The 144,179-nt window shown below is 38.9% G+C and overlaps 3 protein-coding genes across 18 annotated transcripts in view; 2 read left to right on the top strand and 1 right to left on the bottom strand.

Moving 5' to 3' along the window:
- The first annotated feature begins 48,901 nt into the window (after positions 1–48,901).
- LOC128619928 (uncharacterized) lies at positions 48,902–73,011 on the top strand. 9 transcript variants are annotated; one of them, XM_053644450.1, is made up of 4 exons: positions 48,902–48,983; positions 50,892–51,138; positions 53,492–53,833; positions 54,126–55,768. In XM_053644450.1, the coding sequence occupies exons 2-4, from the start codon at positions 51,136–51,138 to the stop codon at positions 54,555–54,557; spliced, it is 777 nt and encodes a 258-aa protein (XP_053500425.1). In that variant the 5' UTR covers positions 48,902–48,983; positions 50,892–51,135; the 3' UTR covers positions 54,558–55,768. The 9 variants fall into 9 exon arrangements, 7 of the variants coding, with proteins under 7 accessions (XP_053500425.1, XP_053500428.1, XP_053500429.1 ...); XM_053644453.1 differs by lacking the exons at positions 50,892–51,138; positions 54,126–55,768 and adding exons at positions 59,776–59,895; positions 72,172–73,011 and having other exon boundaries at positions 48,923–49,220; XM_053644454.1 differs by lacking the exons at positions 50,892–51,138; positions 54,126–55,768 and adding exons at positions 59,776–59,895; positions 63,638–63,754 and having other exon boundaries at positions 48,923–49,220.
- A 3,055-nt stretch (positions 73,012–76,066) lies between these two features.
- rgs19 (regulator of G protein signaling 19) lies at positions 76,067–121,896 on the top strand. 8 transcript variants are annotated; one of them, XM_053644458.1, is made up of 6 exons: positions 76,082–76,138; positions 88,201–88,311; positions 111,051–111,213; positions 112,308–112,394; positions 113,558–113,792; positions 121,340–121,896. In XM_053644458.1, exons 2-6 carry the CDS (start codon positions 88,230–88,232, stop codon positions 121,526–121,528), a joined length of 756 nt encoding a protein of 251 aa, XP_053500433.1. In that variant the 5' UTR covers positions 76,082–76,138; positions 88,201–88,229; the 3' UTR covers positions 121,529–121,896. The 8 variants fall into 8 exon arrangements, with proteins under 8 accessions (XP_053500436.1, XP_053500433.1, XP_053500434.1 ...); XM_053644459.1 differs by lacking the exon at positions 76,082–76,138 and adding an exon at positions 83,495–85,016; XM_053644461.1 differs by lacking the exon at positions 88,201–88,311 and having other exon boundaries at positions 76,067–76,138; positions 111,074–111,213.
- A 10,646-nt stretch (positions 121,897–132,542) lies between these two features.
- Positions 132,543–144,179, bottom strand: part of tcea2 (transcription elongation factor A (SII), 2) — a 22,199-nt gene continuing 10,562 nt past the window's right edge. Inside the window, exons 7-10 of the mRNA XM_053644467.1 lie at positions 136,220–136,374; positions 135,897–136,043; positions 134,309–134,380; positions 132,543–133,995 (exon numbers count right to left, since the gene is read on the bottom strand). Of these exons, the coding sequence (XP_053500442.1) occupies positions 133,987–133,995; positions 134,309–134,380; positions 135,897–136,043; positions 136,220–136,374 (383 nt within the window). The 3' untranslated portion in view covers positions 132,543–133,986. The remainder of the gene's footprint in view (positions 133,996–134,308; positions 134,381–135,896; positions 136,044–136,219; positions 136,375–144,179) is intronic.

Below are 144,179 nucleotides of genomic sequence, written 5' to 3'. Positions count from 1 at the left end.
CATTACACTGAAATTGTATTTAAAACTAAATATAATACACTGCATATAATGTAAATGTATACATAAAAATAATATAGTTATTACATATTAATAATTATAATATAAATATATAATATAAACAAATAATATATAATGATAAATAATAGATAATAATAGACAATATAGGCCATTGCTCCAATTCACATGATTTACAGTACATTACATTGTAAACAATCATGCCAATAAGGTACTAAAGTAGGGCCCTTTGACACTGTAAATTGAGACAGAGAGAAAGAGAGGCTCCCAAACTGAATTCGGTGAGAAATACAGTTGAATAAGCATGAGCACAATAAGAATGAGCATGGGATAATAACTTTTCCTACCATGCAGCTTCCTTTTTGTTGTAGAACTCCTTAAATTTCATAATGTGGTGGCATGATGGGCAATACATGTATTACCACAGTAACCCTTCTTGCATCAACCAATGAACAAATTTTTTGTTTGTATTCACTGATGGTGGGTGATCTTGACCAGCGCAGTGCACGTACCTCCTGCCCAATCAGACGCAGCAATCTGTCTCATTTGCAAGTTGCAAATTGCAAATGAGACTCAAATCTGCAAGTTGAGCAGAATTTCACCAAGAACTGACAAAGAAGAGCTTCAAGATCTTGAAAAAGAAACTCTCCGCACCACCAATGATCGAAATGGTATGTTTTTCATGGTTAAATTTGGTAAAATCAGCTTTGCTGTTGTTTGTTTTAAAGATATTTTACATCCATATACAGGTGCATCTCAAAAAAAATTTACATTGTGGAAAAGTTAATTTATTTCCATAATTTACTTCAAGCCTTTAATCTCTCAGTCTGGTTCAGTACACTTGTTTAATTAAATAGTTTTTATTCATTTTTTTTTTTCTTTCAGATATTTAGGTATAGAACATTTAATGGTCCTGGCATTTTAATAACCAAGTTCTTATCTATTTGATAACACTCAGCCTGTCATCACAAAATAAGCAGGGTGATTAGAATCAAGCTAATTGTACATTATTAAATACTTGTATTGATTTAAAATTATGCATGAATAATGAGACAGTAGACTGATATAAGAGAGGTAAAATGACAAGAGTATTCCATAGTATGAGTAAGATTTACAAATATTTTATACTGAAGTTGATGGTTTAACTTAGCAGAAAGGACTGTTTGACAATTGCATATGTGTTAGAGTTACTTGCCAACCCACTGGCAATTCAAATGAGATTAAGACAAAACTTTATTGCTTAAGTGGTATATTTACAAATACAGTTAAGTTGGACAGTGAAGACATTGGAATTTTCTTTCTTTTTTTGTACATTTGTCAGTAAATTAAACATCCTATTAAAAATCACATATTTTTGTTTATATTGCATTTTACAAACTATCCCAACTTTTCCGGGGTTATGGGTTAATAGTGTTAATAAAAATAGAGTAAATTCCTGTGACCTTTTATACAGCCAAAGTGCAAGTTCTAGCAACAACACAAGCAGCAGGAGTTCATTCCAGAGAGCTCCAAAGATGCAGCACCTAATGTTCTGGAGGAAAATTAACCTTCTTTACAAAGCTGCAGCAGCCAGGGTTCTGATAGTAGTATGTTGTCATTTTGTCTATGTCACAAATAGCAATTAACTACTTGTATTTGTGTCCAGTATTAATTGTTAGTTTACAAATATTCCTTTTGGATATATTGTTTCTAGGCATTTTTCCATGAAAATGAAGATATAATTTCTGGAAGAGAAAATAAAGAGACAAGAAAAAATTATCGGAGATCTAGAAAATGAATGTGATTTTCTCTGAGAACAGGTTCTTAGGAAAGCCAAAGGACAAGATATTGGTTAGTATAATAATATGATGTTCCATGCAATATTTATTACATACAAGCAATTTAAACATCAGACTTTTTAAACTTCTGGCATTTTTATTGTATGGCTTCTGAGTGCTAGTAGCTTTGGTTAACAGCTTTAGTTATTTTTCAACAATGGCTCATTGTGACAACATTACTCTGCCCATGCTTTTGCAAAATGTGGCAAACCTGACTGTATGTATAATTTGTTTCCAAGTGAAATGAGCACTAGAGGTGCAACTGTGCATTTAATTTGCTTTCAACACAAATCACAATACACAATAGCCGATTCCAACTTTGTAAACACTTATTTTTCACTCTACAGTCCTTATTCAGAGTAATGCATGACATGTATGAAAGAGAGGCTGGAGAGATAGACTTACCATTTTTTCAGTGGCATCCGCTTTAAAAATCTGTCAAGCTCCTATATGACTTAAAATTTTCCATAGCTTTGTTGTCTGGAAATTGTTTTGTCTACTGAAATCTGTTGCAAAGATATTTTTGCAGTGTTTCATTAAAAAACACTTTAACAACAATACAGACCACTGAAGAGACTTGCATCTATCCCCCACAGCCTTGGTGTCATTCTTATTAAAAATGAAAGATGGCTTTGCTCTGAACAATGTCTATAATGTGCTGCTGTTTTATGATATCTAAACTCTTTTACTGTAACACATCATTGGAAAGAGGTCACCTTTTGTCACTTCTATCACTCAGTACACAGGTGTGTACGCTGTTGACATGCTTCAGTCAGCTTACATAACACTGAGCACGTAGGGATTTGAAGGCACAGAAGCGAAACATTCAGAATGAAGCAATGAAAACGACGCTCCATTTCTCACTCAACCCATGACAGGGGTGTGTGCAAATCAGGTAAAGCGGTGGAAAAAAATTCTATGTTATGGAAACGCCCACCAATCAGGGAATGGCCATTATTGTACTGCAGAGAACAGTATTGATTAGATTTCCAACCACATTGTGACATTTTCACCATGAGCCTAGGTTGATCATTTCAAATGGAAACTGTAGTGAATTGTACCTAGATACATGTTTGACACGTTTTGCAAAAGCATACACAGAGTCACATTTATAAAAATGTGTAATCTCTAAAATACAAAAGTTCCGTTGCTTTTCTGATTAGTAAAGTGTCATCCAGCTAATGATTAGCTACTGATTCTAAATAATAGCTACTGTTTATTGTCTAAGGATGCATCTGAATATAGAAAAATGCTGCCTTTAAATGTTGTATATGAAGGCAGGATGAAAATAAGGTGTCTTTAACATGTAAACCTGCCAGTTAACTGTCAATAACTGATAAGTCAGCTTCCTAAAAAGTGATGATTTAAAAATTTTATACTACACTTTTGTGTATTTATTTTTAGCACCTTTGAACGTGAAAAAAGAGGTCCACCAGCATGAACCAAGTTTGAACAAATCAGATGAGCCTGAACTAATAGACAACAAACAAGAAAAGGAAGAAGGTGGCACACCATTCCCTTCAACATCATATTAGAGGTAAATGGCTTTTCTACATTGTTTGTAATGTTTACCTTATATAATATAAAGGTATATTGCTGTTGTTTCCCCATATACCCAAATTGTTTTAAATTCATTCAGTGAAAAATCTAATTAGTCATGATCTGGTCCAGAGCTGTTAAATAGATGACCTGCAGTCATTAGCAATAAATGGTTGACTGACATGCATTTCACTGCTTTCATAATTTCCTTTTTCATGGCTTCGTTTCAAAACCATTTCCATAAAGGGGCAGTATTTTCTCACTTCATTTGATTTTTTACCAACCAAATCCAATCACAGTTCTTCAGAAGAAATGACTTGAACCACTGACTTTAACCTTTATGCTGCCTTTATGTGCATTTATTCGCATGTGTTTTAAGGATATACATCTCCATCAAAATATCTTTGTTCTTTGTTCCACAGAAGTAATAATGTCATGCAAGTTTAAGTTTAAGATGGCAAAAGGGTGAGTAAATGACGAGAGGATTGTCATTTGGCTAAACTACTCATTTAACAAAACAAATTAAATAGAAATATTTAACATTAAAATGATAAAATATTTCCATAATCAGAGAACATACTCACAATGGTATATATATATATATATATATATATATATATATATATATATATATATATATATAAATTAAGTTAGAGTCATAGCCTTGCTCTAAATTATGGTGTTGTTGCATGATGAGTGACTTGATTTTAAGTCTTAGCTTGTGAGGTGTTTTCCTATCCCATTCCCACTCTTTGCCCCTGCCATTATCTCTGCTGTCAGATAAAGCTAAACACAATAAAACAATGTGGGGGAAAAAACCTTAAGAAAAACACTTTCCTTCTTGACATCACCAGTGTTTTTGCAAACACTATAAATTTGACAGTGTTCTTGGCACAATGCATGGATTAAATATCAGGCAGTGTAAGTGAGATTCAAATAATGATCACACCTAGGAGACTGCAATGGTAAGATATGCTGTAACATGGGGGTTATATTTTGGTCTATTTCTTACCTACCCTACACCGTTCAGATACCAAATATGGATTTGTAAAATATGGGGATGGAAACTACTGAAGACGTATAGAACAGACTGCTTTTCTACTGCCTTTACGCTTATTCTTTTTGGTGCTTGAAAGTTTTAGTACCCATTGAAGTATTCTTTTGAATATAAATTCTCACGAAGATGTATATATAGAACTGAAATACAAACATACTGAAAATACATTTAGAAGTGATTTTACATATAAAACAAAAGGGTGAGTTTTTGCACACACATTTTTTATTCCTTTTTAAATAAATAAAACTGGTCATAAAGAATTGGTTTCTCAGTTACCATCACAATAATATTTAATATTTTAATATATAATATTTTTTGTGCACTGTTTTTCTTTATATACTTCATTTAATTATGTAGTGACAATACATCTTTCTTTCTTATTTATGCAAATTTAAAGGTCCAGAGGAGATCATTAGCCGCTACCACCAAGTCCTCAAAACATTCAGTAAAGTTTGCATCATGTCAGAGGTATTCCATCGGCACAATGTTGACAATGTTGCCATTTAATAATGCAGTTTTTAGTAATTAATTACTATCTAATTTCTGATCCTTAAAATAAAAAGTGTTAACAAAAATGTATTGTTAAAAGGGGGGGGGGGAGTATTTTATTAACTTTACTATCCAGAAATACAGTCTTTGATTTCTCTGTGTGTGGCTGTTACAGCAATACAAAAAAGAGCATGAAATTAGATAGCAAGCTGAATCCCCAAAATAGAACTCCATCATCCTGGTAATCCTGCACCCTCTAGATACTCTCTAAAGTGCTAAAACCTCTCCCTTCAGCAAACATCACAATTCCTACTTTCTTGCTGAAAAAAGACATTGTATTCCCTGTGTCCCTACTTGGAAACCCTCAACCACTCTCTCTCTTTCTCTCTCTCTCTCTCTCTCTCTCTCTCTCTCTCTCTCTCTCACACACACACACACACACACACACACAAATTTATTCCACTGTATACTTGCAGCATGATAGAAGTTTCAGATCAACACAACTATATAGGGATATACTGTAAGTAAAACTATTTTTTTGTAACTTTTGTATTTTAGGTGAGTCTAATAGTACTTAAACACAATCTTTTAAATGTGTTAAAGTGTTAATATACATATGACCAGACAGCTTACTGAAAGACCAATAGAGCCTTATTTTTCACTCTATAGCTTTCACCCAGATTGCTGAATCTTCTGCCTTTTACCAATTTAAGCAACACTTATACATTGAATAAAGCAGGCACCTCAGTGGTCAAAAATAGGCAGTTTTGCAGTTCTGGGAGCTCAAAATATTCTGATAACTAACACAGACCCTTAATTGCTGCTACCACAGAACTCAAACCTGTGGAGTCATGTAAAAAAGCTGAAAATACTAAAATTACACCTGATTTCACTTTCTCAGCTACCCAGAACAGCAGCTACAAAAGCGCAACACCTTGAACACAAACATGCTTCTCTGTCTCATGTAAAAAGAAAAAAAAACTGGGGAGTTGCTAGCTATAATAAGAGACACTACTAGCTTAACTACATTTTTATCAGTGTGTTAGTAAACTGTAAAAAAAAAAAAAAAAAACAACAACAACAACAAAAATAAACCTGACATTTACAGTAAAAAAACTGGCAGATGGGGTTGCCAGAACTTTACTGTAAAAATACGGTATCAACGTTTTAAGTTGTACGGGAATGTACTTTGTTTACTGTATTTTTTTACAGTTCATAACTGTCTAATTTAAAGTTTATGTTGTAATAATTACAGCTCATAAGTGTCTAAATTAAAGGTTTATGTGGTAAAATAGACAGTTATGAACTGTACTTATTACAGCTCACAACTGTCTAATTTAAAGGTTTATGTTGTACTAATTACAGACAAAAACTCTAATTATAAAATTGTTTCCCAAAGGGCACAGGAAACCAGTGTTTAACTATAGGAAAAAATTACATTAAATATGTTGGATATTGTGAACCAATCATGTGTTTCACTGTAAAAATTACAAATGACCACTGTAATTTCATTCAGCAATTTCTATGAAAGCATCATACTATCACACTTGCTGGAAGCTCAGGCTTTATGAAATATAAGCTACGTATTGTGCAGCTAACAAATGTTTATTTTACTTTTAAATTGTACTTTTAATAATGCTTTAAACAACGAGAGGCATTTAAGGTTAAGATTATTAAGAGTACTGTTACACAAATTAACAAATATATTAAAGTTGCAAACCTAAATCAAAAACTAATCCATAATCCACTAAGACATCAATGTGGTCCCAAGTATTTTTAATTAAGACCGGCAAGAAATTGAGGAGATACAGTATGCTGTATTACTTAATTTTTCTTTGTTTTTGAACAGAAGTAGGCAGTGGTTTAAACAAAACACAAATTTTCCAGTTAGTTCAGACATGTCAATAACATGTTCCCTGTTAATTCAATATAACCAAAAACTAATTCAGCTTTACAATGTCTCTCACCACTCATGATCAGAAAGGTCTGAGATTAAGGTGAAGACTCCTGGGTTCACTGAAAATTGCTTTTTGTTCTTCTTCTCCTCGACTTTTGTGCCCTTCTCAGGATTGATGAAATCAGATTGATGAAAAAATACCTTGGAAAAGAATGAATGATTGTGAAAATTCTGTAAATGAACCTACCTAGTAAATGAACCCTGCCTCCACCCAAATAAAAATTTATTTGCATAACTTTGCAGTAACTCAAGCACTGAGGCCAATTCTGAAGGGTAGTGAATATTGAAACAGTAATAACTACCAAACATCAGACAGACAGCAGAGATGAATGTGGGAATGTTATCATTCACAATCTTGCAGTCCACACTCAGCATGAATCGATCACCCGCATAGCAGGAGAGTCCTGTGGATATGACAAAATTTCTACGTAATATATACACATACACATGTACTGTAGTTACATACAAATGTATATACACAGATATATACACAGATAGATAGACAGACCGAGACAAATAGATAGATAGATAGATAGATAGATAGATAGATAGATAGATAGATGGATAGATAGATAGACAGATATACAGATGGACAGATACACAGACAGACAGACAGATAGATGGAGTGGTGCTTGAAAGTTTGTGAACTCTTTAGAATTTTCTATATATCTGCATAAATATGACCTTAAACATCATCAGCTTTTCACAGAAGTCCTAAAAGTAGATAAAGAGAACCCAATTAACAAATGAGACAAAAATATTATACGTGGTCATTTCTTTATTGAGGAAAATGATCCAATTTTACATATCTGTGAGTGGCAAAAGTATGTGAAACTCTAGGATTAGCAATTAATTTGAAATTAGAGTCAGGTGTTTTCAATTAATGATGATAATCAGGTGAGCACCTTGTTTTATTTAAAGAACAGGGATCTATCAAAGTCTGATCTTCACAGCACATGTTTGTGGAAATGTATCATGGCATGAACAACGGAGATTCTGAGGACCTCAGAAAAAGAGTTGTTGGAGCTCATCAGGCTGGAAAAGGTTACAAAACCATCTTTAAACAGTTTAGACTCCACCAATCCAGTCAGACAGATTGTGTACACATGGAGGAAATTTATGACCATTATTCTCCTCCCCAGGAGTGGTCCACCAACAAAGATCACTCCAAGAACAAGACATGTAATAGTCCCCAAGGTCACAAAAGAACCCAGGGTAACTTCTAAGCAACTAAAGGCCTCTCTCTCTTTAGCTAAAATTAATGTTCATGAGTCCACCATCAGGAGAACACTGAACAGCAATAATATGCATGGCAGGGTTACAAGGAAAAAGCCACTGCTCTTCAAAAATAAATTTGCTGCCCTTCTGCAGTTTGTCAAACAAGGTGGTGGTAGTATCATGGCTTGGGCCTGTTTTGCTGCATCTGGTCCAGGACGAGTTGCCATCATTGATGGAGCAATTAATTCTGAATTATACCAGCGAATTCTAAAGTAAAATATCAGGACATCTGTCCGTGAACTGAATCTCAAGAATAAGTTGGTCAGGCAGCAAGACAATGTTTTTAACCAAACTATGGTTAAAGAAGAATAAAGTTAATTAGTTTTGGAATGGCCAAGTCAAAGTCCTGACCTTAATCCAAGAGAAATGTTGTGGAAAGACCTGAAGCAAGCAGTTCATGTGAGGAAACCCACCAACATTCCAGAGTTGAAGCTGTTCTGTACTGAGGAATGGGCCAAAATTCCTCCAAGCCAATGTGCAGGACTGATGAACAGTTACCACAAACATTTAGTTGCAGTTATTGATGCACAAGGGGGTCACACCAGATACTGAATGCAAAGGTTCACATACTTTTGCAACTTATTTGCACTAGGTGTGCTTGATTTGGAACACATGAAATACCTGAACTGGGTAGGGGTAGAAAATGCATGAAATACCTGGACGGGGCAGAAAAGGGAAGCTATCAACGGCTGCAAACAGATTTCTGAGAAGGCAGGTTGTGAAAAACCCTCGAGTGACTGCAAAAGACCTACAGCAAGACTTGGTGGGAACAGGCACTGAGGTTTCAGTGAGCACAGTAAGGTGCGTACTAAATGCAGAAGGTTTCCATGTCAGAACTCCAAGGCATACACCACTACTGACCCAAAAGCACAAGAAAAGTCAGCTCAAAATCATAAAAATATGCCACAGAAGTTTTGGGATTTTGTTCTGTGGAGTGATGAAACAAAACTGGAACTTTTCAGCACGACAGATCAGCGGTATGTCTGGAGGAAGAAGAATGAACAAAGAACAGTCTGTCCACAGTCAAGCATGGTGGTGGCTCGGTGATGCTTTGCATCCTCTGGCACTGGAAACCTGCAGCCTGTGCAAGGCGAGATGGATTCACTGAAGTATCAGGAAATCCTAGGAGAAAACATCATGCCGTCTGTGAGGAAGCTGAAGCTTGGACCTACCAACAGGACAATGATCCCAAGCATACCTCAAATGCCACCAAGGCTTTGTTGCAGAAGAAATCCTGGAAGATTCTACAGGGCCATCACAGTCACCTGACTCGAACCCCATAGAAAGTCTCTGGTGGGATTTGAAGAAGGCGGTTGCAGCATGCAAACCCAAGAATATTACTGAACTGGAGGCTATTGCTCATGAGGAACGGGATAAGATTCCTCAGGAACGCTGCTAGAAGCTATGCATCTCATTTGCAGCAGGTCATAACAGCAAAAGGGTGCTCCAAGTACTAAAGATGCTTGCCATGAAGGGGTTGAATAATTTTGAAACTGGAAAAATCATTATAAGTTGCATTTTCAGTTGAATTTGGAGAAACCACTTGAAGCATCCGTTGTGTTGAACCATTTCAGATGCTTTTGTTTGATTCGTTCATTGCAAACAGCTGAAAGTCTGTATGTTTTGACAATAAACCTGATTTGCAATGGGGGTTGCAATTTGATTGCAACTATATATACTATGTAATATATATATATATATATATATATATATATATATATATATATATATATATATATATATGTAATTAGTATACTTAAAGTATATTCATATATATTTATAAAGTATTGTGCTCAAAAGTATATACTTTTGAACACAACTGCGCGCACACACACACACACACACACATATATATATATATATATATATATATATATATATATATATATATATATATATATATATATATATATATATATATATATATACAGTGTATCCGGAAAGTATTCACAGCACTTCACTTCTCCCACATTTTGTTATATTATAGCCTTATTCCAATATGGATTAAATTCATAATTTTCCTCAAAATTCTACAAACAATACCCTTTAATGACAACATGAAAGAGGTTTGTTTGAAATCTTTGCAAATTTATTAAAAATAAAAAACAAAAAAAAAGCACATTTATATAAATATTCACAGCCTTTGCCATGACACTCAAAATTGAGCTCAGGTGCATCCTGTTTACACTGATCATCCTTGAGATGTTTCTACAACTTGATTAGAGTCCACCTGTGGTAAATTCAGTTGATTGGACATGATTTGGAAAGGCACACACCTGTCTATATAAGATACCACAGTTAACAATGCATGTCAGAGCACAAACCAAGCCATGAAGTGCAAGGAATTGTCTGGAGACCTCCGAGACAGGATTGTATCGAGGCACAGATCTGGGGAAGGTTACAGAAACATTTTTGCAGAATTGAAGGTCCCAATGAGCACAGTGGCCTCCATCATCCGTAAATGGAAGAAGTCTGGAACCAGCAGGACTCTTCCTAGAGCTGGCAGCCCGGCCAAACTGAGTGATTGGGGGAGAAGGGCCTTAGTCGGGGAGGTGACCAAAAACCTGATGGTCACTCTGACAGAGCTTCAACGTGTGTCTGTGGAGAGAGGAGAACTTTCCAGAAGAACCACCATCTCTGCAGCACTCTATCAATCACGCCTGAATGGTAGAGTGGTAGATGGAAGCCACTCCTCAGTAAAAGGCACATGACAGCCCGCCTGGAGTTTGCCAAAAGGCACCTGAAGGACTCTCAGACCAAAGATTGAACAAAGATTGAACTCTTTGGCCTGAATGGCAAGCGTCATGTCTGGAGGATACCAGGCACCACTCATCACCTGGACAATACCATCCCTACAGTGAAGCATAGTGGTGGCAGCATCATGCTGTGGGGATGTTTTTCAGCAGCAGGAACTGGGAGACTAGTCAGGATCGAGGGAAAGATGAATGCAGCAATGTACAGAGCCATCCTTGATGAAAACCTGCTCCAGAGCGCTGTGGACCTCAGACTGGGGCAAAGGTTCATCTTCCAACAGGACAACGACCCTAAGCACACAGCCAAGATAACAAAGGAGTGGCTACAGGACAACTCTGTGAATGTCCTTTAGTGGCCCAGCCAGAGCCCAGACTTGAACTCGATTGAACATCTCTGGAGAGATCTGAAAATGGCGGTGCACTGATGCTCCCCATCCAACCTGATGAAGCCTGAGAGGTCCTGCAAAGAAGAATGGGAGAAACTGCCCAAAAATAGGTGTGCCAACCTTGTAGCATGATTCTCAAAAAGACTTGAAGCTGTAATTGGTGCCAAAGGTGCTTCAACAAAGTATTGAGCAAAGGCTGTGAATACTTATGTAAATGTGCTTTTTTTGTTTCTTATTTTTAATAAATTTGCAAAGATTTCAAACAAACTTCTTACATGTTGTCATTATGGGGTATTGTTTGTAGAATTTTGAGGAAAATAATGAATGTAATCCATTTTGGAATAAGGCTGTAATATAACAAAATGTGGGAAAAGTGAGGCGCTGTGAATACTTTCCAGATGCACTGTTATATATATATATATATATATATATATATATATATATATATATATATATATATATATATATATATATATGATAGGGAACCAATGTGACACTAGAATGAAAGTTCGGAATACACCAAGAAATTTCGTTATCAACTTTATGTAAAGGAGTTCCATCATAACAAGTTATTTCACATTGACTGTTATTTAATTTACATTTCTGTCTAGTACCAAAATCATAATAAAATATTGTTTTGTTGAGCACTAGTTTTTGGTGTAAGAACTACTTTTGTACATTATAAAAATCAGACTGAAGGGAAACTTTAATTTGTTGTAAAACAGGTTTACATGTATATATGGCAGTGTCATTAGCATAAAATTGAGCAGAACAGTTAGTAGGAATTGATGGTAAATGATTTACATAGATATTAAATAAACAGAAGTGGACCCAAGATTGAACCCTGTGGTACTCCTTTATGTTGAATCAACATAATCAGTTTAACCCCTTTTACTACTACACATTGTTTCCTATTATGCAAGTATGAACTGGACCATTAAACAGCTTTTACAGAAAGACCTGTAGCATATAGTTTATCTAATAGCAAATAATGATCAACAATATCAAAAGCTTTAGTTAAATCAATAAAAATTGCACCTGTTAGTAAACCATTATTAGCATCAGAGAACACATTATTAGGTAATTTAAGCAACACAGTGGTTATGAAATGATTAGACCTAAAACCAGATTGAAATGGTGACAAGATTTTCTTAATTATAAGGTAATGTAAAAGTTGATTAGAAATCAACAATTTTCAACAATTTACATATAAAACATATAATAGAAATTTGCTTCGCTTGTATTTCCTCATTTGTAAGTCACTTTGGATAAAAGCATCTGCTAAATTAATAAATGTAAATGTAAATAAATAAGCATGAGGATGCATTAAAATATGGGAGCTAATTTAATAAACCTATTTTCCATACCATCAAGGAACATACTGCTATTCACATTTAAATCATTAATGGCTTTCTGAACTTCTGTTGGTAAAATATTCCTAAATGAAAAAAACTAGGACAAGAAAATTAAGAATCAGTTCCTGAAATGCAACAGACAGAGGAGAAATGCTGATTAAAATCCTGGGCAATAGAGAAAGGATCCTGTAATATCAAATTATCAATTTGCTAATTAGCAAAATTAGCAACTTATTTGATTAATAATATATTTAACTGATGTATTAATAATGATTTTAATGATTTTAATTGCATTCCAAAATTGCTTAGGATTCTTAAAGTTAAAAGTCAAGCATTCATTATAATAATTACATTTTGCATTACGGGTCATTGTCTTACACACATTTCTCATCGGCCATTAAACTTCCCAATTGGCATTATGCCTTGTCTGACCATGCCGAAATTTAAGCCATGCTTTGTCCCTTTCCCTAAAAAAAAAGCAAATTAACTCAGAGCTGATTCATAGAAAATGGTTTCCCTTAACCTTAACAGTTTTAAAGGGGCATGTTATACAAAATATTCATATATTCAGTATAGAAAAAATCTGTACATTAGGCATTAACTGATACCTGTCCCAATTAATAGCAATCAAATCATTTAGGAATAAATTTGTATTCAACTTTTTATATTGTCTAAAGTTAATTAATTTTGGTGGCAATTTGGGTAATTTAATTTTTCATACACAATATACAATTGAGTGATCGCTAAAGCAATCTGTTATAATTCCTGCCCTTATAAATCTGTTGGGATGTGAGACAAGTATCCAGTCAAGTAAAGACTTGGTTTTAGAAGTAATTCTAGTGGACTCATTTAAAAGTTGAATAAGATTTAAATTATGAAGAATGTTGTTTTCTTTTTTCTTTTTTCTTTTTCTTTATTCTTTTTCTTTTAGATGACTTGTCCAACCAGTTTTTATTGAAATCACCTAATAGTATCAATTCATCTCTACAAGAAACAGATTGAATGGTAAAAATCAGGAGGTTAAATAACTCTACAGGTTCAGAGAGTGGCCTATAAATACTTCCAATGGTTATACATTTATTTAAATGAAAAGTTAGCTTTACAAAAACACATTCACAATATAAAGGATCAACTGCTGGTATATCTAGCTTGGATACCAAATCTGATGAAACATATATGGCAACACCACCCCCCTTGGAGCACCTATCATATCTGTAAAGAACATAATTATTATGACTTATTTCATTATCTACTATATTACTATTGAGCCATGTTTATGAAAGTGTAATAATGTTTTCATACACAAAAACAAATAAACACACAATAAACAAAAACACAAAAAACATCCACAACACACCCACATCTTTCAAGCTTGACCCAGCAACTCCAGACATTGTGTCCCAGAGCATAACCATGAGTAAACCAAACATGGAGGAAGACAAATAAATGAATCAAAATAAAAAAAATAATAAACCCTATTAAGCTCAAACCTCAGGCTCAATCTGCTTTTATGAAATGAAAGAAAAAAGAAACAACCTAGCTTCAACTATGTTACTACTAATTACCGTCTCCAGCATCTGACCCACCTCCAAAGGGGTGGTCATTCTGATGAATTTGAAGACACAAAAGCAGCTTCTGCACCTTTGTGACAATTAACACATTGTTGTTTACCACCGACCAAAACACACAATATACAGGGATACTCATGATGTCACCAACAGTGAAGCTACTGCACCGCCATCTTTGTTTTCCCTAACATTCTGAACTATATAGGTCAGTGGTCGTAATGGGAAATCATCTGTTTTTGGTGAGTAATTTTTACCCATACAATTTTTTTATTTTTTTTTTAAAGAAAAGAAATCTGCATATACAGCATCACAATACAATATTTCTATGCATGTAATTAGTTATTTGTTTGGACTCTGTTTATTTTTGGACTCTGTGTTATCTCAATGAAAACAAGTTTAAGAAACTGAGGTAAGATATCAGTAGACATTTTCAAACATATGTTTTGCAGGCTTTAAAGTGTTTATTCCGAATATATAATTATGTGGTGTAACCTTTGTTTATGTTGAACATTCATTGTGGTTCTTTTCTTAAATGAATATTAGCTATGTAGCTAACGTTAGCTTAGGAAAATAACCACAATAATTAACAATATAGCTCAAGTTGGATATGTACTTACAGATTAACACTGGTGATACAACTGATTAATATAATGTGGTCTTGAATTAATTCTCTGTTGTGATTTGTACTTTTTGCAGTGCAGGCCTGAACATGGCCCAACTCACGGGCATTATTAAATAATCATCCCGTTGAATGTTAAATAAAACCAGAAGTGGGTTGCAACATGAGGAACATTTTCCTTTACTCCATTGAGTAAAGGAAAATTAATTACTGCATATGAACTTGTGATTGTATATATACACTATACTCCATTTTTATATTTGGCTCTTCTGGATTTATTCTAAAGATTTACTTTCTATTTACCATATCAACACAAAGCTAGTCATTTTATCACTGATCATAACTTTTATAAACTCTGAAGGCAGAGAAACATTGCATCCTGTAACAATCTGCAGATGTGTCTGTTGGGTTCTTTTGCTTTAAAAAGGGGGTATTTTATACACTTTGATGTTAAATTTTTACTGTTGATTATTAAAGATTATGATCGTTATCCCCACTCTAAATGGGGATAACGATGCATTTGTACTTAATAGGTAGATGGTCTGTATAAATTACAACCTGTGGGCACATCCTTTCGCGAACGTTGTTTTGTAGTTAAAAGCAGCACATTGGATCACCTTGACAGTTTTCATCCATTGACAGCCCAGATAGCAAGCACATTTGGGCCGCTTCTGGTAGAAATGCGCCACTGTCGGCTCAATGCCGGTATCGGTGAAAAGGTAATTGCCCAGAGCCCTGTCGACTGTCCATACCACTTCTGGCTGACAGACGGGTTTAGCTATGTGGGCCAATCTCGGCTGAAAGCAGGTGTAGATGTGGCAGATCCATACTCAGTGTAGCAGTGTGTATCTACTTTCGGACCGAGTTTGTTAAGTCACAGTTGGGCCACAGCTAGAATTAAGGAGCTCAGCTGCCTGGAAAAAAAGTTTTGACGGTTAAATCAGTTAGAATCCTCGAGGGTGCAGTCATTCTTCGTTTTCAACAGGAAACATTTCAGATGAAGAAGGTAAGTAATTTAATTGAGTAATTTCAGTCTACAATATTGTTTGATGTTTAAAATGTCAGGAGGAAAATGTTTTTTACTTCTTTATAATGGTATGTGTAATGGCGATGAGAACATAACAGCAGATGGTGTACTAGCAGCTAGCTAGCCGGATAGCTAATTTAGCTAACGTTAATGATGCGTACAAGAGTCAAGAGAACGTCACAAAGTGCCCAAATTGTGTATGTATTCATTCATGCAGTAGATCCTGATGGTTTTTTTATTTCATTTTATGTTTTTAATTATTTGAATAGCTACCTCAGGATAGCTAACGTGCTAATCCTCGAACAGAAATGATGAAGGGGGGGACGGGGGGGGGACCTTGATCTCTCAGTTGTTCTTCGGGATAACAGCAGTCGGGAGACTCAGAACGTTCAGCATTGTCATGACAAATGCTGATTCTCACAGCTCGACACTTTTTTTATAAAGTTTTTATTATTGCTCTCGTTTATTCCTCCTCTTTCCTCTTTAACTACTTTTTATTTTACTTTTTGTTCTGATTGTCTTTTTTTCCTGAATGTTTGATTAGAAGGTTTTGGAACATGGAGCTAATGCTAATTTAATATGTTCTGTCAGAAAACCTACACAGTTTGCAGCATGCTGTGGTCCCGTTATTAGATCATATTGTCCACGTGGCATGATAACAGACCCGTTGTGCAGCTCAAAACTGTATTTCTTATGGTGTTTGTGCAATTCTTAGCCTTAGTCTAGCAACATACATTTTTCTTGTCTCATTGAGTGATCCTGAAGGGATTGAATAATGTTTAAATGCAACTGTATTTTACAGACAGCTATAAAGAGGGCAGGAGGAAAGCCAAAGAGGGCAGGACTTGGTCAGACCTCCAGTTAGACACAGAAGCTTCTCAGAGGCTGACTCTAAGGGCTCAAATGGGGCACCTGACAGACCTTCCAGGACCACAGAAAGGTCCCAGGAAGGTATGTGCGGCCTGCAGATGGGCCTCAGCAGCCTGACACCATGCATAAACCTTGACGTTAGAAGATGTTGCCACACGGATGCTCCATCAACAGGGGCGTAGCTGGCCGAAATGGCAGCCACGTAAACTGATGGCTGATTGTAGAAGGAGCCCACCCCATTGAAAAACTCCAGGACTGTAGCTATTGCGCAGTTCACTGGGTCTAGCTGGTGTTCCTCACACCACAAGACAAAAAGCCGCCACTTGAGTACATACAATTTCCTCGTGGTTGGTGCTCTAGGGTTCAACATGGTCTCTACAACCTCAGTTGTGAGACCAGAATCAGCCAGAGACCAGAAACCAGACCAACAGTTTCCATAGTTCCGGCCGAGGGTGATAAATCAGCCCTCCGGCTTGAGACAGTAGATCCCTGCGGATGGGAATCTCCCAAGGAGTGCCATCTAGCAGGGATATTATCTCTGAGAACCATAACCGGGACGTAGACTGTCTTGGCGAACTCTCGCTAGAACTTGTGGGAGCAGAGCGATCGAGGGAAACACGTACAGATGTGACCTCGGCCACATGTGCACCATGGCATCCAGCCCTAATTGTGCGGGAGGAGTGAGGGTGAACCACAGTGGGCAGTGTGCTGTCTCCTCGGAGGTGAACACATGCAGTCCCTCTAGGCCAAACTTCCTCCATATGGACTCCACCATTTGTGGATGGAGCCACCGATCCCTGGGCCTCAGCCCCTGCCTCAACAGGATGCCTGCCCCCACATTCCAGTTGCCCAGAATGTACATTGCACTCATTGCCCAAAAGTTCCCCCTGCTCCGAGAACAATTAGTTGTGCCTGCCTGAACAGGGGGCTCGGACATAATCCTCCCTGGTGGTCAATATATGAGACCACTGCTGTGTTGTCTGTAAACACATTGTGACCTCTCAATAGAGGAAAAAGGAATTTTAGTGCTAGAAATATGGCCCACATTTCTAGTTAATTTATATGCCACTCCAGATGAGGGCCGTTCCAGAGACCGTGAGCTGGACAGCTGTCTAAGACTGCGCTCCAGCCCGTGAGAGAGGTGTCTGTCATTACCATCTTGCGCTAAGGAGACACCCCTAGAGTGTGACCCAAGGCTAGAAACCGGGGACACTTCAAATTCTCAGAGCACGTAGGCATCGCTGCATGACACTGATTACTCTCAGAGGTTTCATCCTTGGATGAAACCCCAACTTCTCAGCCACCACTGAAACGGTCTCCTGTGCAATAGGACCAATTGGTATGACATGGAGTAACAATGGAGCCAGAATTACATCCATGCACTTTGTGAAGGTGCGAGGGGATAAAGCTAGCCTGAAGGGAAGAACCCGATCTTGCATCGCCTCCAACACAAACCCCAGGAACTTCCTGTGACTAGGCGATATTTCTATGTGGAAATATGCACCTTTTAGATCTATCGTCACAAACCAGTCCTCAAAGTGAATCTGTGGAACGATAAGTTTGGGCCTCAGCATCTTGAATCTGTATGTCCGAAGACTACAGTTCAGATGACACAGATCTAAAATTGGCCGCATACTCCTCTATTTTTGCGGTCCAGGAAATAACCTGTAAAAAATCTTCCTCCCTCTGGGAACGGGGTACATGTTCTATGGCCCCTTTGTCCAAGAGGGATCTTACTTCCTAAGCAAATGTCAGGCTCTGGTCTGTGCTGACTACTGTGGTGAGCACACCTCTGAACCAGGGGGGTCGAGCTATGAACTGGACCCGGTAACCCTTTTCTACGGTAGACAGAACCCATGGAGACACATTTGGCAGTAGTTTCCACACTGCCAGATGGTCTTTTAGTGACATTAACTATTCCACATTCTATTGGAGGGAAAGCATCAGATTTTCGTTGCCCTGTGACAGCTCGCTGATGAGAGAACACTGAAAACTTGGATCAGCCTTGGCTAGGGGAGGCCCTACAGTAGCACTGGGTGCTAACTGCCCTAACAATCTCCTGTCCCCTGATACATCCATCCATGGCCCCTCAGTATCGCTCTTCTTTGCCTGCTTGGCCTTGATGACCATTCTCAGATCAGACCTAGTAACAGGCCGCGACTGTGGCCACCTGGTTACCCTGGCTGTCTATGGGGGTTGGTGGGCTGCCATCCTTACCTTCTGTGTCTCCCTCGCACTAGTGCTGGCCCGGGCTCCACTCCTGGATGCCCGGGTGAACTCAACACAACAGGGAAGGAACTGGCTGAATGCCGCCATATGTCAAGCTCACTCAGCAGGTCTGCTTAGTAGGCTTGCAACTCTGTCATTGTCTGCAGTGACCCACCAGCAAGACTACCACAGCATAGGCCTTGCCCACCAATGCCACGGTGGCCTTACATGGTGGCTTGGATGGCAAAGCCGGCCCCCTTACATTACCTACCGTCGATGGAGAAAGGTAGCTCACAAGCACCTCCTCCACCTTCAGCATAGTTGAAGTCATGCCGTTCATTCCCCACTATGGCCGAATAATCCAACATCGTGGGGTTATAAATACGGTTTATGCATGGTTTTCCCCCAGAAGCCTGATATTTTGTCATGCACTTCTGGAAGAAAGGGGAGTTTTCTGCAGTATAAGGGATTTACTTTCACTGGGGAGAAAAAACGACTCCAGCTCTTCTTCCGGATCCATAAGAGATCCCCCAGACCTGAGACGGCTAGCTGCCTCGGCAGCTGCCGGCCCAGATCCGCGAGATTCTGAAACCCAACTCGCTTCGGCTTCCGAGAAGAGCACGAGTCGCGAGCAGAGCTACCTAAAGTAGGCATTACCATGTGCAGCCTCTTGAGGCTGCCATCGCATGCTCCAGCCCTTAGACACTTAACCCAGGAAGTGTGCACTACTCCCGTGATGAAACGGGAGCAAGAAAGCACTTCCTGAATTCTCTCACTCATATTTTTCTCTCTCTCGCTCATTCCTTTTTTTCTTCTCTTTTTTAGAGGAATAGAAAAGTCCAGAGATTTTGAGAAACGAAAGTAAGGAAATGAAGCGTCTTTTTGTTTCTTTACACAAACAACCAACATGCAGTCTTTCACTGAAGATAATAAGGCTGATGGTGCGGTTCATAGGTGCCATATTTATATCACGCGACGCGCTTAATTGCCACATCACCTGATCATGGCAGGCCTATAAATAGACATGATTTTACACAAGCTTCAGATGCCGGTTGCGCGCGAGAGGCACTCCCATAGTGTTATGCTAAACGCAACATCGAAGTTCGCTTTAGGGAACAGCTATACTTCAGCACCACTAATGTTTTGAACAGCCTGAGAGCATGTGGCTGCAAGGTGGGGCCACAGAAACACACATGGCTGGTGGCTAATGATCAGCATGGCAGCTCTCCACCATCCAGCAGCCAATGGGAGCATATAAAAGGGTCTTCCTCTTCTAACAAGTGGAGGGATCATCTCCAAAACACTGCTGATGTATTTTTCTGTGTTTTCCACAGAAGACACAACCTCAGAAGAAGACCTTGCTCCCTGGCTGCCTCCCCAGAGCTCCCAGACCTCCAGAAAAGGCCTCAACCCACTGGGAGACCACACCAAGCCCTCTACACCAACGAGGAAGACACCAGCCCCCGAGCACCTCACTCCACTGCCCCTTTTCTCACCTACACACACCTTTTTGAATAAAACTCTCCGAGTTCTGGCCTCCTGTGTGTCTGTGCTCAATCCGCCAAAGCCTAGGCTCACTACTATATATATATATATATATATATGGCACATTTAGTAACAGCACACTACAAAGAATAGAAGTGAAATAATAATAAAAATAATAATATCTTAGTTATTATTCTTATTTTTTCTATCACAGGGCACCATGCCCTGTCACACCCAGGGGCAATTTAAAATCACCAGTTCACCTACCAGGATGTTATTGGAGGGAGACAGGAAATGTGTGAGACCTGTGGACAACTTTACCTTGACTGACTTGTAACATGGGGTTTCAGTTCTTGATATAAGAATGCCCCAACAGCTATAACAGAGGAAAAACTATAACAGAGTCATGACCTCAGCTCAGAAACAGGGTAGACTGTGATTGCCTAGAGTCCTGGAGGAGAAAGAATGATGGTGTTGCCAAAAATGCTTATTGTTTTTTCATCCATTAGTTCCTCTTTTCCTGACTAATTAAAAAAAAAAAAATCATAGAGCAGAACAGCAGCACTGAACATCATTAACTGTTGATTACATAACCACATTAGAGGAAAATGCTAACAAGATGGATGGTTCCCATAGATACACTAGCCTTTTTAGCCCCATTTGTCCTGTTGTGCATGTTATTCCAGTATTCACTAAAAGCTCCCTTTCTCATGTATGCACATTATTGAAATCTCAGCACTAAAAGCTTTAGGTTATCTATCAGCATAGTCTGGTTTGCTCACTAAAGCATAGGAAGATATGAAATGGGAATAAGGTCCTTCCATCCTTTTTATTGTCAAAGAGCAATTTTGAAAAGATTGAAAGATAAAGAATGAAAACTATCCTTCAAAAATGTTTGGTTTTTATGTACCATAATGCATAGTTTTGTTTTAAAAACCCATACACTATATATATATATATATATATATATATATATATATATATAATGTATGTGTGTGTGTGTGTGTGTGTGTGTGTGTGTGTGTGTGTATGTCTGTGTGTGTGTGTGCTTTGCAGATCTTTATTGGAAAGGGTTTAAATAATGTTTGAACAATTAATGCACATGCGCCTGTGGAATAGTCCTTAAGACACTAACATTTTGCAGATGGTAGGCAATTAATGTCACAGTTACAATAACTTAGGACACGAAAGAAACCTTTCTACCGACTGAAAAACACCAGAAGAAAGATGTCTAGGGTTCCTGCTCACCAGCGTGAACATGCCATAGGCCTGCTGCAGGGAGGCATGAGGACGTCAGATGTGGCCAGAGCAATAAACAGCAATGTCTGTAACATAAGACGCCTAAGACAACACAACACAGAGATGGGAAGGACAGCTGATCGTCCTTGCAGTGGAAAATTACACGTAACCATGTCCCCCCCACCAGACATGATCGAGAACTTGCGCACGCCTTGGTGGAACAGTGGGTAACATCTCCCAGCAAGAACTAACAAATCTGGTGCAGTCCATGAGAATGAGATGCACTGTAGTACATAAAGCAGCTGGTGGCCACACCAGATACTGACTGTTACTTTTGATATTGATCCCCCTTTTGTTCAGAGACTCATTTCATTTCTGTTCATCAAATGTCTGTGAATCTTGATCAATTTGTCTCAGTTGTTGAATATTTTTATGTTAATACAAGAAACGTGAGTAATTTGCAGGAAACAGAAGCAGTTGAATGTGAGAGGACATTTCTTCTTTTATTTAGTACACACACACACACACACACACACACACACACACACACACACACATACTGTCACGTATCGAGGTTGAGCCAGAAGCAAGTGCAGATAATAACATTTATTTAAACAAACGTACTATGAAACAAAGATACTAAGACAACTTGGTCTAACACTGTGGCATGACACAAAACACTGAGACATGAACAACAAGAGTCTAGGACAACGAAAGACCAGCAAACAGTGCAGACAAGGACTAATATATATATATATATATATATATATATATATATATATATATATATATATATATATATATATATATATATACACACATACATACACACACGCACGCACACACACGTGCTCATTAACAAAACGTGAGTCAGGTGCAGGTGGTCATGTGACAGCTAGTGCAGTGCAGTGGCTGATGGGAAGTGGAGTCCAGAGTTTCTTGATACATGACAGAACCCTCCCCCAAGGGCGCTACTCCCGGAGCACCCAAAATTATACGTCCTCCATCTGGTGGTCCTGGCCCCCTGGGCGAAATGTCCCTAGCAAAACCAGGAGGCCGAGCGGCTTCCACAACGGCACAGGGAGGCAGAGATACTTCCTCGGCAGAACATGAAAGCGGGGCGACGTCCTTGCCAGAACACGAAAGTGGGGCGACGTCCTCGGCAGAGCATGAAAGCGGGGCGACTTCCTCCATGGGACAGGAGAGGGGAGCGAGGTTCTCCATGAGACTCAAGGGGGGAGCGAGGTTCTCCGCGAGGCTCCAGGGGGGAGCGAGGTTCTCCGCGAGGCCAGGGAGAGGAGCGAGGTTCTCCACGAGGCCCAAGGGAGGAACGATGCTCTCCGCGGAGCATGAGGGGGGAACGATGTCCTCCGTGGAGCAGGAAGGGGGAGCGACATACTGAGCGTAGCAAAGAAAAGGAGCAACATCTTTAGCGGAACATGGAGGCAGAGCGACGACCTCAGCCGAGCAGGAAGGCAGAGCGACGACCTCAGCCGAGCAGGAAGGCAGAGCGACGACCTCAGCCGAGCAGGAAGGCAGAGCGACGACCTCAGCCGAGCAGGAAGGCAGAGCGACGACCTCAGCCGAGCAGGAAGGCAGAGCGACGACCTCAGCCGAGCAGGAAGGCAGAGCGACGTCCTCAGCTGAACAGGACGGCAGAGCGACGTCCTCAGCTGAACAGGACGGCAGAGCGACGTCCTCAGCTGAACAGGGGGAATTCTTGAGTCCGGTAGGTGATGGAGCGACGTCTCTCATGGAACATGGAGGCAGAGTGAGGTCCTCCACTGAACATGAAGGTTGAACGAGAGCCATAATAGGGGAGGGAGGGTGGGAGTTGGTCTCAGCCCCGACCACAGTCTCCCCCTCCTGTTGGCGTGGCATGGCGTAGTCCTTTATGAACGCCGGGTGTGGCCTGGTGCATGGTCTGTCCGGCTGCGGCAGGCCTAGCATGCGCTTATTCTGAGCGAGTAGTTCATCTGTCCTTCTTCCCTGCTCCAATAGTCCTCTATACCACTCCTCATATGCTGCAAACCAGGCGTCCATCTTGGTGATCTGCTGCTTCTGATAAATGGTCTTTCGTTCTGTCACGTATCGAGGTTGAGCCAGAAGCAAGTGCAGATAATAACATTTATTTAAACAAACGTACTATGAAACAAAGATACTAAGACAACTTGGTCTAACACTGTGGCATGACACAAAACACTGAGACATGAACAACAAGAGTCTAGGACAACGAAAGACCAGCAAACAGTGCAGACAAGGACTATATATACACACACATGAGTGCTCATTAACAAAACGTGAGTCAGGTGCAGGTGGTCATGTGACAGCTAGTGCAGTGCAGTGGCTGATGGGAAGTGAAGTCCAGAGTTTCTTGATACATGACACATACAAAAAAAAAAATGTCCAGCAAACAAAAACAATACGTAAGGCAAGTTCAAAGCAAACAGGATATTGTAGGAACAACCAGAATACAAATACCATGCAACAATCAGTTTAAAATCAGAGTAACAATCCGTGACCAACACCTTCATAAGGCAGAGTAGGAACAACTGAGCGTTACTTCACAAAGTTTTAGTGAATGAAGTTCCTTTTTAAAGAGTAGTGTGTGTGTGTGTGTGTGTGTGTGTGTGTGTGTGTGTGTGTGTGATTGGCAACAGCTGTGTGTGTAATTAAACTCTGGAGACTGAGAACAGTGTGCAGAGTTGGGAATTGTAGTCTGTGGCCACCATGTTTGTAGGCAGCGGTGTATTCTGGAACTGGAGTTCCAATATGGAGTTGACCTGACATATATACACTTAGATAAAGTACTTGCCCCATCCTGAAATAGTTTTAGATCTTAAAAATGAAATACAACATAAAACAAAGGCAACCTGAGTAAACACACAATATTATTTTATTATTATTATTTATTTTTAATTGAAGCAAAGAAGTTATCCAATACCAACTGGGCCTGTGTGAAAATATACTTGCGCCTGTAGATTCTAATTCCCAAATCTATGATACTGCATTCGTAATGGGGTCCAACTGGATAAGGTGCAACCAGGCCTGATTACTACCAGCCCTGTTCAATCAAATCACGTAAATAGAACTTTAAGTTAAAAGAAATTCCAGACATTATGAGGAAGACTGATACATCAGGCTGGGAAGGGTTAGAAAGTTATTTCAAAGGCTCTGGGATTCCAAAGAACCACAGTCAGAGACATTATCTGTTACATCTGGCATAAACCAAACACAAGATTTCACAAAAAGAATACCTTACTTACGGTCAAGCATGATGGTGGCAGTGTGATGGTGTGGAGATGCTTTGCTCCTTAAGGGCCAGGTCAACTTTCAATAATTGAGGCAAACATGAATCCTGCTTTCTACCAGAAAATCATAAAGGAAAATGTCCGGTTTCCAGTCCGTAAGATGAAACTCAAGCACAACTGGATTATGCAGCAAGACAATGATCCAAAACATCATAGTCCTAGAAGTAAGTGAAAGACTGATCTCCAGTTATCAGAAGCCTTTGATTGCAGTCATTAATGCTAAAGGTGGCACAACCAGATTTTAAGTATAAGGGGGCAATTAGTTTTCACATGGGTGATAGGTGTTTTATAACTTTATCGTGTGTTTATTCAGGTTGCCTTTGTTTTATGTTTTCATTTGAAGATCTAAAACTATTTAGTATAAGATCTACACAAAAACAAAAGAAATCGTACTTTTTCACACACACACACACACACATACATACACACACATACACACATAGTGGGGGTTATAAGTATTGAACGTGTCAACATTTTTTTCAGTAAATATATTTCCAATGAGGTTATTCACATGAAATTTTCACCAGACTTTGGTATTAACCGAAGAAATACAGACATATAAAGAAATCCAAACATTAAAGTCTGAATTGTCTTGAAATCTTGTTCAATTGGATTCAAGTTAGGTAATTGACTGGGCCATTCTAACACCTTGATTTTTTTTTTTTCTCTGAAACCAATTGAGAGTTTCCTTTGCTGTATGCTTTGGATCGTTGTCCTACTGGAAGGTCCACCCACGTCTCATCTTCATCATCCTGGTGGATGGCAGCAGATTCTTTTCAAGAATCTCCCGGTAAAGGTCTCCATTCGTTGTGCCTTCAATTATATGGATTCTGAATGTACCATGCGATGAAAAACAGCCCCACACCATGATGCTTCCACATCCAAACTTCACTGTTGGTATAGTGTTTTAAGGGTGATGTGCAGTGTCATTTATTCTCCAAACATGGTGTGTAGCAGGCCTATGACAGCCAAAAAGTTACATTTTGCTCTCATCTGATCACACTACACTCTCCCAGTATTTCATAGGCTTGTCCAAATGAGTTGTAGCAAACTTTAAACGAGCTTCAACATGCCTTTTCTTTAGTAATGGATTCTTGCAGGGTGAGCGTGAGCAGTGGAGTGCATTGCCTATTGTTTTCTCTCTGAGTATGGCACCAGCTGCCTCCAAGTGTTTCTGGAGCTCTTTCTGCCATAGGTCTTGGCACTTGGGCTATTCATCTGATTCCCTGGTCAGAAGTCTTGCGAGGAGCTTCTGTGTATAGTGTAAGGGCTGAGCACAGACTCACAAGAGGCAGGTTTTAGTGATCCAGTGGTTAGGGTTTTATTTTTCTATGTGGGTGCTGTCTGCAGTGAGGAGGCGTGTGTGTGTGAGTGTGAGGGGGTTTTGTGGGGGTGTGGCTGGCGTTGCGACGCTCCCGAGGGTGTGTCGGGGTTCCCAGGAGGTGTGTGGGGGGTTTTCCCGTGCCGTCATCCACCGCCATATGCGATCTCACCATCCGGCGGCCTCGTCCGCACTCGAACCTTCGGGGAGAGAAGGAGAGAGAGAGAGAGAGAGAGAGAGAGAGAGAGAGAGAGAGATTAGCATAATGGTGACGTCGTGCTAAAGGTCGGAATACCTCTATGTTGCTGAAGAACGCGCACGTAGTCTGTATCTTAGCTGTCCTCTCCACACGGGTGGAAGAGCGTCCTTTTATACTCTTCCGCCGTCGCCTGAGTGGTGGAATTTTCCCGACGGACTCCCCAATCGTCGGCCAGTGTAGCGTCGACGGTCCCGCCCCACCGTGACGGTCCTTTCGGCTGATGGTGTGTTTGGCACGAGGCTGTCCGCTTCGTGCCTGCGCAGCAGTCAGGGAAGGAGCGACTTTCTTATTATGCGCGCCGGCTGTCGGTCCGTCGCGACAGTAGCCGGTCGATGACGGAGTGATGTTGCATCCACTTGCGGATAATGGCCCCAATGGTGCTTGCTGGAAGATTCAGAAGTTTTGAATTATGTCTGTATCCGATTCTACCAATATGTTTCACAACAATAAGGTTGCGAAGGTCTTGGAAAAGCTCTTTTCTTTTACCCATCATAAGATGTTTCTTGTGACATCTTGGTAATGAAAAGCTTCTTTATAGACCATCAATTTACTAACTCAGCCAATATTAATTTGCACAGATAGGAGGTATAATTACTTATGGATTTCAGCTGGTTCCTTGCCTTACCTTACCTTGGAGAACTGCTTTTTCTTAGTGGCTTCAATACTTTTTTCTGTGTCATTCCACTTTATTACACATAATTTTACTAATGGACTTTAATATTGTGAATTCTTTATATTTGCGGATTTCTTCAGTTAATACTGATGTCTAGTGAAAATTTCATGTGAATAACCTCATTGGAAATATATTTACTGAAAGAAATGTTGATGCTTTCAATACTTATATAGATATAGATATATAATAAAATTATATATATATATATATATATATATATATATATATATATATATATATATATATATATATATATATATACTCACTCTTCAGAAGCCGGCCAGGCCAAAATAATAACCAAAAATACCCTTTAACTTTACCAAAAGAAAACGAAACCTACAAACCACTCTTAACCGTGCACTATTTACAGAGGTGACTATTAGTGTGTTAATTAACAAAATAATATCTACATATATACACAAGTGTATCACACAAATTGTAATGGGCCAGAGAATAAACAAAGTCAAATCAGGCATAGGGTCATACACAGGCGAAATAGTCACACACAGGCACTGCTCTCTGTTCACAAAGCAATGGCAATGATCTGCCCCGGGATGGAGACTGACGAGGCTTAAGTACACTTCCGGAAACGTGCAGGCAACCAGTCCTGTCGCACAAGGCCAGAGCAGGCGTGGAGAAGACGTGATCATCCACTAGCAAGCCGGAATGTGACGCATGCAGTAGGTGGGGCTTAGATAAGGGGGAGTAGACAAAATAAACCCATCCCACCACCGACATAGACACACAAATGGCACATAGAGCAAACAGAAATACATTGAATAAAGTAACTTATATATATATATATATGTGTGTGTGTGTGTGTGTGTGTGTGTGTGTGTGTGTACTCATTATTCAGTGTCTGACTAGTGTTAGCAAGTTTAATAGGCAGACCACCAAAGTCTCCTTGTTGTTAAAGGGCAAAATAATTATGAAAAAGGGAAAAAAAGGTCATGTGATATTTTCTTGGCAGGTGATTATTTTGAACCGTGCCTAGTGTGGATGCAGTAAACATTAAAACGTCTTCAGGATGTAGACTCTCAAACGTGTTTCATACAAACCAAATATGTGGATATGTAAATATTGTGTGCGTGTGTGTGCGCGTGTGTGTGCGCGAGTGTGTGTACTTACCTCCTAGCAACATAATACCCGATTTTCTTGACTGGTTTTACTGTGCCTGACAGATCAATTGCTGAGCAAGAGAGAGAGAGAGGGAGAGAGAGAGAGAGAGAGAGAAAAAAAAAACATACTCAGTGTGCAATACACAATGCAGGGTAAACAAACCCTCTTAGCAAAACAGTCAGTTTCAGGGACCACCTGCTGCACCAACCCTGCATTTGTATTCCATTTTATCAGTTCCTGTTTGAGCCTTGCCTTGATAATGCATCTTAGTTGTGTCCATTTTTATACTCCACTTCTGCTTTTGCATTCTTGCAAATTCTAGATGCAGTTAATATCCCTGTTTCCCTAATAGGGGTTGGTTTATGTTTTGACTTTGACAATTATAGATTTGTCAGTGCCATGTCGGTCATTTATTTGTTCCTCAGAATAGCCCAAATAAATAAATAGATAAATAAATAAATAAATCTTTGCAATTGCATTCTATTCCCTCTGGTTCTTATGCATTACAGCTGCAGTCTCTGTAACAAAATCTTGCCAAACCATGTCGCAAAATGTGTTATGGTCTGATGAGACCATTAGAATGAAGCATTTTTGAGCTTAATTATAAAATATATGTTGGGTGCAAAAACAAGACAGTATATCACCCAAAGAACACTATACCTACAGTGAAGCATGGTGATGGCGGGATCATGCTATGGGGCTGCTTCTGTTCATCTGGGACTATGGTCAGCATAGAGGGAATCATATATAGCTCCAAATACCAGTCTATTTTGGCACAGATCTATTTTCCTATTGAAAACCTGTGGAATGATTTGAACAGGGCTTTGCACAGGAGATTGTCATGGAAAACGATCTTTCCAGCCTAACAAAAACTTCCGAGACAGAGGGTTTGTAGATGTCAAAAAGTAATTCAACTTTATTGAAACAACCTTTCTCCACAGCGAATTCATATTAGATGGCGTTTTGCCTTTTCTCATTAAAAACAGACCAATCTTCTTTGCCACAATTAATTATTCATGTATATGTGTTATCTTCAATTTAGGGTGCACGGTGGCTTAGTGGTTAGCACGTTTGCCTCACACCTCCAGGGTTGGGGGTTTGATTCCCACCGTGGCCCTGTGTATGTGGAGTTTGCATGTTCTCCCTGTGCTGCAGGGGTTTCCTCCGGGTACTCCGGTTTCCTCCCCCAGTCCAAAGACATGCATGATAGGTGGATTGGCATGTCCAAAGTGCCTGTAGTGTATGAATGGGTGTGTGAATGTGAGTGCATGGAAGGAGCCTCCCCTGGCGCACCCTGGGCAACGTTCAGTATCATACTGCTGAGCGGCTAATCCTTCCACCACGATGGTTCCACTATGAAGTGGAACCTTGACACGAAAAGAAGAAGATCTTCAATTTGTGGAGCATGCACAGTTAGCTGTTTTTCTTGAAAAGGTTTTATGGTTTTTTTCACTCAGACAGAGTCTTTGTTTTTGTTTCTATCTGACCAACACTTCTTATGACTCAATGAGCTTCTGTCTGTTTCTATTTGCCGTCCTAGCTGATATCTACCTCCCTTCCTGAAGCCCTAGCCTAACTCATTAATTGGTATCCGGCCTCAAGGTTGTTTACCAACAAAAGCAGTTTTCAGTGAATGTCTAATGCCAATTTATTGCTGTGCAGAAAGGTGCAGGCTAATACAGAAAAAAAATTATTGTACAGTAAGACACAGAATTCATCTAACTCAATACAAACTTAGAATATAACTTGATCAAAAAGTGTTCTATGGATTTAATTTATGATACTAAATATTTATTATACATAAAGATTATGCTTGTTAAACAATATTGATTATTATATTATGCTTAAGTAATAATACTAAATGTTGGTTATACATGTTGATTGTACTTTATTAACATATGCAAATGTTAGTTACACATATTGATTACATTTCATGAATATTTTCTATAAGATCCCCTTACAAGTTGATAGTTCTGGAGCTTTTTTTTGCAAGGAAGCATGGAATAAAATTTTATTGGATGTCCACACATATATACAATGTTGATTTTTTTTTTTCTGTTTTTGTGTATATCGTACAAAATAGTTTTAGATCTTCAAATGATATACAACATAAAACAAAGGCAACCTGAATAAACACACTGCGTAGGGTTTTTTTTTTTTTTTAATTGAAGCAAAAAAAGTTATCTAACACCTATCATCCATGTGAAAAACTTATTGCCCCTTTAAACTTAAAATTTGGTTGTGCCACCTTTAGAAGCAATAACTGCAACCAAACGCTTCTGATAATTGGAGATGAGTGTTACATAGTGCTGTGGTGGAATTTTGGCCCACTTTTCTTTGCAGAATTGCTTTGTTTCAGCCACACTGGAGGGTTTACAAGCATGAACTGCCCATTTAAGATCCTGGCACAGCATCTTAGCAAGTCAGAACTTTGACTAGGCCACACACTTTACAGTAATTTTGCTTTTTTTGTGCCATTCAGAGGTGAACTTATTCCTAGGCTTTGGATCATTGTCCTGCTGCATAATCCAGTTGCACTTGAGTTTCAACTTACGGACTGAAGACCGGACATTCTCCTTTTGGAGTTTTTGGTAGAGAGCAGTATTCATGCTTTCCTCAATTATTGCAAGTTGCCCAGGCCCTGAAGCAGCAAAGCATCCCCACACCATCACACAGCCACCACTATGCCTGACCATAGGTATGATGTTCTTTTTGTGGAATTCGGTGTTTGGTTTATGCCAGATGTAATGGGACCCCTGTCTTCCAAATAGTTCCACTTTCGATTTATCAATCCACAGAACCTTCTTCCAAAAGTTTTAAGGATCATCAAGGTGTGTTTTGGCAAAATTCAGATGAGCCTTAATGTTCTTCTGGGTTAGCATGTACAGTGACCTTTATTGATGCAAGAAAGGCCTCTAGGTCCTTTATTGTTGTCCTTGGCTTGTTGTGACTTCGTATATGAGTCATTGCTGTGCTCTTGGAGGAATTTTGGAAGGTTAGCTACTTCTGGGAAGGTAATGGCTCTCACGGTGGTCCTTTGGCATCTCAGAGTCTTGTAATAGCTTTGTAATCCTTCCCATATTGACATATTTCAATCACAGTCTTCCTCATCATTTCTGGAATTTCTTTCAACTTTGGCATAATGTGTTACTGGGTAAGACCTTTTAAACAAGTTCATGCTGTTTAAGTGTTGTCCATTATGTAAGTCTGTTTAAGCACTGTGTATGTGTGTGTGTGTGTGTGTGTGTGTGTGTGTGTGTGTGTATATATATATATATATATATATATATATATATATATATATATATATATATATATATAATATATATGGGCTGGATATTGTTGACTACCTCATATACTGTATGTATTACGATACATCACAGTATAACACAACGCATCATATCCTTTTCACATATCGAGATTGCTAACGCTCAATTCAAATTCTGACGTAGTTTTACTGTTTAAATGTAATACAAGTGCAAATTGAATTAACTGACAATTGACACTGATTAAGGAAAAGCAAAGCCAGTAATTTCAGTACAGTTTTATAATATTTATTTGTAACTTTGCCAACACAGTATCTCAGTGTGAATATTAACTACCGATTAATAATAAAAAACTAATAACTACCGATTGCTTGTTTAATCAGTTGGGGGGAAAACAAAAGCCCATAAAAGAAATGTGGTGAAAAATATTTTAATTTAAAGCACCCCTTTTATGCCTTTTCAGATATTACCTTTCATGTAGTTTGTTATATAGCTATTAGTGAATGTTAAAAGGTTGCAAAGTTTCAAAAATCTAAAATGATTAAAGCACTGCAAGAGAAAGAGTGAATCTACAAGTTCATGTGTCAATCTCTCTTGAGCATGGACAGAAGAGAGTAGAATCATTCCCAGTACTATATACCTGAGCCCTGAGTACACTTCAAGCCCACTTAAAGCACTTCTATAAGTTTTACCTGACTGCTTCAGTGGGACAATGTCTTCAGTTGATGATAGTAGGGATGGCAGTTGACTGTGGTTGTCAGGGGCAGGGAAGGGTGGAATCCAAGTAAAAATGCCCCAATTACAACAAAGAATTGCGAGTTTCACTCACACAAAAGAACTTGTGATACAGTTAAATGTAACCATGAGGTAAAAGTAAGCATATGGCATATACGTGTGTATGGCCCCGTCTACACCAATGGTGTGTAGACTTTTTAGATCTACTTTATAACAGTTTGGATTATGACAAGTGTTCTAAGTACTGTATATTGAGAAACTAAAACAATAAAGTGACTGTGTTGATGGTATTCTGAATGAACAGATGCATCTGGCTAATACAGCTGAAAATAGCCTGTTATGTCTCAGAAAATCAGCATCTCACTTTCACACAAAGCAACAGTAAATAACCTACAAATCATACCAATATCCAAACCAGAATATTTCTCAGTGTCTCTCTTCACTACACAGAGTCCAGCTGGCAGATGGTCCCAGATGGGGAGGACGACTAAATGATGATGTGCATCATTTCCCCAATTGAATTTGAGTCCCAAAATACATCAGTGGCAAGCCACTAAGGAGTTTACTTCAGCCTCAATTACAGCACTGGAGTATTTGCTCTAGCTTGATGATGCTGGACTGTTTCAATGGGTTGGAGCTGACACTGTTCTGATATAATAATGGTTCACATAACATATACCTAGCTGTGTTTCTCTAATAAGTATGGGATGCTATGACAGAAAGACAGAGGGGGAATTATGGACAATTTTTTTCAGATTTCACTACACACAGATAGGTAACAAATCGGAAAAAACATAGTGTCTGCGTAAGGTGTTGGGCCAGCAAGAACTGCCAGAATAGCTTGAAAGGTTCAAAGCAACTTGGCATGGATTCTATTAGTCTCTGGAACTGTACAGGAGGGATGAACATCACTCTTTCAAAAGATATTCTCTCAGTGTTTTGATGATGATTGTGGAGAGCTCTGTCTAGCATGTAGGTCCAATATATCCCACAGGTGTACAGCTGTAAAGGCAATAGCATATTTACATCGTTTTCATATTCAACAAACCATTCAGTGAGCCTTTGTGCCCCGTGGATGGGGGCAAAGAACAACACAGAAATATTTCATCATAGGATTAAGATGTAAACATGGAATTAGCTTCCACTGTTATGCTGATGGTACACAGCTGTATGTTTCAGCAAAGCCAGAGGACAGACAGCAGCTTAGTAAAGTTGAGTAATGTGTAAAGGACGTTAGACGTTGGATGCTTATTAACTACCTATTACTTAATTCTGATAAGACAGAAGTACTTGTACTAAGACCATGTGTAGGTAGAAGTAAGCTTTCTGATCTCATAGTAACTCTGGATGGACTTTCTTATTGGTCATGTGCAGCAGTAAAAGACCTTGGAGTAATTATTGACACCAGTCTATCATTTGAGGCTCATGTAGATAATATTACTAGGATAGCCTTCTTTCATCTCAGAAATATTTCTAAAATAAGAAATATATTGTCACTACATGATGCAGAAATATTAGTTCATGCTTTCATCACCTCTACACTAGATTACTGTAATGCCATGCTGTCGGGATGTTCCAGTAAATGCATAAACACACTCCAGTTAGTCCAGAATGCAGCTGCTGGAGTCCTAACTAGAACCAGAAGATACGGCCACATCACCCCGATCTTATCCACACTGCATTGGCTCCCAGTGAAATCTCGCATTGATTATAAAATACTATTATTAACTTATAAAGCACTAAACGGTCTCGCACCAGAGTATCTAAGCAACCTTTTGGTTTTCTATGATCCGCCATGCCTACTTAGATCAAAAGATGCAGGCTATTTGACAGTACCTCAAATAGCGAAGGCTTTCTCTTATAGAGCCCCACAGTTATGGAATAGCCTTCCAATTAGTGTTCGGGACTCAGACACAGTCTCAGTGTTTGTAAACGTATTTGTTTACTCAAGCCTACCATGACTAGACTTTCTGTTATGCTAAGCATAGTCCTAACAATCTCTTCTCTCCTTCTCTCCTTCTGTCGAGCCACACACGATTTTATGGAGATACTAGAGATCCTGATCCTTTCTGCTCTCCGGACTTGCCTGATCCTTTTCGGATGTCCTACCTCTGGATGGAGCTCTCATCTACTCCAATTCCAGATTGCTGGGACTACGGCTGCTTCTAAGGCCAAACAGACTTCATATAAAACCATAATGAACTTTTTTACACTATCTGTTGTTACCCAGATGAGGATGGGTTCCCTTCTGAGTCTGGGTCCTCTCAAGGTTTCTTCCTCTTAAAATCTTAGGGAGTTTTTCCTTGCCATAGTCGCCACCAGCTTGCTCAATTGGTATAAATTCGCACATTTAAAATCTGTATACCATGTTTATATGTTTCTGTAAAGTTGCTTTGAGACAATGTCTATTGTAAAAAGTGCCGTACAAATAAAATTGAATTGAATTGAAAATGTTCATTCAGAGAACATTTGTATTGATTTGCAAGTGGACCAGGGGACAAATTTAAATGTGTAAGACAGTATATAGTATAAGACAGTGTATAGGGTGTTTTTTGTAACAATGATGAGTAGGTATGTATATATAAAAAAAATGGTCTTATAAGTTACAGTATCCATATACAATTAATTTATATAATTTATCTAAGTTTTTTGTTGTGATTTTATATTTAAAACAATGTTCCAATGGATTATAGTCCAATTATGCTGTCATATTATAGTCATACTTTAACAGCAGTAACCACTGGTGCAGGAAATCTATGATCGTGAATTTTGGAAATTTCTTATATGTATTTGGTTAACATTATCCAGAGGGATAATGTTAATAGTAACAGAACAAGATTGATATCCTATTGATCTATTTCTTCTTGATCTATTTCTACATACATGTCCCTTTCTTTAATGTAACTGAACTTTCCTTGGGAAAGCAAAGCAACAATTAAAATCCCCAAGGTAGTGTTAAATCCAGACCGATCCTATGTTGTTATTATTGTTGTTGTTGTTGTTGTTGTTGTCACTGACATTGTTAAAAGGCAACAGGAGCCTTTTAGATTCTGATATGCTAGCTGGCCCAGGCTTCATTTTTTAAGCAGCCATTACTGTGTTTTGTTTTTTTTTCACCTGTCATTGCTTCTTTTTTTCTACTTGTTTCTCCATTGCCAGGTCTGACATAGCCTGCAGGTAGAAATATCCATGGATGAAATGTCAGGGGAAAACTCCCTGCCACATCTGTCCCTCAGAAATAAAGTGCAGCAGTCCCCTGCTACAGGGTCACATGAAAAATCACAGCATGATAAATGTACAACCCAATATTACAGTTTTGGTACTGGTGCTGAAGTTGATTTTCTGGGCTGAGATTATAAAAATTACTTGTATGTATTTGAGATTTGAGACTTTTCTTAGTTAGGAGTGTCCAAGATGATTTTTTAAATAGTGTCTAGACCACACAAGCACTTGTCTTTAAATCAGGGAGATACTATAAAAAGTGTATACTGCAACCAAGCAGAATGTCTTGGGTTTTTTTCTTTGCTGTCAAATGTAATAAAACATTAAAGATAAGCAAATAAAAAGAATAAAACAATAAACAGATGAGCAGCATATGTTACTATCATGAAACAGCAAGTCAGAAGAACACTTATGATACAGAGGATCAGGAAAGCAGTAGGTCCTGACCATGTCTCACCACCAACAATCATACACTGCTCAGAACAACTGTCTCCTGTACTCACTGATCTATTTAATCAGGTCCTAGCACAGTGCATTGTTCTCGCTTGTTTCAAAACCTCCATCATCACTACAGGTCCCAAGAAACAAGAAATCTAGAAACAAGAAAAAAGAAATCTCATTTGTAATCTTAAGTGCATCAAAGAATAATTCTGCCCCACCTTAAAACCATGACCGATTCCCATTAAGATCCTCTCCAGTTCATATAAAGAGCTAACAGGTCTGTGGATGATGCTATAAGTCTGGCAAATTCATTCATTCAAATTCATCCTGCAGCATCTAGGCAGCTCTTATACCCACTCCAGCAGTTTGTGGATTTTATCTTTACTTTCAATAATACCATCCCTGACCTACTATTGGATAAACTAAGGCAGCTTAACATATCTCTACCTGTCTGCCGCTGGATTATTGATTTACCGGTACAGGAAACAGTATTTCTGGATGGGCAAATAGTGTTCAGTCATCAACTCCAGTGCTTCACAAGGTCGGGTGATTTCTCCCCTGCTCTACTCACTGTACACCAAAAACTGTACTTCTGAAAGTGACTAATCTAGCTAATCAAGTTTGCAGATGACACCACCCTCGTGGGATTCATATCAAACAATGATAAGCACACATATTGGACAGAAGTGAGTTGTCTGATGGCATGGTGTGCAGCTGTCAACTTAGAGTTGATCATGCAAAAAACTGTGGAGATCATTTCTGATTTCAGAAGGATGAATCCACCATACCTTCTTATAGAAATGAACAGCTCAACAATTAGCAGAGCAGAGTCACACAAATTCCTGGTACCATCATCCAGCAGGACCTCAAATGTGACAGAAATTCCAACACAATCATCAAGAAGGCCCTGCAACTCCTGCACATTCTGTGACAATTTAAGAAAATTTAAGCTGTCAAGGATGCTACTGGTCATACTGGTCAAAGCTACAAAAGAATCAATAGTCACATCAAGCATTTTTGTCTGGTTCAGCTCTGCAACTTCACACTCCAAACACAAGCTGCAGTGCATCATCAGAAGAGCAAAAAAAAATATTGGCTGTTAGTTCACCACACTCACTGACCTGCATTCAACCAGGGTGAAGAACAGAGTATGGAGAATCGTGGCAGACTCCACACATCCCTGTAAATTTCTTTTTCAGTGTTTCCAATCACAATGGAAAACCACAATAATAAATACCATACCAGTTGACCCCTGCATGGTTTCTTCCCCCAGGCTACAATCCTTCTAATAAAGATTCTTCCCACATCCCTCCCCTCTGACATGCAGCACAAGTCACTTTAATATACCAGTACAAATCAAATGTAATTGCACAAACACCTACAGTAAATGTACAAAAACATTAATTATAGTTATAGTAATAATTTCTATATTACACCTGCATATTTTGCTGTATCAGCAGTATCCAATATTGCATTAAACATTTCTACTGTCATCCTGTACTACAGTATATTGTATTGTATTTTAGTATGATATGTAGTATTGTAGTGTATTTATTGCACTGTATTGTAGTGTACTGTATTACATTGCACTGCACTGATTTTGTGTTGTATTGTATTGTATTGTATTGTACTCTGCACCAAAAATAATTAATTGTACACCCTGTATTTGGTGAATAAACACATCCTGATTCTGATTGAAATAAACATCCATTTTGTCATGGATATGCTCGAAAAAGACTAAAGTCTACGATTCCCATCAGCCACTGCACCACAGCACATGACTAGTTTCACCTGTTTCACAGTTGTTGGTTAATTAGCACTTGTATATACAGGTGCATCTCAAAAAAAAATTATATCATGGAAAACTTATTTTTCCTTAATTTACTTCAAAAAGTGGAACTTTCATATATTATATATTCATTACACATAGAGTTAAATATTTCAAGCCTTTTTTTGTTTTAATCTTGATGATTACTGCTTACAGCTCATGGAAATTAAAAAAAACAGTATCTCAAAATAATAGAATAAAGAATTTATAATCTAGAATATATGAAAGTAGCTATCTGGACAGAAGCAACTTTTTATCAGCAAACACGACACACACTTTAAAAGAGCTAATAAGTGACTATGCTTGCAACCACTGGACTTGAAAAACTGTTTGTGACTTCTTGAAAGAGTCCTTAACTTAAGTGGTCTTAATGTTATTTATCCTGGAAAGAAGCACAAATTAATAAATATCACCTTGTTTGTCACAACTACAGCTGTCAGGTGATACCCTGCTGCAGTTATTCCACTAAAATAAAATTCACTCTACTGAAGTTATAACATAATATATTGGTGACTGACCCTCAGGCAATTTTATGTGGTCTAAGTTTGGACACCCTTAGTGTAGGTGTAAAGTGGCAGAATGCTTGAAACTTAGGCAGTAGTGTAAAATGCAGTAATGCATCCATATAAAATACAGTCCTCAAGATAAGTAATGCCTTAGCTATATAGGGTTTTTTTCAATCAACACTTGCTTTTCTTTACAGGGACAATACAAGTAATTAATTTATAATGTCATATTGATGCATATAATGTTGTCCTGAAATGGCATTCCACTGTATTTTATCAGTGCATAGATTTCTGTGTGACCTATTGTGTTTACAAAAAAAACTGTCAGATGAGAGAGAGAAGCAGGAGAGAAAGGCATGAAAAACAAGCAAAAAGAGAATAACAGTGCAATAAGGAAGGAAACATAAACAAAAAGATTTTGTTACCAGTGTAATTAATAGTGCTTGCTTTAAATATGAATAACACAAAAAATAAGGACAAACCAATAAGGAACTGAACTGAGTAATAATGTCAAACTAAACAACTAATACTGGCAATTATTCAATGGGTTGTTCTGTAGTGTGACAAAGAAAAGGTTCAAAAGTGTCAGTGTATAGCAGGTAGCTGTTTTTCTGCTCCACATACAGCATCAGGAAGCTGGAATTCTCTGAAACCAGATCAACATGCCTTTAGAAAGATGGAGTCTCACCTTGATTCCACAACACTTAAAGCTTTTGACAGGTGATAATGAAAATATTTTTTAAAGGGGGTTGCATAACCTATGTAGCCATCAAAGTGATTGGTTTGAAGAGGCAGAGGTATTCATCATGATATGATGAATACCTGTACCCAGGAATGGATACAGCCTTTTATAATATATAGGGTCATCCTGGCATTGTGTACAGCTGCATGTAACCATAGAAACGCATCTACAAACTTCCATGTGTGCTCACAAATAGCTTGAAATTGTACAGAATAAAAAACTTTTTAATTTAAACATTACAGTCAATCTGCTTCTGCTGGCCTTAGATGTCATGGAAACCATCACTGTTGCTAATCATAATGTGAATCACTGACCAGGCTGACTTGACAAATCCAAAATGTGAAGAAAGAAAATGCTACATTTGTCTTCAGAAATAACAGCCAGTATTAAGTGAGCACTGGCATTATGTGATTTTTAGAATAAAACCCTTAAGTTTAATGCAGGGGTTTTAATTTGTTACATTTAATAATTGTATTAGCTAAAATTACTTGCTTACAAAGATCTGATTATTCAGTTCCCTCCGAAACTATTCGAATGGCAAGGCCAGTTCATTCAAGACATTTGAGTTTGAGCTAAAAGATGAATATGTGAAGAGTTTAGAATTTCAGCTTTTATTTCCTGGCATTTTATATGTAAATGTGTTAAAAGACATTGAACATAGCACATTGTGTATCAGACCATCAAATTTGTAGGTGAGCAAAAATATTGGAAAATGTGACTGACAGGTGTTCCTTGTCACCCAAGTGTGTCCTGTTAGATTGACTGTTTAAACAATAAATATCTCTGAACATCTACTCTTGGTTTTAGCCTTCAGTTTCACCTATGAAAATTGCTCCCACTGTCTATGGAAGAAAAGTAAGTCATTTTGAAGCTGAGAAAAGAGGGAAAATCAATCAGTGGCAGTGCACAAACATTTAACATAGCCAATACAACAATTTGGAATTTCATGAAAAAGAAAGAAACCACTGGTGTACTGAGCAACAGATGCCAAATGGGTCAGACAAGAAAAACAACAGCTGATGACTGAAACACTGTGAGATCTGTGAAGAAAAACCCAAAAACAACAGTCAGTGATATCTTCAACAACTTCCACAGGGCAGGAGTGAAGGTATCGTCTGGATTACATATATAACCCTGTTCCCTGAGAAGGGAACGAGACGCTGCATGAGCTTCACTCTGTGGGAAGCATCTTCGCGTGTGACTGATATCTGATGTCTGTGTGAAATCATGCCTAGTTGTAGGCCTGCAATGGTCAGGTGATGTGGCATTTCTCACATCACGTGATTATAAAACAGCACTTGTAAACCACATCATCAGCCTATATTATCTGAAGCAAAGACGTGATTCACAGGAATGCCCCAGTATGACAAGCTACGCAAAGTCTCATTCCCATCTCAAGAAACAGGGTTACATGTGTGACCCAGACGTTTCCTTTCAAAGGAAACTCAATGTTGCCTGAGTTTCACACTGTGGGAATGAATCTACCCACTCCGTCATACTGAGGGTATGTTCTGTTCAAAAAGGTCCAAGCCTGATGGTCACTGCAAGACACTCGAGCCCAGAGTGGTATCCAATGTCCAAACTGTAATATTGAATATTACAGTTAATATCGAAGGCTTTATCCAAAAGGACACCCTTACAGGATGTGTGTGCTGCAGCAGGGTGTCCTACTCCGCAGCAAACACATCCTGTAAGGCTGCCCTTTTGGATGAAGCCTTCAAAGAGACGACCCCCCCCCAGTGGAATGAGCCCTTATGCCCAGAGGCGTAGCATGACCATGCACCTCATAAGCAAGAGATAGAGATTGCTTCCACTATCCAATTAGAGATGCGCTGCTTTGACACAGCATCAGTTCTACTGTCACCACCAAAGCAGACCAGCTACTGCTCTGACTTACACCACTGGCCAGAGTGGTGGATGTAAGTACAGAGAGCCCTTACTGGGCACAGTAGGTGCAATTTCTTCTGTTCTGGTGTGAGGAACGGAGGAGGGCAGAAAGCCTGCAACACTACAGGCTGGGCAGCAGACGTAGGCACTTAAGGAATATAATCCGGCCTAGGATATAGGAAGGCCTTGGCTAATCCAGGGGCAAAGCCAAGGCAGGAAGGGGCAACAGAGAAAGCTTGTAAATCTCCTACTCGCTTGAGAGATGTCAGGGCCAGCAGAAGAGCTACATTTAGAGTCAGAAGCTTGACTCTAAGGGCTCAAATGGGGCACCCGACAAATCTTCCAGGACCACAGAAAGGTCCCAGGAAGGTATGCGTGGTCTGAGGATGGGCCTCAGCCACCTGACACCATGCATAAACCAATGTTAGAGGATGTTGTCCCATAGATGCTTCATCAATAGGGGTATGGCTTGCCAAAATGGTGGCCACATAGACCATAACTGTAGAAGAAGCCAACCCTGCTGAGAAACGTCCCTGCGAATACTCCAGGACTGTAGCAGTTTACTGGGTCTAACTGATGTTCCTCACACCATGTGACAAAAAGTCACCAGTTGAGCGCATACAAGTTTCTCATGTATCATGATGTATCATTCACCATGGTCTCTACAACCTTGGTTGAGAGAGCAGAATCTATGAACTGGTGTTCCTCATGGTGTCCCTTCGATAATTCCAGCCAAGGGTGATAAATCTACCCTCTGACTTGAGCCAGTAGATCCCTGCGAACGGGAATCTCCCAGGGAGTGCCGTCCAGCAGGGATATTATCTCCGAGTACCATATTCAAGCTGGTCAATAAGGTGCTACTAGCAGGAGACGTACATGGTTTTGGCAAACCCTCACTAGAACTTGTGGGTGTGAGGGGATAAAGCTAGACCGAAGGGAAGAACACGATATTGGTATGCATTACCTCCAAATGCGAACTTCAGGAACTTCCTGTTACTGGGCAATATTTCTATGTGGAATATACATCTTTTAGATCTATTGTCACAAACAAGTCCTCAAACTGAGTGTGTAGAACGATAAATTTGAACATCAACATCTTGAACCTGTATGTCCAAAGAGTACAGTTCAGATGATGCAGATCTAAAATTGGCCGCATACGCCCATCTTTTTTGTGGACCAGAAAACAACAGCTGTAAAAACTTCCCTCCCTCAGAGAAAGGGGTACATATTCTATTGCCCCTTTGTCCAAGAGGGATCTTACTTCCTGCACTAACTTCAGGCTCTGCTCTGTGCTGACTACTGTGGTGAGCACACCTCTGAACCAGGGGGTTGAGCTCTGAACTGGACCCAGTAACCCTTTTCTATGGTGGACAGAACCCATGGAGACACATTTGACAGTAGTTTCCATGCTGCAAGATGGTCTTTGAGCTTGGCATTAATGATCATTCTCAGATCAGGCCTACCAGCAGTCTGTGACTGTGGCCCTCAGGTACCCCTGGTGTTCTGTGGGGGGAGGTGGGCCACCACACTCACCTTCTGTGCCTCCCCATGGATGCTGGCCTGGGCTCCACTCATGGATGCCCGGGTGAACTCAACACAACAGGGAAGGAACTGGCTGAATGCCACCGTTTGCAATTTCACCTTGTGAAACCTATTGGTGATGGTGTTAACCGTGCCGATGAACAGGCCGGAAGGTTCAACAGGTCCTTCAATGGGGAGCCCTTATCCTTATCCTCCATTGCTGAGAGGTTGAGCCATAGGTGCCTCTCTGCCGCAACCAAGCTACCCATTGAATGGCTGATATGATGGGACATTTACTTGGTCGCCCAAAGAGACAAATCTGTGGCATGATGAAGCTCCACCACTGCCTCAAGCCCAATTCTCTCCCCACTGTTGAGCTCACTCTGCAGGTCTGTTGGCAGGCATGCAACACTGCCATTGTATGCAGTGACTCACAAGTGAGACCCACTGCTGCATAGGCTTTGCCATTCAAGCCATGTAAGGCCACCTCGGCTTGTAAGCGTTTCCTGCACCTTTGGCATAGCTAAATAACTGTACTGATCATAAACACGGCTGGTGTATGATTTTCCATAGAAGCACGATATTTCATCATGCACTTCTGGAAAAAGGGGTTTTCTGCAGCGTGAGGGAGATTTATTTTCACTGGGGAGATCCAGCTCGTCCAGCCTGTTACTGGAATGATTCCTGATGCACCGCAAGCCTCCCCCAATCAAGCAAGAACATACCATGTGTCACAGAGTATACAAGGGAGTACATATCAGGCCTTGCTGGACTCAGATCGGATAACAGAGGCAAGAGTTAGGCCTCACCACACCCATTCACTAATTCTGGGGACAAATTGGCCAGGTTTTCATACATTAGTGAGGGGATTGTTTGTGAATGGGTCCTGCAGTAGCGAGGCATGGTGCGGAATGTGTACAACATTGGTTGGGGAGGCAGTGCCAGGGCCATTGACATCAGCTCCACATCAGGAGGACACTGAGGGTGGGGAGGGCTCCTCCAGTCTTTGCAGGGTTTAGTATAATTATGGCTCAACAAAATCCAATGACAGATCATTTATGGCAAGATAAGATGCTAAACCTCTAATTGCTCATTTTTATTGGCTAGGCATTTGTGATGATGTTCAGAGGTGGTGTATGGCATGCTATGAATGTCAACTGGTGTAGCTGATGGCCACCCCAAAAGCACCATTGCTCCCATTACCATTAATCAAAGTCCCCTTAGAAAGAATTGGTATGGACCTTGTTGGCCACTAGAAAGGTGCACGTAAGGCTATCACTTTGTGTTAGTCCTGGTGGATTATGCAATGCGATATTTGGAAGCAGTGCGTCTGCGTAACAAATGAGCACATATTGTTGCAGAGGAGCTATTCCATGCTATCGGGATCCCAAAAAAGATCTTGACTGACCAGAGCACTATGTTTATTTCACGGACACTATGCAAGCTTTGTGAATTGCTGGGGATTAAATTGATTCACATGTGTGTTTACCATCCACAGCTGGATGGACTGGACAAATGGTTTAATCAAACTGTGGGATTTAATTTAAGACACAGGAAAACACGAGGGTAATAGATTATGTAGTTTATTGAGAATCACTATCATACACATATTCTGGGGAGGGAATAGGGCTTGTAGGTAAATAATTTGTAGATTACAGGTTATATGATGTGTTTGTAGCAAAGCTATTATCATCATCAGAGGAAATAATAAACGGGCCCTCCACAGAATTTACGGGAAGAAATTGTGCTTCAGTTTGAGTGGAAGCATGAACATAGGTCACCGATGGAATGATACGATAGGTGGGAGAATAGGGAGGCCCGGTAGGTGCAGGTGAGGAGCAGAGACGTTCCAGCAGAGCTGTAACATCGATGGCCAAATAAGCCAGCTGATGACGTATATATTCAGTCTGGCCACCGAGGCCCGTGGGGTTGAGCAGCCAAGAGAGAGAGAGTCCAGCTGCAGCAGGGAGCTGATTAGCTGGTTGGGGATCAGAGAGAAAGGATGGAAATTAGATAAAACTGTAGTGGTAACACTTAAAATATATTCATATAAATACATGTACAAGCATAGGAAACAGGTAGCAATACATGACATGGATAAAAACATGAAAAACACACTCATACGATGTTTTGAAAAACACACACCCACACACTCAAAAATGTTCAAGAGGAACACACACATACTTACCAATATGGTCAAAAGAAATGCACACACACACATATACTCACAGAATGTCTAAAAAGCACCAAAAACCATAAACAAACTTAGAATTAGAGAAGAAATACATGTAACATTAAGCAATAATAAAAATATATCTTACCCATAATGAAGAAGTGATAAAAATATCCAAATTAATTGTTCAGGACAACGAGCGATGAGATGCACACACCTCGGTTACCGGAAGTGGGTATGGCAGTGGGGCCTTGAACATTGTTTTCAATACCCAAGAAAAAAAGATGGAGATAAGAAGATATCCAATGACTGAAAATGTGTTCTAAGGGGAATTCAGAATGAGAAAACCTCGTTCTAACCGTATTTCATTTTGAGGAAAGTTGGATTTAAGGGAAATCAGAAAAAGACGTTAATAAAGCATATCGGGATTCCAAAATGAGGAGATAAGTAGGCGTAACCTACAGATAAGACTGTATAAAAAGGGCATTGAATCTGTGCTCAGATTCAGATCACTTTTGGGACGTCTCACGAGGGGATCTCATGTTGTTTTTTGAACAATAAACTGGATTTTTGCTTCTCTCATCTATCTTGTTCGTGGCTTCATTTTGATCAGTAAATTGAGAATTATTGTATTGACTAACTAGAGGAAATTCAGCAACCTAGTCGTTTTAGATAAATCTGATTCGTAAGTTTGTTCACAATGATGTGCAGAATTGGATGAAGTGTCTCAAACCCCTGTTATTTGTAGTACGAGAGGTCCCACAAGCCTACACAGGGTTTTCCCCATTTCAGATATTGTACGGGAGCTAGCCTCACAGTGTCTTAGAGGTCATTAGAGAAAATTGGGAGAAGGGACCTTCTAATAGCATAAATTTAATTTGGTACATTCTTGACCTGACAGCAAAACTCCACACATTGGGACAATTAACACAGGAGACTTTGCTTTGTACAGGTGCAAGAACGTCAATCCCGGCTGAATAACAGAGGTGCTCAACTAAGGGAGTTTGCACCAGGAGATAAAGTGCTCATTTTGTTACCCATGTTGAGCTCTAAATTACTTGCAATGTGGCAAGGGCCCTTTAAGGTCACACGGCAAGTCAACTATGAGGTCAGTCAAATGGATAGAGGTTATGCACTTCAAGTATACCTCCTCAATTTCCTAAAACCATGGAATGAGTTGGTGGAAAGAGGAGCCAGGACCAGAGGTAAGTTTAAAAAGTGCAACCCAATTCACCCTGGTCCCCTCTGGAGACCACCTCTCACTATCCCAGAGAGAACAGGTTTCCAGGTTGCAGGAGGAATTTTCTATGTGTTTTTGCCTCTACCTGGTCACACTGGCCTCATAAAACAACACATTGAGACACATCCACCTATGGTTGTACGCATCCACCCATACCAGTTGCCTGAACACAAGAAAAATGTGGTTTGGGATGAACTCAAGGTTATGCTCAACATGGGGTAATCGAGCAGTCCCACAGTGACTTGAGCAGGTGGTCTTGGTGCCCAAGGCCGACGGGTCAGTTCATTTTTGTGTGGACGTGGTATCTAAATTTGACATGTATCCAATGCCTTACATTGATGAACTACTCTATCGCAAATAAGTAACTTTCATTTCTAGATGTTCTACATATACAATTTAATTTTAAAAATTTCATTGTTCTAAAACATATGAAATGTCTAGGTTGAACAGCACAATGGCCTTGCCATTGACCCCTCACAGCTCCAGGGGCCACAGTTTAATCCTGAACTGTTTGCGATTAATTGTCTGTGCAGAGTTTCTGCACATGTTCTCTCTGTGTCCTTATTGGTTTCCTCTGGGTTCTCCATTTTCTTCTCACCTCCCGAAACATGCCAGTAAGAGTATTGGCTAAGATAAATTTCCCCTATGTGTGAATGTGTCTGTGCATGCTGCCCTGTGATGGATTGGCTTCCCATCCAGGATGTATTCCAGAAATAGGCTTCAGATCCACCAAGACCCTGACTGGAATAAAGTGAAGTGGTTGCTTTGAGTGAGTGAATGAGTGAGTGAGTGAATTTCAACCTCAGATTTTAAAAAAGGCTAATATTGTGCAAATATTGTGTATTTTAAAATGCTTTTAAAAAGGCAAATATTGTGTATTTTAGTGTCATATCTGTCATGGATCATTCTCCGACAAGTCACCAGAGGGTGTTTGTATATGATCCTGCCTTTTTCAGGTTAACCCAACTCGGATTTTTCTTTTTTACCCCCTTTTTGCTTCCATTGTCTGCAATTTTGGATTTGCCCAATGGATTGTTGAATTTCATGTTGCATTCTGTATGACCTGGAACTGCCTGATTTTTGGATTGTGGAAATTTTTTTATTTATTAAACCTGTCATACATGATTCCTCACCATGCTCTTGAGTCCCCTTAGTTACATTTTGATCTTTAAAAACATTTATGATCACAGTGTAGTCTTAGTATATCTTATGGGGCTGTGAATATAAATTTTAGGATTTTAGATCTTTGCTAGCTGGAATGTAAAATCTTGATGTCCTATATCTCAAATATCTCTCACCCAGATAGAACCTTGTAATACAAAGGTCATAACACTGTAGCAATGTAGATATTTCACAAAATTCTTAATGTCAACAAGGATACCAAACATTATGCCAATACAGCATGAAGGATCTAATTGGATATTTTGAAAGGGGATGGCAAAGCCTATTTATGTATAGATTGCATTATCTATGCATAAATAGGCATTGCCATCCCCTTCACAGATGCATGTTTAAAAACCTTGAAATGCCACTGGTGCCGAACCTGCTATTAACAGCAGAACACACAGTGACAGTAACCAAACATGCTCATGCAGCCTAATAAGTGAACAGAAGCTTAACACAGCCAGCTCAAACATGTTCAGTAAACATTTCTGCTAGTGACAAAAAGCAGTGTTTCCCACAAGGTAGATGGTATTGTTAGGGATATGAGTGTAAGTTTAAGTTCAGTGTCAGAAAATTAAGGTTTATGTAACTGTAGGATTTGTGCTGATAGAAAGCCTTGAACTTTGCACTCAGTTCTGGGAAATCATTGTTAACCAAGTATTGACAGGAGAAATAATTCTTCAGCAGATTTAAGGGGGTGCTAATTAGCCCAACAGCGTATAACTTTACTATCTATTCACTTTCAGGCATAAATGGCTATCTATATTCAACCAAATGGGATTTGACAATGATTAAGTCTACAGTGCCTGCTTAGTGAATAAAAGATATTGCAAATGTCACACATCAATGCGGAGAAAAATAGGATGGGTCAAGTGACAGACAGACACCTATCTCTTTCGTGCAAATGGAAACACTGCTATCAGTCACACAAACAGATTGGTGTCAGCCACACACACTAAGCACTAGGCAGGCCAGTTTTAAGTAGCATTAACAGTGAACATGAGATGAATTGCAAATAACCTAGCATAATTATCCACAAACAAGAATGAATGCTATGTGACCAAATGAGAGATAAAATGTCATTATATTTCCTCATAGGCTGCTGTGTGTCAGTATCCTCGCTAGACTGATGTAGGTTAAAAATAGTCATGTAGAATGAAGATTTTTAATTGTAAGTCAGCATGAAGAGGGTCATTTACTTGAAATCTAAGTTTAATCCATGATAAAGAAAATGTTTCAGTGAGGTTTAGAGTATTAACTTAAAGGTCAAGGCAATATATACCGCCTGGAAAGTAAAGCCTTTTGTCTCCTTGAGAATGGTAAGCCATCTCCTTTAAGGCAAGCTGAGATGCAACCAAAATCAGAGCAATCATGCTGGCTTGATGGTAACTTGCTGAGAGGTTATATGTGCACTGAATGCAAAGCAAGTGCAATATATCAAAAATACCAGCCGTATTCCTACAATACCACTGAGGAGCAGGATAATGGATAATATCTTACGGCCTTGTGAAATTTTTTAAATGACCTGTGCCCCTACAAAAGATTGCACTGACTGCAAGGCAAGAGCGCCTTGAATAACACACACTATTCTTGTAAATATTATAGTATGGAAGTAGGAATTGATAGTACTATAGTACTAGTACTAGTACTAGTATTATAGTACTTGAGTATGGAAGTAGGAATAATCGGAAGTATATATGAGTACACACAAACACAAAAAGAACGTTTATATATATATATATATATATATATATATATATATATATATATATATATATATATATATATATATATATATACACGTTCTTTTTGTGTTTGTGTGTACTTACAAATTTACTTCCTACTTCCATACTCAAGTAAAGTGCCACTAGGCTCCAACGTTATAATAACTTTCTGTTGCTTAAATATCACAGGTAGGTATGTAAAGGAAATCCTCATTTGTAAGTCGTTTTGGATAAAATCGTATGTTAAATGAATAAATGTAAATGTATATCGTTAGAATATCAAAATCCTAATGATTTCTACGTATGCGTTACTGCTCGAGACCGCGCTGCTATGACAACGCCAGTACACAAACCCGCTATGTGAATGCGCGCCTCCATTTTTGGAAACTGACGTTTATTTTATTTACAGTGGCATACATAGCACTGGTAAGCTACTAATAGTGATGACAGTGTTTTTGTGTGTATTAACTGAGGCTAATGACAATATTAATGATAATAATATTGCTTCGGGGAAAATCCCACAGAGCACCGGCGTCTTTAATTATTTTTAAGTTTCAGCATTTATCGGTGTCAGTTGTTGCCTGTGATAATTAGCCTGTCAAATATACATGATGCCTATCGTCAGTTTATATCATTTGGATGTGTTGTAGTATTTCATAATGATGGTTCACTACTTCAACGTTAATCTTCAACTTCGAACAGGCTAATTATCACCAGACCATGTTTGGAAATTTTGGTCATCTTGAAAATGAATAAATTATAAACATAGAATATGTACATAATTTGAACTAACCTTATTCTCATTTTCTTATAATAGTACATCTTATGTATATATGTATCATATTAGTCTGACCCTTTAAAAATAGGAAAAATATACGTATGTCAAATTTCCTACCAATTTTTTGATGCTGACAACACCCCTTTATATGATATCAGATTAATTAAATTATGTTATTTCTGTCAGGCATGTCCACTTCCAGGGCTTAGCAATAAAAGTTTTGACTTTCACTTATCAGGCCAGAAAATAAAGATATGTTAGGTTAATCTGTACAAATTTACCTAATGTTCCAATATAGCTGAAGTCACCCTTCATTAAAAGCAGCTACATGAATAGCCAGTAATAATGTAATAGTTAAGTGTTAACATATATTTTTTTAACTAATTGTGTTAATTGCTGTAATGACTTGCAGTATTAATAAAGATTATTTACATTATTAACAGTCTTTTTTTGTGGGATACCCCAAACTTTAGGCTATGTAATTAACTTGGGAACTTTTGTGCTAGCACCACTAACAAGTTGCTTTGAGACAAAATGATCAAATTAAGCCTACTTTATTGACATAGTGTTATAAAAATTGCTGTAGGGATGATCTGGGTAAGGACTGTGGCATAGGATAATAAGAGTAGTTGTAAAGGCCTAATTTAGTGTTGCATGTAGAGGTGATTTTACAACACTGTATAAAACATTTATTTCATTCATGCCACAGACGAAAGCTTTAATAACGTGTATCCGTATATTTCATTTGTATTTATAATATATCTCATTGTAATTATGAATACCAATGTATTTATGTAATTATTAATACCAAAGGTCATGATATAGATTTACAGAATGAATAAGCTGTTAATACTTGGCTATTACCATTATTAATGGATATCATATGTGACTCATTTATAACGTCACACCAATAAAGTGGGTTGAAAATAGTTTGTTAGGGGTGTTGGCTTCGAACTGCAAATTATGCTCAGGAAAATCAACTTGGAAGTTACATACATGGTCTAAATTCAGTTTAATCCACGATATGTACAAACAGATAATTATTTTCTTTTTAATGTAATGTAATAGTATATGCCAGTCATGATATTAGTCAACAGAATTAATTTGTGGTGGATTAAGTTCTAACAGAATACAAAATGTTTATGTCTTTGAAGTCTGATGCTATATACTGCACATTTTATACTTACACAACCACATCAATGAGGAGTACACCTAAGACCTACTTAGGTGCCTATTCCAAATGACAAGGGGAAATGATGGTTATTCAATGACATATATTTTCATAACTAGAGTTATATTTCACTCCACCTATATGCCAGGGGCAACGAGAATCACCTGGATAACGTTTTGCATGAGGAATAGGATTTATCCTAGGACTAAGTAGAAAGATGCTCAGAGTTGTCCTTCACTCACACCAGTGGGAGGGTTCTTATGTTGACCTTGTAGAACCTGGCCTGGAGAGACTTCCTGGAGCAGCAAAACTCTGAATGAGAGAAAAGGAAAAACTTCTCTTAGAGTGGCATGACACAGTAGGGGCTTGGATCTCAGTCCCTACTAAAAGGCATGGTAATTATGTTCACAATGCCTTTGTAGTGCCACACTGCTTCCCAGATGTAAGGAATATGTCTGTGTTGCTTATCTTTCTCTGAGCACCACTGCCAAGAAGAACTTGTTTTGTTAAAAATGACCTAAAATGCCCTGAAGCTACTATTTACAGTGTTGTGAAAAAGTTATTCTGTTTCCCCCCTTGCTGATTTCTTTTGTTTTGGTGTATCTCATGCTAAATTGTTTTAGAAATGAAAACAAAATATAACATAAAACAAAGGCAACCTCAGTAAACACAAAATACAGTTTTTAAATGATAATGTTATTTATTAAAGTAAAAAAGTTATCCAATACCAACTGGGCCTGTGTGAAAATGTATTTGCCAATGTAATTACTAGTTCTCCAAATCTATGAAACTGCATTCATAATGTGGTTCAGCTGGACTAGATGCAACAAGGCTTGATTACTGCAAACCCTGTTCAATCAAATCAAAACTTAAATAGAACTTTTTCAACAGCATGAAGTTGGTTAAAAGGTATTACCGAGTAACACACTATGCCAAAATTGAAAGATATTCCAGAAATTATGAGGAAGAAGGTGATTGAAATAGATCAGTCTAGGAAGGGTTACAAAGCTATTTTAAGGCTCTGGGAGGCCAAAGAACCACAGTGAGAGTCATTACCTCCAAATGGAAAAAAAAAAACACTCAGAACAGTAGTGAACCTTCCCAGAAGTGGCCGACCTTCCAAAATTGCTTCAAGAGCACAGCAACAACAAAACGAGCCAAGGACAACATACCTACAGGCCTTTCTTACATCAATAAAGTTCACTGTTCATTACTCCACTATCAAAAAGGGCAAAAATGGCATCCATGGAAGAGAGGCGAGGTGAAAACCACTGTTAACCCAGAAGAACATTAAAACTCATCTGAATTTTGCCAAAACACACCTTAATGATCCTCAAACCTTTTGGGAGGATGTTCTGTGGACTGATGAGTCAAAAGTGGAACTATTTGGAAGACAGGGGTCCAGTTACATCTAGTGTAAACCAAACACCGATTCCCACAAGAAGAACATCATACCTATGGTCAAGCATGATAGTGGCAGTGTGATGGTGTGGGGATGCTTTGCTGTTTCAGGGCCTGGGCAACTTGCAGTAATTAAGGGAAACATGAATTTTGCTCTCTACCAGAAAATCCTAAAGGAGAATGTGCAGTTTTCAATTTGTAAGTTGAAAATCAAGTGGAACTGGATTATGCAGCAAGACAATGATCTAAAGCATAGGAGTAAGTACACCTCTGAATGACTCACAAAAAGATAAATTAAAGTTTTGGAGTGGCCTAGTCAAAGTCTTGAATGGAACCAACTGAGATGCTGTGGCAGGACCTTAAACAGGGAGTTCACGCTCGAAAACCCTCCAGTGTGGCTGAACTAAAGCAGTTCTGCAAAGAAGAGTGGGCCAAAATTCCACTACAGCGCTGTGAAAGACTGATCTCCAGTTATCTGAAGCATTTGGTCGCAGCTATTGCTGCTATTGATGGCACAACCAGATTTTAAGTTTAATGAGGCAATTAGTTTTTCACATGGGTGATAGGTATAGGATAACTTTTTTAGCTTCATTAAAAAAAAAACTATATTGTGTGTTTATTCAGGTTGCCTTTGTTTTATGTTGTATTTTGTTTAAAGATCCAAAACTACTTAGTATGAGATATAAACAAAAACACTTTTTCACAGCACTGTAGCTCCTGTCACTGCAACAAGGACACATTTTCATCTGTGAGATTTTTTTGGTCCAGCCATAGACAGATAACCGACTTTTGAACAGCCTGTAGCTCCGCCAAACCTAGGGAAATCATTGCTGTGGCTGCTGTCATCAGTGCTTGCATCCTCAACAGAAGCCACACATGGTGGCCTGGCTGAATGTGATTGGCAAGCATAATAATATCTGGATGGCTAGCATTCTCAGTGAATCTAACCTTATAACAATGAATCATGTGGCCTGTTTTGGTGTTAGAGAGCTCTGTTTCTATCGCAAATACTCCATCAAACATCACTTTGTTAGTCCTCCCAGGCAATAGGGGGTCGGGGGGGAGGGGGGTGGTGTAAAATAAAATCTTTTTATGGGCTAATGTAAGTCAGAGCAAACTGGCCACATAATGGATATTGAGATCTCTGGTCAGTCAGTGCTCACAGGCTATGTAATGTTATCGAAGTAGCATCTTAAATTACCTTATTAACTAGTATTAATAGAAAATTTGGGATGATGTATGTGCTTTAGTATTAAGTAACATAATATGGTGATACCAATAAGCCTTTGTACTTTGAATTGAATAGTTGGCATAACTTAAGGTTACTTAACATCTCTCATCTTACAGAAAAACCTTGACACTTTGCTTCATTGTGTGTGCAATAAGCAAATCAAGATGGAAAAGAAGTGGGGCAGCAACAGAAGTGTAGATTTGAAGAGGATGTGCCCTCAGCAAAAGGCTCGATACCTAGCTTATGCTGAGCCCTCTAAAGAGATACAAGCCTGGATGGCAGCTTGTCACAAACGCATCCACTCTAGACTTGCTCACGAGAGAGAGAAGGCATGGGGGAAAAATCCTCTTCAAGACCTGGATTCAAAATTGCACCAGGACACACTTATTGGCCAATTAAAAGCAGCCGAAGCAAGGAATAGGATTCGACAGATGACGCTACACTGTCATAACTTGAAGGTAGGTATGTCTTATAACTAATGTGACCTCATAAATTGCTGTTACATGCTGAATGCAGGTTTTTGGTTGCATTCCAATAATCTTCTGTTTTCACTAGACCCTTATTATATTCCCTTCACTGTTTGTCTTTGGGGAAATCAGCTGCTTTCTTAAGGAAACTTCCATTACTTTTATTAACCCAAGTGAAGTTCATTAGCTTGAGCTCATGGAGGCAAAAGGGAACAAGTTAGCATAACTGTAGACTCAAGCAGAGCTTGCCCAGAATGCATTACAATCTGATTTGTCTCTCCAGGCAATCAAGCAAATGGCTCATCATATCAGCTGTTCAATGGGTAGCTTGGTTGCAGCAGAGAGGCACCTATGGCTCAACCTCTCAGGGATGGGGGATAAGGATAAGGTCTCCCTGCTGGACACCCCTGTTAAACTTTCCAGCCTGTTTAGCGGAGCGGTTAATGCCATGCAAGAGGTTTTGGACAGGTTTCGGAAGGCGAAACAGAAAACTGCGGCATTCAGCCAGTTCTTTCCCCGTCTTGTCAAGTTCATCCAGGCATCAATGAGTGGAGCCCAGGCCAACACTAGTGCGAGGGAGGCACAGAAGATGAGTGTGGTGGCCCATCTCCCCCCACGGAGAGCCAGGGAGACCAGGTGGCCACAGTCGCAGCCTTCTAGTAAGCCTGATCTGAGAATGATCATTAATGCCAAGCAGACGAAGAAGCGGTCATGATGGGTGACAGAGGGAAGTATCAGGGGACGTGAAGTTGTTAGGGCAGTTAGCCCCCAGTATTACTGTAGGGCCTCTCTAGCCAATGTCGTTCCAAGTTTTTAGTCTTCTCTGGTCAGCAAGCTGTCATGGGGCAATGAAAATCTGATGGTTTCCCTCCAACAGAATGTGGAAGGAGAACATGTACCCCGTTCCCTGAGGGAGGGAGGTTTTTACAGAGATGGGAGTATGCGGGTAATTTTAGATCTGCGCCATTGGAACCGTATTCTTTGGACATAAAGGTTCAAGATTTGAGTTGACCCTCAAACTTCCCATTCCACAGTTTCAGTTTGAGGACTGGTTTGTGATGATATATCTAAAAGATGCATATTTCCCCATAGAAATATTTCCTAGTCACAGGAATTTCCTGAGGTGCATGTTTGGAGGCAACACATACCAATATCTGTATTCCTTCCCTTTGGTCTAGCTTTATCTCCTTGCACCTTCACAAAGTGCATGGATGCAGGTCTGGGTCCCTTGCGACTCCAGGGCATCTGTGTACTAAACTATCTGGACAACTGGTTAATTGTAGCGCGATCCAGGGAACTGGCAATTCAACATCGAGATGCAGTTCTTGCCCACATGAGGAGCTTGGGGCTCAGGTTGATCCACAAGAAAAGTATGCGTTCTCCAGTGCAGAGGACAACTTTTCTAGGGATTATATAGCATTCTACTACGATGAGATCCTATCCACAACATGCATAGGCTCAATCTTATCAACATTGAGCAAGATAAAGCTGTGTCTGGGCATCCCCTCCAGTCTCGATGAGAGACTGTTGGGGCTTATGGCAGCAGCAGCCAACGTCATACCATTGGGCCTATTGCACATGAGACCATTCAGGGCTCTACAGTGCGACCATTTCACTCGCATTTGCGACTGAAAAGTACTTTGTGCGACTGTGAATAAATATTTATTCGCACCGGTGCGAGTGACCTGTTCGGAGTTGTGTAATACAATTGGAATAAAAACTACAGGAAGTCCAAAATGTATCTACACTGCGCAACAGTTACTTTCAGACTGCTTTTCATCACCTCAGTCAACCAAACAAGTGTGTAAATACTGCAAAGAAGCCATTTTGATGAAAAGAGTAACACTGTACATCATCTGCTTCAACTTCCCGATATCACAAACCTCTTTTATTGATTACCCAAAGTAAATTAAAAATAATGCTAACGCTACAAAGTGGGTTTAATTCAAACTTTTTTATTAAATGATTCCTCACCAGTCATAATCAAGAGTAGCAACTGATCAGTCTGTAAACATACAGTATGCTGCTGCTCTACTAGACTCTACTAGAGCATTGACTTCATTTAAATTCACGGTTGCCGGATATCACTAGAAAAGTCACCTCCAGTTTCCACGTTTTGAATTAAATTCCCCCAAAAACACAACATTATCAGCAGACATGGCAACACTGTACTGGGGAACCGATCTAAAAGGAACAACTGATAAACAAACTAAAAAGACTAATAAAATGTAAAGACAGAAAATCTGCTTGGTTATAAATAAATCATTTAATATAAAAAATAGATATTATAATAACTTCATAAAATATAAATAAAATGAGAAATGAAATAATGTTTAATTAATATGGGTTGCATTTAATATCAGTTTGAAATTAAGCTTAGTTTGCTATTTCCTTAGAAGGCTATTAGCCTTTTCCCTAATATGTAAGAGAGCTTACATTTAACTGTTTATAACCTCCTGATTAAAGCTTAAACAAAAAAAGGTGCATCCCTAATGAACACCATTAAACTAAAGTGCTTTGCATCTGACGGGTAAATGAACTCATCCAATCACATCCTATATGAGATTATTCAGACATATACACAATATACGCGGAGTGGTTCGCGAACTGGCTCCAACCGAGAACCATGACAGTGGAAAATGTCTAATATAGTATAGCATAGTATAACTTTAAATATATTTAAGAGGAGCAGACTTCAAAGACTGAACACTGAGGTTTATTGTATTTGTTTACAAGGTGAAACAGGTTAACGGTTGTTTTGTGCTTACAGGTGAGTTCTGTTTGAAAGGGACCGTCTGGGTTACGCATGTTCCCTGGTTGCTTTGTAATACTAGGGCATGGTTGTGAATTGTGTCTTTGCTTCAGATAAAAGGGGCTGAGGACATGCTTCACAGGTGCCATTTTACAGTTTCGCATGAAATTGCGACATCAGCTTAACATGGCAGGCCTATAAATAGGCGTGATTTCACACAGACTTCAGATACTGGTCACACACAGGGGCACTTCCCACAGTGTGTAGCTCACGCAATGTTTTGTCCCCTTCTCAGGGAACAGGGTTACGTGCATAACCCAGAGGTTTTTCTTTTCAAAACAGCACAAATTGACAGATGCAGTATAAAGCACACTGAGTGACACTATAAACTTGCTACAGCATGTGCACTCCATCATATTCCACTTTGAAATGTAATTAAATTTTAACATGTGGGATGTTTAACAGTCTCCTACCAGACCAACATATAGTTACTTTCCTGCATTCTGATGATGAAAAACAAAATCACTTCAGTCTGGCTAAGGCACCATTTTCCTATGAAAAAAGCAAGCTGTTCTGCTTTGATTCGGAAGTATTTTGTCAGACAATTTTCAAAAGCAATTGCAAATCGCAATTTGCAATTGTGTTTCGTATTTGTGGACACATAATGCAAATGAAAATGAAAATCATGTATTACCATTTGCATTTTTGTTTACATGAATGTACAACGTCTGCCAAATTTCAAATGGAAATGCAAAGTCCATTTGCAATTGCATTTCCCATGTCTTATGAGTTATGAACCTGTCATATAATAGCAATTACCTCGTTTGCTGTTTCACGTCCTCGGGGTCACGTATAGAGCCTTCCAGAAATCAAACAGAATCACAAATCCATTTGCACTTGCATTTCTGATGCCTTGCACAGAAACCTACCAATCAGTGTTGGGGGTGTGAGTATGCTATGGAGCATGTTTTTATTTGGAAGTCATGTCACTCACAGTCGACCACATTTTAGAGTACCTTGGTGTCATACACGGCCATGAATAAAGGATTGGCGATGTAAAGTTTTTGTTTGGATGTAATTTTAACTGTAACAAATGGAAAATAAAACTAGTCAGTTTCTACAAGCAAGCATTACAGCAAAAATAGACGTGGCGTGGAAATGATCGCGACACTGCTGCTTCTGCTCTGCTCCTGCTACGCACTCCCCGCTGTGAGGAATAGCCAGCATGTTTTGCATAGAAATAGGACCTTATTTAACAAAAAAATGTTTTGAGAAAAATATAGTTTCCATTTCAAATGTTATTGGGGATCCATTTAGTTACAAAAAAATTACCAAGGATAAGAATGTTGATGTGACACATGTTGAGTTTTCAAGGGTATGTAATGACACATCACTTTACCTTCTTCATCTTATCAAATCCTCAATACAATATTCACCATTAAAGGAAGAACCACCTTGTCTGATGATAGGAGTGTTAGAAAACATTTCTGCTAGCAGTGTTGCTCCGAAATCTATGATTTTATGGCAACAGATTTCTCCTTCATTATTTTAAAATAAAAAATTGGCACAATTGTCTGTACAGCACATTTTCCTTCTTGGTCGTCGACTGTGAGTGACATCACTTCCAAATACAAACACGCCCAATAGTATTCTCCCACCCCCAAGACTGATTGGCAGGTTTCTGTGCAAGGCATCAGAAATGCAAATGCAAAGGGATTTGTGATTCTGTTTTGACAGGCTCCATACGTGATGCAGAGGAAGTGAAATAGCAAACAGGGTAATTGCTATTGCTATTTCAATATGAGAGGGCCATTACTCATAAAACATGGGACATGCAATTGCAAATGGACTTTGCATTTCCATTTTAAATTTGGCAGACTGTATTTCATGTAAACAAAAATGCAAATTGAAATTATAAAAATTTAAAAAATAAGAAATGCAATTGAAAATACAGTTTGTAGTTTGCATAGACTGGATGGCAGCAGGAAAGACTGCACCAAGAGTGGGCAGCTGGTAACCCAACCCACTAGTCTCTAAGAGAGACACCAATTATTTACCACAAAGTCAACAAAGAGAAGACAACCCATAGGCCCTCCGAGAGGCATGGTGAAAGATAGGCCTGATCGGACGAATTGCATTTCAAAGAAAGGATGCGGACCTTTGTGGATGGAGAGATCACTGTGAGGGGGTGTGGAGGCTAGGCTGAACCTGTTTGGAGAAATTCTCTACCAGGAGTGTAAAGTCAGGTTTGGCATAATTACCACCAAGAAAACCACTGTGCCAAGACAAAAAAGGGACGTGAGAGAGAGAGAGAGATCAAGGAACAGTAACAACAACACCGAAGTAACTGGAGGAAGGCAACACCGGGTGAGAAAGAAGGTCTCAAAGGGCTGTGGAAGGATATCAAACAGGGTCCAGCCAGCCTGCAGAGGGCTGAGCACATCCAAAAGCATAGGAATAGGAAGGAAAAGGAACAAGCCAACTTGTACAAGAATCCCTTCAAGTTTTGGCTGTGTTAGGCATTCTGGCGAGGCTGAAGAGCAGTAGTCCTATGGGTACCGGAGGAGGTGCGACAGGCAGTAATGTCATAGCAGGTCAACATCTACCTGTGTCCGTGTAATCAATATACACAAACATCAGGGGTATAATGCAATGTATCTGTATCTGTTTTGTGCTACAAATCTACAAATATCTGTATCTGTATGTGCATTCAGATTTAAATTCAAAGTAGACATGGCCAACATTGGAAGGGGTTTTTTTTGTTTTTTGTTTTTTATGAGCTCTGCCACTATGCCCCCAAAAACTAAGGAAACACTGGAACAAACTCATATGTACAAATTCGTAATAAATTTCTAATAAATTTAATTGGTTATATTTCAAAAAATAGAACTGGTTCTATTTCAACAAACTTGTAGCCAAGTTTTAAGATGGCGATTACTCTTTTTAGCTATGTGATATAGCTCCAATCCAAAACTAAAAAAGTAAGTAAAATGATGTTTGTTTCAGCTTTGGCTAATTATCCTTTTAAATACAGCAGGCTTATTGAAAGGCTGGAGCCCTGTAGCTCACCAGGAATAAGGTTTGGCAGCTTAGCCATAGTATGTGTGAATCTTTGGAGATTTGCTGCAGAAAGAAATAAACACATGCCATTGAACCCTATACTGTGTTCTGCATTTCCTAGATGCAGGAAATTAACCTGATGATTTCAAGCCAGGTCAGCATGCAGAGTGCTGTGCGCCTAGAGCTGCTCCTGGCAAAGGAGAAACAGAAGAATTATGCAGACAGCCTGGACCAGCTACAGGTAACTTGGTTTCTGCTGTGGTGAAATAGCTTACGTGGGCTACACATTTAAAAAGCAAGTGTGATTTCCACTTGTATTTTTCACTTATATTTTCATGTTTTTTATTATTAATAGTAGACATTAGCAACAGTGAATATAAAGCAAGGCCCTCATGTCTATGAAGGTTTTCTGGCGTCTGCCCATTACTGTGAATGCCTCATTGTGACAGGGGTTGTTTTGTAATCTTTAATATGCTGCACCACTCCTCCAAATAGCTTCAGTAGTAGGTAAACTAATGAAACTCCTCACAAGAGTGGCAAAACATCTTCAAGGTTTTATGAGTCAAGACACTTTAATATTAACTACTGCTTGCAAATTCTGTGCACTTCTTTTCCACATAACTCGCATTACACTCAGCTGTAAGTGGGCAGAGTTACGCCACGGCCAGCAGAGGGCACTGCGGCACGGCCTCTGACTGGTCATGTGACTCTTTTGTTTTCGTTTGCTTCCTGCTTGGACATTGATTTAAGTCTGATCATGTCTCTGATTTGCCCCAGGTGTCCATGTTTTGGTTTGATTATGTTGACTATTTAAACCCCTCGGTGACGGCACACTTCGCGCAGTATTATTTGGTTTACATTTGTCATGTCGAGGAAGTATGACGGTATGTGCTAACGTGTAGCATGCTAGCGGTCGTAGCTAGATGTCCAGAGTTTGTATAGTCAGTAGAGACGGCGCTCCTTGTGTTTGTTTGTCTGCTAATTAATAAAGACTATGACCTGCACCTGCATCCGCCTCCAGTCCCGTTTCGTAACAGAATACTGCGCCAAAAATGCGGAAGCAGCAGGTAGCCATGAGCGCCGCCGAAGAGGCCAGGATTTGGGCGCTTTACCGTTCGTCCCTGGAGATGAGTAAACAGCTCGAAGAGGAAATTGCTCAGTGAAAAACCGAGCTGCGCGCTGCGTCATCCCTCGCGCCATGTACCCCGTCCCTGCCGCCGAAGAGCGACGCCGTGCAACGAAGCCAGCAAAGTGACCTGAGCATCTGGGGCTTCCCACTGCAGGAGAATTGTACAGCGCCACGCAGCCAGCAAAGTGACCTGAGCATCTGGGGCTTCCCACTGCAGGGGAGGTACACTATGCTGTGCAGTCCAGAGGTGAAGGCTGGCCCAGAAATTTTTTTTGGGCGGGGCAATGAGGACAGCAGAGCTCCAGCCTGAGGCCTACGGGGAGGTCTCAGCTGTGGAGCTCCCACCTGAGGTCAACATGGCGACCTCAGAGGGACAGCTTGAGGCGGCTGAGGAGGCCGTCCCGCTGTCCTGCTGTCCAGCCCAGCCGAGGAGGTCGTCATGCTGCCCTGCACAGCCGAGGAAGCTGTCCTGCTGTCCAGCCCAGCCGAGGAGGTCGTCCCGCTGCCCTGCATAGCCGAGGAAGCTGTCCTGCTGTCCAGCCCAGCTGAGGAGGCCGTCCCGCTGCCCTGCACAGCCGAGGAAGCCGTCCTGTTACCCTGCCCGGCCGAGGAGGCTGCCCAGCTTTCCAGTGCTGCCGGGGGCGGCGCCCAGCATCCCAGAGCTGCTGGGGGTGGTGCCCAGTGTTCCAGGGGCGGTGCCCAGTGTTTCAGTGCTGCCGGGGGCGGTGCCCAGCGTCCCAGAGCCGGTGCCCAGCGTTCCAGGGGCGGCGCCCAGTGTCCCAGTGCCGCCGGGGGTGGCGCCCTGTGTTCCAGAGCTGGCGCTCTGTGTTCCAGAGCCGCTGGGGGCGGTGCCCTGTGTTCCAGAGCCGCTGGGGGCGGCGCCCTGCGTTCCAGAGCCGCTGGGGGTGACACCCTGGGTTCCAGTGCTGCCGGGGGCGGTGCTCCGACTTTCAACCCCGGTGGGGGTGCTGCTCCACCCCTCTGCTGCCCGACGGAGGCTGCCTTGCTTTCTGTGGCAGCGAGAGACAGTTCGCACAGGGGCCTGGGACCCCCGTTAGAGGGGGGGTTCTTGGTGCTCCAGGAGGAGCACCCTTTGTAGGGGGGTTCTGTTACGCCACGGCCAGCAGAGGGCACTGCAGCACGGCCTCTGACTGGTCATGTGACTCTTTTGTTTCTGTTTGCTTCCTGCTTGGACATTGATTTAAGTCTGATCATGTCTCTGATTTGCCCCAGGTGTCCATGTTTTGGTTTGATTATGTTGACTATTTAAACCCCTTGGTGACTGCACACTTCGCAGTATTATTTGGTTTACATTTGTCATGTCGAGGAAGTATGACGGTATGTGCTAACGTGTAGCATGCTAGCGGTCGTAGCTAGATGTCCAGAGTTTGTATAGTCAGTAGAGACTGCGCTCCCTGTGTTTGTTTGTCTGCTAATTAATAAAGACTTTGACCTGCACCTGCATCCGCCTCCAGTCCCATTTCGTAACAGGCAGATGCAAATGATGGAGTGAGTGTAATGTAAATGAACATTGGATGGAAGGCAGGATTTGAAGGCAGTTTAGTAAAAAGGAAGTAAATATTAATTAATCAGAATTACTGTGTACCAAAACAGTGGTGTGTCTCAGTTATGCACATTTCCAACTTAAATTGTCATTCAAAAATACAGCGCATAGTGTTGAAACCTTGAACATTTGCCATCACTCATTCAAGTCCATTAGTTCCACCTTACAAAGCTCCTCAAATGTGTGGTGAAATATCTATAGTATAAAAAAATAATAATTTAAGCCCAGGCATCTTTACTTAAAATGCCTCAAATGTTTGAGTCTAACTAAATGTCAAATGTGTCTTATTCAAATATTTTCTGTTTTGGAAAAACAATGCTGCAAAAACACATAAAATCTTGTCAAATTATACAGGCTAAAGATTTGGCTATTTGGGGCAGTCCCACCACACTTTAAAAAACATGTCATCCCACATTGAACATCAGTAATAAATAAATAAAAACTGACTTCAAGTGTAAGTACTGGCCTTTACCATATACTGAATACCAATGCAACCACTGGTTCTTAAAAATGTTATCCAGAAAAGTGCTGAGACTCTAGAGATTTTGGCTTTCCAAATGTTACTATTTTAGCATCCGTTTGGACAGAAAATCTATGATCGAGATGGTAAATTAACTCCTTCTGGGGGCACTAAAATGTACTTTAACCAAAAAAAGTAAGAATTCTCTCACAAAAGGCATTGTAAGGAGGGCACTAAACACACATTAACATTAACCAACATTGATTGGCTTTCTTATGTGGTCATGCCACCAAGATAAATCAAATCAGAAATGGAACCATGACTTACTATATTAGAATTGACTCCTTGTTCCAGCCCCAAATGTGAGTGTAAAAAGTCTACATAAAATAAAATATGATCATAAAAAAAAATCCATTTGGAACAAACACAATTAAGAAAACATGGTTATTTGTAGCATTCTAAAATATTTTTATAGAATTATTAAAGAACATTTAAAAAATTTTTCTATATGGTACCAAAAGTTTCATATCGTTACAAGACAAACAGCCTATTTATATTACATAGTATATAACATTTTATACAACTATATACAACATTTTTGCTAAGAATCAGTGTTGGGGAGTGGCTAACAAAAAGTAGCGAAACTAATGATTTAACTATGTTTTAGTAGTATGACAGTAGCACCGTTACTTTAAAAATTGTGTAGCTTTTCCAGCAACGAGTTACTTTTTCAAATGAGTAGCGATGTAGCATGACCAATTGTAAAAATAAATAAATAATAATTTTAAAATATCGTCCAATTATAATGGTTCACTTCATTGCAAATTTAGTGTGCCCAGTTGCTTGAAGGGATTTAAGAGCCTCATTATAGCTCACATGGATATGAAGAGACCATCTGATGGACACATAAAGCAATCGACTACAGTTTGTTAGGTGATGTATGGGGCGGGTAAGTGATAAAGCCATAATAAATTAACACTTATACAGAGAATATTACTAATGCTTTGTTGTTAATAGGCAACCAACACAATGTTTACATTTACTTACAAATAAAATAAAATAAAATAATTCAACGAGTTTATCAGTGCATGCTGAGGGATTTATTTTATGTTATGAATAAAAACAGTCTGATTGCATTTCTCAACATGCATCTCATACATCTCAACCAGCAAATACATGCATACATCTCAACCAGCAAGAGAAAAGGTTCCTATCTTAACTTATTTATTATTATTATATTCATGATTAATTAATTAATCAGTGGTAAAATAATAACAATAATAAGAAGAATAAGAATTATTATTAGACTAACAAAACTATTGTTTTCATAATTTTTTTAAATTATTACATCAGGGACCAAGCACCAAAGGTGCGTAGGCACCTCTTGTAATCGTTAGTTTTATTCTTATTATTATTATTAGGGGCCATGCACCAAAAGTGTGTAGGCACATCTTGTAATCGTTAGTGTTCTTATTACGGGTTCAAGCCCAAAGGGCTGAAACCCTATTGTAATTGTAAGGATTTTTATTTATTTATTTGTTTATTTAATTATTATTATTCTGCCCTAAACTGTGCAGACCAAACCATAAGGCTTATAGAGCGGAAACTATGAGGGATGGTAGCAGCCCAGAGTACTACAGCGTCACAATGTTTTGGCCTGATCGGCCAGATGGTGGCACTATATTGAGCATGTTTAGAAAAATGGCCATAAATTTTTTAACCGTTTGTCACAGATTCAAGTGTCTTATATCTCTGCAATCCTTGGGACCAGACAAACATGAAAATGTATTCCACATATAAAAAATTTCTGCCATCTTGTATTTTTGTAAAACGTACTTTTGCGAACTAGTAATAGGTTTTCCGTCTGATCAGGTCCAAACCAGAGCCAAACGGATCTATGGAGCCTTAATATCAAAAGTTATAAAAAGTTTGAACTTTCGACTTGAGGTAGCTACGGTATGCGAATACACAGGAAGTAGACATGGCCACTTTTACGTAAATGGCTATAACTCTTGAACAAAATGAGATATCTTCACCAAATTTGGCATGCGTATGTTTTAGGACAATCTATGGTTCTGAACCGTTTCTCAGAGACTCAAGTGTCTGGAATCATCTTTGGAATCATCGGGACCAGATGAACAAAACGTATATCTCAGATATATATTCTATATATACAGCTTCGGAACATGCCGGCCAAAATTTATGGATTTTGTGTTCATAAACTGTTTTCATTTAATGCATCAACAACAAGTGCCACTTGCAACTCTGTGGTCACAAATTATAATGCAATTTCAAAAAATGCTAATATCTTTTGATTACTTTTCCCTATTATTATTACACAGGACTTGATAGATTTCATGAGTCATGCTGAGAACAATGATAGCAATTATGCCATATTCATTTGAACTTGCTGTCTGCCATTTTGAATTTCATTAAAAACATTCTTTTTTGAACTCGTTCTAGAGTGCTGGCCCGATTTTCATCAAATTCAGTTCAGATCATATTTGGACCATGCCGGCCAAAAGGATTTTGTGGATTTGGTGTTCATAAACTGTTTTAATTTAACGCATCAACGATTTTAATGGCATGATACCAAAATTATTCAGAGGCTGTATCTTTGCAAGGCTTTTGCATATTGACACCAAACTTTGTGTGGGTCATTGTGACCCACATTGACCACGTCACATCAATTTGGTCACAGCACCACGTATTGGTCAAATAAGATAAACAATTAAATCATATAACAATTGATTGTATTTATGAATATTCAACCATTTTGCCTAAAATCATATACAAATGTCTGAAATTGCACTTTTTTACAGTCGGTCTCGATGCTCCCTGCCATGCTTGTTTAGCTCCTTGTTTGGCCTCTTGAATGCTTGGCCCCTTAATTGCTGCTTGCAGCTATATTTATTATTATTATTATTATTATTAAGGGACAAGTCAAGAATGGGCAATGGCCCCTATTGTTTTCATTAGTTTTCTCTTCTTATTATTATTATTCTATTTATATGTTATATTTGGAAGTCTGTAGCAGCCCATAGAACCACTAGTGAGAAAGTTCTGAAATTTGGCTCACAGGTAGAGAACATTCTGATCTGTTAATGGAGCAAATTTGGAGTCTCTAACTCAATCCCTCTAGCGCCACCAACTGTCCAAAATTTCACTCGCATTTATGTCAATAACTTTTGTACCATGAGCCCTAGAAATGAAATTCTGTGGCTCAGGATGATTTGATTGCATGATCATTTTCTGTCATGAAATGTTTTTCCGCCATTTTTCTGAAAATTCTACCTTTTTAAACTTGTCCTAGGCCGTTTGTCTGATTTCCATGAAAATTGCCATGCATCATATAGAGACAGTTATGTCAAAAAGGTATTCACAGAATTTTGATAAACAATACAGTTTTTGAATGACACATCAACGAATTCACGGCATGCATGCCAAAATGGATGTGACGTATATCTCCATAACGCTTTGAGGGATTATAATGAAACTTGGTATGTGTCATCAACATTAAGCTCTGCGCTGTGCAGCAGCATTTCGGAACAGCACCACCTAGTGGTCATGAGCTATGAAAAAAGCAAATTTTCGCTAATAACCTCTGAACAGTATGTTATAAAATCAACAAATTGGTCTCATTAGATAGGGGGCATACCAAGTGCAACGATATGAAAATTCATATGTAAGCCATTTTGGATGTCGGCCATTTTGAATTTAATCTTAAAATGCTGTCTTTTATGAACGCCTTGGCATATCATTATGAATCTCAGTATGTGTCTTTGGGACAAGGCTTTTAAGGCACTCAAAAAGTTTCAGGACAGCACCACCTTATGGTCAAAATTATAATGCTATTACTAAAAATGCTAATAGCTATTAACTCCTTTTGCCTACTGTCATGAGACTGGTCTTGTTAGATTTTGTGGTTCATGCCGAGAACAGTGATACCAATTATGACATGGTCGAGAATACTTTCTGTCCAGTATTTTTAAATGATTTGAAAACCTTGCAGATAATTGGCTTGACCCCAGTATTGCTGCTTGCAGCTATATTTATTATTATTATTATTATTATTATTATTATTATTATTATTATTATTGATCATTGCATATATTATTATTGGCCTATCGGAAGTATCAATTATTCAAGTTCTACACATGCATTCTGATTATCCATGATGGAGTGAGAGATGGCAATTGATTCCAATAATGAGAACTTATTTGTGGAAGTTCAAGTGCCTTAAGGAATCAAATAAATCTTACACCTAAACATGTAATCTTTGCCAATCAGATTAAAATACTTTGTCCAAAACTTAGATCATAATACGAGTTTAAGCACAAATTTAAGGACGCACATACAGGTGAACGCCATTGTCATGTTAAACTGATAAGTAGTAAATATTTTTTAAAAAAAAAACATTATAAATTCATAATTGTTTTGAATTATTTTTTAATTGTGTTTAGTTTCTTTATGCAAAAATATACACAGTTATTCATAAGCTGATTCACAATCATGTTGCCCATTTAAGTAGCTTCAGTGCAGTTAGCTATTTTACAACTAGTTATCAAGCCTCAGCCAAGACTTGAAGCACCCCTAGGGGCGCTATTGGTTCCTCCGTATCCGGATATAACTGCTTTTGGCAAGTCAAGTTCTTACGACTCCGACGCTTCTACTTTGTTCCCCTTGTATAGAGGTCACAGCACTTCATGGAACCCGCTATTGCCAGCAAACATAGATCAGTCAAATCTCGGTTTGTCAAACTTAGTGCTCTCAGGCACGCACCTGATGGTTCATACAGGAGACCTCTATTCGATATGATGACCGGCAGATGCTTAATACTACTGAGTTCTTTCATGCAAGGATGTATTCATGATTAGATGGGGGCCCGTACTTCTCCACCTTGATCCTCCATGTTTCATCCATCTTGTGCACAGACACCACCAAGACATCCATGACAATCACTGACCACTCCCTCTCCATTATTAGGTCTGGTTTAATAAAAGATGAGGCCACCGTGATAACCGGCTCCACCCATATCTTGGAGGAGGACTTCCTGAGTAGCTGTTCCACTCTCCACATTATCCTGTTGTGTCATGCACAGTGTGCCTCACACCTGGAGAATGTGGTTCAGAGTTCCATGCCCCCACAGGCTCCATGGCAGGTTTTGTCCATGACAAGACGATCGTTCCCCTTTGCACACCTTGCCTTTGTAGAAAGGACTCTGCCACACAGTTGGATGCCTCTAAAGTGAAGGCATGGGAAAACTCTCACCGGCCTCTTCAGCCAGTAGTGGCTTGACTCATCAACCTTCTTGTTGGTAAGTTCCTTGCCGTCCACTAAGCATCCCAGCTGGGATTAGGACCATGCATTTCCTTTTGTCATCCCTCGCAATCATAAGGCCCACTGACTTCTTAGCATTCAGGGACATTCCACGCTCCGTCAGGGCCCTAGTCAGGCCACCTATCTTATCTTGTTCTCTCTCTGGCCATTCGGCAAATCATACCAAATCATCTGCGTACGCTAACTCATCAATTTGGCTACCATCCAGGTTGAACCTGATTTCGTGGATAGCCACCTTGACAACAATGTCCATAAAAAGGATGAACAGGATGGGTGACAGTGTGTCCCCTTGCCTCACTCCTGTACCGCATCTGGTTGTAGTGCCACTCAGGTGAACGGTTGAATTCTTGTACAGATGTTCAAGGTAGTTGGTCAGCGGTGGGGAACACCACTTGCTCTCTTCAATGATAGCATCCTTGGAAATGTGTCAAATGCCTTAGCCAGGTCCAGAAAAAGCATCACAACCGGTCTATTTGTGCAGCAGGAAGCTCACCTCCAAGCATCCGTCCTTCTGGAGGAAGGCATACTGAAGAGCGGAGAAGACTAAGTTGTTACACAGCCTATGTGCAAGGATCTTGTGAGATGCTCACGTAATTGTGGAAGTTATTGAGATTGGTCTAAAATCTTCAGGGTCCTTAGGATGGTCTATCTTGGGTATGATGGCTACACTGGCCCCGGTTAGCATCCTGGTAGTTTTTCCACCGCCATTGATGTTGAAGTAGCCAGCCAGGGGTTGTTGATGCAATCTTAGAAGACCTTTCGCATTTATCTTGTCCATCCCCATAGCAGTTTTTCCTATACCCTGCAGTGCCACAATTATTCTCCCAGGGAAATTGGTTTGATGATAGACCATCTCTGCTCCATGCCCTACATGCCTTCCATGCCACCACATGCCCTTGGTGCAGATTGCTGACTAAACACCTCCACCCCGTAGTCTTCCAATCCATAGCAGGTGCGGTCCCTACTGAGGTAAGCCTCTCTCCAATGCCCCTCCAACATGGTGGCCGCTGTGGCTTTCCACTTCAACTTATAAAGACGTTGGATGTGTGCATAGTTGGCCCGTCTGATCTGCTTTCCAGACACTAGTCTGGTTTTCACCCCCCTTTTAGATGGCTTGGGGGTCCATTTGCATGGAAAGAACTTCCCAGTGTGGACATTGAGAAGTTCAGCAGCTTGCTTCTTCATAAGCCAACCATTCAGAAGGTCCCTTACAATGGGTTTCAGGTGTTCAGCCCCCAGACAAGGCTCGCTAATGTCTCTGGGGGCCATCTTTAAATGCTCCCCTCTCCATTCGGCTAGGAGAACCAGCAACTTTTGACCAGACAATTCTGACCGATGCTGTGGAGAGGCAGTGGCAGGATCACTCATGGTTCCTGCCTCGCTATCCATCAGACCAAATGAGGCCTGTGCACTAAGTTCTGATCTGGAAGGATGAGTAGTTGATGCCTGAGGACTCACTGTAGGGTTGGCCCTTGGCAGGCGACGACAGTCCTCAGTGGCTCTTGGAGGGATCCAGGAAAGTGTCTGTAGTTTCTTCTTAATTGATTCTATAGAGCATTCTGGTATAAGTTGCCTCAACAAGGATTCCAGATCCTTGTTAAGCATTCCATGTCTCCATACAATATCTGCATGACAAAGGAGCACTTCATCTTCCTCCTTCAGCCATACTCTTCTCCTAGATGGTAACTTCACAGTCATCCTGGATGCAGGAGGCAAAGGCTCCAACGGCCCAGTTACAGTTGAAATGGCAGTCTTAGCTGCGGGAGGAACAGACGCGGCCTTTCCCAACTCTGCTAAAGCAGATGTCCACTTCAGATGTTGTAGGCGTTTCTTCAGTGCCTCTGTGGAATGATAAGGAAAGTGTGTCAGCAGCAGCTCGAGATGTTCCTTCTTCTGCATGTTCCCCCTCCAGATGCTGTTGGCATGCCTAATCAGTGCTGCATCCTCCTCTGCAGCCCAAATCAGTCTCCTTGTAGGTAGAGTTGCCGGCATTGACTTTGACTGGATGCCGGTGGTGTCTATGCATGGCCAGGCTCCTATGCGAAGGGAAAACCTCATCGCAGTCTGAGCAGTTGCGCTGTAAAGTAGTCACGTTCAGAGTCCTTAGGGTCATCTCAATTGCCCCTTCAATGGCGTTGCACTTGCTGGTTACCTGGTTTCCAGAGGGTCCAGGTTTCTTATTCTTCACTTGCTTCTTTGTAACCAGCAAAAAAGCCCCCAGCCGGAAGGTTAGCCCGACCAGGGGTTGGCCTGGATCTTGGTTCAGATGGTTCAACTGCTCCATCCTATCCAGTGGTCACCACGAGGAGGCGCCCACGCCTTGTACCTATGAGTAAGAGAGTCATAGTTAATCCTCTTGTTAGTAACTTGTAGTGTACCTAACTACATTTTTAAAGGGGTAGCTTGACTGTAGCTTAACAACTTCAAACAATGAGTAGCCTATAGTTTGAAAAGCTACAGTTTCAACGTAGCTTCACCGAAACTGCTAAGAATGTACCATACTGTGCTATCAACTGAAGCATAAAACAAGGGCAGAGTGACGTGTCACTATTGCACCTCTGACACAGCTTGTATGCATTTAAAGAGATGGTTGTGTATGAAAGCATGGTTCTAAAACTGAACAGGGGACCACCAGGGAGGGTTTCGTCAGAACTAGTATAGTTTTTCCCTTTGTCTCATTTCATTGTTTGGAACCAATAGCAAAGTTGGCTTGTGGCATGACCTCACATGGGTAACCCATGAAAAGATCCCACTACATCACACTCATCCTATGGCCATTCTTATCAACCTATTAGCCCATTTCACCTTGTGGTCTTCTACTCAGTCATAGAACCACATACACTGTTGTGCTGCTGTATTGCTGCTCACAACTCTTGCATTTGTCTCCAACATTGCAAAGGCATTTGAGGGGGCTCAGAAGCCAAACCCTCCGCCGATTTCTGTACTTATTTCATCCTAGAGGGCTCCACAACTGTATCTGCTGTTCACTTCTCTCCCTGCTGCAACCATGTGGCATCAGAGGAAGCATAATGAATAGGCAGCAGTATTTACATAGTCTGTGAGCTTCACGAACTGCTATTGTTATTATGCTGCAGTTAGGGCAAGGCTCTGTAAATGATGGTTGAAGATGCTCCAATCCAATTTCCAAACAATTTGGGCATTGCTCATTACCCATCATACAATTTCTCCAGGGCCTGGAAAAACAAACAGCTCTCCATCATGCCCTGCAGTACAAGAGGTTGTGAAAGTGCACCAATTCACAAGTCCTCAACAAGAGAATGGCAAGTGGATGAGTGTGTTGTAGCGGAGAGCTTTTATAGCCTACCGAAATGGGGTCATTATCAATGTTACTATTGGTACTGGGTGAACTGTCGCAGATTTTTGTAGCTTTATGTCTGAACCGTGTTCTCAGAAGAGCACTTCCTGGTTTTGACTTTTGCCTGTTTAAACTGTGAATATGGGTTATCCTTGTGTGATGTTGCCTGCATGTGTTTTTACGAACACCATCAACACTGATTACAATTCTTGTGTGGCCCTAAATTAAACAAGGAAATGGGCAAATAAGAATATTACACTAGTTCGAATGAAAAATGCCCTAGTAATTTGGGTGAAAAAACTGGACAACTGTGGAATGAAAGTGTAACTACCACATGTGGCACATCTTTCGCACAAAAAAAAAACAAATAATGCTCCAGAAAAAAATTTAGCCAGTATGAATTCACCTTTATTCTGAGGTTAACCTCTTAAACTCTCAGCTTATTGTTCAATTATTCATCTTAAAATATATTATCAGCAACTACTATGATTTATTCATTAACTACAGTGAAGTTAATACAGTGAGAGGTTATGCAGCTATGAATGTAAATCTTGGCCAGCCAACAGATCATGCTAGCAAGCTATAGTCAAAGGACTATGGAATCAGTGAATCATTTGTGACCCCATGGTATATGAAGCTTTTTTACACACTCAGTGGCAGCTGTTTCCTTGGTTTAAACATGTTTCACTTTTATTTATTGCTTTACAGAGACGGAGAGTAGAGGAAATTCTCGAGGATGAAAAGGGCCTAACCATAAACAGAAGATAAGTGGAGGCATAAAGGGAACTATATCCACATTTCCAATCAATGCCATTAAAATTGTGAAATACAGAAACAATATTATCTATGCATTCCCTGATTCCATTTGTATAATAGATGGCAGAAACATACATTAATATTTTAGTATGTGTGAATACTGCTGATGGACTGCAAAACACTGTAAACCAATGCAATTGCTCCTGTTCTCTGCATCACAGCTTTATTGAAAAATATAGTTATGTACTCAAATGGTATGTAACATGATATCATAGTAGGTAATTATGTTCTAAACTGGGTTCAGAAAAACAGAAATGTTGTGATTATACTGTAATTTCATGTCCGATTAAATGTTGAACAATATGCAAAGAACTGCTTGTTGTCTATTCAGACCTTATTTTTTGTAGTATAGACAGATTATTATTACATCCTATTTCCCTTGTTCCATAATCATAGAGCTCATACTGGCCAGCCTACTCAAAGCATTCAATGTTGTGCAAAGTTTTGTAAAAGAGATGTAAAACAGATTCAGTAACAGCCCAAACTACATGCAGTGAAAATTATTTTGCCTGAGGTTTGCCAGGTCTCACAGCTATTGGAATGTGAAATTGCCAGGAAAGTAAGGATGGGATTTTAAATCAATAGGCTGATTATCTCTCATACAAAACAGTCACAATACGGAACTTGGATCAGGATATGAAAATAATAATAGGCTATAAATAGTTCATTGTCACATTCAGCATTATCATCTTTTTACATAAGTTATATAGGTCTGACCCCTATAAAACATAAAGAAGCTTGCATGCAGAGAGATTTGGAAAATTAATTGTGTGCAGTTTTAAACAGTATCTGATAGAAAATACACTCTGGATAGCGAAATTCTACTGCACAGTGCTGATGCTACAGTCAATGCACATTATCATGCAATGTGCAAGCCATCATCAAAGCCCAACATTGTGCATTAAGTAAAATCACTCCTTGGGTTACCTAGAACCCCAGCACATCATTTACTGCACTTGCTATAAGTCAAGCTTTCATTGTATTGTATTGCCAAATGCACAACTACAATGAAGCAGAGAGTTCTACTGACACCAAGTGGCAGTTACACTTATCCTTCAATTACTGTTTGCTATGGTGTGAATAAACATTTCTATAAGGGTTTGAAATCATGAATTAATCTGGTCAGAGTTGGTCAACATCTAAAATCTGCTTGCTTAAACATGCAATTAATATATCAATATATATATGTTTATTCACCTACCCAATCCCTTAGGTCTTCTGCTCCTATAACTATTGTTACATATATATATATATATATATATATATATATATATATATATATATATATATATATATATATATATATATAACAAATGCTTCAAGTGGCCAAATTCAACTGAAAATGCAACTTATAATGATTTCTCCTGTAAATGAGATTCATAGCCAGACACCAGCTTCTTAATCCATTCCTCATGAGCAATGGCCTCCAGTTCATTAATATACTTGAGTTTGCATGCTGCAACCGCCTTCTTCAAATCCCACCAGAGATTTTCTCTGGGGTTCAAGTCAGGTGATTGTGATGGCCCTATAGAATCTCCCAGGACTTCTTCCACCAAGCCTTGGTGGAATTTGAGGTATGTTTGGGATCATTGTCCTGTTGGAAGGTCCAATGATGCCCAAGCTTCAACTTCCTCACCGACAGCATGATGTTTTGTCCTAGGATTTCCTAACACTTCAATGAATCCATCTTGCCTTCCACACACTGCAGGTTTCCAGTGCCAGAGGATGCAAAGCAGGATCAGAGCATCACCAAGAAACCACCATGCTTGACTGTGGACAGAGTGTTCTTTCTTCATTCTTCTTCCTCCAGACATACCGCTGATCCATCGTGCTGAAAAGTTCCAGTTTTGTTTCATCGCTCCACAGAACAGAATCCCAAAACTTCTGTGGCATATTTATATGATTTTGAGCCAACTTTTCTTGTGCTTTTGGATCAGTAGTGGTGTACATCTTGGAGTTCTGGCATGGAAACCTTCTGCATTTAGTACGTGCCATACTGTGCTCACTGAAACCTCAGTGCCTGTTGCCACCAGGTCTTGCTGCAGGTCTTTTGCAGTCACTCAAGGGTTTTTCACAACCTGCCTTCTCAAAAATCTGGTTGTAACTGTTGATAGTTTCCTTTGTCTGCCCCATCCAGACATTTCATACATTTTCTGCCCCCTAGCTAGTTCAGGTATTTCATGTGTTCCAGATCAAGCACACCTGGTGCAACTAATGAAACCCTTGATTAGTTGCATTAGGTGTGCTTGAGACAACATCTGTTTTGCATATTTGTGTTGTTGTGAGGGATTCTATTCAGGGGATTGAATAATTTTGAAACTGGAGAAATCATGATAAGTTGCATTTTCAGTTGAATTTGGGGAAACAACTTGAATCATTCCAAACAGCTGAAATTTTGACAATAAACCTGATTTGCAATGGGGGTTGAATAATTTTGATATATCTAAGGTGTAACAAGAGTTACAGTAGCAGAAGACCTAAGAGATTGGGTAGGTGAAAAACATAAAGAAGGTCACGAAGATATGAAGGTGCTAAATTATGAAGGGTCTTATAAATGAAAAGTTCAATCTTAAATTGAATCAGGTATCTAACTGGAAGCCAGTGGAGTTGTCTAAGAACTGGAGACTCAATTGAAGGCGTTCATGTAATGATCAGGGCTGCTGAATTCTGGACCATTTGAAGTTTGTGAAGAAGCTTTTGTGAAACACCACTGAGAAGGGAATTACAATAATCAATACGAGATGTAACTAATGCTTGTATAAGGACAGCAGTACTATTAGCTGTAAGAGATAGTCAAAGATGATAAATATTTCACAGATGATAATATGCTAACTGTGTAATGTTATTTACATGTGCCTGAAACGATAAAGTACTTTCAAGGATGACACAGACTCTTAACCCGAAGGGAAGGAGAGATAACAGAGGTGTCAATAGTCAGTGTAAAACTTTCACAATTTTTCAGAGGTTTCATATATATATATATATATATATATATATATATATATATATATATATATATATATATATATATATAGTTTGTTAGTTATTGTATTATTGTATCCTTAGAGTTATTATGATTACTATACTTTTACTTGCAAGGTGTTTGAGACGTTTTATGCGGTTTGTAATACTGGATCATGTGCGCGTTTATTATTCGTGGTGTTTGGCGCCTCCTGCTGGTTGACATTGGGATTTATCTAAAGATAGGAAATAATTTCTACCTACCTATGATTTATATCTTATATTTACTTTTATTTATAAGTTCTAGGCAATACTGTAACATTAAAAGACATTTTCCACATAGTTGCAGGAAATTTAAAAGGCCTGTCTGGTAGTTTATAGATTATACTTGGTCATTTACAAGAAGAAGGCCTATGAAACATTTTATTGGGGAATATATATGGGTTATGGGGCATGTTTGTCTTTATCTGTTTGCCAAATTCATAAAGACACAACAAAAACTTGTTCAGATGTAAAAAGCAGTATGCTTTCTTTCCTAGGTTCTTTCATTATTTGATAGATGAGGGAAAAAACCGAGGTTCTTGAGTAAAGGTTCTCGGTGAGAGGAGTTCATTGGAAATGACAAGTACTGAGGAAGTCCTTCGTCAATCGGTCGAGCAGAACAGACTGTGTTCGCGCATGCGCCGTACATACTTAGCCTGCCTCCGTCAAGGGTGTCGATTCCGAAGCTGAAATACTGGAGAAGGAAAAACGATACTGTATTCCTATATATATATATATATATATATATATATATATATATATATATATATATAAACAGAAAAAAGAAAGAAAGAAACGGATGTGCTTCAGAAAACGAAACGGCTACCGCCCACCAGACCATTTTAATGCCAAAATTGTAAGTATGGTCGTCTAATAGCGTTTTTAAGCGAAACGTTTCAGTTTGCCAGCGGATGGTGGGTTTTCCCGTTTCGAAAAGGTTCGTGATTTCCTCGAGAACGGGGTCGTCCTCAGTTAAATCCCGGTCTCCTTTTTTACACATCAACACTAAACCTGTTTTTTTTGTTTGTTTGTTTGGTTTTTGCCAGCCTGGAAGCGCTTAGGACTCAATGTGAAACCACCTTTCCTAGAAACAGACGAATGTCTGTGATAAGCTATGTAAACTAGTGTGGCTATTTGCAACTGAGAACGCGGCTACTATGGCTTTATTTCCCATGTGTTACAGCTGATTAGTGTTGCAGTAAAATGAGATGTATCGACACAGAGGGAAACGGTAGTTGTCATTTGTCTGTGGCATGTCTACCGCTGTTTCAAAACCGGGGCTATGATCTAATTTTCCGAAGTGTTCCATGAGAAGAATCGTGCGTCTTCTGTGTGCATTTGTTTATTATGGGAAGAACGGGTAGCCTATAGGAAGAAGGTTTGCTACCGGGAGTTGTTAAGAGCCAGTTTGTTTTTGTTTGTGTGTGTGTGGGGTTTTTTTTTTTTCGAGGAAAAAAGCAGCGAGTCAGTGAAGATATCCTGTGGCTATCGAAGCAGATTTCCGAATACAGCCGGTTTTAAACAATGTGCTATTTTACATAGTGTTTTCAGTTTTTTGCCTATTCACAAAGTCCTTATCACCATACCGATGCCGGGTTTTTAAAGCGAACATTCGAAGAGACTCACCTAATACATAGATTAGCCTACAGTGTTGTGGGAGGGGGTAGTTTTCAAGTCAAACATATAGGAAGTGTGGGTGGCAAACATAGCTTGTAGTTTATATTAATTATAGTCTACTTATTTGCTTTTTTCCTCCTCGCTAATTATATTTTTGTATCGTTGTTATATTTATCGTCGTAATTCTCTCCACTGCATGCTCTCTCGAGTTCTTTTTCACATCTCGAAAAATGTTCTCCCTCTCTCTCCCCCTCTCCCTGTGGTTCTGGTGTAGTAAAGCGCGTTCCCGCGTCACGCTCGACACCTTCGGGTTGAATGAATCGGGAGCGCGCCCCGCGTGCTAGTCTAGCGAGGAGTGGGCGGGTCCTGGAGCAAGAATGGCGCGTGGCGGTATGGAGCTTTGAACGCGTTCGCGTGCGGCGTCGCGTAGAGCGCGCGCCTTGTGTGGTTGTGGAAGCTCAGCGCATTACGCGCAGCACACGCGCGCTTTTGACGTAATTCAGAGAACTCCCGAGGTTAACAGGAATTTACGTGAAGAAGAGGAAAAGTTGCACATTCCCTTTTCTTTGTGACATAATCATAGTCATTTTAGTAATTCAATGGAAAAATGCATATTGACGTAGAAAATCTAGTGATTAATAAACAGTAACTGACGTTTCAAAATACAGGAAAGAGTGTGTGGTTTTCTAAATCTGTGTTGCTGTCAGAATATTGTTACGTTACTCAACTGACATTCACTCAGAAAAAAGGGTACTAATCTTTACCTTTCGTTGTTGCTGGGGTGGTACCCTCAAGTGTACTCCATTTGTACTTTTAGTATGTATCTTTAAGCTATAAAGGTGTATGTAATGTACCTTTAAAGCTTTACTTAGGTAATCACTGTGAGGTCCAATTAAGCACCTTAAATCACTTTTAAAGGTACACTCTATCCACATTTCCAAGCAGAAGTTTGTTAAATGTTTAAAAGATGTACCCTTGAAGGTACCATCCCAGTGACAAAGAAAGGCTATTTTTTTCCTGAGTGTCTGGTACTAGAATTGCATAACAGCACAAATCAATACTGAAGAGACCTTTTGACTATCAATACCTTATATTCCATAAATACAGTACAACGGCTTAAATGAAGCCAAGTAAATTTTTTGTTCCATCTATAGACATTGAGATAAAATATAGTGCTTTCAGTACCACAGTTCAACATTCAAGACCGTACACGATTGCATTATATTCACAGAACTACATTAAGTGCAAATGTAAGTGATGTGAAACAGATCCACAAGTGCAACATAATACTATAAATTCAAAGACAGGCAATGGCACAAGACACACTTACTATACAACAGTAAAACAAAAATAAGATTTTGTACAATTAGAAATATTTCAATCAATCCTATTCATCAATCATCATCCTATAATCTGTCTCTGTAATACGGTACAGCCCATGCATTCAAGGAATTGTGTTACTGCAGCTTTCATAATGATCAATAAATTTCATGAATTTGGACACACTTAACCTACCATTCCAGATATTAGATCTACTGGCAACATGCTGACATTGCGGTTACTGGCAATATATAGATTACACGTATTACACGCCAGGGATGTATAAGTAAAAGCATTTAGACCAAAATAAGAACACAAAAAGTACAAAGTTATGTATACTCACACAGACGAGAAAACATTGAGTTACATATAAAATGTTTTTGAGTCTGTTTGAGGTCAAGAGTTCGTAATTATGTCCTGAATACGTGAAAGTTGCCTCAGCGATACTGCATTGACATAGCCGATCACATTTCAGACCTGTGCTATGTTCGATTAATATTTATGCACTTGTCTAGGAGCCTTCTTCTGTTAGAAATATTTTGTAAATGCTGCTATGTCATACAAAAGCCCCATAATTCATAAAAGATGCAATCTCATCTTGTTTGTTGAATTGACAGTTGACAGTTTTAGTAAGCTAGCACTTTCTAGTTAGTGTTGTGGATAATTTTTTTCCACCAATATTGAGTCCATGTAATGTATAGTTTCAGAAGGCGAAAGTCATAATGCAGTGTTATAGACATCACACACTTACATAATCTCAGTAGCACGTATCATGTAACACTCCTGTAAAGTTACCATTTAAACTGTTGCTTTCAGACACATGTGATTGACCATGATATCACAGTGAGAAAAAAGTCTCATCGCAAATGTCTTTCTTTCTTGTCTTTAAATAATCATGAATTCCTGGTTCCAGTGAAGCTGATCCAAGAGAATCATACAAATTTATTAGCACACTATCATTACTAGTAAACACTAACCTCTACAGTTTATAGACTTTATCTTGTTTTATGGGTTACTTAACAGACATTTATGAATGACTAAGAACTGTAGAAAAAAAAAAGTAGAAAAGGAATTGTGACTGGTCTTTGGAGTTTGGTAGTGAATAAAATATTCTGTGGCATTTTTTTTCTTCAATTCAATTATATTTTTTTTGTTTGATTTTTTTTACAATAACCAAATTTTCACATGCCATTTTACACATTCTGGTAAAAACTTGAAACTGCTTTTTGGGGGACATTTTACTCCTGCTTCTATTCTGCTTATTATATTTTGTTTGTCCATCAGTGTATGTAATGCTAATAATAATAATAATAATAAGAAAACGAAAAACAATATATGCTATTCAGTGTCCTGTATAATTGTTTAATTTTAAATTAATTTAATAAATTAAATTACCCTTCGTAATGCTACACCTATAGCACCCTGATTTATTATTTTTTTTTTAAATTATTGCCTTCAAACTGCATGTATTTCATTTTGTATGTTTTAGAGTAGTTTAAACTTTTATTTAGTAATCTAATGTTTGTGCTCATCCTAGCATAATTTGCTGGTTAATGCTGGTGTATTGTTCATTTGGTTGGGCATAATCCAATTTTTTTGTGTGTTTTGTTTAGTTGCATGCTCGTGGTCAGAAATGAAAGCTGTGCTCATGTAGGTTAGTGAGCAATTAGAAGGTGTGACATTCAGTATTTGCTAGCACAGTGGCAATTTGGAACTGTCACTTAGTGGCAACTAACCTGTTATTGTAAATGTTCACTATTTATGTCACATTTGTTCGTTCATCTACAGTGACCGCTTTATACTGGTCAGGCTGGCATTATGTGGGGACACACCCTAAAAAGGGCACCAGTCCATCATAGGACACCATGTACACACATATTGACACATTCACACCTAGGGACAATTTATTGTAGCCAATCCACCTACTGGCATGTTTTAGGGAAGTGATAATGGAAGAAAAAAAAAACAGGGCCCCAAATGCTTACCACTTGTAACTGTTTAGCAGAACTTGACCAGTATTATGGAACACTTTATTGGGAGTGCTCCTGCCTTGCTTATCAGAGTGGAGCATGAATCAATTGCGGATTCTTTAGCAGTTAAACTCATGCCCATTAGCCTCTAGCGTGTCTTAAATTCTTTTCATACAAAGGTCTTGATAAATAGCTAGGATCATTGAATAGCAACAGCACTTACCCTTTAATGCTTAACCATTAATGATTACTTTATGGTTATAAATAGGACAATTTGAAGTGGTGATGTTTTGGTTCATTGTAGCTCTTCATGTAACTTTAATATTCTGTTTTTGTCTACTTAAAAAATGTGTCAGTTCACTAATCAAACCAGAGAGGGTAAATAAAATGGGGGAAAAAGTCTGTAAAAACTCTTCAATTAGTAGCTTCTGCCCTGTAGCTAGGCTCTGGTCTGATGAGCTAGCTTCAGCTAAATAATTTACATAAATGCATAGGATTGGATAAGGATCTGCTACATAGGCTGATGTGGTTAGTTTTTAGAAAAATAAACTATGTTTAGAAAACTTCAACGGAAATACAGTTCATGTACAGAATGTGTCTTTCTCCTTTGAAGACCTCTGATTCCAAACAATATATTAACCGATTATAGGTACAAAAATAATCACATTGCAGTTGTGTGAATGACCACTAAAAGTAACCACAAACAGCTCTCAAAAGCACTGCTTAAATTGAAAATGTTAAGTGCACAATAATCCCAGATGATCTACACAGGAATACTCTGCCTCTACTTGGTGGCAAATTTCCGTTTAGCTAAATTTCCTTAAGTTCACTTCCACTGAATACAGGAAGGTAATGAATGGTGTGATGTATCAGGGAATGGTTGAGGTTCTCACAGAAGTGGCATAGTGTGTGTGTGTGTGTGTGTGTGTGTGTGTAATAGGTTTTGGGAATCTTTTTGGGAATGAGATGAGATCATGGAAGAATGTCACTAGTAAAAGACTACTTTTGAAACAATATTAACTTTAAGTTATCAGATGTGTTATTCTAGCTGACTAATGAGTCTAATATATTGAAACTGTCTGTGCATGCTCATTTTAATTATATAGAAAAAGACATTAAATGGCATTTTAATTGCATGATGTAACCATCTGAAGTAACTAGACTGGTGTAGAGTAGAAATCCATGCAGTCACATAACCTTTAATAACCTTAAAAATAAAAAAATAAAAAGCACTGAAATGCCAGTGTAATTTGATGAGGAACAGTGACGGTGAAAAATTAATAAGTTAACGATGCATTTATAAATGATTTATAAAATAATTTATTTTCTATCTTGCAACTGTTCATGTTCGTAACATATAATTGCACCTAACTGGTTGGAGGAAGACCAATGCAATAGTTATGCAAGTAATTAGTGTCCATGTGCAGGTTACAGTCTGCACTGAATTATAGCCAGTCTTCTTTTGGTGAAGAGGAACATTCCAGATAGGATCGCTCATTTTTTAGTGCATCAGATAACCAGAAGAGCATTGTTTTTGGCTGGTTTTATTATCATCAGCAAGGAGTCTTATGTTTAAACCATCGTCACTGGCATTTACTCTGCTCAACTGAGCACAGAAATATTATGTGATCAAGACTCTTAACTCAAGGTTAACACTGATGTAAGAATTTCATGAATTAAGCCAACTTAGCTAGTTGTTCCTTAACTATCTTCCAGATCCACATCTTTCCAGCTCTTCAGAAAGACTTAATTCATACTTTCTATCCATCATATTAAAGGCAAACAAACATGGACCCCAGACTGACAAACATTTCTTTTCTAGCTAAACAGGATATTCCAGTTCAACATGCATTTCATTGTGAGTTATGTTCTTTTTACCAGGGACTGATGCTACTAATGTCTTCCTTCGGTTCAGTAGGTTTTAGTTCAGTATTAGGAGCTCTAGAAAGTTACTCAGGTTTGGTCAGAATGTCTGAGAGTAATAGATGGCTATATGTCTATATGCTATATAACAGTGTGAATGGCTGAAAAGAGTATGTGACAGTATGTTTAATTTTTAAGCATCTTGAACACATGTCAGATAGGTGTATAGTAGATATTAGTAGATATAGTGGATATTTTTGCTTACACATAACGTAGACATTTACCCTTAAAATTAGAAAGCAGTTTAATATGTCACTGTGATTTGATGAGGAACACTGACTGTGTATGAGTTTTAATTCAATGGTAAATTGATCATTTGTTTTCTCTCATGTAGCTATGTTTTTAAGGCCGACTGCAGTGCCTTTTGAATGGAAGTGTTTATATCAGTTGTAATCACGTGCTGCACTTTGAGTGGTTATTTCAGTTTATTTTGCAGATATTAATCTTTTAAAGCTTGTTACTTAATTGATACTGTGAATTGTTGTGTAACTACAGTGCAACTAACAGGAAAAGTATGTAGTTACTATTGCAAGGAATGTGTGTTCACAGTGTAGTGTTGCACAGCATTTTTCATGCCACCTCTCATTCATTTTCTATTGAGACAGGCAAAAATCCTGCACAGAGAATTGCAGGAGCAAAACGAGAAGAGTGGAAAAACGCTCTTCAACTTTATTCAAATTTAAAGCACACGGTCTTGGGCAATGGCCAGTCAGATTGCTTTGAGTGGCATGGGTCTCGTCATTATTTACGTCCGTCGTCACAGTCAAGCCATGTTGAAGTCAGTGCAGGGAAAAATAGAAGTGACAGATAGCAGCGCTGTAACAACTAAAACATGATTACAGCTGCAGAGTGCCCAGAAGTCCCTAAAAGACTCCCTAAACAAGTAGGAATAAATTACATTGCTTTAAATTAATCTATTTAATGCTCAAATGTACATGGAGTGGATAGGTTAATAGTTTAAAATGTGTACATTCGGTTCAGTTTGATTAAGTTTAATAAACAATGACAAAGATGTAAACCTCTTTGTGATGTAAACCCTTTGTGTAAACTTTTTACTGGGGCACAGATCTAGCTTACAATCCTTCATTAGGGATGAGTGATTGATACTGAAGTATCGACACATTTAAAAAAAAAATTATATATATATATATATATATATATATATATATATATATATATATATATATATATATATATATATATATATATATATGTATGTGTGTGTGTGTGTGTGTGTGTGTGTGTGTATATATATATATATATATATATATATATATATATATATATATATATATATATATATATATATATATATATATATATATGTATGTATGTGTGTGTGTGTGTGTGTGTATAAGGATATATATCCTTATCCAGGAATGTGACCCTTTCACCATCTCACTCCCCTCATCACACATACACACAAGCAGGCACACAGAAATGAACGAGACAGGGAATGTGTATTAGATGTGATATGGCTGAAAACAGAGTTTGGAGTTATTTCACAGCTACAAGTTACAACAAACTTGCCAAAATGTGATGCTAGACATTTACTAGATACTGCAGTGACAATTCTACAAACCAGATGAAACACACTTAAAAGGCCAAATTTTCAGTGGGCTTTTAGTTTTCAGATGATTTTCAAAATGCCTGAATAACCTTTTTACTATTTACTATTTTTTATGATTAATTGAACTTTTTATGGATTATTTCTGTAACTTAACAGGACCCAAAGAGAACACAGGCTCTGTTATTTACTCTTTGGATCTTTGGTGTCCATATCTGCAAATTCTCACTTTTTTATAGACATAAGAGGACTTTTTTGGAGTATTGGTATCAGGATACTAGTTTTGATATTACTTGCTATTGGATCTAAAAGAAAATCAGTTATTCATGCACTTGTCTTGTTACCATAGTTTCACGGATCAAAGAGTTGCTGTAGATTTTAAATAAATAAACAGATAAACTGTAAATTAATATGAATATACATTGCTGTCTTTAAGTGTTATGTAAATAAATGGAACAATTTATTATGTCTGTATAAACTGTTAGAGAACACTCTGTTAGAGAACATTCATTGAGCATATTAATAAACAGTAATCCCATAAGATTAACAATTTACTGTGTTAGTAATATAATTTTACAATATCTCATAGTCACTAAGGCTAGGTTAGGTACAGTTACAATGCTTTTTTTATCCTCTGTTTTTTGTATCCCAAATTAAGCTTATTTGAAATTAGAATGAACACATTTGCATTCCCAGTATATGAATGTCTTTTGCTCCATCGAATTGTATATCTGTCCTTCATGTTTTGGTCTGAAGGAGGCACTTGAAGTGCAAGTCACCAAGAGATTAGCCATGCTTCAACAAAACAAGAGACTGATTCTATAAAGGAAGCATGAGTCATGTATGTCATTCTGTGGTCATCGCTCTATTTTTCCTCACCATGTTCTTTGCCATAATATCACCATAGTGGAATGCCATAATTTGAAATCAGCGTGCAAGAGTTTTTCCCGCCTTGTTTTCAGATAACTACTTCACTGTCCTGCGTAACATGAAGCTGGTGTATCATAAGGCCAGATACTGACTGTTTCTTTGATCTTTACTGTTTTATATTCAATTACAACAACTTTTGAAGCCTTTTGCTGTCTTCGTGTATTTTCCACAACAGTGCAGCCAACTTCCCTTTCTGTCCCTTCTTTTTCTTCTCTTGTCTGTTGCTCATTTCCCCTTTTTTGAGCTGAGTTTTTCTTCCTCCCCTCTTCTTCAGCTTGCTAAAGGAGAAGTAAAGTAGGAGATGCTGGCTGTGCCACACTCAGTCGTGCTTTTTGATATGAATATATACAGAGACCACCCTGGCAATCAAACAGCTTATTAATATTTTCACTTAGACCTGGGTCAATGTAAGTATTATTTTCCCATTAGTACTGGGGGAAATCACTGCTTTGGTTGAATTATTATTTATTGTTTATTTAGAGGGGAAATACAGCTAAGAATTGGTATGCTTTCAAGGCTATGTTGATCAATTGTATGGTTGTTCTATAAGAACTAGAGTGATAAAGACAACTATTTTGTTCAGACACATTTCAGCTGGTTTGGGAACAAAATAGCTTTATTGTATTTGATCATTTAAACATCAGAAATGTTTCTTTTACTTTGTACATTATAAGCCAGTGGTCCTTTTAATGTGTTGATTAATCTTCAAGAGAATACTTCTCTGTAGTCACATTAATCATGTGATTGTAGATAGATAGTATAGATAGATTTGCGAGACAAAACAGTGTACAGCAAAACAGACAGGCAAAATAGGAGTATGTGGTTTAATGCAGCAACGAGTCAATAAAAAACAAGATGTTGTGTATTGTTAGCCATTTTGGTAATATTGCCGTCAGCTGTGGTTAATTAAGAATAATCCAATAATTAATACAATCACTAAAATAAAAAAGTGCTGCACTATTTAATGGCCATTTTGTCAATTTGTTAACAGATTTATGTACAAATGAGTAAAGTGATGCTTTCCTTTATCAAAGCATATTTTCTGTTCTTAGGACCTGTTAAAAGGTCCTGATGTCTGTACACTATATATTAAAATAGTAGTTCTCAAAGTGGGGTCCATGGACCCCCAGTGGATCATAATGTAGTTGTGGAAATTTCAACCAACCATTATCAACGTTATATGTGTTATTGAGTTCTTATAGATATTAGACTGTTTGACTGGTCACTTGAATTGAATAGGTTTAATCTAAACTTTAATGACTCAAAAAAAAAAAAAGAGGCATATAAAGCTGGGAACTAATGTGTTATGTTGGTTTAAATTTTAGGAATAGAAAGCTCAATGACTTGGATTTTGCTTTTAAAAAAAGGTGCTGAGGGCTTCAATGAAATTTATTTAACAGGTAACGGGATCAATGGTGGTAATTAGTTTGAGAGCCCTCATATTAAAAAGATCTTTTTAAAAAGTGTGGGTTCTCTCTCTCTCTCTCTCTCTCTCTCTCTCTCTCTCTCTATCTCTCTCTCTCCCTCTTTTTCTCTCTCTTGTTGTCTCTCGCTCATCTCCATTCTCCATTGGAGACCAAATATTGCAGTATTATAGTAAACTAACCACAGGTCCAGTCTACATGAATACATTTTTCTCTTTAAAACCTGAGCAAATGAAAATGAAAGACCATTACTGTAGGCAGCTTATGACAGTCTTTGAACCTGGAAAATCCATTTTGTTTCTCCAGCACTAAAGGTTACTTCCTCTGTGATAACAGACTGTGTGGTTCCAAACCAGAACTAGTGCTCTTAAGAACCCTGCAACCTCTGTATATACTATAAGCAGGATATGATATTTTAAAATGGTGATCTCCTGATTCTAGGGCAAAAAAATGCTTTTGCACAACATGACAATCCAAAAATATGCTTTTACATGTGTACTGTACTTGTCTTAAACATGGGTTGTTCATTATTTATCTTTATATAAAATTGTCTCCAGTTCAGGAAAGGATGTATGCAAATTTACAGACTTCCCTTCAAATGTTACTTTCATATTTTTATTCAGGGAAAGTTCTCTGTATTCAGGGTTGCACTACACAATTACCTGTGAATGACTTGCATGTAGTTCACATCTTCATGATGGTTTTATCAGGTGTTCAAGATGGAAGGTTGTTGTTTTTTTGTTTATTTGTAATAAGCAGCTTATAAAATAGCACTTGATCCAGAATATTCAGCATCAAAAAGCATGAGCTTAGGTTTTGGGTGAAAATGCTTTATCTGCTGAGTGTTGCACGTGACTGAATAGTAGGGCTGTAATGATACTTTGTATCATGTTGCATTGTTTGATACAAGACTGTTCGATTTTGATGCATTTTCCGAACAATACATTCACCAGACTGCATATGAAAGTAATCTATACATCATAGAATAGCGCATATATTACGTGAAGTGTAATAAACATTTAAACTTAATCAAGCCAACACTCCTGCTTCTGAAAAGTAACTTCCTCAATCAGCAGAGGCCATGGGGGTTTAAAAATAGCATGCTTCTCCTAAGCATGCTATTTTTCATGAGCCACACTACCTGGCATGAATAACACACACGCGCACACACACAACACACTCACACTCATTCTCTCTCCCGGCACTCCCAGCTTTTTCATTCTGGGATAAAAAGGGATCACTGCACTGAAAAGTGAAGAGTTCAGAAACATGTTTGAGCTATATACAACTGTGTGATTTTCACACCACAGCTAGATAACAGGTGAATGAAAAATAAAGCACCTTGTGCTTCAGACACACCCCTTTGCGTATTGTTACAACTCTACTGGATAGGCCATGGAAATATTTATTTATTTATTTACTTACTTACTTATTTGTTTGTTTGTATGTTTATTGCAACAGTTAATTGTACACAGATGTTAATGTGTTCATGAGATAATATGTAATATATATGCAGGATGTTTTACTTGACTATTTTTGATTTGTTGAATTTATAAAGTAATGGCAAATATTTTATTAGTTTGATTCTCTGTATGTAACTCTGCACAAACGTCTGAGTAGTGCCTAGTCACATAGTAACATCTGAGGTCTAAATACTAATGTATTAACATGCACAATTTCAGTATTAACTCCTCACTACATGCTTGTAACTCATCTTTGAATATGGACATAAATTGCTACTGTCTTCAAACTAATTTTGTGGGGAAATCCGTTTAATCAGGTGTTAAAACTGCTAAACGTTGTTTCACTATACCCATTAACTGGGTATAACTGGGTTAATTAATCGCATAACAATTTTAGCATTAAAGCCATTAGCATGTGTGTAATATAAGTTGCATTGAGAGTAAACAGTTTTCTATTAAAATATGATCTTTTAAGCAAACTGTCATTCTTTTACTATGGCTAGCTTGAGGTTCAGAATATTTTTATTGTGTGTAATGTTAGTTGTGAATGGGTACAAGTTATGCTTACTCTGCTTTCTCAAACTCAATGCATTTGAAATAAGCACTGTCCTTTTCTTTCTCTTTTTTCTTCCTCTGTGTCTGCATATGTGTTTGTTCTTGTACACCCTTGCATTTCCATGGTATCTGTGTGTGTGTTTGTGAAGGAGAGGTCCGCAGCCTGCGGGGGGATGACATGCATGTGTCCAGGCTTTTAACAACGTTGAGGATTGTAAGACTAGTTGGCTGTCGTCCGCCAAGCCATGATGGACATTCTGGTAACTCGCCGCTCTCGCTCGCCTGCTGCTGCTTGGGGTTGTGTGAGGTCTTTTCTTCAGTGGTTGTTTCCTCTTTTTGTTTAGTGGTGGTGGTTTTGGGGAATGTCAGTATGACCTGGCAAGAGTGCTGTGTGTTATGCTGATGATGCACATACACATACATGCATGCATGACATCTATAATGTAGTTACATCAGTTTTAACACCCGTGAGTTTCTGTTGTATGCAGTGTTTCTATTATGATGTATACAAGAATATTTGGAGCATGCTTATATTCTGGAAAGTGCACTTTTCAGTCTCAAGTATATGACTGTTCATAGACGTTCAAGTCATAACGTACACTATATGGCCAAAAGTTTTTGGACACCTGACCCATATGTGGTTTTTGAACAGACCATTCCAATTTTGCCCCCCAACCCCCCCCTTCTGTTTTAATAACCTACAGTCTTCTGGGAAGGCTAAATTTTGAAGCCAGGCTCTGGGGACTTGTGCTCATTCGGCCACAAGAGCATTAGTGGGGTCACGCACTGATGTTGTGAGGAGGCCTGGGGTGTGGTCAGCATTTCAAATTATCCCAAAGAGTTCAGAGGGATTGAGGTCAGGGCTCTGTGCAGGCCACTTGATCTCTTCAACACCAGCCTTGTCAAACCATGTTCTCATGGACCTTGCTTTGTGCACAGGGGCATTGTCATGCTGGAACATAATTGGGCTAGACCCTTTACTTCCAGTGATTTAGCACTAAATGTAATGTTACACCATACACCTTCCAACTTTGTGGCAACAGCTTGGGGAAGGCTCACATATGGGTGTCATAGTCAGGTGTCCACATACATTTGGCCCTATAGTTCACATTGCATGGACATTCATTTCTTCTGACTGCAAGTTATGCCTGACATTTCCTGCCATATTCTAAGTAACTATTTATTTAATAGTTAGTCATTTAGTACTTTTAGCAAAGCCATAACAACACTTCTTGTGTACCTGTATATTTACAAATATTTGCATCACATCCCTATGAAGCATTGTAATACATCTGTAGTATTGTCAATGTCATGAACATGGGATTAGCATTCTGTCAGCTGAAATCTCACATGCTAGAGTCTGCTGCCTATCACCTTTAGAGGTAAAGGCTATTTGAAGTCCTTTGATATATTCTGTTTGTTGCACATACTCCTACATATATAGTGGGCTATTCCTGAAGCTGGAATTCAAACTTGAATTGTTCTGTAAGTACAGCCACAAGTGAGGGATAGAAATTTAAGAGTGTAGGTTGGGAGTGTGGGATAAGACTCAGAGTTAGTCACATGATTTATGTCCGGTCAGGCATGGCATCTGGATAAAGTTAGAGTAAAGCAAGATTTAGATCTAAAAACAGCCAACCAGGCAGACATTCTTCATGTGCGTGTGTATGTGTGTGTGGACCTAAGTGAAGCCAGCAGACATCTCTTAAGCACTCTGCCAAGGCTGCATATCTTGCACTTATCTTGCATATCTCTATAGGCTGTCATATATAGTTTTGTGTGTGTGTGTAAATGCAGATGGAAATTAAAGGGAAAATCAACATAAAGTCTCTTAATAAGGTGCTGGTTCACTACAAGTTGTGAGAACACTTTCAGTGAGTCTTGTCATACATTCTCTTAGTCTGTACTGGAGGTATGAACACCTGTGTTCCAGAAGATATTCCCACAGTGTTGTGATTATTGCTCTACTTTGAGTTAGGATGAGTAGAAAATTTGCTGACTGTGCAGGCTGTAGCGTATGATTTACATCATTTTTATCCTTGTCAAATCATTCAGTGAGCCCTTGTTCCATGTGGATGAGGGTGGGGTCATCCTGGAAGAAACCATGCCCATCAGATGGAAATGTAGTGGTGCCAGCGGCAACAGCTTAGCCGTAGCACTTTCTTGTTACTGCAATATGGGAGACACCTGAAAACTCCCTTTCATGGGCATTATGGTTTCAGGTTGTCCATCCATCCATCTCAGATTCTTATTAGCATGATATTTCAAGAACAAGTGATTGAATGGTTGTAGGATTTAAATTTAATTATTATTGTAAGCAGCAGAAGAACTGATTGGATTTTGGAAATGATCCAAAAAGGAGCATAGTTTTTCTTCAATACTTACTTCACATTTTGAAGTATATGTTCAGGGTAGTTCTGGCATACAAATTAGTAACAAGAAGGACTAGACTTGGTGGCAGAGGCATCCTTGTTGATAGCGTTGACATTGAGTTCAACTTGTTTAGATAAATTAGCTGTCAGACCAAGCATGAATAATATTCACCCGGTGGATAAAGATAGTTTTCTGATGGTAAAAGATGTGAAAGCCACATTTCAGGTAGTGATTAAATCTGCTTTGTGACAACTTTATCTACGTGAACTTTGACTTGTGACAAGCTTTGGTCTTTTGAGCGCGTAGAAAATTAGTGGGTAGGACCCTGAACAGTAAAAATAAAATGGAGATGGTGTTTATTATTAAGTACCACTCACCCCAGACATTTGCCTTGCTGTTTCCTTACCGTTGCTTGGGGGAGCGACTCATGCACTGTTATACACTAGGGTCTTTTTAAGTTTCTGTTTTTTGTCTTTGCCTGCTGGGATCATTGCACCTCTGGAAATGTTCCCTTATGGGATAAAAGTGATGGCTTAGTATTGATTTGCACTGATGTCCCATGCAGGGTATATTCCCTCCTGTTCCTGGGATAGACTACAGATCCACCACAACCCTGACCAGGTTATGGAAGATGAATGAATTAATGATTTGCAGCGATTCTTTCCTCTAAGGGGTCATGTGGGAGATTTGAACCGACATGTTAGACTGTGCTTTCCACCAGATAAAAAAATGTTGTGTACTACACTAAGATTTTACTACATAGACTATACTGTATATACAACCTGTGCAGAATGCTTGATGGATGTGAGAACTAAATACATAGTGTAATGTTTTATAGCATTATATTGTTTTCTCTCTCTCTCTCTCTCTCTCTCTCTCTCTCTCGCTCTCTCTCTCTCTCACTGTCTCTCTCTGGCTCTTTCTCATGTTGCCCCCAGGGGAGACATGACTAGTCATAGTTTCTCATGACTAATGTCAGGTTATAGAAGTCAGTCTGGTTACTATGTTGGTACTTAGAACTGTTTCTTGTCTTTCTATAAAAGGAGCTGTCGTGACTGGCCAGCTGAGTTTGATTTCTAAAATAATTGTTCTTTCTTTAGAAAAATAATTGTCACAGTGAGTCTTAAATTTAAAATGATTCTTATTCTCTAATGAATTTCTGCTCTGTTGCCGATAGTAAGAGATGATCTTGTGCTTCTGTTTGTATACGTATATTTGAAAAGGGCATTTTCCACTGCCTTTCATCTTCTTGGTATTCGCCAAATTCTAGTACAAGGTTTTTGTTGTGAAATGTAAAAATAAAATACCTTGAAAGCATACTGTATGTCAGACCATCTGTCATAAAGTAGGATGTGGTTAACGTAAGCACTAGATGAGTTCCAGTGTTGTTCAAGCTCTTTTTTTTTTTTTTTTTTTTTTACATGCATGCAGAACAGGAAATTACTATGTTTCCTTGGGGGTGAGGCTGAGGGGCTCAAGGCCAACCTGAGATTTGCCTTTAGTTTGGCATTTCCAAGTTTAGTGTGTTGCATTTCAATGTGATTTTCAAGTTGCATCATTTGGTTACCCTCTTTCTTTCACACTGTCAGAAATTCCAGATTGCCTCAGAACCTTTTGTGACTTAAACAAAATCAAGTTAAGGGTATGTGAATGTGAATTTGACTGAGTATGTGTTTCATGAGATACTGCATGTTAAAAGACTCTGAGTGTGATTTAAGTCTTGGAACACTTTAGTGTTCGGTAGAATTTTTCTCTTGTTGTCCATGTTGCTGAAAAATGGTTTTTAAAAAACCAAAACAAAAAAACTACTTGTTCTTTGTCCTGTATTCCATCTGGTTGGTTTTTACTTACCATTACTTTGTGTTGGCCATGTCTTTCAACTTGACAAGCTTAGTTTTGCAATATTGAGAAGAAATTACAAAATAAATGAATCTTTATAAATCTGGTTTGATCTGGTTAATCTGGTTTGGCGTTAGGACTGGGAAGAAGCCATATACTCATACGGGTTTTCAATAAAAGTACATACATTTGTAAAAAAAAAAAAAAAAAAAAAAAAAAAAAAAAAAGTAATTATTTCCCACATCTGCTAAAACAAAAGACTATTTGTATTTATTTATATATAGCTCCCATTATAGGACATTATTAAAATTGAACCAATACTGTAATGTTGACTTAAAGCATTATGTGGTTTAAGTATAAATGTTGAAACGTTGCCTTTATAATAGTTTTTTTTTCTTTGGAGAAAAGATAGCGATATAGTGTGAGAATAATGGTATATACACCAGAACAAGGAATACTGGTATCAGTTTCTTACCACTGACACATGAAATTCACAGCATCCCATCCAGACTGAGAGAGAGTGATGTTTTTATAATCCTCCCACTCCCAGCTCTCTGTCTCCATGTGGCCCAAGAGCCCAATGCCTTCAGCATTTAGCCTCGCTTGCCAAATCAAATTTCAATTCATTTCACATGTTGATACTATATATAGTGCTTGTCGTGTTTTTTTTTGTTTGTTTGTTTTTTTACTGTCGCAATTGTTTGTGACCACTCGTGTGTGTGTGTGTGTGTGTGTGTGTGTGTGTGTGCACATGCATATTTGTATATCTTGGTGTGGACTAAAATGTCCCCACAAGGATAGGATATCTGACAGTTTTAACTTTGTGGGGGACATTTGGCTGATCCCAACATGGGAAAACTTATTTTAAAAATAAGAGTCTAAAGGTTTCATTTTGGTTACCGAGGTTAAGGTTAGGGTTAGATTTTGGTGCAAGCACATTAATTAACTGCATTAAGAATTTTTTCAGTTAATTCAGATAATAAGGTATGTGTGTGTGTGTGTGTGAGTTATGAGGATTTGATGATACTGTGACTGTACTGTTTCTGTTGTATATTTATTACACTCTTTTGTATCTTTATTATACACTTAATTTCCATCAGCTTCACTTTGAATTCACTGAAAAGGATATATAATGTACAGGCGATAGACAAATCATAAATTATTAGCTAGCCCAGCAGGCAAGTAAAAGTTTCAGTGTACTGCCCAGTTCTATGTTTTGGGTGAAACCTAACTAACAAGGCAAAAAAAATTGTAGCTAATGTGATGTAATAATGTACAGTGAGCTAGTGTGCTAATGAAGTGCATTAATGCAGGCTTAGGGATCCCCTTCTAAGGTCTTTGGAACAAAGTTTCTATTGTTGCACATTGTGTTTGCACTCTCAACAAAAAGTCAGCAAGTCGTTGGTCATCATTTTGGCTGAGCTGGTGTTTCGTTGTCCTCGCATCACATGTAAAAAGGTTTGTGGGTCTGGCAGTTTATTTTCTCTCGACATGTTTAACCACAAGGTGATCGCATGTAGTAAGCAGGACAGTTATATGATGGTTTTGCAGCATTTCGTAAGTGTTTCCACATACCTGCGTGTTCCTGATTCAGAAACGATTGTCTGTTAATTAAGCCGCCTAGTAAAAATTATGCTACTGTCAGTCACATCGAGCAAGACATGTATTGCTGCAGCCTGAAACCAGCTTCAAACAAGTGGTACTACTCCAATTATGCGGGGCTAACATGCAATAGCACATCTTGGCAGAGAATGATTCCATCCATCCATCTTCTACCGCCTACTCCTTCTTCAGGGTCACGGAGAAACCTGGAGCCAATCCCAGGGAGCATCGGGCACAAGGCGGGGTACACCCTGGACAGGGTGCCAGTCCATCGCAGGGCACAATCACCTACACACTCACACCCATTCATACACTACAGACACTTTAGTGGTAAAGTGGTTTAGAGTGGTTTAGTGGTTTAGACACACCAATCAGCCTACCATGCATGTCTTTGGACTGAGGGAGGAAACCGGAGTACCCGGAGGAAACCCCGGCAGCACGGGGAGAACCCCGGACCCTGGAGGTGTGAGGTGAACGTGCTAACCACTAAGCCACCGTGCGCCCCAGAGAATGATTCTACCTTCTCTAACCCTAATACTAAGCCATCCCATATGCAGCCCATTTGGAGCCTGCAGAGATACATAATTTGATTGGAGTCACATCACTGTGAAGTGGATAAAAATAACATATCAAATGAAAAACTTTGCAAAATTTAATAGGGTTTTTTCTTCTTCTGGGCAACTACAACTAAAAAAAAAATCTAATAACCCAGACAAGAAACATGCATGTCCTGGTCGCCCAGGCTATTAATTTTCCACCCCAGATGTACTATGTTTCTATAATTTATCATCACAGAGGCTCATTTCGAGTCTTCATATTGTAATCAACTGTTAGCAGTACAATTCTGTGTTGGCACAGATGATGAGGCACATTGTGCTGTTGTGAGAGGTTCCTGCTTTTATGTTGCAGCTCTGTGTGTAAGGAGACAAATATACAGTCAGATCCATAAGTATTTGGACAGTGACACAATTTTTATAATTTTGCCTCTGTACACCACCACAATGGATTTGAAATGAAGCAATCAAGATGTGATTGAAGTGTAGACTTCTGAGCATAGAGTTCTATACACTTCATAATTCATCCTGCTACTTCTATCAGCAGTCACATCATCAATAAACACCAAAAACCTTGTTCCATTGGCAGCCATATATGCTCATGCCATAATACTTTCTCCACATGTTTGTCAGATAATATGGTATGCTTTGGATCATGAGCCCTTCCTTTCCTTCATATTCTTCTTTTAAAGTTAATTTTGCATCAGAACTGGTCAGTCTTTCTGGCCTTTCTGTTCTTAAGTGTTACCAGTGGTTTGCATCTTGAGATAAACTGTCTGTATTTACATTCATGAAGGCATCTCTTGATTGTTGACTTTGATAATGATACGCCTACCGCCTCCAGAGTGTTCTTGACTTGGCAAGATGATGGAAATAATTCTGCACTCATCCACTTTAGTTGTATTTCGTGGTCTTTCAGGCCTTTTGGTGTTGCTGAGCTCTCCTGTGCATTCCTTCTTTTTAAGAATGTACAAAATTGTTGATTTGGCCACTCCTGAAGGTTCTGCTATCTCTTTGATAGCTGTGGGAGTTTTTTTCAGCCAAATGATGACCTCCTTCACTTGCATCGACACACACCTCTTTGGACTACATATTGAGAGTTCACATGAACAGCTACCAATTGCGTATTCAACACTTGGAATCAACTCCAGGCCTTTTATCTCCTTAATTTGTTATGAAATAAGGAGGAAACAGGCCACAAAGGCCACCAATTACTTTTGAGCCTGTGAAAATGGAGGGACTCCGTAAGAGATGGCTGTAATTCCTAAATGGTTAATGCAATATTTCTGTTAAACCCCTTGAATTAAAGCTGAAACTCTTCAATCACATTTTGATTGCTTCATTTCAAATCCATTGCGGTGGTATACAGAGGCAAAATTACAAAAATTGTGTCACTGTCCAAATACTTATGGACCCGACTGTAAAAACATCCAAGAGATGCTTGTGATGATGGCCAGAATAAGATCAAGATAGGCATGGGATATCAAGGAAAGAAGTCATGTTCTTTTGGGGTTCCAGAAATGTTTTCAGATATGCCATAATTAAATAACTTCACACCCTCAAGTGCCAACACTCTGTCTCACACTCAGAGGTGAATAATGGCTGAGTTGCAGAGTAGAAAAAATAGAGTAAAAAAGGGGATGAGAAGGCAAGTAGTGAACAAGTGGAAGCCGTCACGTCAAAAGGGGGCAGAGACCCCCAGAGTTCACTACTGAGAACCTCATGTGGAGCAAATTTAATAAAACTGTATTAGTGTATTTGTTTACTCTGCACATGCTCATACCCATATAAGGTGAAATGGCTATGTTAGCTGAAAAAATTGCATAACACTTACTTCACATTACATCCCAGAACTTGCTGTTTTTATTGGTATTCTCATACCCACATGGTCCTGAACCTTTTACCCCCTACGATCTCCAACTTCTGGCCTGTGCTGTAAGAAGAGGGACTCTAGGGTTGGGTAAGACAGGAAGTCAGCACATCACACTGGCATGATGCACTAAGGGACTCTGCACTTCCCCCTTTCATTTTGACTCCATTAGTGGATTCACCACAGATAATAAAATTATAATAATCATGATTATTTATGCACAAAAAACCTAAAAGTGATAAAGGGCAAAAGCTGCAGTGATGTTTCCTTAACTATTTAACATTTTTAGACACAAACTTTGTGGCGCAGAATGTAAACCAGCCATCCATAGAAGTAATGATTCTGTTTTCTAGCATTTCTTAAAATTGCACAAGACTTACACAAAAGTTCAAGGCTGTCCAAACAATCTGGAAGATTTTTGTACAAAAAAGTTGCATTGAGGATGTGTCTTTATGTAGCCTGTGTGCTTATCATTTGCTCTGGTCTGCAGAGTGGCAGAAAGAGGAAGAGACAACGCTGACTCACGAGGTTTCACACACGCCCTTTTGTCACTTACAACATCGGGCCAGTTACAACACTTCCCTTCTCTGCCTGTTTCTTGCTTGCTCTGGTGTGGACTGTACAGAGGCCAAATCTCTGTAACTCAGGATTTAACCTTGTCCATACCACACAGGTTTGATCAGCCTGTATTCATTATGTTTTATTGCATCATGTGTGTTTCTCCCATCTCTGTGTGAGTAATTGTTTATACTGGGATTCACTTACATGGGCGTCAGACCATTGGATACAAGTTGTGAATAATTCTGGAATGATACATTCTATTAAAAATGTTGAAAACTTTGCCATGTGCACATGCTTGGGTGCTTAGAGAGAGAGAAAAAACAGTTTTATAATTGTGGTTTTAAGAGAGGCAGAGGTTTCATTTCAGCTTTAGATTGAGGCATACTTATGTATACTTCTGTGTTGAAGCATATTTTTGCGTGTCTGTGAGGCAACACAGAGAGGGGGTTTATGAGTAAGCATAGCAGGCAGACATTCTGACACACTCATATGCCGTCCTGCGCTCTGTGATTGGTTTGTGGGGATGTGTGTTCGGTTATATGATATACTGTATCACATTCTGTCTGATTATTCACAACTCAACATCATGTCTGTTATGTTTCACTTGATTAGCTTTATTAACATTAACATTACCTTTTACGTAAAACGGGCCACTGACCTTAGGAGTGAAATTTACAAGCCATGGCCTCCACATCAGTAGTCTCTGTAGTTTTGTAGTCATTTAATATAGACGTAAAAGCTTGTGGCATGGTGTGAGACATACTGACATTGACGTAAGCTTTTCCCTGGTTAGCAAATGAGAAATACAGGTATAAGTATGAAGAGAACAAATGCTCCAAATGCAACCCAGATAAGCTATGAAGGATTTATTCTGTTTTGAGGAGATCACAGAGTACATCTGAGTATTTCTCTGAGGTTGTCACTATGCTTTCGGGTGTTATAGGCTAGGGGGAGATGTGTGCTGACTTGGTGATGTAGGCAAAGTGAAAATGTCTTGTGTGCAAATCCTTGAGGGTGCATGAATGAAAGAAAATGGTCATTACTGATCTATTCTGATCCATTCAGTGGCTGTCAGTCTTAAACAGTGACTGTCTGAATGTTAATGGGTCTGTGCTAGATGAGAAACTTGCTAAATGTGGTAGATATAACTGACAAATTACTTCAGTACATTTTAATCTAGACCCATTTTACAGTTTACAGCACCTCCTGGCTGACAGCGACTTACATTCTCACATGTACTCAGTTCACCTCGGAAAAACGGAGCTGCATGTTCAGCTGAGGTGGCTGACTGTAAGCTATTTCCTGCTTGACCTCCATGCATGAGAATAACGGTGTGACAGAAACTATACTGGCCTCTTAATTGCACCTGTAGTAGTCTGAAAGTTATATGATTTTTACTGGGCATCTGGAATAGGAGAGGACAGTTCACTCCGCTCCATATATACTCCATACCCAAATGTCCCCTGTCTCCTTCCAAACTTAGGTCTATGGGTTTTAAATACCTGTATTTAAATAAGCATATTTAGACTAAATATGCATATCTTTACCCATACAAGTGTGTGACTTTGTGTTTAGGGGGCACTATGTTCTCAGTGAGGTCAAACAAGGTCAAATGAAGTCTCTTCCATGGTTCATTATAAGCAAAGTATCGTCATTATTGGCTTTTTTCCTATCTCTATGTCTTAATTTTTTCTGTGCTGCATAATTTCCTCGATTTCGTGTGTGTCTTGGTGTGTGTGTGTGTGTGTGTGTGTACAAGCACATGTCTCTGAGCCTCCACTTCTGGGGCTCTCCACTTCCGTGAGTGGTGGAAAAACTTCCACTTTTATAAATGTGTGACTAATTTTGTGTGTAGCAGAGCTTCATGTTTGGTCTGGACTGTCTTAAGAGAACCTCCAATAGCATGAGTACACTGGATCTGTCTAGCTCAGTGTATCTGCGTCTATTCCTGGAGCACCACACCATGCATTTCTCTCATTTTGGAACTCCAAGGTGATTGTTAGTATATTCCTCAGTTAAGTGCCCATAAAAGAACTTCAGAAGAGCTGGTGGGAACATGCATCAAACTTGTCTAGAGTTGTCTGTTGTTGGGCCTTCACAACAATGTAATTCCTGTAATTCCCGTTTTGTTTTGTTTTGCTCCAACAAATATTCCAACATCATGTTGTGAGGTTCTGGATATTTAGCACATATATAGACATGATAGATTTTGTTAAATTGTGTTTCCCTCTAACTGTAAGGGAATTAGATGCAACCCCCACTCTGAGTTGGCTGGGAGTTAGACACTGATCTGGTCCTGTTAGGTACTAATGATCTAATACTGCAAGAATGGAAGACTAATCACACAGATTACTTCTCAAATAAGTGCTTAATTGGTTAAAACCCTTGGGTGAGAGTCATATTGCTATTTAAACATACAGCATCAAGAGAAAAGCCCCAGCCAGCTGCAATGTGCCTCTCTCTCTCTCTCTCTCTCTCTCTCTCTCTCTCGCTTTCTTTTTTTCTGCTGCTCTTTTGGGTCAAGTGATGCAGCAGTTGTGGTTGCCAGGACTTGACCAGATCCCTCCTAATAGTATTTTGGAGGGAGGTTTAATAAGATGAGATAAGATGAGAAGCGGTGCAGCAGCGAATATGGCTCCACACAAGCAAGTTAGATAGTGAGAAACACACTCTCTCACACACACACCCTTTGGTTTTTTGCTCACAGCTTTTTTTTTTTGTTTTTGTTTTTTTTTGTTTTAGCACTGTCAATCTGAAACTGTGAAAAATCTTGTTCACACACAATCACACTATCATTTTGATTTGAGAGAGTTTGATAATATGTGTAGGAGGGCTGCAACTAATTATTCTTTTGAAAATTCTGGATTATTTTAAAACATATAGTAAGTACAACAAGAAATTTTTTAACTACAATACAATATTACTGATATTTATCAGACAAACTGTTAAGGCATGGGAATATTAGTGCTCACAGTGTTATGTTTACCATTTTTTTCAAATCAGATACCCAAACTAACATAAGGTTGTGGTTTTCCATAGAAGTTTTGTCACTGGTTCAAACACGCGAATGCTAATTCATTTTACTTGCTGTGATTGCACGAAGTGAATCGTTTTCAGTATGTAGAATCGACTCCAAAGCTTTGAGGCTGATTCTTAATTTGTAGTGCCTGGAATCAGGGAATCGACTCTTTCTGGATCAACTCCCAGCAACTTCAGTGTGAAATGAACAAAGTTCAAAGAATCAAAGACTTAATGACTAGACACACAACCTATATATTGTTATGCATATCGTGTATTATTATAGATCTGACTTAGTGAATCGTGATATGAAATCTATATTTGTCGTATCACTGACCGCTACTACTGGGTTAAAAAAATAGTTTAACTAGTAACAAGGTAATTGATTCAAATAATTTCACTACTTGTGGTTATGTTACTGCCCAAAACACTGCATAATGAACATTCTGATCCACATAAATGCATTATTAATACAAGCCATTAATTATGAAGAAAATATGCCATGTAAATGAGTTTGTGTTTTAAAATGAGAAAGTGCTCATCTCATAGAGTTCATTCATTCCAGACCAGGTTCTGCAAATTTCAACGAATTAAGTTGTTATACAAACTACACAAAGTAGCAAAAGATATTGTTTTCTAATTAGTTAGGAACAATCGATAAATATGACCATAATTCTGCAATGCAGTTAGACAATGCGATAAGGTATAGCATTCTAGTCACTATTCCAATGTAAAATGTTCCCATACTTTGGAGGACTTTGGCTTTAATGTTTTCTCTGTTGCAGTTGCACTTTCCATCAAACATAGCTCCACAGTGTGCTTCATAGCATACAGTTAATAAATAATGAATATTTTTGTCATCTATTTTTATTATTGAATGATAGTGAGATATCACGTTGGGTTTTTTAGGCATCGTGCATAAATAGAGCTTTAAAAATGAAATTGATTGTCAGGGCTGAAAAAAGACAAATGCTGTCCTGACAGTCACTGCATGGTGCCAGACAAAATCATACAAATCTTGCTGTCAGCTGAGCCAAGACTCTCCAGAGGGAAACTCACCAGGAATAAGTGGAAACCACCAGGGACAAACAAGATGATTTTTCTTCTATTTGCTTTAACAATGTGTGTGAAGTGCACAGTGTGTTCTCATGCCTCAACTACATTAACCCTCCTGTCCCACACACACACACGCACATACACTTAACTCTCCTCTTGACGTAGATTAAACAGACACTCACACCTACTGAACCCTGTAGAAGAAAATAGACTCAGCAACGAGTAGAAACAAAAGAAGAGCAGACAGGAGGGATACGGGGCTGCCAAGAGCTAAAAATATCCTGAGTTACTGTCCGCTGGCTGAAACTACATTATGTCATGCTGAAAAGCAGGGAAAGAGGGAAGGCCAGAAACAGAAATTTGGAAAGGAAAGATCTTGCTCCTTTTGTAAACATTCAAACACACATCTTTTTGCTTATTAAGAACATTGTACATTCAGAAGAATATTAAGAAGGTCTACATTCACCATGTCTGCCTTTAGAGACATTTTTTAACCCATCATAAACTGAAGTTGCATCATATGCACTCTTGAAGAGGAAACCTACAATTCCTACTTAACACAGGTCTTCTTCTGAGGAAGAGTAGGAGAATCAGGAAGAGAGGTGGTTCTCTATTTAACACTCTGCTCGCAGTTATGATCAGAATCTGTAGCTATTTGCACGTCTGTTATTTATTTAACAGACACTTTTATCCATACTGACTTACTGGAAGATTTTATTTTAGTAGTAGTGAGAGTCTCAACTGAAAAAAGTGTTGGAGCAAGTGTATACTTAGGAAGGCTGTTAACATTAATCGTATTATAATCATTTTGTAATCATATATTTTATATATAATCATAATATTTTAAACTATGAATGACAATAAGTCAAAGAATACTTGCAGTAGTATTTATAATACACAGGAATAGAAATGATAGTAGTCATTCACATAAACATGAACAATAAGATACTAGATCTCACACACAAAGACACTAGATCTCACACACACAAAAAAAGAAGACAGTAGATCTCGCACACAAAAACACTGAATTCTGAATTGCTTGGTGGAAAACTTTATTCTGAGTGTAAAGACTTTCAGGAAGTCCTTCAGGATACACTAAAGTGTTATCACATTTTAAAAGCTGAGTGCGACCCTGTTGTAGTGGTGATATCCCCAGTAGCAGTAAAGTGTGGTGGCTATCACATGGTATATTGCTGAGCAGTTACTGCATGCCCAATTGTAAGCTGTTTGTCAATCTCCTAGATATGTAGTGCTTCTGTTGGGTACTCCACAGGATAAATGTCTACTTCCTTCCACCCTCACATAAACTTCCCCTTGCTGTTTCAGCTCACGGCTGTGCAGCCTTGCAAAGGAATATGATAGTGTGTGTATTGTCCTCAGCTACAGAGGGTTGTTGTTACAATTTAAGGCTTGTTGGTTTGGCCAGAGACTCCATTATGAGATCCTTTTACTGTAACAAGGCAGTGTGTGTGTGTGTGTGTTTGGGTCTATAGAGATGCTCCATTCATCTAAATATGCCTCTATACTCTCATCAGGTCATTAAGCAACAAAGCACTTTTGTTTTAACACTCCCTAGTTCCCTTTCGCTTGCTTACTTGCACACAGACACATGCACACATGCGACATGTCTTCTGTGTGTGTAGCTGTGGCTGTCATGCTACTCTGATGATGTTAGTGATGGTCAGTGGACAGAGGCATAAGGCCTCTCTATTTGTATTTAGATGTATTTGTAAATGTATTTAGAAAATAATTATGGCTGAGCCTTTTTGGAAAATTAAAAATAATACCAGAGTTGAGAACAGTTGTGCAATGAGAGTGTGGATGCATTTTTAGGGCCTGTTTACCCTAGATCTGAGATGTAATTAAGCAGCATTCTACAGAAAAAATCCTTTACATGATACATATATTGTAAAGGATTTTTTGTGCAGAATGCTGCATAATTACAAAACTGGAATGCAAGTCTAAATGTGCAATATATGTGCCAGCAGGCAAATTGCACTTCTCTCCCACGTGCAGTATCCATTGCACAAAAAGTGAGAAATCTGTAGAAAAAAAGGTGGAGAAAAGGGAATTGGGGCTGATTTACATATTCTGTTCAATGTACTAAACTTTGGGCAATTAGCAGCGGCCAGTTTTGCATGTAATTTTGTTCACTTTTCAAAGCCACGTGTAAAATAAAGGTATACGTGTTTTGCCTAGAGCTGTGTAGGCAGTATTTACCTTCAAAATTGGACTACTTTTAAACTGCTGGCGCAGGTATATATATGTGTGTGTATATATATATATATATATATATATATATATATATATATATATATATATATATATATATATATTATAGATGCACCGAAACTAAATTTCTCAGCTAATACCAATAACCGATTGTTCAGAGTGATATCGGCCGATACCGATAGTTCTGCCTTTTACGCCTTCTTTTAAATTAATAATAATTAATTCCACAATTCTGAACGAAATGAAAATGAAAACTTTATTCTCTCCATTTCAACAAGTTGTTTCACAGTAACTGGTCTCCTAAACAGAAAACACATTACTCAAAGTTACATTAACACATTAACTAAATTCTGAAGATTAAAGTAAGATTTCTTAACTTATTGAATGTTATTAATTCCTATTAACTTTGACTGAATTCTAAAAAGCTCCTGTTAGTCTCACATTCACTCACCACAAACAAAAACATTTCTACTTCATCACTGACATAAAACTGGTAATATATAATATAAACTTTTTTATATATTAACATTAACTGGATATGAAATACACTACTCTACAAATATATTTTTCTGTGCAATATATACTTTTTTGTCAACTCATCTTGATTTAAATCTTTCATCAGTGTACTGGCCCTTTAATTCAGCTCGAGCAGTTTTGTCATCATTCCACACAAGAGACATCTTCTTTACACATAGCACAAAATCGATGTGTTTTCCCGCCCTCTTTTGATTGACAGGCCCTGATCATTGGCTGTTTTTAAACTATTGGCCAATGGCCGACAGCGTGAAAAATAGCCTTTATCGGCCAATACCGATTACCGGTGCATATTTAATAACAATCTAGGATTATTTTTGTTATCTTCAATAAGGGTGGAGAGATAGGCTGATCTAGCAACACTAAGGTTTTCTATAGTTCAGGAAGCTCTCCTTCCAAGCTGTTTGAAATAGTACCAATTTGGTTTAACGTCATTTACGTTCTAATTGTCGGGTGGTCTTTTTTAAGGTGCGTGTGTGATCATTATATTAGGGTGCTAGCTTTTTCTCTCTAATTATTTTTCTTTTAAGTGGAGCTACCTTATCTAGCATGTAGCAGAACGTTGACTCTATGCATTCAGTCATCTGATCAAGTTCTTTGGTATCAGACAGTAATCCAATCATAGTTGATATCTCTGGGAGGTTATTGAAAAAATAAGTAAGCTGTTAAAATAAGCAGTAGCTGACGTGAATGCACGCATGGCAAAGTGCAAATATTATGATCAATATGCAATTTAAACAAGATGAGATAATGGTCTGAGATAGCTTCAGACTGCAGAAATGTGACTATATTTTCTACATTTCATCTGTATGTTAGTATCAGGTTAAGAGTGTTACCACTATGAGTGGGTTCTATTACATTCTGATTGACCTCTACTGAATCTAGAATAGACTCTACTGCTGTTCTCAGTGGGTCTTCCAGGTTATCAAAATGAATATTAAAGTCACCAACAATTAAAGCTTTGTCTAGAGAAACAATCAGGTTTGAGATAAAATCTGCAAATTCACCAAGGAATTCAGAAAATGGCCCTGTGGAACTGTAAATAATAATAAGCGGACTCGACTCAGTAGACTTATTTTTTGTGGCTACATATGTTATACTAGTATAAAGAACTTCTAAAGAGTTGAATTTATGACTAGGTTTTGTGTGACGCCTAGATTATTATTATAAATAAGTGAGACACCTCCTCCTCTGCCAGTTAGACAGGGCTGATGTATATAACAGTATCCAGGAGGACTAGCTTCATTTAGTGCATTATATTAAACTCCTGATCAGTAACGGTTTCATTAACAATAAGTGCTTTAGACGCAAGAGATCTAATATTTAACAGTCCTAGCTTCAGATCAAAGGTGCCGGCTGTGCGTTCAGTATGATAAAATTTTATGTTAATTAGGTTACTATAACAAACTTTCTGAAAATTTCTACATTTTTGTTTAGCTCGGGGAACAGACACAGTCTCGATATTGTGGAACCTAAGTGACAACTCAGTGCAGCTATTACTGCATCGGACATTGCCTTCGCTAATTTACACACCTCTAAAACTCTTAGGTTACTCTTAGTAACCTCTGACTGACAAAGACGTATATCATTAGCTCCTACATGAATAACTATCTTTGAAAACCTGTGCTTGCCTAAGACTAAGTGCTTGCCTAAGATTACCTGTTGTGTCCAATGCCCTGGATCCCGGTACACCTCAGTAAAGCTGCTGGAGCCCCCAAAGGCCAACCTAATATCATGTGCCTTTAGAGTCTCCTATAACCAGAGCTCTTTTAGGTTTCTCAGTGGGTGCTTCACTGAGCAGAGCAAACTTGTTGGACACTTGAAGCGGAGAGGAGTGGTGCTCCCGTGGGCAAGCCTTAGTGTTAGCTTTGGCTTTGCAATTGTGCTGCCCCGCTGTGAGGGCTCTAATGCCGGAGTTGGGGGATTGCTATCTCTGCCTAAGGCATCCAGACTTTCCCCTACAGAAACTACACTGCTCTCATTAACCCTCTGTAGAGTCTGGATGTGCACCTCTAATGCTGTAATCTTCTCTGTCAGAGAGCTAACTAATATACACAAATAAAGCTATTATTAATGACAGAGGAAGAATGACTAAACATCCTGCACAACCACAGTGAACAAGCTGATTGCTTGGCATATTGAGTGTTTAACGTACCTTAGTCGAAGATAAGTTGATATTATTTAGACGGATCCGATGTGGATGGACTCCACTTGCTGTCTTTAGTCAAAAAAACAAAAAACAAAAGTGTTCTTTGAAAAAAGGAAAATAAGGCAGGAGGGAAAGTGAAAATAGGCAATGGGCACATCAAAATATCACTGTACTGAAGGTGGCTAATTTTGCCTCCTTTGTAGGTAGCATTATGAAACATGATGCTTATCAACAAATACAAAGCTTGAAAAGCATGATGGAACTGTCACTTCAACTACTAATTTTTTGTTCTTAAAGTTACCACATGTCTGATTTTGTGCTCTGATGATCAGTGTCCAGATGATAATCAACTACATGTTAAAATATCTGACCAAGAACTTTGTTCAAATAGATGAAGTGCCATTCTAGCTCTTTCCATGTGCTTCTCTCTCTCTCTCTCTCTCTCTCTCTCTCTCTCTCTCTCTCACACACACACACACACACACACACACACATAAGGATTTTCAATTGCTAGATATGTGAACGTTATTTAGAACAACTATGTAATATGTTAGTATGCAAATTTACACACAACCATCCTATACATCAATGTCACCACCATCAGCCAACTATTTTAAATTATTTTACATTCTCCCCGTTTAAAACAAATTGTTTTTACTGTTTTTTTAAACAAGTTTATACTGTATATTTGCATTTCTGTAACCTTCCTGACATCAGCATTAATGAAAATGATGCAGCTTGTTATAGCATTGTGGCAAATAAAAACCTTCTGAATACTTCAATTCAATTCAATTTTACTTGTATAGTGCTTTTAACAATGGATATTGGCTCAAAGCAGCTTTACTGAAACATATAAACACAGGATACAGATTTTAAGTGTGTGAATTTATCCCTATTGAGCAAGCCGGTGGCGACAGTGTCAAGCAAAAACTCCCTAAGATGATATGAGGAAGAAACCTTGAGAGGAACCAGACTCAGAAGGGAACCCATCCTCATCTCAGTAACAACTGATAGTGTAAAAGTAAAAGAAAGTTCATTATGGTTTTTACATGAAATCTGTTTGTTGAACTAGTCCACTGTTCACCAAAGGAGACATGAGTGCAAAACTGCATGTGGTAATTGCAGTCCCAAAGCCATTTTAGCAACCGTAGTCCCAACAACCACAGCAAGAATGTTCATGTGGAACTGAGGTCTAAAACCATTTCATGGTACTTCAAGCGGTACCATCCTAAGAAATCCCCAGGCTGTAGCTTCCAGTTGATGAGAGCTCCATCCAGAGGTAGGACATCAGGATGGATCAGACAAGTCCGGAGAGCAGAAACTGTCATGATCACTGGCATCTCCATAACATCATGTGTGGCTCGACAGAAGGCGAGAGGGAGATAAAGAGAGGGAGAGATTATTAGGTATGCTTACTATCCTGTGATGGATAAGACTGTGTACTTTGCGTAAAAGATAGTCTATTCATGGTAAGCTTGAGTAAACAACTATGTTTTCAGCCTAGACTTAAAAAACCGAGTGTCTGAGTACCGAACACTAATTGAAAGGCTGTTCCATAACTGCAGGGCTTTGTAAGAGAAAGCTCCTCCCTGTGCTGTAGACTTCACTGTTCGAGGTACCAACAAATAGCCTGCATGTTTTGATCTAAGTAGGCGTGGCAGATCATAGAAGACCAAAAGTCTGCCTAGGTACTGTGGCACGAGACCATTTAGTGGTTTATAGGTCAATAGTAGTATTTTATAATCAATGCAAAATTTTACTGGGAGCCAATGCAGTGTGGATAAGATCGGGGTGACGTGGTGATACTTTTTGGTTCTAGTAAGGACTCTTGCAGCTGCATTCTGGACTAACTGGAGCTTGTTTATGCTCCTACTGGAACATCCAGACAGTAAGGCATTACAATAATCTAACCTAGAGGTGACGAAAGCATGAACTAATATTTCTGCATCATGTAGTGACATTATATTTCTTATCTTAGCAATATTTCTGAGATGAAAGAAGGCTTTCCTTGTAATATTATCAACATGAGTGTCAAATACTTCTTGTCTCCTTGTGCCAAATACTTGAACATGATACTATATGACCAAAAATATGTGCCCATTCCAAAACCATGGACATTAACACAGAGTTGGTACCGGCTTTGCTGTTATAATAACCACCATTCTTCTCTGAAGGCTTTCCACTAAATTTTGGAGCATGGCTTTGAATTTGTGCTCAAGAGAATTAGTGAGGTCAGGCACTGATCAAGTGTGAAAGACTGGTGTGCAGTTGGTGTTCCAGTTTATCCCAAAGGTGTTCAGTGGTGATGTCAGGGTTCTGTGCAGGCCACTTGAGTTCTTCCACACCAAACTTGGTAAACCATGCCTTTATGGACCTCACTTTGTGCACAGTAAACTTTGTGCACAGTATTGAGTATTGTAATGATACAACAGGTTTGGGTCCTTTAGTGCCAGTGAAGGGAAATCTTACATCATACAAAGAAATTCTAGACAATTGTGTGCTTCCAACATTGTCCATATAGTGTAGGTAAGAATGATCTGTGCTTTTATAATAATTAACATTAAAAACTGCTCCCACTGCATAGACAATAAATTCATGACTTTTATTTCATGGTTTAAAAGTTGCATAACAGTTCATATTGATAATATATTGGATGGATGCTCAACATCCACTTCATTGTCTCGACCCCCTTGTCCAACCCCCTGGCCTGTCCATGTCTGAAATCTGACAACCCTATTTTAAAGTATTGTAATAATATCATGGTGTGTGTTTGGCATGTCTCTCTGGCAGAATCAGTAGGTTGGTGAGGATAGTGTGATATTTCCGTGGGTGTATGTGTGTGTTGGTGAAGACCTTGCTATCTCCTCATGGCACAGCCGAATGACTCATTATGCCGTCTGGTTTCCTTTTCTTTCTTTGGCACTCACTCTGATAGTTTATGTTCATGGACAGATTTACTGACCATGCTGTTTTTGGTACTTTTCAGACAGTCTAATAATTGCTAAGATAACACTAGGACTAAAGGATTGACTAAAACTCCAAAGGCACACAAATTATGAGATTTTAATGGTTAGCAATGGAAAGTATTTAATATGAGACCCAGTTGCTACAGAAAGCATGTGCTTTTGTGGTATTGTGCTTGTTCAAATACAGTCATGTAAAAAAATAAGTACACCCCATGGAAATTGTTGTTTTATTGACATATTTGGACAAGCAAACATTTGATCCTCTTTGAAACAGTGCCTATTAATAAAGTTGATTCACTCTATCAAATGACACATAAAATATACATTTTGTAGTAATTTTCACAATTTAAATTACCAAAAAAACAGATCAGTCACATGGAAAAAGTAAGTACACCCCTACATTTATCACACCCTCAAATCCATAAGATAAGAATCAGGTGTTCAAGATTGGGTGCCAGTGATTAGAAACTGCTTAGCGAGTGCAGGTGGAACCTGTTTTATTTAAACCTCTCATATCTAGTGTCTGGTGTTCCTTTTGCTATTGAGGTGTGTGGTGTCATCATGCCAAGATCTAAGGAGTTCTATAAGGAATTCAGAAAAACAAAATTGTGGATGCCTATGAGTCTGGCAAGGGATTTAAAAAGATCTCCTTATTAATTCAAATACATCATTCCACTGTAAGGAAAATCATCTACAAGTGGGGCAGATTTCAAACGACTGCCAATTTGTGCAGGACTGGTTGTCCCAGCAAATTCAGCCCAAGAGCAGACTGTCTGAAACAAAAGAAAGTCTCCAAGAACTCCAAAATTTAATCACAGGATCTACTAGCAAGTCTTGCAACTGTTGGTGTCAAAGTGCATGCTTCTAAAATCAGAAAGAGATTGCACAAATTTGACCTGCATGGGAAGCATGCCAGGAAAAACCCTTTGCAAGACTACAGTTTGCCATCAAGCATATAGGCAAAGACCAGGCCTTTTGGGATAATGTGTTCTGGACAGACGAATCAAAGATAGAGTTGTTTGGCATAGACCAAAGACAGCTTTTCATGAGAAGCACCTCATACCAACTGTATAGCACGGCGGTGGGAATGTTATGGTTTGAGGCTGCTTCGCTACCTCAGGGACTGGACAGCTTGCATTCATTGATTCAACTATGAATTCTGCATCATATCAAAGAGTGCTTGAAGATAATGTGAGGTCATCTGTCCAAAAGTTGATGTTGAACCGAAAGTGGACTTTTCAACAGGATAATGATCCTAAGCACACTAGCAAATCCACCAAGGAATGGCTCAAAAAGAAGAAATAGAGGGTTATGGAATGGCCTTGTCAAAGCCTAGATTTGAATCCTACTGAAATGTTGTGAGGGATTTGAAACGGGCAGTACATGCAAGAAAACCCTCAAACATCTTGCAATTGAAAGAATATTGCGTGGAAGAGTGGTTAAAAATTCCAGCAAGCCGATGTCAGAGACTGGTGGACAATTATGCAAAACAACTACAAGATGTTATTTCTGCTAAAGGGGGCAACACTAGCTTCTGAGGCCAAGGATGTACTTACTTCTTCCACAGAAGAATATCACATCTATTTATATTTCTGTTGAATAAATGATTGCAAACTCAATTTTTTCTTGTGGTTTTGATAAAGTATCTACATTTTAGAAATATGTACTGTTTTAAAGATTGCTTGTCCAAATATGTATAAAAAAAAAAAAAAGCCAACAATTTCCATGGGGTGTACTTATTTTTTCACATGACTGTATAAGTTTGTGATATTGCAGGACCAAATATCTGGTAGATGGTTTATATGTCATATACACAGCAAATTTTGATTTATTCTGTGGCTGCACGACTGTGTGCATCTTAATGTATGACCTCTATATAATGTGCATGTGTGTGGATGTATTTGTATGTAAGCATGTGATAGCATGTATAGGATCCAAAAGTCTGACTTTTTATTAAATCGGTAATGAAGCACTAAATGCAGTTTTGTTAAATTATACTTCTCAAACTGCACCATTCTTCAATAATATAAGTAAAAATGATTCTTCTTTACTGACAGCAATAGCAACAATAGTGCTTAATGCATAGAGAACCATATTGAGGTCACTTGAGGTCACAATTGCTGTCACAACAATTAAAAAAAAATTAAACAGACAGGATATTTAAATATAATTTAGTCTCAAATGGCTAAATGGTTCTTGGTAGTGGACTCACACTTAGACACTACTGTGTGTGTACGCTGTCTAGGTGCCTTACTGTGTGTGTCTCAGTACACAGGCCCTGTCCCAGCAGAGCGCGAGTCTCCGATGGCACGGAGCGAGATGTCCCCGAGCCGGGCGCAGCACTCGCCCCCCACACAGAGACCCAATGCCTGCTGCTTCTGCTGGTGCTGCTGCTGTAGCTGCTCTTGGTATGACCCATACACCCTTTTCACCTATTTCTCACCTCTATTTTTGTTAAATATTATTGTTTTTAGTTTAATTGATTTCTTTGGTGCAGTTTGTTTGATGGTTAGTTTGATTTCATGTCCTTGATTTGATATACCTTCTTTTTGTCACGTGAACAATTCCAGTTACTTCCTCTTCATCACTGATTTCACAAGGCCTTCTGTCCTTTTACATGTGTTTCTGGATATGTATGTATGTGTGTGTGTGTGTGTGTATGTGTGTGTGAGCGCTGTGTACTGGGAATTTGCTCTCATTCTACCAAGAGCTCTGTGGGATATGGCTGCATATTCACAGACTCTCTCTCTCTGTCTTACACACACAAACACACACATGTACATTGTCAGCCACTTAGGAATGCTTTTACTGCCTAATAAAAGAGCTTCCACAGATCTATTTCTGACAGAATCTCCATAAACGATAGCATAAAGCTGCAACTGGAAGATCTAGCACCACAGCCAAGCTACACACATCTGTGTTAGGTGTAAGTCGTGGACCACAGTGCAGTGTTAGCAGCACGTGGCCACATGCTGAAGCAGGGCCTGAGGTTTTGCGGTCAGCCTGACTAGCTCAGAGCTGCTCTATTGACAGCTTCTGTGGTCACGAGCAGAACAAAATCATATATGGAAACAGATTTGAAGACCACAGTGACCATATAGCAGACAGAAAAATCTGAAGTTTGATTGCCCCACCTATATAAGCATATGACTTATTTGAAATGGAATGATTCCATTATACTCTCAGGCCATTTAGTAGCTTATTAGCTGCTATCTGAGCAGCTAGAGCGAGATGAGAATCCCAGGTCTTTTCCGTGACTCAAGATCGTAGCGCTACACATGCTTTAACATATCTCTGTGATAAATAGCATGTGTATGTGTACAATAATAAGGGTGAGCATGAGAGTGTATGTGTTAGGAATGTTTGTCCCTTCATGTCACGTGTATCTGTGTGTGTGTGTGTGTGTGTGTGTGTGTGTCTGTGTCTGTGTGTGTCTGTGTGGCCAGGCCAAGATGGTTCGGGCACAACTGTTATTTCTCAATGCCGTTTTACCACCTTCCAGTCTCACTATTAGGAGAGAAGATGAGAGTCGCCGGAGATTGAAAGCCCAGGAGACTAAGCTGGAGACCATACCAAACTGTGAAGTTTGGTGAGATCATACACACACACACACACACACACACACACACATATTCAAATACAGCCTTCTCAGTTACTCTTGGTTGGAGCATATTCAAACGTTTTCTAGCTTGAGCATCATAATAAACGTAAGAATCCCACAACAATCGAACCTTCTGTTGTGATGCCAAGATCTTGTTTAAATATAAATGCCATGTTTGTTCCACTTCATTAGCCATTGCTATGTATGATATTTGCTCAGGACTACTGATCAGAAGCCCAAGCACTTCCAGCCACCAACGTTATGGCACTTCCGCAGGGCCTTTAACCATTTTTACTCCAGGCATCTGTTTTGGCTATGCAATAATTTCTTATTTCTAACATGGTTATCATTTTCAAAATATATTAGTGGGCCTTGCTGTTTTACAATAATTATACTTCTTTATATTCTTTGATCATATCGCAGATAGAAGAGCTCAAGCTAGAAACAACATGACAAACAACCTCAAGTATGGGTCATAACACGCAAACTAATTAAATACTTGTCAATTTCCTTTGTCGGTTATTGTTTCTTTTCGGAGGAATCCGCTGTCACCATCTCCTAATACTTTATTACTCTCAACTGGCCCCAGAATGCATTGCAACCTGATTTCCTTTCTAAAACCGCAAACAAATGCCAGATTTCTTAGAAATGTAAACTGAAATACGTTTAAAGAGCAGGAAGATAGGTTTAGTTAGGTAGTAATCCACTGCAACATCTGATGTTAATTTGGCCACTACTAATTAGCCTTGTAGGTAGTTAGTTCAAAAGAAATCAACCGTACACCACTCATGACATAATTGTTAGATACTTGTAAGTCATGGGGGGAATTTTCAAGTTTTGGAAAACAGGGCAGGTTGCAGGCTGCAGGTCTCAGATGAATTTGATCATTAGTATGATGGACTTTTGAGATTTGCATACCACTGAATGCCCAAGCTTGTTCTAAGACTGGGACAAAGCTGAATTTCTGGCGAACCCCTAATAGTGAGAAATCTCAGGTGTTTTCTGCTCTGTATATAGTTTTGCTGTGCAGCGCTTGATCATTCCATAGCTTTTCCCATTGTTGTAAATAAAAAATAAAAAAACACTAAGCAGCCTGAGGACACACTCGTCTGCAGCCCAAATTAATGAAATGTTTGGGTTTTTTTCCTCAGCACCAAACCAGCGGTGGAGGAGATGAAACAGTGGGCTCAGTCCTTCGATAAGCTGATGAAGAACCCGGCAGGCCGGAACGTGTTTCGCGAGTTTCTACGCACAGAGTACAGTGAGGAGAATATGCTCTTCTGGCTGGCTTGCGAGGATCTGAAGAAGGAAATCAGCAAGAACATGATAGAGGAGAAGGCACGCATGATCTACGAAGACTACATCTCTATTCTTTCACCTAAAGAGGTAATAATAATAATAATAATAATAATAATAGTTATTATTATTATTATTATTATATAGAGACAATATAGTTCCTTTTATATTTTTTAATTGCAGTTCAAAGTGCAGTGCAACATGCTAAAAAAAACATCAAAAACAGTTAGACACTTACAAATAGAGTAATAGAGGACACAAATGAGACATTTAGTATGAGGTACAATTAAATAAGGAAACAAAAACCAATCAAAGAGAAAATCATAATGCAGAAAAGATTTTAGACTGTGGGTCACACTATTCAGGAATAAATCTAATTGCAATTAATTTATTTTTTGCCAGCATTGCGATTTTGATTTAACATGATTTTTTTAAACGTCTGAGTGATAATGGGCTGCTTAACAGCTCGAGGCTGTGCTCCGGAATTGTGATTAGCTAAACATTCATCATGTTGTGATTTGTGTTACCATCTGAGATGCTGGTATAAGATTGTAGTGTTACACTGTTTGCACAGTTTTTCAACATTTGCAAATCACCTGCTGTTGAAGGGTGTCTGTCTTCCTGAAATCAAAATATTTCCAGATGTTTGATATGCAATTTTGTTTGTCTGTAAGGTCGGCTTCACTTGTTGGATTCACATCCACTTGTCGGACCAGTCTCACTATTGCAAGCCTACACAATTTTTGCTGCTAATTATCGCTTGCTTCGTTCATGTGACGGCAGCAACTCGTCCTCTTATACAGTAGGTTAGCTAGGCTACGCATCATGCTTGTGGAGTCAAGTTAGAATTTACATTGCCAGTCTACTATGTTTTTTAAGGGGTTGCACACTTATCCACACTTTTAGAAATTGCGATTTCAATTGAAAATCGATTGAGCCTTAATCGATCATAATCATTGAGCCTAACTGTTTTGAAAACTGAAAATAAAAATATAAACTAAAGAATGTACTAAATTTTAGAGCATAAAACCATAACATCAATGTAAAAGTACATACACAAAATCCTTTGAGTGAAAACTAAAAAAGAACCTCAATACACCAGAGATTGGTGTTAAAGGAACTAACTGTTCTACAGACTCGTGTGAAAGAATATATAAGCATATATTTACATGTTTTTGTATAATGAATGATGCAATGTTGCACCAGTATTTATATGCATATTCATCTCCCTCACTGTGCACACATTGTGATTGGGTCTCAATATGGATTATATACATATAATGCGAGGTGCAGTGCAGGAAGTTAGAGCTGGAATAGGATGGAAATGATTGTGCCCATCAGCTGTCTGTTAGGCAGCACCAGGAATAATGGCAAGCCGAGTTTGCAGCAATTGCAAATTCTATGAAGTTTTTTTTTTCTGATCTAAAATAATATCCTGTGGCTGGGGACTTTCTCTGTAATACCAGCTTGCATTATTATTATTATTATTATTATTATTATTATTATTATTATTATTATTATTACTATTGTTGTTGTTATTATTATTAGTAGTAGTATTATTATTACGTTTACACCTGTCTAAGATCTTACCACAGTCTGTCATCAGTATGTTGATTTTATTGCATTCCAATCACAATGCATGTGGTGTGTGTGGAATTCTTATGTCTTCTCTGGGTTCCTCCCACCTCACAAAAACATGCCGGTAGGTGGATGTTTGTGCATGGTATTTTGCAATGAACTGTAGTGTCATAATGAATTCCTGGCTCATGCCCAGTGTTCCTGGGAATAGCCTCCGGATTTACCACAATCCTGACCAGGATAAAGTGCTGACTGAAATGAATAGATGGATATTTGTAGGGACAGTCACATGCACAGTTCTTTATAGCAGGTCCACCTCATTTATCTAAGAATGGTGTTTGATGTTGTCATAATTTGTCATAGTTTTTCACATTTAGTTTTAACCACAATGGCTTTGTTTCCAACCTGCATGAAATAGCTGTTGTTTACTGTATGCAAATGATTACACAAAGGTCAGAGGGAGTCTTCCTCCTAGAACAGTGGAAATGGAAAAGAAATCAGGTTGTGTTTAATGCATAGCATTAATAACATGCACACCCACTTGTACACACTTCATAATGAGGAACATGGCGCTCTGTCAGATGTTACCTAACCCGCTTCTACCATCTGTCCGTCTAACAGCTCACTCTATCTATAGCTCAGCATCTCTCTATGGTCTTTAATTAACTATCTCCTCTCCCGATCTCTCTTTATCTCTCATTCTTTTCCTTTAAAACAGGAACTAAAGATCTCATTAAGTATTAAAGGTTTATTGTAAGTACTGAGAGCTGCTTTGGGTCAGCTGTAGTGCAGTGGGTGTTCGTGTGTGTGTGAGAGCATGTACATACAAGTTCAGATGTGACTTGCTAGAGCAGGTTTTATTTTCATTTCCCATTCCAAGGAAACCTCGTTTGAGTTTGAAATCAATGCAGTGATCTTAAATACTTATGCAGAGACATGTTGACTAATTTGAATGTAGATGAGGCTTTTATTTATTCACAAGGGGATCAAATTCCAGGCAATTTGTTTTAGGAAACACATGTTAAACGCATGTCTAACATCCTTAATTAAATCACGCAGACTTTATTCTTTATACCAGTGTAAAAATGTTGACTGCCATTTCCAATACTGAATAGAACAGAATACAGATCTGATATTTGGCAGTGTGACCTCAGTGTAAAAGTACAGATCAGAATTCATGCAATTACCCACATAATTCATTTTGCTTATGATATGGGAGTAGGGATCATACTTACAGGTAGAACTTAGTTTGATCTACATTGAAGAAATTCTAGTAATTTTAATGATACCTATGGCTAAATCACACACACACACACACACACACACACAGACTCATGTGAGTCATGTGGCTTCCTGTATTTGACGTTGTTAATGGTGTATAATAGCTAACAATTATAGACACACTGAAACCATTGAAGAGTCTATAGACTAAGCAAAGATGCGTATGTTTGGTGATTGCCTGGTGTACTGCTATACGTGTACACACACGAACACACAAACACACTTTGGCATGTTTTTTCATCTTGGGGAGATCAAATGTCCCCACAAGGATCTGAGTACTAGACACTTTTGACCTTGTGGGGACATTTGGTCTCCACCAAGATATAAAAACAAGTGGACACACATATACAGGTGTAGGCTAGCTGGATTAATAATTATGTCGATGGAAGGTCCACATAAGGATAGTAAGATAAAATAAACAGACACACACACACAGACACACACACACACACACACACACACACACACGCACACACACACACACACACATACACACTTACACATACACAGAGTTTGTGTATCTTTGTAATGGTTCAGCTGGTATTTTTACAATTACTGTATTTGTTCTTTATCATATCAGTGTGTAGAACCAGTGTATTTGCCTATGTGTTGTGTACATTAGACTAGGGTTATCTGATATGTGTAAAAAGTGACATAATAAAGTTGTTTGATATTGCAATGACAGTAATAGATTAAATAACACTAAGGTCTACAATTTTTATGTTTGTGTCACTGTATTTTTATAGCAAATAACAATAAAATTTTATAGCAAATAACAAAATAATTTGTTTTAATTGCTAAATAAAAACATTGAAATAATGAACTACAATTTTCTTGCTGCTCTCAGGTTCTGGTATGGAGTGGGATAGAGATATACTGTATATTATATTAATTTGACTAAAATATTAGAGTCAAATGCAATTTGTGTCCGAAGTGACTGAATCATAGGTTGTGACTGTCTCAACTAAGATATATAAAAGAATTTTTAATGAGGTCAAGCGCTGAATAGTTTGTGCTACATTGATGTGTGTGTTGAAAATGGGGAAAAAACTTTTAAGAGAGCAGATCATACATGCTTGCTCCCTGATGGAATGCACATGTCCTGTGTTTCGGTGTATGTTAATTTAAACCTTCTGTGTCTTTAATGTGCAATGCTGGGGTCAGTTCAACTGTGTATGCTGGCTCACAGCACCACTGGAAGAGCATATAAGAGTGTTCTCTCTCTCTCTCTCAACAACATTAGGTACAATCCACAGGAAGCAATAAATTGTGTTCCCTTTGGCCTCCAAGAAGTGTTCTATAAATAGGCTGTAGTGTGCTTAACAAGGAAGTGAGGAAGGCTGGGGGAGCTGATATAAGGGGGACACAGGAATGAGCAATAGGGCGGGTAACCCACTGGTTCTTTCTGTGGGCTCCTCACTGAGTTTTTGGTCACATTGGCTTTATGGAAATCTTAGAAGCTAAAATGTCTGACATTGTCACTGACTCATGATTCTGAGATGTCTGTAAGTCTTTGGCTGTACTCATACAGCAGATAATTGGCTGACTTTTTTTCAGATTTTGACAGTGTAAACAGCTAGAATCACTGTGAAGCAGATTTTTTTTTCTGATTTGGGCCACTTTCATATGTGGTGCTGATTAGTGGTGACTTCAACCTGACCAGTCAGTTTTCAAGAGCTCCTTTAACATCAATCCATCACATTTCCAGCAGAAATTTATCTTATAACATTGTTGTTGTGTGGGCATGAAATTTAGACAGGATTCTTTTCTATCCTGGGTCACAGAATGTATCACAGGAACACCAGTCATTTCCAGGGCATCACACCGCACCACACCACACCCCACAAACACACACACACACACACACACACACACTCCCAGTTTTAATGTTGCCAATCCACATACCATAATGTTTTGAGAGGTGGGAGGGAAGGAGGGAAGTCCAGAATATCCAGAGGAAGCCCACACCAACATGGGGACAAACTCTGCAGTAACCCAAGCTCAGGATTGAACCCTGCAGCCTGGAACTGTTAGGAATCAACATTACTTGCTGTATCACCCATGTTTCTAAAATAGGCCACATTAAATGTAAATTATTCTCGAGCACTTAGGCTTTCAGAATGAGCACAACCATTGTCAGTTTGTCTTGCTGATGCCAATATTTTAATACTCTGTGTTTTACGATTGCTTCTCTATTTCTTCTGTATTTGAGTATTAATTACCTATTGCTCAATAAAGCCTATTCATCCCAAACAAAAAATAATCACACCAAATAAAAACTAATAAAAAACTTGGACCAATGACAACATTATATCCAACATTATATCTATTTGGTTTAAATGGTCTCTTCTGTGGAATTGCTGCAGATTTAAACTAATTATGGCAAGAGGCATTATCATTAGGCTGTAAAACAAATATTGAATCTATTACATTCGTGAATAAGATAGGGTAGAATGATGCTCACATATTTAACTTCAGGCAATATTAGACCTCTTATTTCCTAATTTGTGGTTTACATCAGCAGTGGCTCACGACCATAGATTTTGTTGGAGCAGGATAACAGGAAGATGATTTTTTAGAATAACCCCAAAATTGTTTAAAGGTTGACAGCATAAAGTCATCCAGCATACAGTACATTCTAGTAGCTTGTGTTGAGTGGTTTTAATTAAATGGCGTTTGATACAGCAGGTGTGTTTCCCATCACCAGGGAGGCAAACACAAAAGCCCTGGGGAAGTGTTAGCTCAGTGTTTCAGATGTTGGACTACTGTTTGGAAGGTTGTGAGTTCAAATGCCAGCACTGCTAAGCTGTCACTGCTGGGCCCTTGAGCAAGGCAATTAACCCTCAACTGCTCAGTTGTATTAATGAGATAAATGTAAGTTGCTCTGTATAAGGGAGTCTGCCAAATGCTGAAAATGTAACTCATTAACTAAGGTTGCCAGGTTTCTGCAAAATTTCACCATGATTACATCACAAAGACCACACAAAAGGCCTGAAACTAGCCAAAAAAAAATTGGGGCAGTGAAAAAGGGAGACACATTTTTCTTCTTTTTTCAGCTTTTGTTTGGATGCACATGCATTTCTGATGTACAGACATTATCCACTCCATAATCCTCCTTTCCCTCTCCCAGTCATTGCAATATATCTTACAATGGAAATGGTTCTGTACATTATAGTCCCACTGTCAGCAATTTGTTTTTCTTTGGGGAAATGTATTAGATTTAATTCCAATTATTTGATATAAAATATGATCTTGGCAGTAACAGAGTATTTTAAACTAGCCCAATTTGGCATAAAAACTTGGACCCTTGAAACCCTCTTATTAACTGTCTTGTCCTCCACTGAAACTGTTCAGTGAGCATGGGGCAACGTGATTCTTTCCCCAATGGACCTCTATTAGTGCTTATTGCAGTTCCCATTTTTGATCACTAGGTGCAATAATAACTCTATGGAGCTAACTCAAAGACTGTATATATGGGCGGACGTCATGACATGAATCCAAAAGTGAAGCTAAGATGTCTCTGAGGCCCTCTAGTAACTGGCTGTAGTACAATTTCTACCCCTTCTCATTCCCATGTTAGTGAATGGGAAAAATTGCTAACTTGAATTTTAAATTACATAAATATCCACAAACTATTTTTGGAAATAGTGTTCTGTTATTTTTATAAGCTCAGTTGACCTTGTTTCACTCCCAATATTTTTCCTTAAATAAAAGGGTGTGGTTGATGAGGTGATTGACAAGTTAGGACATGACAGTCGAGCTACATGAATGTGCACACACTCCAACACGCAGGTGAAGTTCTCAATAGTTCTGTAACAAAGCCAAGTCTTGTTCACTACTTATAATTACATTACTTTGATTAATGATGGATAATAGTAGCTCAGTCATGACTCAAAGATCTAAAGTTTTTTCCTGTGACTGGTAAAATCAACATACCTGCAAAAATTTTGCATGTTATATATTTATTAATAACACTGGACTTGCCACTCTGGTTAGCCGATGCGCCATCTAAAGTTGCAGTTCAGGTAACAGCGTGCACGCTCACGTACAAATGTCCATCACTAACATGGGAATGTGAGAGATGGACCCACTGTCCACCCAGTCATGTTCAAAGCTCCAATTTTCACAAGATGGTGACTCCCATTTTAACCCAGAAAAGGCCTCAAAAACACAATGGGAGTAAATGGCACCATATTGTCCACTCATTTATACAGTTATTGAGCTAACGTGATTGAACAAAATCAAGAAAGGCAACCAAATCAATGGAACGTCGGCTTATATCTATCAAATAGTAGCATTCCTTTTAATCATTTGTCACTCAAAACAGGTAATCCATCTTATGGAATTTAAAATGTATGGAGTCATGAATGAGAATTTTATAAAGATCAACAATTGTTGCACCACTGCCACTTTGGAGGAGCATATTCTGTAGTAACTTAAAGAGATTAAGCACAACCTTAGCTAACTAGATACGTATGTGATCCAATGAGCACTTTTCTTCACTATAATGGGGAATATTATACCATGAATAAAAATAAAAGATGACCAAAAGCCAGAAAACCAAAAACCAGAGTTTTATTCTTTTTTTTTTTTCTTTTTACAAAAACACTGCAAAAAAATCTTCATATAAAATGCAAAACCCTCAGAAAATCTTGATATAAAATGTGAGATCATTGGTCAACTGCACTAAACTCTACCTCTATAAACTCTCCCTCTATAAACTCTCAAGTTGTTTAAAGCTTGTCACATTTTCTGTTTCCTCTGTCTCTCTCTGGCAGGTGAGTTTGGACTCGCGGGTGCGGGAGGTTATCAACAGGAAGATGCAGGACCCAACGCCACACACGTTTGAGGACGCACAGTTGCAGATCTACACCCTCATGCACAGAGACTCGTATCCACGCTTCCTCAACTCACCCATATATAAGTCACTGGTGCAGGGGGGCTCACGCTCCTCCTCTGAATCCTAGACCCACCTCTATCCATTTCTCTCTCTTTCTCTCTCTCTACATTCATCCATCACACAACCACTAAAGGAGAAAGTACATGTTGGTTTCTTGTCATGGTTGGATTATGCCTCTTTTTCCCCCCAGTGTTTTGCTTTGCCTTCACCTCTCGTCTGTTGTCTTGTCTTGGAGGACAGGCCATCCCTCAAGAATATTCTGCACAGACTGAAACTGGAAGACACAGGGTTGAAGAAGTAGTCATAGTCATTCCACTGCTTGTGATGACGGAAACAACTACTGATCCACGCGAGTCTCTTTGTCCTTTGCTCATTTTTTCCATAGGTATGTGTACGAACACAGTTTAGAACTTGTTTGATCTTTTTACCTGATGTCATGAGTTGACAAAAGACGAGAGAGCCTCTGCAATAAGACACACTGGAATTGACTTTCTCCGTTCCGCATACAACTGGTTTGCCTATTATCTATGACCTTTGACCTGTCCACTGTCTCCCTTCTCTGAGATCAGCTCTTGAGACATGGGGTTGGGTAGTGATGGATGGTTATGTTTGGTACCGGAGGGGTTGAAAGTTTCCCAGTTGCAAAAAAAAAAAAGAGAAAAGAAAAGAATATTTAGAATGTTAACAAGTTTTAACAAATGCTATTGAAAACAACAGGAAGTGGAAAATAGAAAAAAGTGAGTGGTGAGAAAATGCTCAAGTCTTAATTAGACTGGTCACTCAAAATGCATTTTAAATTTAGTATTGTTAATGTTATTTATTTTCTATTTTGTCAACTTTTGTTCTTGTACAGTCAATTTTAAATCCGGTACGGATGACGCAAACCGAGTGAGTGCTTCATAGTGCACTGTGTGTGTGTGGGGGGGGGGGGGTCGGGGTAAGCAAACCTCAGCGCCTCTGGCACATCCTTATTTACAGGATGAAATGCTTGATGGGTCACATGACCCTTTCCTTGGCAAAAATTGCAAAAAAATCAGAGATGCTGCTTTCTGGGTTTCTCTTCTGGATAAATTCCAGTGTTTCTTTAGTAATTTTTCAGTATTGTAATATTTTGGCAAATAAACTCCTTACTTCAGATGAATTTATAAGGATTGTTTATAGATGCAAAGCACCTCAAAACCTCATATGTGTATGTTTTTTAATCACATATCAAGCGAAACCAGTGTTAGTGTTGCTATTACCTTATAATATAATCTGGACACTGTTCTTAGTAGCTTAAATTTGTCTGGTTGAACAGTTGCACTGTGATTTACCTCACTTGTGTGTCTTCCTATTCATGTTGTCATTTATTAATCATAAGAGGCAACCTATAAGGCTTTACCTAACAAACACTTCCATTAGAATAAAACCAGAACAACCCCAGCTCCCTTCAATTATTGGACCCAAATCAGGCTATAGAGATGAACTCTGGCAAAACACCAAGCATTTTATAGAAAAGTGGTGCTTCACATCTATGACATTGTGTGTCCTTGTTGACATTTCTACAGTTTGTGAACAGTCACTTAGCATGATGAATGGAACTCTACCTGAGCATCTGGGCCTTGGCTTGTGCACTGTGTAGGACTTACATTCATTGTGCTACACAAAATGTTTAAACTGCACAAATAGATTTATTGAATTCATCTGATTTTAGGACTATTTCACTGCCAAAAGTCTGATCTGGGCTTCAGCGCACAGAGGCTTGGGATAGGATATCCTAATATAGGATGGTCACAGAGATCTGCAAGCAAACACACACTTGGGCCCTCTCCACATGTATATGGATATTTCTGAAAACAATTCACATAAAAACTGTATTTTGGGTCATTGAAAATGGAGGTTTTGAAACCATACTCCAAGGTGGAGAAATTTTAAAACTTAGTTTTTACTGTTTTAGTGTAGACATGAAAAACTTTATGTTTTTGAAAATGCTGATGTCACAGTATGAATCTGAGCCTGCCCATTGTAGTTTGCATGTGTAATGGATGTAATGCTAGTACTTTGTTTATCATGCCTGCTTATGTGATATTTGTTATTGTGTTTCTAATTTAAATTTCTCTTTCTATTAATCTTATATCCGCATACAGAGGTGCCTGAATCCATTAATAGGACCCAAGTGTAACCTTAAGTAGTAGTTCCACATCAATGTCAGGCTACACATATGAATTTGACATTTTTCATTTTAGAACTTTTGGGAAACCACAACCCTGACCAGCATAAAAAAAAGGTCATGAAGATGAATGAATGACTGAATTAACCTTGTGGTGATTCTCCACATTTCACTTTCTCTACCACTCAGTCCACATGCTTGCAATGAAAGTATGAAATACTATCGCTGCCTTCTCATGGCCTCTCAATGTTTTCAAATCATTTTTGCATTTTCATGTGGACAGTGATATACTATATGCCCAAAAGTGTGTGGACACCTGACCATAACATCCATATGTGGGCCTTCCATATTAATGCCCATGGTTTTGGAATGATCAATAATCAAGTGTCCACATACTTTTGGCCATATATGTATTTTCAGAAATGCTGTTTGTGTCGATACAATTTTGTGTTTTGTTTGTGTCTTTTGAAAGGGGTAAAAACCATGTTTTCTAAAATATCTGTAAATTTGTGGATGGGGCCTTATAGAGACAAACACAGCTTTAACCATTATTGTTTATTGTGCTGATAGTGATGGTACTGTATATTTAGATGAAAATCATATTTCTTCTGGGAATTACAAGCTGCAGCCTATTATTGTAATGCTGAGTGGATGGGTTGAGCTGAGCTGACGCATATTACATCTTCTCCCCCAATAACTCACTTAATCCATAGAGCAGTTGGTCTATTAGTAGTACGTCAAGGCTACTGGAGTTGTGAAGACTTTTGGTAACACCTTACTTGCTCGTAGAACAACTACATGAGCCCTTCATGACAGCTGACAACCATTTATATAGCATTATTCCAGCAGTCATCAGCTGACATAAAGGCACTTGCAGGTTTACATAACACAATTACATAATGTGACTGATACACCAGATAAACACTGAGCTACGTCATTTAGTGTGATATTCTATTGTAAGTAAGTCTGGAAAGTGTCAACACAGCCTTATGTTACCAAAACTATTACTTGATTCAGGTGTTATGACAGCTTGACTTCAAATAAATAGAAAAAGCTGTCTTTATGGCAGTTGATGCCTGTTGGAAAAATCAATTAAATTAATGTAGGGTTATATAAGTTGCAATGAAAGGCTTATGCAGGTGCCATGTAGCACTATGTATACCTAGTAAAGTGTTAACATTTTCCTACTTTCTCAAGGAGCTTCAATTTCAGTTTATCATCAAAAACCTCATTAGAAAATGGCTTAAAGTCTGTAAAACACTTCCTGTATATTTGACATGCTATTGCTAAAAAACTCAGTGACTGAAAACCTTCAGACATAAATCAAATACATAATTAACTTCATTATACTACTGTAAAAGTGTAGAAAAAGTAATCACTGTATATTATGTTGATTTTTAGTTATTGTTCAGCAACTTTTTATTCTACTTTAAAATTCCCAGGAATTATCCAATATGGCAAAATAGTTATAGTAAAAAAAATAGTTTAGTAAAACTGCTAGAAGATTCACTCACTCACTTTCAGTAAGCACTTTCTCCTAGTTGGGGTCGCTGCAGATCCAGAGCTTATCCCGGGAACACTGGGAATACACCCTGGATGGGTCGCCCATCCATCACAATGGTACCAGACTGCAACCAGTAAAATGTTCAATGTGAACATTTACCAAACTGTCTCTACGTAAATTCTAGGCAAGTCCTTATTTTAGATTCATTAGCTGCTCTCTCTCTCTCACACACACACACACACACACACACACACACACACACACAATAGTATTTCTTATAGCTCAATCACAGCACAAATTGCCATTATATTCCATACAGATAAGGCAGTGAAATGGTACCATATGCATCAACAGTTCCAGGTTTCCCCAAAAAATGGGAATTTATTTTAATTGGCACAATGCCACCAAAAATGTCACTTTATGACCAGCAAGCTTTCTAGGATTCCTTTTGCTGTAGGTTATAGCCTTCAGCATATGCCCAAATGGTACTTGGTATGAACTCCATTTTGTAATTTCTATTAAGAATGGAGTTGTGTAGAAGACCTGAAATCAATGCTGGTGCTACCACTGTGAGCTTGTTTACCTCCCATGCCGTCTTTGTCTGTACATTTCAAAATGTGAATATGAAAGACAACCACTGTTTTGTGTGAATGTGTGTTTGTCCTCAGTATGAGAGAAAAATTGGGCAAATACAATAGGCAGTGTTATGAACTCATTTATTATGGCACTGATCTAAATACTGTTTTTGTTCCATTAGCTGTATTTGTGTAAAGCCATTTCTACCTGACTGATATAGACATGCCTTTCCCCTGAAACCCCCAATCTGGAGGAGGTTTTGGGTCATATTTCAATATTGTTTGTAGCAGTGTGCTCATTTAAGAATCCTTGTCACTGTTGTAAGGGCCTTTCCATTATCTAATTAGCTTATTAACTCAGGTGAATTCTTTTTGGGTAAGCAATGGGATGGCTGGGGTATCGACTGAGTATGTAACTGAGAAGCAAACCTTCTAGACATTGCAACCTGGGGTAATTTTGTTTTCAGATTCAGTGGGGCTATTTATAAATGTATACCGTAGCAATAAAATATTCAATAATTTAAATTGGGGTGTTATAGCCTACTACTCCCTCAACAATTAGGGAACTACCAGAAGTGGAAAAGTATCATTCCTTACTCAAGTAAAAGTGCAAATCTAAATAAATACTCTGGTAAAAGTTAACATACAGCTTCGAATTTTTGTACTCAGGGTAAAGTACTAGATACATCCAAAACATAGCTAACAACAGGTAAATATTTGGAGCGATAGGATATTAGGTCACTTCCTATTTTTTTTTTTTTTTTTTTAAGATTTGAGGGATGACTTTTTAATCATAAGAAGCTCATGATTTTCCCCTCCATTTTGGTGTCACATCACTAGCATGAATGGGTACAAACATCACATGTAAAATGTACAAATGTACATATAACTGCATTAAGGGATCATCCACCCACCTTGCCACACCCATTAGAATGTAGAATTTTAATCAATTACTTGCATAAAAAGTTACTTCGTTCCAATAAATATTGTAGATATTATAGAATAACCAATTTGTTTTAAAATGTACTTTACTTCCCACCATTGCTAATAACTTTATTTGTTAGCTTGTTTGTAAGCTGCTCAAAACAAATAATGAACAAATCACCAAGGAAACTGATTCAACTATATGCTTGCTGTGTGTTGTGATTGATAAATCTTCTTCCTACTAAATACACACTTTTTTCAGCCCCTTTAAATGTAAAATAAATTCCACAGAACTACTCTACATAATCCAACTAGGTAAATATTAGGTTAAATATTTAATTATGTACAATTTAGTTTGCCTATTTATTGGAGCCATAGAGCATTTATGTGTGACTTATTCATCATCCACGTTGACTTATTTAAAGGTGTACGTTTTTTGAGTTGTTGAGTTTTGGATTAAACCCATTCAATTCAAGTGACCAGTCATGATATATTTGATCATGGAACCCCTGGAGGTCACTGATGTAGACTTCCACATGCTCTGTGAGAGGGATGACAAGGGTGTGCCAAACATAATTGAAAACATACACCTTTCTTCTGAACAGTTAGAGAAAATGCATTCCAGTGCTTTGGTTCCAAACTGAAATGATCTCTCCCTGATTTCATATTATAATGTTGCAAGGCATTTACAGTCCACCAGTCCTCATCAGAGAGGTGTGTTTGGTTTATGTATACAAAAGAAATCAAATTTCGGCCACCAGTGCTGTTTTCATTTGGTCATCGCCCTCTCGGCACACCTTTAAGCCTTTCATTATAACATTATACATATTTTTAAAAAAAATATATATCTATTTAGCATAGAATATAAGAATTTTTATATGATGAAAATGTCAAAAAGAGACTAACGATAGAATGAAACATTCTATTTAGAATTATTAGATTTAGATTTATCGGCTTATTGGTCAAACAGGATTTACGGTACAAAGTCCTTTTTTTTTATTTTCTCAAATGAAATACCAATTGCGCATGACATGTACATTTGTGTTCATTATATATATATATATATATATATATATATACACACACACTGTGTGTATATATTTATTTATAATGTGTATGTTTGTGTGTGTACAATTTAGTAATTTAGTATTGTTCATATTTTCCAATAAGATGTGACCAGTCTAAGGTGTGTACGAGGGGTGTGTGCTTGTGAAATAATGAGTGTGTATAGTTCAGTGAACCTGTCTAAGACAGTTCAGAGAGGTCAAGGTACTAGTTGGGCCTTTGGTCATATTTTTTTTAATCCTAGATTTATACACAGAAGTTTAAAGACACATCAACCCTTCTGTAACTACTTCACACACTAGACAACACAGGCCAAACAGACATTTTTCCACAGCTAGTGTTCAAAAAGAGAGAAGGACTTTTGAGACGTATACTTGCTTATGTTTACATACATTTCTCTAGGTGCCAAATTAGCCTAGCCTTCTTACAGTCTGAAACTGAACACATGGGACTGCAGATGAACTGTGTTATGATGCTCTTATAATAATCCTCTGCATAACTAATGTATGTCCAGCACCCCCCGCCATCAAAAATCTGTCCCTTCTTTTTCTGTACTACTTTGTTGTGTAAGAATGCGGTGTTATTACTTCTGAGAGTTTTGAAACCTTGTGGCCCAGCCTCTGTCACACATACGTTCATTCATTTTCTCACTCACATTTTATTTGCTTCCTCCTGCCATCCACAGCAATGTGCCATGCAGCAGAGACACATGTTCCACACTCATGGACTTCTATGGACAGTTATTTATTGACATTAGCATTACATTTTATAATATATGTGTATGGACCAAAACGCTTTTGTTTTAAGATTCTCACCACTCAGAAAGGACTTTACATCCCCACCATCTATGCCATATCATCACAATTTTTGAAGATGACTTCAATAAGAAATTATCCTCATTCATTCCTTGACTTTGAAATGGGTTACATTTTTTAAAATGTTTTTATTTTTCCTCTTTTTTTAAAAGAAGATATGCTTATAATGACAATAATAAAAGATGTTTGTGTTATTATTCAGCTGTGACTTTTACAAAAACTTGTCCAACTCAGCTTTACAGTGGAAATGATTGTGGGGTGTCAAATATTAAGTTGGAATAATGAGATATTTCAAAATAACCTAATGCCCTGAAATAATGACTTATTAACTCGAAATAATGATAACAGCATGTCAATAGTGTCACAATTTGTGGTTGAGGACTTCTGTTGAAATGAGCCAATAGTGCTCTTAATATATTAGCATTGTATATCTTTGCTTTTATCTGCTAATACATTTTACGTAATTAAGGATCGTTTGAGTTTCATTGATTTGGGGTTTATAAGCATAAACGGGAGGGCCAGTAGTGCTGTGTTTCTCAGTGTATGACTATCCTCCATGTATAACCTGACATTTTTTAAATAAGTGCACGCAAACCCGTTCAGGAAGTTTCAGAATGCGAGAACAGTACTAATCTTTCACACTCAAATATAGTGAATATAAAATGTCTGCACACTCCTGTTGAAATTGCAGATTTTTTACGATGTAAATAAATGAAACCAAGATAAATCATGTGATATGTTTTTTCCACCATTAAGGTGAAGACAAGCAACAAAATTCAAATGAAAACCAAACAGAAACGTCGTTGGAAAGAAAGTAAAAGAAAAGACTTTCAACAACCTGGCTGCACAAGTGTGTATACCCTTTTATAATGGGACATGTGACTGGGCTCAAAATGAAACATGCAGTCAAACTCATGTTCAAAAGTAATCATTGCACATGTCAACAATGAAGTAATTCTAATTAACCCCAGATAAAGATCAGCTGTTTCTGTAGGATTTTCTCGACATCTTGGTTTCATCTGACAGTTGAAAGGTATTGATCAGGAGATGGGTATAATTTTATTTTATTTTTTTAATCAGACACAACACTGAAGGCTAACAACAAGAAGTCGAAAAAATGGGACACCACAGTGGCATTACCAAGGACCGGATATCCCTTCAAAATCGACTAAAGGTAAAAAGAAACCTTATCAGTGAGGCTGCCAAGAGAAAAACAGCAACATTAAAGGAGCTGCAGGAATATCAGGCAAGTACTGGTCACTTCCTGCATGTGGCAACAATCTCTTCACAAGCCTGCCCAAATCACCCCAAACCATGTGGGAAAATGTGTTCTCCAAATGTGTACTCTAATGAGACTGAGGTATGACTTTTTGAGTATAATTCTAAAAATGTTTGACACAAAACAAGAAAGCATATCACCCAAACAACACCAAACCTACAATGAAGCATGGTGGTGGCAGCAGCATCACGCTAGAGGGCTACTTCTCTTCGGCTCTAGTAAAGATCAGAGGGACTCATGGATAGCTCCAAATACCAATCTATTTGGGCACAAAACCAGCAGACCAGCCTGACTAAGCTAAAGAAGAATTTCACCTTCCATGATGATAACCCACAGCATAAATCCAAGTCATGAAAGGATTTGCTTCAGAAGAAAAAGATATAAAACCTTTTGGAATGGCCTAGTCAGAGCCCAGAGCTAAATCAAATTTAAAACTTGTGGAATGACTTGAAGGCTGTGCACTGGAGATCCACTCACAATTTGATGGATGAGGAGCATTTTTGCATGGAAGAGTGGAATAAAATTGCTTAATCAAGATGTGCTAAAGGAAGCTTTTTACCCAAAATGACTGATTGCTGTATTACAAACAAAATGTCCTTTAACAAAATATTAGTTAAGGGGTGTGCACATTTATGCAACCAGGTTATTCTTAGGCCTAAGTTGTTTACCCCCTTTCTATTTGTTTTTCAATTTAAATTTGTTGGCTGCTATATCACATTAAAGGTGGAAAATGATCTTATGATTGTTTCATTTTATTTACCATACAAAAACCTGCAATTTTAACAGGGGTGTGTAGACATTTTATATCTTTATATTTTTTAATAAAATTTATTATTTACTCTCTTTAGATAAAATGCTGATCCTATTTTAATTACAGCACTTTTTTTCTTTTTTTTTGGGGGGGTTGGGGTCAAAGCAAAAGTGATCTATCTATACCAGACTTCCTTGAAATAGTACAGTCATACCAAAAGAGCCAAATGCAAATACGACAGACACTCACTGCTTCACACACTTATTCACAGAGTAGATGATTATAGGCCAAACCTTAAATAAAGCACATGATGCCTAAGAAAGTTGATTCTGTTGATCTTATTACCTTTTTCAGAATTTGTAGTTGGCATAACATGCTTTTTTCCCCCTTTTATCTGATATGGTGTGCATGTTTAGACAAGCTATTAACAGACGATTGTTTGTTGTGTTGTATGTATGTATTTTAAAGAATCTCATGTCATGTATGAAGGTGGGAAAATCTTCCTACACTTCCTTTGGGGATCAAAAATTGATGGTCACATCCTAAAACTAATTATTTTGTGATGTAATTTATTTAAAAAAAAAAAAAAAAAAAAAAAAAAAAAACACACCATTTAATTATTTGGTACCCAGGTGGCTCAATGGCATGGTAAGTAGCATTGCTGCTTCACAGCTCCAGGGTTCGATCCTGTCTGGGTGGAGTTTCCTCCAGGTTCCTCCCACCTCCCAAAAACACACAGGATGGGCTATTATAAATAACCAACAGGTGTGAAGGTGTACGTGCCTGTTTGTGTCCAGTCCAGGTTGTATTCCCTCCCACCTTGTATCCAGTGTTCCTGGGATATACATGGTGGGAATACACCCTCGATGAGACTAGTCCATTACAGGACACCATGCTTATCACACTCACATTCTCACACAGATTCACACATGTTCTTGGGCAATGGGAGGAAACAAGAGAACCTGGAGGATGTCCACATGGATGCAGGGAGAACACATGATACTCCATACAGACAGAAACCTGAGCTCAGGATCAAAATGTGAAAAGTTTAATGTGGGTATATCCTGCAATACGAATCAGACAGAAATAAACAGAAAAAAGTTTGAAAAGAGCCAAGATAAAGCAGTCCTATCTGTGGGGACACTCTTCGTCTGATCTAAACAAGGCAGTGTGTGACATTATGAGGAATCAATTAAAACAGATTTCAGGAAGAATATTATGAGGATCCAAATAAATCTGGATGCAGCAATAAAGGCAGAGTGGTAACATTATAAGAGAATCTTTATATCACTTTCAGCAAGGGAGATTTAACTTTTCAAATGATCCTTTTTTTTCTATAGTGACTTTGTTAGTTGGGTTAATGAAGGAACATGTGTAAAACATAACACTTAATGTCTTGTTTATTATTAATTAGAATTTTTTGCCATCTGTATTTTGTATTGAGGGCATAGAACCATGCTCTTAATTGTATTACCAAATTACACAGAATTATGAGCAGATATGCAATGGTGGATAAATACAGGATTCATAGATAGTCTTACCAAACATTTTTTTTTTTTTTTTTAATCATTGAGGCAGCTGTCTGTCTGATCCCCTCATCTTAATTTCATCCCTTGGGTTCTTTTGTTGTATGAGCAACTATATAGCACCATGAAGAACACCACTAATCCCCTTGCATCCACCAAGCTTGAACAGGATTTGTTCTTGGTTGAAGTAATTAAGAAATTTTATGACATGAATTACAGCTGGGGCAGTAGCTCCTTGTGAGAGTTCAGCCAGCTGATTAAGTTTAGCATGAAGTGACATTAGTGAGGTATCCAAGTGATCCCAGTAGCTTCACGTGACCACTCCACACATCAGGTCAAAGAGATCACTGGGATCAGATCTAAACCACAGCTTTTGTATTATTAGCATGACTCAGATTTTAAACGTGGCTTTTTTGGCAAGTGTTATGGATAGAATAGCTACTGGTGTGAAGTTTATTATATCTGATGACATTTAAAGCCGAACACACAGATCCACAAATGTTACGTATGTTTTATTGGAGTAGGTCTAAAAAAAAAATAAAATAGAAATTAAATTCACAATTATGGAGTGTCACACAGATCGGATGCCAATCGTACTGGGTGTTCAGTAAATGACACAGAAGTCCATCTAAACATTCAAGACAAACACTGATGAAATCTAGATTTAGAGTGTTTATGTCCTAGATGGATTTGCCAAGAATTGTTGCTATTCTAGGAAATCATTGATAGCTAATGTCCTTTTTGAGTTCATTTAATTTGCTGTGTGTGAACTTTTGTGTGTGTGTGAGTGCACGCGTGTGTGTGGAAAACCCTTATCAGTTACATAACTGAAGTGAGAGACAATCAGCAACTTGAGAATGTGACCTACTCACTACCCTCTAGTGGCAATACTGAAAATACAGGGACAAAGCCGTACTAGATTTTTAAGGCACCACTTTCAGAAACCTCATGGCTGTGCTGGTCTTTTCATCACTTTTGTATTCAATTTTATTTGTAGCAAGCTTAATAATAGACAATCACAGAGCAGCTTCACAGAAATCTGGATGCATGTATACAACAGCAAGATTTGCTTATAGGACACTGAAGTTATGTCAGGTTCAATGAGTTCTTGCCTGTCTGCTTAGTACTAAAGTCTGTGATACGTTAATGTTTAAAATGCTTAACTATTAATCAGTTCTGGACAATCACCAGATACTCATGCCATCCAATCCCAAAAAAAATCTCTGCATATCTTTCTCCAAATTTATTGAGACCCACTGGTCTACAAATGTATCATACATGTCAAATGTTATCAATCAGATCCACCTTTCACACATTATCCAGCTGCAGAAGAAAACAAAGTACTAGTTTATCTAGAAGGTCTCCTATAGATGATCTATGACACTGATGGACTAATCAGTTATTTCTCAGTTGACCAAATACATTTCAAGCTATACTTTAAACTGTTCATTCGTTAAATGATCACTGAAAATTCATTAAGCATCTACAAATGACTATCCAAATAAAGTGTAAAATAATGTTACCAAATGCATAATCTGCATATGCATATCCACAACACACTTCCACAAATCTTACTGATGTGCAAAAGAATTTGTACAAATCTTTAAGCATGACAATCTCGGCATTGAAAGCACAAAAAGGCACAGAGTGCTTCATCGGGGGCAAAAGCAGTATCAAATGAGCTAATGCTGACTTACAAAGTCCAGTTAACTCGAGCGCTTAAAGGTAATGAACATACTCCCAGTACAAAAAAAATGCTATAAAATAAAATTTACATCAAACGCCTTTTTGCATATAGCAATATGCATACACAATATATTACAAAGCTATGAAATGAGTATAAAAATGACATTTCATCCGAAGGAAAAAAAAGTAACAAAAGTACCTTCTCACAATGTTAATCTGTCACTTGATTACATGAAGAATCCTGTTGCTTCTTAACAAAACTAAATTGAGAAAGAACGAGAGGCGTTATTCATATAAAAACATTATATTTATATCTATAACCAAATAAGAATTTTTAACCAATTTATAAAACAAACATTTATACTGGGTATCTAGTCTAGCACATTGGTTTAACTGAAAGCACACTCAAGTTCAATTACTTTGAGCAAACAGTGCCACCACATGGCCTCATCAAAAATAACTATACAAATTTTATCTATATGATTTTCAGATTATTGTACATCACAGAAAACCTTAAGTACTTTAATTGCAGTGTATGGGGGTTTTAATTTGTGTGTTAGGAGTTTCTCTTACCTTCCACCGGTTGCCACATTGGTTGCACATCACAAATGTGGTCATGGGTTCATCAGCACTGCGAGTCTGAACCTGTGTATAGTGAGAACGTGTGTTGACAGAGTGCCCAGTCCCAGCAGTCCCAACAAGATGATAAAAACATGTACATGCAGGAGCACACTTCTCCATTAGTGGCAGGGGTCTTACTGCCATCACTGTATCAGGAGATTTGAGGCCTGTGCAGGCCTGCCAAGGGCAGAGAGTGTGAATGTACTTGTCAGTGTGTTCAGTTCTCGAACAATATAATGGGTGAATTTAGGCAGGTGTTGCAAACTCGCTAAAAGCACTGCATATAGACGGGTGCTTTATTTCAAGTTAAGTAAACTGGCTGTATACAAATGAGCAACCGGACAGTTTTGTGACTTTGTTGTTCCTGTAATGTACAGTATGGATGCAATTAAAGCTGACACTCTGCACTCTAATGTCAGTTCATTTCAAATTGAAAATGGCAAAGCCGAATGTTATTACATTCTACACTATATACACTTAAAACTTTAGGCTTTGTTCACACAACAAAGCCAATCCCATTTTATGGCTTACATCTACTTTTTATACCGAGTACACATAACTAATCTGGTTTTGTCTGTTCAGTCTATAGTTTACATATGCTCACATATGTACATTGGCTATTGTACAGAAAACTCCGGTACTGTGCATCCATGTGAAGTGTGTAGCCTAGACATTTTGCTGTGGATTAGAGATGATTACAAATTAAATGTTTTTAAAACTGTTTTCAAATCTTAAGGAATTTAAAAGATTAGAAGATTTACTTTCCTTTAATTTGCACTATATGGGCAAAAGTATGTGGACACCTCACCATCATACCCATATTTGGTTCTTTTGCCACAAAGTTGAAAGCAGGCAGTTGTCTAGAATGTCTCTGTATACTGCAGCATTAAAATTTCCCTTCAATGAAACCAAGAGGCTCAAACATGTGCACATGTGAGGACCTTGAAGAAAATGTTTGATAGGGTTGGAGTGGAAGAACTCAAGTGACCTGCACAGAGCCCTGACCTCAACTCAACTGAACACCTTTGGGATGAACTGGAATGCAGACTGTGTCCCAGGTTTCCTCACCCAAAATCAGAGCCTGACCTCATTAATTTCCTTGTAGCTAGAATTGGCAAATCCCCACAGCCTCACTCAAAATCTGTTGGAAAGCCTTCTCAGAAGTGTGGAGGAGACCAAGTCTGGGATGAGATGTTCAAAAAGTGTGCATGGCCCTGTAGTGTAGATTTCTTACATGACATGGAATCAAACAGCCCAACTCCAAATGGATTTTTGCTTTCATGGTGTTTTCAAGTTTCTTGTAACAACTTACCGACGTCTTCCTGAACTTACTGAATTACTTGAGGATTTTTTTGTGATCAAATAAGACAAGCCAATCAATAAATCAAACAAATATTTGAGCTGCTTGTCTAAACATAGCCTGAAACGTAATTTTTGCATGGTTGTGAATGCTTAAATAGTTATAAAAGCAGCTGTATAATAACTAATATTTATATAGCAAGAGAAAGGTAACAACAAGCAAGGCGGTACGGCACTTTACCTGCGTGTAGGTGCAACTCTTGCCCTTGCACTTTCCACAAACAAACATATCAGTCTCAGTGCCGCCTACTTTAGAGAGCTGGTGCTCCCGGATGGACTCTTTAGTTAGCGCCTTCCTCATCTCTTTCAGCTCGGCACTTGCCATCTCCTGCAAAACACACACACACACACACACACACACACACACACACACATTTCTGGGGGGCAAAATGCAGGAATTTAACATGGTCCCAACCTTGAATAATAAAAGTTGAAGCAATGGTAAGAACAATATGTTTTCAGACATGGTTGTGATAGATCGTACAGATGCAGACAAAAGCACACCTCTGCAGTCATGGTGGCAATGCGTTCAGGGCTTATGGTGCCACAAAGCACATTGCGGCGCAGGTCAGGATTCTTCTGGTCTTTCAGGTTGGAGATGCGGCTCCTCAACCGAGTCTTATACTTTATGTCAGTGGATTTAAATTCTTTGTAGATGCGTAAGTCAGTTAAGAAAGCATGTAGAGATTCTTTCAAGGTTAACCTATATAGAGACAGGTCCCTTCCTGATCTTCAAACCATTATTAAGCCTTCGAGAAAATTATCTTAGCCTACAGTAAGATGTCTATCAGATTACACATTATGAACAAAATGTTTACACAAACATAAGTTATAAACATCTGTTACGATTTCGCTTCTTACTTCATGAAATAGAATACGGAAAATGGCATACAATTAGCAGATGATCCAAACTAAAACCAAAACACAAGAGTAGATGATCCTCAACAAGGGTCAAAATAACCAATTTTGTTTAAATAACACATCTATACATAATGTATTCTCTTCTATCTGATTCATCCAGAAATCTGCCATTTTACCCACAACAACAAATTAGGGTTCCTAGCAGTTACTAGCAGGTTTTCGCTTCTTTGGAGTTTTGAGGGACGCTTGCTTCATTGTCATGGTAATGGTTAATGTCCAGCTCAGATTACGTCAGTGTTTACTGGAAGACCATACCACATTAGTGAGATATTCCACGACCGACAAATGCTGATTAAATATGTTCAGGTCAGTGAAAACTTTTGTGAGATACTGTTAGTAAGCTGAAGTTAGTACACCCCTCACATTTTTGTAAATATTTGATTATATCTTTTCATGTGACAACACTGAAGAAATGACACTTTGCTACAATGTAAAAGTAGTGCATGTACAGCTTGTGTAACAGTGTGAATTTGCTGTCCCCTCAAAATAACTCAACACACAGCCATTAATGTCTAAACCGCTGGCAAAAAAAAACTGAGTACACCCCTAAGTGAAAATGTCCAAATTGGGCCCAAAGTGTCAATATTTTGTGTGGCCACCATTATTTTCCAGCACTGCCTTAACCCTCTTGGGCATGGAGTTCACCAGAGCTTCACAGGTTGCCATTGGAGTCCTCTTCCACTCCTCTATGACGACATCACGGAGCTGGTGGATGTTAGAGACCTTGTGCTCCTCCACCTTCCGTTTGAGGATACCCCACAGATGCTCAATAGGGTTTAGGTCTGGAGACATGCTAGGCCAGTCCATCAACTTCACCCTCAGCTTCTTTAGCAAGGCAGTGATCGTCTTGGAGGTATGCTTGGGGTCATTATCATGCTGGAATACATGCTGGGATCATTCTCTGCTTCAGTATGTCACAGTACATGTTGGCATTCATGGTTCCCTCAATGAACTGTACCTCCCCAGTGCCAGCAGCACTCATGCGGCCCCAGACCATGACACTCCCACCACCATGCTTGTCTTTGTACTCCTCACCTGGTTGCCGTCACACATGCTTGACACCATCTGAACCAAATAAGTTTATCTTGGTCTCATCAGACCATAGGACATGGTTCCAGTAATCCATGTCCTTAGTCTGCTTGTCTTCAGCAAACTGTTTGCAGGCTTTCTTGTGCATCATCTTTAGAAGAGGCTTCCTTCTGGGACGACAGCCATGCAGACCAATTTGATGCAGTGTGTGGCGTATGGTCTGAGCACTGACAGGCTGAACCCCCACCCCTTCAACCTCTGCAGCAATGCTGGCAGCACTCATAAGTCTATTTCCCAAAGACAACCTCTAGATATGATGCTGAGCACGTGCACTCAACTTCTTTGGTCGACCATGGCGAGGCATGTTCTGAGTGGAACCTGTCCTGTTAAACTGCTGTATGGTCTTGGCCACCGTGCTGCAGCTCAGTGTCAGGGTCTTGGCAATCTTCTTATAGCCTAGGCCATCTTTATGTAGAGCAACAATTCTTTTTTTCAGATCCTCAGAGAGTTCTTTGCCATGAGGTGCCATGTTGAACTTCCAGTGACCAGTATGAGGGAGTGTGAGAGCGATGACACCAAATTTAACACACCTGCTCCCCATTCACACCTGAGACCTTGTAACACTAACAAGTCACATGACACCTGGGAGGGAAAATGGCTAATTGGGCCCAATTTGGACATTTTCACTTAGGAGTGTACTCACTTTTGTTGCCAGTGGTTTAGACATTAAATGGCTGTGTGTTTAGTTATTTTGAGGGGACAGCAAATTTACACTGTTACACAAGCTGTACACTCACTATTTTACATTGTGGCAAAGTGTCATTTCTTCAGTTGTTGTCTGAAGAAATGACACAAGAAAAGATATAATCAAATATTTACAAAAATGTGAGGGGTGTACTCACTTTTGTGAGATACTGTATATAACCCCGTTGTCTGATAACAGGAGGGAGGTATTTCACTATGGGAATCCGTTGGGACCTTCCAGGAAGCACCAATAACACCATGTATGTGAGTTGACAGACCATTCATGGCTGTGATGAGGGAGTTCCACCTCCATAACATGTAAGACACTGTTGAAGGTCCCTTCCTTATTCTCAGCATATCGCTCTTATTCATGAAACTGTAAGGAGGGAAGTGTGGTGAGATACCACACTCCCAATATCAGAGAAACAGGTTTACATAAGTAACCTATAGTTCTCTTTCAAACATTAATTTAGTATTTCACTATGGGATATAGACAACTCCTCTATTGCTGATATGCTGTCCGAAGCAGCCCAGTCAACTGACACAGTGATGTGTATAAGTGTACGTACACAGACAAATCTCAACCTGTTCCTCCAAGAATAAATAAACGGGATGTATGAGGGGGAGGAGCATCATGTGAGTGATAATTTTTATTTTATTTTTTTTAAACTCACGCTTAGGCTCGAATGAGCCAATGATGGCTCTGTAATATCCAGCCTATAAAAGTGTTAAGCGATGCCCAATCTCCGCCGTACAAACGTCCTGGACTGAAATACCCTTGAAAAGCGCCCAAGAAGTGGCCATGCCTCTGGTAGAGTGGGCCCTCTGACCCTAAAGAGGTTCAAGTCCCATGCTATTATAACATATGATGGCTTCCACCACCCAACAAGACAGGCTCTGGCAGGAAATAGCTTTACCCCTATGTGAATCAGCCCATGAGATGAAAAGTTGTTTAGTCAGTGCTTTCGTTTTTTCCATATAATGACGTAAAGCACAAACCGGGCACGAGCCTTGAAGCTGCTTCTCCTTCGATGATGAAAAAGGTGGCGGATGAAAAACTAGTAAATCCACCGGTTTGGAGGCGAGAGCATATCGCTCACATTTCGCATAAATGCTTGATTGGTCTTGAGAGTCACTCTCAAAAAATCCAAAAGGGCAGTGCATGCACGAGTTATGTACCAAGAAATCATGAAGTTCACTAACTTGCTTCGTGGTCGTAAGAGCAAGTAACAAAGCTGCTTTCAACGAAAGGAGCTTTAAATTAATAACCTCTAAAGACTCAGAAGGGGGCTGGGAAAGTGCATTCAGGACCACAGACAGATCCCAAGGTGGAATCAGTAGTTTAGAAACGCTGTGCACCTTTCATAAACCTGCATACAAGTGGGTGCTGACCCATTGTATTATTATCAACCTCTACTTGACATGCAGATATTACAGTAAGAACATTAACGGTAGAGAAGCCTTTATCTGCCTTTATCCAAAAGTTCCTGCGGAAAACATAACACATCCGTGACAGAACAAAGGAAAGGAGCAATGAGTCTTTCCGCACACCATTGTTCAAATATACTCCATTTCTGATTGTATGCAGAATGCATTGAAGCCTTTCTTGCGCACTGGATCGTTTCATCCTTGCCGGCAAGCCCGCAATGTTCAAGTTAAGCCTCTCACGTGCCAGGCCCAGAGAGCTACTTTGTCTGCGGCGGGGTGAAAAATCTCCCCCATGCTTGGAGAGAAGATCCCTGCGCGACAGGAGAGGCAAGGGTTGGTCACAAGGAGAGTGCGTTCAGCCACAGGTATGCCAGAGAATCCACACCTACAAGTGTTTACGTGAGCTCAGCTGAACCTCTCACACAACTGGCTCACTACCAGCTTGGGGGGGGGGGCATTGCTGCCAATCTCCAGTTTGCTAAAGATCATGTGGACAAACTAGAAGGCTAATCAAAGAATATTTTGTGAATTGAGACCAAAATAAAAATTTTGGTTTAAATGAGAAGGGTTAAATTTGGAGAAATGAAAACACTGCATTCCAGCATAAGAACCTTATTCCATCTGTGAAACATGGTGGTGGTAGGTTCACATACTTTTGCCACTCAAAGATGTGCAATATTTGATCATCTTCCTCAATAAATAAACGCCCAAGCATAATATTTTTCTCTCATTTGTTTAATTGGGTTCTCTTGATCCACTTTTAGGACTTGTGTGAAAACTTGAAAATTCTAAAAGGGTTCACAAACTTTCAAGAACCACCGTAAGCCGACACTCAGACCCACTATTCGCAGGGGTGGTAGAGTCAATTCGACACATTTGCTGAACACTCTCTGGGCTAATGAGAGCCCGAAAAAGGAAAAGTCAAAAATTCATAGGTTGTGCAAACCTAAGGAATTTTTTGTGTGCCGGGTAAATGCTTATGTGGAAATATGTGTCCTTCGGATCGAGTGTTGTAAACCAATCTTTGGGACGAATTCAGTGAGATAGCACTTTGAGCATGAGCATTTTGAACTTGTACTTTCTGAGGTGTTTGTCGAGGTTCAGCAAATTCAGAATGGGACAGAGACCTCCCCCTCTCTTGGGAATGACAAAGTACGGGGAGTGAAAACCTTGAAGTCTGTCCTCCGGTTGCACTATCCGAATTGCTCTTTTGCTCAATAAAGAGGTTATTTGTTCCTCTAAAGTTTGAGCGGACTCCCCTTCTGCTGTTGACATTAGCACACTGTTGAAAAGTGGTGGTTTTACAGCAAATTGCAGACGATAACCTTGGCTTAACATGGATAAAACCCACGGTAGAAAACTGCATTGGGATTGGGATCCCGTGAGACCCAACGCAAATCTCACGGGAGCAGGCGGTTTTACCTTTGCTGCGGGTGGGAGTGGGCGGTCAAAAAATATAGCGCGGGTCTGGGGATTTGCCACGAAACATGAATGGAGTCAACAAATTAAGTTGAGAAGAAAATTAAAGCAGCTATTTACTTCACAAAAACAAAGCAAGGCAAGTCCAACATTTAGAAACAATTTTCAGTTGTTACTGAAACAAATGGAAAAGATTTGAACTTTATAAAGCTGCTATAAATGTGCAAAAGTATTTGTTTACAACGGGTACAAATCTGGCACCTCTGGGTTGAGGCAACAAATCTGGCACCTCTGGGTTGATACCTGCTCTGTTCTCCAGGGTGCATCCTGCGTTTCAGCACCAAAGCCAGTCGATGCTGAAATAGTGGAATATCTCAGCACCTGACTCTCGGACAACCCAGATTCAGACAGTGTGCTTGAATGGTGGAAGTTCAACAGAGAGCGCTTTCCTGCGCTCTCAAAACTTGCAGGTTTCATTTTGAGTATCCTTGCATCTAGTGCACCGTCAGAGAAGACATTTAGTGGGTGTGTAGTGGATGTTGGAAGAGAGACGCACAAGCCTGGGACCGCAGTCAATCAGTAACATTCTCTTCCTCCATAGCAATCTGGAGTAGATTAGGCCAAGTGATTCCTAATTTCATTCATTCATTAAGTAGCCTACGTTTAATGTTTTATAGTATTATTTATTTTATTTTTGCTATATGTTAATTAGCTACATAAACACCTGATATCTAAGATTTTTATTTCCTATTTATTTTATTTTTTATTTAATATTTATTTATTTTATAAGCAATTCAATTAAATATTGCGCCTTGTTGGGTTACCTGAGTTTAACTATTATTGTTAGGTGTGTGTGTTTGTTGTTACGCATACGTTTAAATATGTTTTTAGGCTCCGCTAGTTGTGATGTTTTAAAAGTTGATAAGAGTTCTATAAGGCTAATAAAAATTGGCCCAATGTGTTTGTCATGTGTGGTGCTTTACTTGTGCTTTTTTACTTATGGTCAGTTTAATTAATTAGACATAAATTCATGTCTGTTAATCTGAATGTTTAGCATAATATCTACAAGCTGTGACAATGTTTGCAGGTGCGGTTGGGAGTGGAACACACGTTGCGGGAACGGGCGGTAATGGTCAGAAATTCAGAGGGAGCGGGATTAAGAAAACAGTCCCGCATAGGGCTCTAACCCACGGGTATACTGTGCATGTGGCCAACTCTCCTCTTGAGCAGCGAATGGACCGCTGCAGCAGGTGCTCACTGATGGCGCATGGCGTCAACTAGTGGCGGAGCTGAGGATTGCAGCTCTGATTTGGGTAATTTTGTTATTGACAGTTTTTATTTTCAAACATTGCTGACTGCCCACTACTAGGAGAGGGTGAGAAACTGGGCCAAGCTGGCTGACGAGCCCTAGTAGTGCATTTACGTGGGAGGCAAGACTGGAAAACCTCACCCTCCTATCTCCCCAGATCACATTGTTGCCGAGGCTGTTAAGCACTCAGCACGCCCTGGCAGTGAAGCTGAGGCAGAAGAAAACACTGCCCTGCGGTTAGAGTGGAGATGATGAGGCACCGACAACTCAACCAGATGGGGATTTGACATCCCCAAGTCCTCCATATTGTGGACATCCAGCCTCTAAAACCCTTTAACATGAACTCTGTGTGAAAAGGGTTTATCCCAGAAATGAGTCATCTCTGAAATGCACGTGGGGACTGCAGGAATGAGCTGCTTGATGGCCGGGGCACGCAACGGCAGTCTCCTGCCATCATAAAGATCTCTCTCCACTCCCTGATCCACCTGTTGTGACGGCCAAATCAATAGAGAGTCTTTCCACTGCCCTCCAGCACATTTCAATAAGGTCGAGCTTCTCACTGAACTGGGGAGGAGGACCTGTCGCTCAACGCGCTGCCTTGCTGAGAGATATTCAGGGGAGGATCGCATCATCTTCGTCCTCCTCTAACAGACGAGCAATAGCCTTGTCGTCATCCTCCTCCTCGCCTTCACCAGTTAAGGTGTTCAATCTGAAGAGGGGAGGTAGCTCAGGGGAGACCTTGTCCATTAATTCGCCCCAACTGCATGACACAGGGGGCTGTTTTGAAAACTTCTCCATGGGCGAAGGAGAAAGGCAGGGGTCTCCCTTTTAAGTGGCCATGACTCGCACTCTTCTCTCAAACACCTTGACGGGAAGAGTGTACAGTGGGGACAACACTCGGGGCTCATGAGTGCCGCCTGAGCATGTTTCATCCTCAGGCATGCGATGCACAGGAGATGGGTATCCTTGCCCAAAATCATAGAGTCATATGCGCATGGATGCGAGGCTTTCACTTTCGCTCCTCCGCCTGCAGAACTAGTGGTCACCATAATGCAAGAGACAACCTAAACTTACCACAACGTGCCACTTAGGAAAGAAACAGATACCTTTAACAGTTATGGGAGAGAATTTGCCATAAAACATTAATTCTCTTAAATTATACCAAGCGAATAAAAAGGGTATTCACCGAAACAGTGAATAAACCTGCTCGCAAAAACGATCATGTTCAGTGATGTACCTTGACAGCTCATACATGAATTGTTAAACAACTATTTAAGTGGGTCTTGCTGAGGATAGCTTCCAGTATGATCTTCATGGGAAAGAGAAAAAGAATAAGGCGCCTTATATGTTAGGGAGGCAGGACTCCATCACGGCCGTGATTGGTCTGTCAACTGATAGACGTGGTGTTATTGGTGCTTCCGGTATTGGTCACACCTAAGGTGTTTCCCATAGTGAGATACCGAACAAACGTTTGAAAGAAAACAATGCCAACAGATGCCGACAGGGTTAACACACTGACCCGACAAAACTCAACAAATGTGTGTCGCCATTGGTCAGCGTCTGTCGGTGCAGTGTGAACCAGGCTTTACAGAGCAAGGTATCCTATAGCCTCAA

The sequence above is a fragment of the Ictalurus furcatus genome, chromosome 15, assembly GCF_023375685.1.
Source record: "Ictalurus furcatus strain D&B chromosome 15, Billie_1.0, whole genome shotgun sequence".
Classification (NCBI taxonomy): domain Eukaryota; kingdom Metazoa; phylum Chordata; class Actinopteri; order Siluriformes; family Ictaluridae; genus Ictalurus; species Ictalurus furcatus.
This window is presented reverse-complemented; position numbering and strand designations above follow the sequence as displayed.

What these genes read in the sequence shown, in the direction of transcription:
- LOC128619928 (XM_053644448.1), top strand. Translation starts at nt 49,098, where the DNA reads ATGCGTTACTGCTCGAGACCGCGCTGCTATGACAACGCCAGTACACAA. An exon ending in CAGTGGCATACATAGCACTG is followed by an intron (nt 49,221 to 53,491) that starts GTAAGCTACTAA and finishes CTCATCTTACAG; the next exon opens with AAAAACCTTGACACTTTGCT. An exon ending in TACACTGTCATAACTTGAAG is followed by an intron (nt 53,834 to 54,125) that starts GTAGGTATGTCT and finishes TTGTCTCTCCAG; the next exon opens with GCAATCAAGCAAATGGCTCA.
- rgs19 (XM_053644458.1), top strand. Translation starts at nt 88,230, where the DNA reads ATGCATGTGTCCAGGCTTTTAACAACGTTGAGGATTGTAAGACTAGTT. An exon ending in TGCTGCTGTAGCTGCTCTTG is followed by an intron (nt 111,214 to 112,307) that starts GTATGACCCATA and finishes ACCACCTTCCAG; the next exon opens with TCTCACTATTAGGAGAGAAG. An exon ending in CTATTCTTTCACCTAAAGAG is followed by an intron (nt 113,793 to 121,339) that starts GTAATAATAATA and finishes TCTCTCTGGCAG; the next exon opens with GTGAGTTTGGACTCGCGGGT.